Source organism: Plecotus auritus (genome assembly GCF_963455305.1).
Source record: "Plecotus auritus genome assembly, chromosome: 7".
In the NCBI taxonomy this organism is placed as follows: domain Eukaryota; kingdom Metazoa; phylum Chordata; class Mammalia; order Chiroptera; family Vespertilionidae; genus Plecotus; species Plecotus auritus.
The window spans coordinates 174,406,487-174,543,334 of NC_137774.1; the positions used below are offsets into that span (position 1 = coordinate 174,406,487).

The 136,848-nt window shown below is 49.5% G+C and overlaps 1 protein-coding gene across 2 annotated transcripts; it reads right to left on the reverse strand.

Moving 5' to 3' along the window:
• Window positions 1-51,479: 51,479 nt before the first annotated feature.
• NPR3 (natriuretic peptide receptor 3) lies at window positions 51,480-112,436 on the reverse strand (the record flags this gene model as incomplete). 2 transcript variants are annotated; one of them, XM_080679611.1, is made up of 8 exons in its annotated part: window positions 51,480-53,457; window positions 54,469-54,553; window positions 56,440-56,575; window positions 58,692-58,786; window positions 64,649-64,784; window positions 94,432-94,598; window positions 101,571-101,693; window positions 111,683-112,421. In XM_080679611.1, the coding sequence occupies 8 exons, from the start codon at window positions 112,419-112,421 to the stop codon at window positions 53,346-53,348; spliced, it is 1,593 nt and encodes a 530-aa protein (XP_080535737.1). In that variant the 3' UTR covers window positions 51,480-53,345. The 2 variants fall into 2 exon arrangements, with proteins under 2 accessions (XP_080535737.1, XP_080535736.1); XM_080679610.1 differs by having other exon boundaries at window positions 51,486-53,457; window positions 54,469-54,556; window positions 111,683-112,436.
• Window positions 112,437-136,848: the final 24,412 nt, after the last annotated feature.

The window sequence follows — 136,848 nt, forward strand, 5'->3', positions numbered from 1 at the left end:
TTCCTACTCTGGTACATTCCAGACATCAACCCAGGATGCTTTGGCCCTGCGGCCTCTGTGCAACTCCACCCCGCAGGCCTGCCCACAGCACCCTCCATAACTCATTCATGCATCCCTACCTTCAGCCTCATCTCCGAGCTCTCACTTCAACCCCACACCGGGCTTATGAGGCAAGGCCGTCCTTGATTTACAGATGAGGAAATCAAGACTGAGGAGTTAAGGGAGTAATTTATTCAGAATCACAATTTCTCCAAAATGTAAATCCAGGTCAGGTGGGACCCCAAAGCACCCCTCCTTCCATCCCCACACCCAGCCCCTCCTTCCTCTGACACACCTTATCTCCCTCTCTTTTTAACATTCAGTCACGCTTGCTCTGACCCCTTTCTCTTTGCTTCCTCTTGCTCAGCTTCCTGATAAAGAGTCCTCTCTTATTCTCCCCATTCATTCTGCCCGGCTTGTTCCACATGTGAAGTGGTACGAGGGGCCTATCAAAGAAAGCAGAAGTTGTGCCTTTACAGGTAAAAACAGACCTCATAGCAACCGCAATGGTCCAAGATCGAAAGGTGCCCAAAATGCCTTCGGAGCTTCTACAGGAATGCGCATCCACGTTCTCCTTTTTCTCAAAGGAACTAGTCTTTCCTTAGCCATCAGCGGTAAGCTGTATTATTTCTGTTGGGTTTAGCTTGTACTCCAAGATGGTGATATGTTAGCTCAAAGAGACCTTTGCAGGCTGAGCTGGGAGCCCAGTCACCAAACATGCCATGGTAGCTCAGGGAAAGGGTTTCTTCAAAGCCCAGTGAAGCTGGCCAAGGTTTGTGTGCTGTGTACAATGTATGAGATGGAAATGTCCATGTCTCGTGTCTCTGGTGCAAGTTTCAGTCGGGACGGCAGCCTCCCGCTTCCCGTGATCGTGTCCACCGGAGGGCCACTGCTTCTTTTCCCCACGGGGTGATTCTCTAATTCTCTAAGTGTGTTTTCCTCCTTCCTCCTTCCGTTGATCAGGGACTGCACAGTTCATTCTCCTTCCCTTTGTTTCCTGTCCTTCCTCATTAGTCAGTCCTGCTCTGACCCTGACCAGCTCACCCACACAGCATGGTGGGGGGTGCGGGGGGAGCAGGGGGAGCCTTACAGATAACTGAGAGATTCGATGAGATCCAGGATTTCGTTCCTTACCCCCTTACTCTTCATTTGGTGTCGACATGCTTTGGTGTCCTTAACAACTACATTTTATCAGGAATGTACTTTTATAAAGGTCTCATCTGTTTATGAATCAGCCTCTAACTTGTGGGCACCTTTTGTAGTGCCCAGAAATGGAACTTGCTCCAACATGGAGTCCTGGCCTAGGATTTATGAGGATGGATCTGATTCTGTTGCAAGACCATTTGTGTGACCTCGGGCCATTAAATAATTCTGTAATCCTCTCTATGACCAAGAGGCTTTTGTCCGAAGGAACCTGGCACAGTGGACTTGTGTTTGTCTCAGCTTCTGCCCTCATGGATGGCTTACACTTCATGTGGGGAGAATGGATGCACACTCAAAAAACAGAGCAAGTCAATGCAAACCACAGTATAATCAAACTCTACAACTCTGCATGTATTTAAAAGTGCTATTGAACATCAGAAAGTGGACGTCCCTATGGACTAACATACTTGGCAATGGCTCAATGAAGGAGACATGGACGGTGAGTCTAAGTCAGCCGTGGGCAAACTACGGCTCGCGGGCTGCATCCGGCCCGTTCGGCTGTTCTATCTGGCCCGCGGAGCTGAAAGAGCAGAGGGTTCTCTTGCTCTTCCCTCCGCTCCTTCACCAGCAGCAGTGTTAATATGGCAACGTCGGGAAACACGGCCGCAGCTCCTTCTTCTGAGTGGGCGGATTTATATCCGCCCATTCAGTAGAAGGAACAACCTCTCAATCTTCCAGAGGCTCCTTGGAATGCCCAAGGACGCGTCCCCCGACATCACCCTGGGAATGCGTAGACACGTTATCGTGGGGATGTAGGGAGACAGGCCCCTGGAGAGCACAGTATCAGAGCATTAGCTAAAAAGGACACCAACAACACTGTTCCCACTGAAGTTGATGTTTTAAAGACCAAAAACCTTTCAACCCAGTCTACATTGCCATCTACATCTACGTCCCGGGCATAATTTGGAAGTTGCACTAAAGAAAATGTTTAATTTACTGTTTACATGTTTTGTTCTTTTCTATTTGTTTTAGTTTTAAATTATTTTATTATATTTAAGTTTAATTTGAAAGGCTTTTGTACCTTTCCTTTGTTAGGCAATTTTATTTTGCCTTTGCCATCTTCAATATAAGGTATGTTATTGTGCTATGATTCCTCCATTTTTTGAAGTTTCAAATTATAATAATTAGTGTTTACATTCTTCTTGTTAAAATGTTTGAAATGAATAAAACTATTGAAATAAAATTTTAAAAAAGACCGTACCCTTTTATGTAATGATGTTTACTTTGAATTTATATTAGTTCACACAAACACTCCATCCATGCTTTTGTTCCGGCCCTCGGGTCCAGTTTAAGAACCCATTGTGGCCCTCGAGTCAAAAAGTTTGCCCACCCCTGGTCTAAGTGCACGAGTAGGTGTATTAGTCTGCTGAGCTGCCATCCAGACACCAGAGCTTGGGTGGCTGCAGCAACAGGAACTTGTTTCTCTAGATCTGGGCGCTAGAAGGCTAAGACCAAGGTGCCAGCCGATCCAGTTCCTGGTGAGCCTGGCCTTTCCTCGGTGCATGGGTGAGGCTAGAAGGAGAGAGAGAGCTCTCTGGTGCCTCTGGGTATAAGGACCAGTCCTAGGAGATCAGGGCCTCACCCTCAAGACCTCATTTAACCTTAGTTACTTCTTAGAGGCCCCATCTCCAACTCCAGGCAACATATGAATGTGGCGGGACATACAGACATTCAGCCCCTACAGTAGGATATGACCAAAGAGTGTGTGGGAGGTGGTTCGAAGCAAGGACAAATGACACAGTGAGGAGGTGGGCAAACCGTGTGTGTGTGTGTGTGTGTGCGCGCGCGCGCGCGCGTGCATGGGTGTGTGTGTGTACCACATTCATTATTTCTGAACAAATACTTACGGGAGCACCCGCTCTGCACCAGGCACTATTCCAGGGCTGCCCTCTGGAGTTAATTCTATCAGGTGGAAACACATACTAACGTAACCAGTCAATCATTTAGTAAATGCTAGTGGATGTATAAGAGTGAGGAGCGCTATGGAAATAAGACGGTGGGCAGGAGATGGGGTCCGCGGTGGAAATGGTGCGGGAGAGGTGGAGAAGGTTAATGGGGGTAGAGAACTGGGCAAGGCCTTGAGGGAGTCAGTGAAGTGGATGAGTCGGGGGAAGCATTCCAGACAGAAGGAAGATAAAGCAAAAGCCTAAGAGGCAGGAAATTCTTGACATTCAAGGAGGAATGAAGATGCCAGGGGGGGCAGAGGGGGTGAGTGAGGGCGGGCGCTCTGGGAAAGGTCAGAGTGGGCCCCAAAGGCCACCCTAAGAACTTGGGAGGTTAGTCTGTGTGGATTTGGAGCCAATGCAGGGTTTGAACAAAGGAGTGGCAAGATCTGACTTTTTGAATCTCATGCTAGCTGGTGTGGGTAGAATTTGAAGCTGGGAGGGCAGGAGGTGTGTATTGCAATAAGCCAGACAAGGTATGATGGTGGTTCAGACCAAGACGGTGGCAGGGGGAGTGGGAGCAGTGCTCTGCGTGTGGATATGGGTTACCAGCAGAGCCAAGAGGATTTGCTGACAGGCCGTGAAAGAAAGGGAGGAATCCAGAATTATTATGAAACACCAATTCGAAAGATGACATGCACCCCTATGTTCATTGCAGGGTTATTTACAATAACCAGGAGATGGAAGCAGCCCAAGTGCCCATCAATAGACCAGTGGATTAAAAAGGTGTGTATAGCCCTAACCAGTTTGGCTCAGTGGGTAGAGCGTCGGCCTGCGGACTGAAGGGTCCCAGGTTCAATTCCAGTCAAGGGCATGTACCTTGGTTGCAGGCACATCCCCAGTAGGGAGTGTGCAGGAGGCAGCTGATCGATGTTTCTCTCTCATAGATGTTTCTAGCTCTCTATCCCTCTCCCTTCCTCTCTGTAAAAAATCAATAAAAAACATATTAAAATAAATAAATAAATAAAAAGGTGTGTACATATATGCATGGAATACTACTACTCAGCCATAAAGAAAGAATGAAATATTGTCATTTGTGGCAGCATGGCTGGACCTAGAGGATATTATGCTCAATTAAATAAATCCGTTAGAGAAAGATAAATACCATATCATTTCACTTAGATGCCGAATCTAAAAAATATAAATGAACAAACAAAACAGACTCATTGATACAGAGAACAGACTAATGGTTGTCAAAGGGGATGGAAGACCGGGTGGAAAAGGTGAGGGAATCGAGAAGGACAAATGGATAGTTCCAAGATAGTCACGGGAATGTGAGGTACAACATAGGGAATATGGTCAATAATATCGTAATAACTAGGTATGGTGCCAGCTGGATACCAGGACTATCAGGGGGATCACTTTATAAAGTATATGATTACCTAACCACTGTGCTATACACTGAAACTAATACAAAATAATACACAGTGTAAACTGTAATTGAAAAGTACAATTTAAATTTAAAAAGGATGGCTGTGAGTATTATGTCCACATATTTCACTGGACCCATTTCACTGGAATTACAGCATTCTCCCTCTGCCCCACTCAACTCTGTCCTTTACAGGTGAGGGACGTGGCTCAGACAACCTCCGTGCATCACCCAGAGTCTCCGCTAAAGCAGTTAGAACCAAAACTGCATGTTTGTAATCGAGAATACAATTTCATCTTGTGCTGGTTGAGTGCCATATGTTTACACGTGGACATTCCTGGATCACTCTGAAAAGCAACAATCCCACTCTCCCCGTTTCCCTTTCTTTGTTTATTTTTTCTCCCAAGAAATTGCCAACATCTAACGTACTATACCTTTTATTTCTCTATCCCGTTTATTGTCTAACTCCCCCCACTAGAATATAAGCAGCACTTCTTCTCAGCTTGGTCATCTCTGTATCTCTCCTGCCTAGCAAAGTACATGGTATATGCTAGGCATTCACAAATATGTACTAAATGAATGTATGTGTGCATGCATTTATGCAGGGAGGGAGGGAGAGAGGGAGGGAGGGAGAGAGGGAGGGAGGGAGGGAGGAAAAGGATCAGACTTCATTAGGAGCACACATTCCACAGTCCCCTTTGCTAAGGGACACCCAAAAGTCAAACTCTCTGACTCATTAGGTTTCATATATCCCCAACATATACAGAAACAAAGAATGAAAATTAAAGAGTAATAAATAAATGAAATGAAAGCATTGTTAGTTTTTAAACACTAAATTTCCCACAAATTATATTGAGTCTAGGCACTTTTTTCTTTACCCCGAAAGATTTGAAATCCTGCCAGTTTCCCCTGGGTGGGAGGTCAAAGCTGTGGTAGGAGTTAGAGAAGCTAGGCTATAGATTTTTTTTTTTTTTTTTAATGAGCATTGAGCAAATAAATCACGTGGCATCATTTTCCCAAATCACGCTGAACCATCGCAGAGGCACTCAGAATTCTGAAGCCCCTCGCGGGAGAACATGCGCTGTGTGCTTATGCATGAACCAGAGGATTGAAATGCCAGGGCACAGGGTCAGCACTCAGCAGCCGGCCTTTCCACCCCCAGGCCCCATCCATCAGAAGGCGCTGTGGCCAGCAGGCAGGGAGTGACTTCCGGCCCCAGAACCAGTAACACTGTCTGTGGCAACTCTTCCTAAGTTTGGGAAGGGTTTCAGTTAGACCTGCCCTTGGAATAGTCTCGGTTAAACCCTGTGTAATGTACGTGTTCCGGTGTGCAGCTTACAAAGTGTGTTTTAGGCACCTTACCCATCCGGCGGGCAAGGGGGAAGAGGCAAATCTCTTCAGCTCTTGAGTCTCCATGGTCCCTGCGCTGGGTACCTTTTGTGTGCCTCCCTAGACCATTCTCCTCCCTTCTCCACCCCCTCCCCCCTCTCTGCGCCCTGTGCCATTGGCCTGCAGCAAGGACCCCTTCTGGCCTCTCACTGGGTTCCACCCATGGGAGACACCGGGAGGAGAGAGGCGGTGGTGGAAAGTAAGCCTGGAGCCTTTATTTCCCCATTCCCTTCCTACCAGGTCGTGGTGAGTGGCCTGTGCCCCTCTAGGCAAGCCACGGTTCCCTCCTGGGGCCAGTCTGGGTTCCAGCTCAGCCCCTTCCCCTTGCCCCGTTAGGCCCAGAGATGGTATCATGTCAGTCGCCCCAAACACCACTCTATTTGTTGGTTTCCTTGCACTTGGCCTTTGCTTGTACACAGTCATGTTATTAAACTCTCTCACATCACCTTGTTTTAGCATGCACGCTGCTTCCTGCTGGAATCCAGCCCCACAGGCTGAATAAGGAAGAGGAGGAGAGTATCCGCACCCAACGCTTTAACTCCACGTCCAGCCTATCAGGTGAGAAAGCCACACGCCTTCTAGAGGCAACCTGATTGCCCCTCCTCTTCTCCCAGGACCAACGGCCCTTTCACTGAGTCTCGTTTATTCAACCTGCCCACTGACATTGACCGAGAGCACACTCGGTGCTGGCAGTGTGCTGGGAGCTGGAAATACAGAGAGGAAGAAGCCACAGTCCCTGTCCTCGCATTGCTCAGGACAGGGGAAGGCAGGTGTCGCACACAGCACCCCTGGAAGCGATTCCGAGAGGGAGGTCCGTGGGCCAGAGATGTGTGAGGGAGCCCTCGGGGCCGACGCCCATGGAAGGGCGAGAAGGAAGCAGGTTGGACAAAGGGAAGCCGAGCTGTGATGCAGCCTCAGTGGGAAGAAGTGGCAGCCGGCCCTGCAGAGAGTTCTGACGTTCAGGGGAGCTTGGACGTGAACCCAGGGTGAGGGCTGAGCCTCGCCACGCTCGTGTTGATTAGTTCCGGGGGCTGACCACCCCAGGAAAGGGACGTGACTTGGCTCAGGCGGCTCTTTGCAACAGAGGCAGTCCCTGCAGGGAGCTGTCCCCAGTGGCACCGCCAGAATCTCAGGGCACGTGTTCTTCATTCCTGAGGGTGGGTCCTGGCCTCTGCAGTAGGGAAAGGAGAGGAGATGGATAATTATCCACAAGCGTCCCCAGGTCAGCCGTGGAGATAGGCACAGAGTATCGTGGGTGCCCAGGAAGGGAACCTATTTCAGTCTTGGGAGGCAAAGCAATTTTCTGAACAAAATGATCTTCAGCTTGAATCATGAGGGTTAAATAAGACATGAGCCAGACCAGGGTGTGGCGTGCGAGGTCACTGCAGGCTGGCGGGCAGAGGCCGTCGGAACGGGGCCTGCGCTTCTGGAGGGCTTGTTAGTGAGTAAAGGCTGAGGCTGGAAAGGCAAGAACTTAAGCTGGGAAAGTGAGCAAGACCACCTCAGGCTCCAAACACGGTGTCCAAGCAATGGGCTTCAGACTAGCGGCCAAGTGGAGTCACTGAGGAAGAGAGAGCTTCCCCAGACACACTGCCTTCCCTCGGAGGGTTTGCTGTGGCCGGGAAGGCCCCGGTTAGGATAGTTTCACGTTCTCCTCAGCCCGGTTCCTGTTGGTGCTACGATCCCAGGCAGCTTTCCCCCTCTGCTTACCTCCCTCTTCTGTACGTGAAGGCTGTCCTTATGGAGAAGGTGTCTGCCCAGGGAAGGGTGGACGCAGTATCCCATGTCCAGGTGCCGACCTAGCGTCAGCCGCAGAGGGTGGACGCCGGCTGGGGCACGAAGCCCGCTAGGGGCGCCTGGAGGACTAAGCCACGCTGGAGGAACACCATTCCCTTCTGCTCAAAGGCGCGTGGTCAGCCCGTCCCACCTACGCTGCCCAGAGGGAAAGGTTCTGACCTTCATGCCTTGCTCTCTACCACACTAGCCACGCCCAGCAGGTTCTATTCTTCTCTATAGGACGCCAAGCTGGAGTAAGGCCATTTCATCTGAATCGGAAGGATGTTAGGGTCCTACAGTAGCAACTGTCAAACGCAGAACGATCTCGGGTGAACCAGGTCAGCAGGCACAGGCCTGTGGCTGACCACTTCCATCACAGCAATGGAGACGGTCTAGCATGCCCACACCTGACGTCACCTTTGCTCCCTGGTAAGCATACCTGTCGGGTCAGGTTGGCCTGCGGAAGAGCATTATTCTAATGGTGACTTCTCACGATTCTGTTTAGAGGACAGTTTGGAAATAGGTAGACAGATGGTCTTTAAAGCTGGGTAACGGGCTTGATTTTAGTTGAACTGTATTGGATTCATTGGCAAACGTGATTTTTTCCCCTCAACCAAGGCTCCCAGTTCGGTGTGTCTGGTTTAGACAAGTGAAGTGTTAACATCAGACGCTGTGAAAAAGAGCAGGCTGCACACCTGGACCCTTCCCCCTCCCTGAGACATGGCCTGGGGCTCTCCTCGCCGCCCCAGAAATTTAAAGATAAAATTCCAGGCAGAACATTCTGCTCTTTTCCAGGGAGTAAGATGAGAACACCGGGGGGAAGGAAAGCAGCTCAGCCAGGGAGGAGCCCTGCGCGGGTCAGAGTTGAGAACAACTGCAATTTGTCCACGCCGTCGCTGTAGACGTAAAAGATATAGCCACGCCGTGCTTTTGGCTGGTTTCCCAGGGGCATATATGCTCCGAATTCCTAGCCCATCTGTCAAGAGCTCTAAGTTGTTCGATGTTGCTTAAGACACGTTGGCTGTTGCCAACACCTTCTTCCCTTCAGGGAGCATTTCCCCCGAACGTTTTCATCCTGGCTTGTTGGAGGCCAAGGCCTTATACACACATCAGTCGCTTTGCTCTGGGTGCCACCACACCCTGACTGCTCCTCCTGATTCTACTGCTCACGCCCTGCAGAAACCAACCCTTTAGGGAATATATTTGTGCCAGATGCCAGGTTCAGAGGGCTGAGGCAAGAGGAACAGGTCAACCAGTCAACACAAAACCACAATCCCACGTTATTATTGCAGAGATTTAGAACAAAGCACTTTGGGAAATTTTCCAACAGTCTTGTCCCCAACTAAATTGGGATTTTGCCTTCTTAGACTCTTACTGTGCTTCAAATATAAATCTCTCTCCTTTAGCTCAGTCCTTTCCAGAGAGAGCATTATTCTATTATAGTCCCCATGTCATAAAGGTCATTGGGAGATTTTGACTCTCTGAGGTACCAGGCCATTCCGAATAGTAGGTAAAGACACACACAGGCTTTTGTGCTACCGAATCCATTCAAGGGGAAGAGAGGCCTTCCTCTTGATGAATTTTAGGCAGAATATTGATGTGAATTCAGCCATTGGCCTCTGAAGCAGAGGGTTCTTTCAAAACAGGAAGGAGTGGCAGCTAAATGTTCCTTCAGTTAAATCGTCTGGAAGCATAAACACAGGAATTCCACTTCCTTACCCCAGTATTTATCTCCAGCGCCTCTATTGGATGAAAGAGGTGATCTGACATTGTTCACTTGGATGGGTAACTATTTCACTTGACGGCTCTTGCAACAAGATGTGATTTGGAATATGTCATATATATATATATATATATATATATATATATATATATATATGCGACTGTTTGACCATTTGCTGTTTGAACGTTCAACCAGTAGCTATGATGCTCAATGACCACCAGGGAGCAGACGCTCAACACACAGGCATGGAAACATGGAACAGACAGATGAATCTCAGAGGGAAGTGGGGAGGGAGAGGGTGGGAAGAGATTAACCAAAGATCTTAGATGCATACTAGAGGCCCGGTGCATGGATTCATGCACCAGTGGGGTCCCTTGGCCTGGCCTGTGGGGATGGGGCCAAAACGGGCTCTCCGACATCCCCTGAGGGATGTCCCAGATTGTGAGAGGGCGCAGGCCAGGCCGAGGGACACCACCGAAGCCGTGCACCAGGCCTCCAGTGGGAAAGAAAAGGTAATGCCAGTTTGTGAGAACAATTATGGAGCAAGTGCCAATGCAGCTGGCATGTCTTTATAAACAGTTGCCTTCCAATGGCCCAGAGATTAATCGACTGGAAACAGGAATGGCCTCATCAGCTTTCACCTTGACGTCACGGACTCCTACTGCTTTCTGTCTCCTCTGTCAAACAAAGGGACTGTTGGTGAGTTTACATACCTGCTCCCACCACCAAAAGCTCTTGTGCATTTAAATGTCAATCCTCTCTAGAGGCACCACGGCCCTGCTGGGCCAGGAAGAGGGAGAGCAAACAGACGCTTATCTGGGGACCAGAGAACAGGCGGCTCCCGGTCAGAGCCGGCAGCTGCCGCAGAGCCAGGCACCACGAAGTCCTGTTTGGCAGGAGGCCATTGTGCGGCCCTCGCTGGAGGCGCTGAGCCCTGAAAGGGTTCATTCACCCCACATGGGTGAGCAATTTCCTCCCAAGTGGCTACTCACCAATGGCAGACCCAATTACAGACAAGATTGATGGCGCGCTCAACCTACCTTAATTCTTGTTTCTCTTTGGAATAAAAAAAAAAAAAAATCTCGCACACAAGAACTGAAACTCTGGGACCAATCTTGTCTCAAATAATGGGATGATTTCTTCAAATGGAAGGATAAAAGGAAACAAAGAGGAAAGCCCCAAGAAATATTGCAGACGGTGACTCGGGAAACACGAACTTACACACACACACACACACACACACACACACACACACACACACTCTCAGCCCGGGGCAATAATTCTCAGGGCCACGAGTTGAAGCGGTTTTCATGCCCGTGTGGGAAAAGCCATCGCTGTGCCCGTGGGAATGCCGGGGCCGTGTGCATTCTCTCCCTTCCCAGCTGGATCTGCAGCCTGGGTCCGAAGCTCAGGGAAAGGTTTGCCTTCTTCCCGTTTTATCTAGACAGCTTCTTGGTAAAGCGGCATTAGGACCCCGAGCCCTCTGAATTTCACATGCTAGCATCTTTCTTCCAGGGCCGGCCATGTGGCTTGTGGGCCCTCTGCAACATGCAAGCTCGGGAAAGGAGCTTTTCTTTCTTTTGCTGCCTCTCTTTCAGCCCATTTGCTAGTGGATGTTGCACTCCCTGAGTGCGGCAGGGAGCTCAGCGCACGGGGACACCTTCACAGGTGTCCAGGCCTCACGCTGCAAGGTGGGGTGCTCATGCGTGACCCCGACCCCGTTTCCTCCCTTACCTATACCTCCACCAGGGGTAGTCGACCAGCAATAACTGGGCCATCTCGGGGAGTGGAAGGCCGAGAACACCGAGGTGGTGGGAGACAAAACACAAGTAAACCCACCTCCCCACCCTCTGACCTGCGTGACCGTCCCATCGGACTACACCAATCCACAGAAATAAGATAAAAGCATCAAGAATTTCATGATGATGACCACCGAGCATCAAACCCCGGGCACGAACCCGCTTCTCCCCGTGGGACCCTACGCAGCTGCACTGGGCCCCCACTCATGAGGCAGGCCTGCTTGCGTCTCATGCAGGAAATATGGATGTGAAGGGAAACAAGAGTTTCCCCAAACATGTAGCTTTAGGTACACAAAGGAAACGTGCACACATGCGTTGGTGTGTGTGGCCGGCTCTTCCCTGTATTGTTTTCTCAAACTGGTTGCTCAGACGCAGGGTTAGCAGCAGAGGCATAAACATTATGGAGGCACACTGTCAGAGAGCTTTGCCGAAGGGTGTGGTGACCCCAGCAAGTCCCAGGACAAGCTGACTATAGAGGGTTAGGCACTGGGAGGTGGCCGGGGAGGGCCTGGGGGAGGGGTGCCATGTGCTGATAAACCGTTTTGTTCCTTTAATATTTGAAAAAAAAGCCTAGTTTCATTTTTATTCGAGTTAAATATTCTTTATGTAGTTTTTGTGTGTCTGACATAGTTTGCAATTTTTTAAAATCATCAAAACTTAAAAATCTTTTTTAAACCTAAGCATTCTGCTTAGTGCTGGCATGCAACTGACACTGAAAGGCCACCTTTCATGTGGGTCTTAATGGGCAGGTCTGCGTCTAGCAAAAAAGGAGAGGAGAGGAGGGGAGAAGAGAAGAAAAGGAAAGAGAAAATTAAACCACAATGGAAATGTATCTTTCCTTAAAGTTATCATTGTGAAATGCGGCAGTTGGATCCACCACTTGTCATTGTATTGGACAAAAGCATCTAATCCCCATAAGTTATCAGTGTCCATCCTAAGTTCTTTATCACTTGTCATTGCATTGGACAAAAGCATCTAGTCCCCATATGTTATCAGTGTCCATCATAAGTTCTTTATCACTTGCTGCTTTTATTTTTTTTTTAAATATATTTTATTGATTTTTTACAGAGAGGAAGGAAGAGGGATAGATAGTCAGAAACATCGATGAGAGAGAAACATCGACCAGCTGCCTCCTGCACACCTCCTACTGGGGATGTGCCCGCAACCAAGTCACATGCCCTCGACCGGAATCGAACCCGGGACCCCCCAGTCCGCAGGCCGACGCTCCATCCACTGAGCCAAACCGGTTTTGGCACTGCTTTTATTTTTTTAATATGCTTTTATTGGTTACAGAGAGAGGAAGGGAGAGGGAGAGAGAGATAGAAACATCAATGATCAGAAATGCATGCCCCCACTGAGGATCGAACCCGCCACCCGGGCATGTGCCCTGACCGGGAATCGAACCGTGACCTCCTGATCCATGGGTCGATGCTCAACCACTGAGTCACACCGGCCGGGCTAACGTGCTATTTTTAATGTAGTTACTTTTATGTATGTTTTATCTCTCATCCTCCCACCCTTCGGTTTATGCAACTTTGCATGATCCCACGGTGCTTATCAGTGATCTGTTCATGGTCCTCACCAGGCTTCCTGAAGCATCAGGAGCATGCAGACAGCTTATACATGGAGAGGTCCCTCGAGCTCTCTCTCACCCGCATGTGTAGCTATTACTAGATTTATGAGGTTCAGGTTAGAATCATACGGTAACCATGAATTAAAAGATAAAGAGACACATTCCAAAACATTTGTGATATGCATATAAGCACATACACAAATACATACGTGTATATGTATACAGACAGAAGAGAGTGATGTGTTTTTTTTTTTAAATATATTTTATTGGTTTTTCAAAGAATGGAAGGGAGAGGGATAGAAAGTTAGAAACATCGATGAGAGAGAAACATCGATCAGCTGCCTCCTGCACACCCCCTACTGGGGATGTGCCCGCAACCAAGGTACATGCCCTTGACCGGAATCGAACCTGGGACCCTTCAGTCGGCAGGCCGACGCTCTATCCACTGAGCCAAACCGGTCAGGGCAAGAGAGTGATGTTTTGTGAAACTTCAATACCTGCACTATTCAGAGCATACAATGGTTGCATTTTTACCTAAATTATTTCCTAATTAATATCTAAACTCGGGAAATTTAATATGTAAAGGAAAAATAATTAGTTTTTAACTTAGCAAGTAAATCTATGTATATATTAAAAGTTTATAATACATAATACATTAAAAGTTTGCAAATATTATGATGATGCTGACAAAAAAATTGAAGTTAAACATATCTATATTCAAATATTTCAAAACTGAGTATTTTTCTTAAGCCAGACTTGAAATCAATAATAATAAATATAGACAGCTTTAATGCAAAACACTTCACAAGTGGTGAAAATTATTTTTGAAGGAGATTCACCAAAGAATGCAGCTACTGAATACAAGTGTCCTGGCCAGTCAGAACCTCCACACATGTATGTACATGTAGATCTAGGTGATACAGACATAAACGTTATGGGTAATTCAGAGGATTCACATCACCGTGATCTCTGGGAAGAGGAGGTACTGTGTGAAAATGCTCATGTGAAAACAGAGTTGATTGAGCATTCATCTTGTGAATGGTAATCTGGATCATTTCGTTTAATGCTCCCTACAGTCCTGAGGACACAGAGACTTGTTCCTGTCGTTTCAGAGAAGAGGGAGCTGGCTCAGGGCGGTGACGTGGGCAGTGAGCAATGGGACAGAATATGACAGCAAGCAGAGCCCAGCGTTGGCTCCTGCACTTGTCCGCCTCCCGGGGGTTATTCGTGAACTCACTCTCCTTAGCAGGCGTCCTCAAACTACGGCCCGCGGGCCACATGCGGCCCGCCGAGGACATTTATCCGGCCCGCCGGGGGCCGCTGCCTGTCCTGCTTAGCAGCCGACGCGTCCCGGGCCCGCAGTGCGCATAGGAATTTGTTCATAGTTTTTTTTTAAACTATAGTCCGGCCCTCCCACGGTCTGAGGGACAGGGAACTGGCCCCCTGTTTAAAAAGTTTGAGGACCCCTGCAAGGCTTTCAGATTGCTTCAAGTGGCCCCCCCGAACCCCTCCCTTCCTAGGCCCTGTAACCCTTCATCACTATTTACAGACTGAGGGCCTTCTGACTCCAGACTTCTCACCTTGTACGTAATGATAATATTTCAGTGGGTTGTTTGGAAGGTCAAGTGAGGTTATGTATGTAAACATTTACTATAAATGCTGTTTGGGGACTCATGTTTTTGGACATATGAAATTAAGAAGTTACATTATTTTTTTTCCCCAAGAACCAAGAATGAATGCTGTTAACTCAAACCACTTTCAGTGAACATATAAACCAGGAAGGCTAACGTTTAAACAAATTAAGATAAAAACTAATATACTTGAAAACGTTTTCTAAAAGATTTAAATTGTGAAATCAGCAGTAAAAATCATTTAGCATCTGGTTAGGCAGTTATGTACCCAAAAAATAGCCCCTTATACATGGTATAGGTGACATTTATTTACCTAATGTCAATTGTTTTTAAGTGCTATGGTATCAAAAGCAAGTAATATTATTAAGATCACCTTTTTTCCTCTTTTTAACTGAAAAGTTACAAAAACAATTACATAGAACAAAGGTTACATAAAAACTGCCAGTAGCCAAGAGTATTAAATGAGAAGAAAAGTAAATGTGTATATAGATACAGGGTGACAATGAAACAATGTTGTTGAGCGAATGCTTTCATTTACCAACATTTTTCAGATATTGGCTCAAGTGCTTGTTTTTTAGAAGTCTTTTTTTTTTTTTTCTTTAAAAAATCTCCCCTAAGATGACAGAAGAGTGGTGCTGGCTGTGGGGGAAGGGGGTCCATGGAGAAGGCCTGAACAATACAAAGGGGGACAGCACCTGCCATCGTGTCCAGGACTCTTCCTCCCCTTCCACAGCAATGAAAGAACCAAGAACCTCCCGCCTCCTGTTGGGCCTCCTCCTGTCCACGTTCCCAAGCCTGGACCTTTGCTTAGGTTACCCACCGCCCCCCCTGCCGCCCGCCCCTCCAGAAATGACTTCCTTGCTCCTTCTGATATTGTTTCCATCCAGCTGAAGTTTTCCCACTAGAATCTCACCTCCTCCAGTGTTCATGTTAGAGCTGAAGGATTTCTGAAAGTCCAGAGCATGTATTAAAAAAAAAAAAAAAATCTCCCCTAATCCTGCAAATGGAAATTTCAGACTCTTTTTGTTCAGAGGGAAGCATTTCTTTAAGGAAAAAAAAAAAAAAAAAAAAAAACACCTCTGAAGAAAGGTTAATTGAACAGAAGACTCAAATATTCAAGTTGGCCAATGCAATTTGGTCCCCCAAATTCCTTGGTATGTGGACAGCCCTCAGTCTGGTTAGAGTCAAAGTAATTGAAATATAACTCTGCTGCAGACACTTCTGAGTTTGAAGAAACGCCAATGAGTTTGAAGAGAAATGATGGGGCTCTAGAGCAGAGAGAATGAGTGGACGCTGGTGGACCTGCATGTGATCCTGAGGCAGCTGAAGGGGATGGGTTGTTAGGAACAGAATGCAGACCTCGCAAAGCAGGAACATCTGAATTCTTGTCCTGGCTCCACTACTAACTCGCTGCGTGACACTGTGCATATTACTCAACCCCATCTGAGCCTCCATATCCCCATCTTCAAAACTGAGACCATAATACCTCACAGGGCAAGTGTGAGGAGGAAATGAGATAGCGTGGCCAAGGAATGCACTTACTTGAGGTTAATAAGTGGTTGTTATGGATATTTGTAAGGGAGTAAAACCTAAAGGGTAGATAGATTCCATGAGGGGAGATGTCATAGGCAGAATGGGGAGTTTATTTAGGTGCAGGAAGAGGAAATGAGATGGAAAGGTAGATTTAGAGTCCAGAAAAAGAATTATAGCTCCAGCCCAGCCGGCATGGCTCAGTGGTTGAGCATCGACTTATCACGGTTCAATTCCCGATCCGGGCACATGCCTGGGTTGCAGGCTCGATCCCGATGCAGGAGGTAGCCGATCAATGATTCTCTCTCGTCATTGATGTTTCTATCTCTCTCTCCCTCTCCCTTTCTCTCTGAAATCAATAAAATATTTTTTAAAAATAAGAATTATGGTTTCAGAAACTCTGCTGTTAACTGGGACATAGACCTGGAAATTATTTTAAAGATATCCATGTCTGTGCACTCATAGCTAAAGTCGTTGTATGTGCAGTTGGTCCTATAAAATCACTTCACACACTAAGTACTAGAGACAACCCAGGCGGGGAGCAACGACTCAGGAGAATATAAAAGAAAGGTCATGCATTTGGAGGAAAAATCCATGATTGGATGTGATGGAGGAAGCTGTCCCAAGTGTCAACCAAACCAGATGGATGCATTCTGCCTGGATGATCTCACGTTCTGCAACAGTTCCAAATTGAAGACAATTGGCAGGCAATCAGAGAGGAAATCAAGTCAAATAAAATCAAATTATGAGTTCAGCCTCATCTCTTCCCTCTGCTGCCTTGTAGGTAAGAAGATGGGATGAGTGAGGTATCGGGCACTGTGTGCCCCAGATTTCGGTATGTGCACCTAAGGTCATCTGAGTGGTTTTCCTGAAGTCTTCTTTCCTAATCTGACTTAGAGCGAAAGGGAAGTGTTCCCTGCCCCCACCCTCAGATGGGGGTTATCCCCACCGTCCCAAAGTGTTCTCCAGAGATGTGCGCCCATTGGCCTTGTCAATCTTCCTATTCATTCATAGCCTTTCTAAAATATAGCCTCTATATGAGCTGATAATGGCAGACCTGGATTGCTTCCTGTGCAAATCCTGCATTTTCTGAAGCCTCACTCTAGAATGTAGGTGTTGGCACCTACTGTTTTATTCTTGCCTTGGTGGGCCTCTGGAAAACTGAGACATCAGGAAAATTCTCAGTTAACATCCCATTTTATTAATATGTTGATAGGAAAATCTAAAGGAATACACACAAAACCATAGACAGTGATTTTCAGGGAAGTGGGGGTACTCACAAGGGAATTTAACTTTCCACATGTCATATTTCTACTCAGTTCAAATGTTTTGTATGTGTATTCCTTACTTTGGCAATAAGGAAAAGAATCACTAATACGAATGTTCCCAGGATCCTAGGTTAAGGTATTCACAAGGAATGTTGACTTCAGTATGAAATCCAAGGAGAGAGTGGACTCTGGCTTCGAGGTACGGTGGATCCGTAGGTTCAGAAGATGGCATCAGCTCCCCACCCTCTGCCCCCTTCCGTACTTGGCTTTGCTTTCCTCTGAGTTGGCTTCATTCCCAGGCAGACCGTCCCCACGGGGAGACAAATGTTCCTCCTAGAAGTTCCAAGTCCATCTGGTTTCTTGGTGCTCACAACGTCAGGACTAAGGAGCCTCTCTTTCATAGAGTTCAACCCCAAAGTCTCAGTGGCCCTGCGAGAACCATGGGACCAATCACAGTGGCCCGGGAGTAGAGCACTTTGATTGGCTAGCATCGGTTAAGTGCCTGCCAAGTGGCAGGTGAGATGGGATCCACTTGATTGCCAGCCCTGTCTAAATACATGTAAAGGGGAAGAGGGTGCTTTCTAAAGTGACTTAGGGTGGACACAAGAGGAAAGGATGGGGAAGGAAGAAAGGAAAGATGGAGAGAGGGAGGGAGGGAGGGAGAGAGGAAGGGAGGAGGGAAGGAGGGAGGGAGAGAGGGAAGGAGGAAGGGAGGGAGGGAGGAAGGGAGGGAGGGAGGGAGGGAGGGAAGAAGGAAGGAAAGTAAAAGTTGACTAATAGCTCAGAAACCTGGCATCTATCGAGAGCATTTATTGACTGCTTACTGCATGCATGCTGCTGAAGATCCTGGGAAATCTAGAATCTAACATTGAAAGTTTTAGCTAGAAGAGACTTCATATCTATAATACTTTCAACAATAAAGATATTTTTTTTTTAAAAAAAGGGGGGGACTTCAAAGATCCAAGCCATGATGGCATATCACCAATTCCATGGTGACAGTGTTTACTCTATCAGAGGTCCCCGGACCTCAGTGTGTATCAGAAGCCCTTGGAGGGCTTGCCACCTGGTGAGTCTGCGCTGGGGCCTTAGGATGTACCTTTCCAGCAAGGGCTCAGGTGATGCTGACGTTGTCAGGGCCCCACTTGGAGAATCACTGCCCTCCATCAAAGGGTCTCACGAAGACAAATACAAGTAAGGTGGCTGCTACTAGCTTGATGCTCTGGTTCAGCAAGAATGGCAACCTTGTTTAGTAAACAAGTCAGTTTAACTTCTGCATCTCAATTCGGGGTACTCTTGAGTTTAGGAACACCCTAAAGTCTATGGACGTAGTCTTCACAATCATTCAGGGGGGTGATATTCGAGGAAGTTTAACCAGGGGTCCACCCTGGAGAAGAGTGGGATTCAATGTCAAAAGCTGGTTTTCTCTGACTGAAGCTAAAGCTTGAAGCAAATGGTCCATCCCGACCTTTCCCCACCGTTGCCTCACCCCATAAAAAACAATGGCCAAGTCAAGGACACCATCAGGAGGAAGCCAGCAAAACAGGCAGAAAAGACACCCAGAGCTTTCAACCCAAGATGCTTTCATCTCCAAAACAGCGTGTTCTTTCTCTTCAGTCCACCCAGCGTTTCTGACGGAAGTGAAATTTTTCTCCGGCATCCAAGAAAGATTTATGGCTAAAAAAGAACCCATTTTACCTGGCAGCGGGTGCGAGCAAGGTTTGTTCTCTTTCATAGCAGGCCTCCGTTGCTCTGTATTTTGCAGATGCTAATATTAGCCCCAGTTAATCATTGCACATTCCTTTTATTAGGTGAGGAGCTACATTCTTGAAACCGCTCTCGGGAAAACAATCCTCTACTTCCAGACCACCCTGAGCTGTAGACTTGGGGTTTCGGCAGCGGTAGCGCTGCTGGGCCATGTGGCCGCCGTCTGGGCAGCACGGAGACATCTGCTCCGCGGCCTCAACTCTTTGCAAGTGGTTCGGGAACTTCCTCTCTCCTTGCTCACTTGGCCCAAGGCTGCTCCTTCTATAAACATCCAGAAGGTGTTAGTACCACCAGAGCATCAGACTTTATTGCCTCTCTCCCTGTGGGCAAATCGGCCTGTAATGAGGGCAAGGCTGTTGGAAGAGGATGCATTCAATCTACTTTATGTGAAGGCCCTAATTCAGACAAGGGGGCTCCATCCGAGTGCTGTGCAAAATATGAAATTGTCAGACATATTCAGTTTCATTAGTTCTCAGAGAATATGCCTTGCTTTTCATAGTCATTTCTAAGTTGATTATTGGCAAATTAATAGCCAATTTGCCATAGAAACATTGTGGTTGGATTCTGAGCCAACCCCCAGATGCTTCCTTAACTGGTTTTGCGCCTGAAACCCAGCACTACACTAATACTCCCGTGAAATCGCATGGCCGCTTTCAACTCTGCTTTTGAAATTAAAACATGCCGAGTTCCAACTCGGGACTTCAGGGGGTGGTTGCTGGGACTCGCCCTCAGTCGCTGCTGTCCCAGTCATGGTCGCCTGCGGAGCTCCCCACGCTGAGAGGGGGGTCCCAGAAAGCAGAAGCAGGGCGCTGGGGAAGTCTGCGTCTTCAGGGGTTGCTGGCAAGCAGCGGCAGTTGCACGCATGGGGTGTGGTGGCCCCAGTTCCTGCTGAGTGACATGAGGGCTGGAAATGGGGAGTGAGAAAAGAGGGGGAGGAAAAGGCGGTCCCTCGGGGAAGCAGTGATGCCCGCAGGGAGATAAGCCTGGGCTACAATTCACAGGAAGAAAATACCTGGGAGTCTGGAATGAGGAAGTGGTCCACTTGCTGACCACTGTGGAACCAAAAATATGTTGCCCACAAGATCCTTAGAAGACCCGCTTCACCAAAGCAGGAGGAGAGAGAGAGAGAGAGAGAGAGAGAGAGAGAGAGAGAGAGAGAGAGAGAGAGAATTGGCACATCAATTCGATATATAAATACTTCCAAATATTTATTCCCTTACGTCTTCTAGCACCTACTTCTCTGCCCACCCCAGGCCCCGTTATCAGACTATTTACTGAGCACCTCCTCTGTGCCAAGACCCCCTCCTGTATCTGCTGTTGGTCTGCCCCACTGCGAGGCATCGCTGTGTCTCTGAAACGGACTCTCTCGCTTCCTTCTGTCCCACGTAATGTCTTCTGGATCCTTCTTTCTCTCCTCCTTTCCTTTCATCTCTCAGATCCACTAACCTGACTGGGGCCTCCTAGGGGCCTGGTGAGCACCGCTTATTCTGGAATCTCGTTCCTGGTCACATCCTAGACGCCGATAGACTAGAGCCTGCCTGTGCAGGACAAGGCGCAGACATCAGTGCTGGCCGCAGCCGGCCTGTCCGCGGGATAAAGGAGGCGTCCCTCTCGGCCCGCACCCTGCCCTCCAGGCTCCAGTGAGATTTGCTTCTCTTTCTTGCTTTCCCTTCCTTCCACTTCTCCTCCTGATAGCCTCTCTTTTTCCTCCTCTTTCCTTTTTCCTTCCTGCCGACCTGTACACGGGAAACGCCTGCATTCGCTGAGCAAGAGGGATGGGAAGGTGTTGGTACAGCCGTGAGCGCAGCAGGAAGCCAGGGTCACGGTCCCGGGGCGGGGGGGGGGGGGGGGGAACCCTGCGTGGGGGGGGGGAGTCCCGCAGGCATGCAGGCATTCGCGGAGGCTCCAGCCTCTTAGAGGAGTTTACATTTCACAGCGCTGACTGAATTCTCCTCAACTGTCTCTCCAAACATACTTCTCTGGTCCAGAAACCATTTCCAGCAAAGCTGGGAGCCCATTTGGTGGAATTCCTGTAACTTGGTGAGCATCTGAGGCAGACCATGCATGCCTAAGCAAACCCCTCCTTTAAAAGACTGTGTTTGCCACCACTCAGACCCTCCCTCCTTCCGAACATTGTGTGGTCGGTCTGCACGTCTCTGAAACCGTGCTTGCTGGGACCCTGGGTGCCACGTTTAATTCGTCGCTTCTTTATAGACACTTTTTTATTTCTCAAACTGTGAACAAGTCTGAACTGCACGGGGCCAAATGTGAGAGAAAGGCTACTAGCATTTCTGTTCCCAGGCTTCCCCCACCTGTTCCTTTTAGGTAAAAGCTTTCAGACTAAAACCTGTAACAGAGAAGGTGTAGAGGTGACTTCTTTTTTTTTTTTTTTTTTTAATATATTTTATTGATTTTTTACAGAGAGGAAGGGAGAGGGAGAGAGAGCTAGAAACATCGATGAGAGAGAAACATTGATCAGCTGCCTCCTGCACACCCCCCACTGGGGATGTGCCCGCAACCAAGGTACATGCCCTTGACCGGAATCGAACCTGGGACCCTTCAGTCCACAGGCCGACGCTCTATCCACTGAGCCAAACCGGCCCCGGCTGGAGGTGACTTCTTCCAGCGAACTGTATTCAGTGGGCGAAGGTGATGTGGGGTGACAGGGAGGAGCAGGCTACGTTTTGAAGCTCTGCATTGATGACCTAATTACGGTGACCTCTGACCTCCATGGTCTGAGGGTTTTGACTGGCCCACTGCTTCCTCGAGTTTCCCTTCTAAAATGACCATCCAGGCCCCCTGAGCCGGGAACTTCACCTGTTGGAGGGGCCTTAGCAATGCCCTCGCTGCTCCTGGGACGGGGGGGGGGGGGGGGGGGGGGGGGCGGGTAGGGGGGAGGGAAACACGCAGAGCCAGCTTCTCCCGTCGTCCGAGAAAGAAAGTCTCTCTCCCGGGAGCCCAGCCAAGACAAACAACCTTTTGTTAATCATTACTCATTATCAATTTGGCCAAAATTGTGGGTTTGTTTTTTTTCCATCTGGGTGGCACAGGCTCTGAGCAAATCTCATCACATCAACAGCCGGTTTATAATTCTGGGTGGTTTCCCTGGAGCAGGAACTCCCAAACGTGTCCCTGTGAAGGTTAGTGCGATCTCTTTCGCCTTAAACCAAATAGACTTGGCATTTCCAGTCTATTTCTACAGACCATCGTTTTCATTACATTTCCCCTAAACTGGAATAATCATTAAAAAACACTTGTGTGAGTTCTGCTCCCATCACCTCGCGCTCGGCTTGCCGTTGGGAAGAGGGGGCCGCTTTGCAATACCAGTAGTGGGTCTGGCTTTTCTTCCTCAAGATTAGTTATTTAAACAGTGGCCTTGTTTGACTTAAACAAGCCATGTTGGTTCTCCTGCCTGCAACCAATGGAAGTTGGTAGTAAATTCACGTTTACTCTCGTGGATGACAGATACGCGTTATTAATGACTCTACGCCTCAAAGGCAATTAGAAACCTGAATCAACTTTTCTTCTCTTATAATGGCCCCTGGGGGAACATCAGGCAAAAATCCTTTGCCAAGGAAGGCAGGAAACAATTGTTAGTATTTCATTTTGTTTCATTTCCTGAGAGGACTTAGAAAAACGGGGAAACTTCCGCCCCTCTGATAGAAGACGTAGAAAAAAATCAAAATATTCTGCTTAGAAGACACCGGAAGGCAAGCTGAACTAGCCAAGAGCCTCCCCATTCTAAGAAAAAGCCAACTCATTCGGGCAAAATCAAATTCTGCTTTTCTAGAAGGTAAATTTCAGACAGCATTTTCCAAACTTTTGTTTCTACTACAGCGCATAGCAAACATGTATTTTATATCATTTGCGCACATGTGTGTATTTCCATGAAATGTGTTTTGTGAAACATAACTTGTCCTTAGTGCATGCTGTGAACTCTTGTTTTTTCACCACTGCCATTTTATTCTATTCCCTCCTAATGCCATTCTTCTTAAAACGCTAGCTGTGACCACAACATCGATTTCCCAGTCCACGACCCACAGTGTGAAAGAACTATTAAAGGTGGGAATAAAGTAGTGAATCCTGACCATAAATCACCCACTTTTACTGAAGATACTCAACATTTCCCATGGAGGATGCCATTGCTTTGGCTAAAAATGTTCTCTCTTATTAAAATATAAATGAACTCTGAATGAGTAAGAGATGAAACTTGGTCCATCATTCACACCTTTATGATACTGAGTACATATCACATTACATCACCTCCATCCATCACATCACATCACATCACAGGAGAGAAAGAGGTCAGGGTGGAGAAGGGCGGGGGTGGGAGCGAGAACACCAGTGCTCCAAGGAAGGGGTGAGTGTAGTAAGGAGGTCAGAGCACCCTGGGAGTCCTAGGCCTGTGACCTCTCCCCCTAAGAAGGGGGACAGACCTAGGCTGAAGTGCCCTCAACACACCCCGAGTTCCCTGGCTCCCCACCCCCACCACCACTCCTGCACATGTCACTGGGCAGGAACCGGAAGTGCCGCATAGAAATGGGAGGGACCGAACCAGAGCACCCTGAGGCCTGCAGGGGGCTTCCATGAAGCACGGAGCACCCCGGAGCAGGATCCCCGCCTGGCCCTGCCTCTTTCCCTTCGCTGCACTCTCTCCCTCTGGGAATGTGGCTCCCAGTCCTCTCCCACTTTGCCAGCCTCTCTGTGAGCCTGGGAGCACTTCCTGCCAATGCCACGCCTCTGTCCTTCCCACGCCACCAGGGCCTGCGTGCGTCAGGGCATGGAGAGCAACATCCATGTCACTAGATGGTCATCTCTAGCACCCGGCACAGTGCCCATGCCCCTCACTCATCCCATATGCTTTCATCCATAACAAGTCCTATATAATGAAAGGCTAATATGCAAATCAACCAAACAGCAGAACGACCGGTCGCTATGATGCGTGCTGACAACCAGGGGGCAGATGCAGCAACGGTGGCAGGAGCTGCCCCCTGGTGGTCAGTGTGCTCCCACAGGGCACTGACCACCAGAAGTCGGGCTTATGGCTGGCGAGTGCAGCCGCAGTGGTTGGAGCCTCTCCCGCCTCTGTGGCAGCACTAAGGACCCCTCGGGGATGTCCGCCTGCCGGCTTAGGCCCGCTCCCCAGCAGGCAAACATCCCCTGAGGGGACCCGGACTGTGAGAGGGCGCAGGCCAGGCTGAGGGGACACACATACACACCCGCCCCCGCTTCGGTGCATGAATGTCATGCACCGGGCCTCTAGTATTAATATAGAGCTGGACCACTGGGCCAGGCATGGGGAGGGCGCTGATGAGCAGCGCGTAGACCTTGTTGTCTACTTGCTAATGTTGTCTATCTGCTCATGAACAAAGATTTGCTGAAGGGATGCAGGGATGAAGGGGAGAATGGCAGAACGCTGTGCTGCATCTCACTGCTTCATCCAACCTGGAACAGTTTCCATTAGGAGGAGGTGCTTAAATCACATCAGTCTGTGGCCCCAAAGCTTCCATGTATTTGTCCATAAAGAAGCTGAGCAGCTGATGACAGCTGCCAAGTCCCAGGGCCCCCTCCGCTCCTCACCGGCTAAAACACCACCGGTGCCTGCAGGGGGCCCCGGGACAGATCCTTCAGCAACAACATGAATGGTCTCAGTTACCCCAGCAGCCTGCTTGCCTCCCTCCAACGGCCCTTCATCTGGTCTATAATCTCCTCTCGGCGTGACCCCAGAACCAGCCCACCCTCCAGGGGCCGCACCCTAAGCACTGCACCCACACACCTAGCCTCCCGCCGCATCAGCTGCTCCGAAAAACACGCTCTCCCTGGCTTCCCATGAGCCACGGGGACCTCACATCATCCTCCGTCTCTATGGGATACCTAGCAGAAACGCCCTGTACTTCCTGAAATGGGCCATGGCCCTCGCCGGTCCCCTCCCCATAAGCACATTTCAGTGGCTGTTTTGAGACCTGTCCCTTTCCGCGTGATTCTGTCTCAGTGGCTACAGGGGAGCCCTTACCAGCTTTCCCACCAGAATTCCCCCCCACACTTTCTCTGAGCCTCTGTCCAGTCCAGGAGCAAAAGGCCCAGAGGTGGGACGCACTGCATGGAAAGTCCCTCACTCCCTGGGGCGGGGTTATGGGCAGTGAGAGGAGAAAACACCCCAGCAGAGAAAAAAAAAAACACCCAAGAGCTGCCCAGGGGGCTGGAATGGAGAGAGCCCCGCGCTGTGTGTCCCTTACCCCACTCACCCCTGACACCCGGCAGGCCCCCTTCCTCCCCCAGGCTGGTTGTTCTTGGATTCCAAGAGCCAGTAAATTCCCTTTGGCCCTTCTGCCTAATTCCAGTTGGGTCTCTGTAAGTTGCAACCAGAAAATTCCTGACTGATACAACCCCTCGTTTTTTCTTCCTGGCGCCGCCCTGCTGTTCCTAACCCAAACAGCGGCACCCTGTGCTGGCCTGTGTCTAACTCCAGGGCAGGCCCTCCCATCGGCCGCTGGGGAGCAGGGCCCTGGATTCCATTCGTGAGCCTGGGTGGGCAGGCACATGGCACACACGCCTGTCAGCTGTGCTAAGAAAATGTGGCTTTTGTACATTTTGGTAACAGGGCTAGTCACCCTCCTGAGATGCGCTAGGCAGCGAGGAAAAAGAATCACGTTCCAGGAAACGGTGTCTCCTTCAAACAGGACTTTGAAGCCGGGAGAAACGGATTCGGTCCTTTGGAGGGAATCTTCGGTGCCTTGGGGCACTGCTGCCACTCCTCTCAACATGCGGACTGGCTGAAGGAGCGCGTTCTCGGGGTATGTGGGAATTTCTGGGCTCCAGGGATGACACAGAAGACAGGGGAGGCTAGCAGTGGTCAGCTGCCCCTCCGTCCAGGACACCACATGGAAATTACGACTGCCAGCTCATTGTGAGGCCAGTTCCAGAGTTTCCAGCCTACCGCAGCCACACCTAAGGAAACGGACCCATCATCCCAAATGGCTGAACCCACCTCTGCGGGTATTTCTGCAGCCCTGGAATTGGGGGCCTGGAACAAGGTCCCTGAGGGCCCTACCCTCTGACCTCCGTGCCCCACTCTGGCTCCTTTCTCCTCCCCCAACCTCTGAGATTACCAGGGTCATCTTCCTTCCTTCCTTAGTGTCAGAGGCTTCTGTGACGTCAGACCTAAGTGCGCTCCGCCCTGAAATTTTTGTTAAAACTCAGTCATCAAAAACGTTACTGGAAGCTAAAGAAGCTGAGGGACTCTATTTTCTCTCACCGAAGCCTGTCTTTCAAACTGTCGTGAACTCAAAACTTCCATTTTGGAATTTATAAATTGCCTGTGCCCTTCCTTACATTCTTGCTGAAAAAAAAAAAAAAAATGCTAATTTTCCCCAAGGCTGATGGATGCCTCTGGCAAAAGAAAAGGTCACACAAAGGAAATTCAAATACAAAAATCGTTTTAATGTAAATCAAAAGTATTATTCCCCATTACATAACATGGAAATAACAATGGAACCTGATTGTGTCATCCAAATTATTTGCTAACACTCTGATCTCATTCACTCATAAATTTGAAAACCTTACCTTTTGTTCCTTCATGAAGACATTGTTAAAAGGATAAAATTGCCCTGGCTGGTTTGGCTCAGTGGATAGAGCGTTGGACTGCAGACTGAAGGGTCCCAGGTTCAATTCCAGTCAAGGGCACATGCCTGGGTTGTGGACTCGATCCCCAGTAGGGAACGTGCAGAAGGCAGCAGATCAATGATTCTCTCTCATCATTGATGTTTCTATCTCTCCCTTTCCCTTCCTCTCTGAAATCAATAAAAATGTATTTAAAAATAATAATAAAAATAAAATAAAAAGGGTAAAATTACTGGATGATGTAGAGAATAGAGCTTGGAAAATTTCAACTAGAAACATGTTTGTAATTTGACAGTGACCCACAAGGAAAATACTGTTTGCCTGGAATGTTTTGCTATGTTAGCCCAGGGAAATCACTTATTTGGGATTGTAGTGGGCAGACCCTAAGGTGAGCCCCCGTGATCCTCATCTTCTGGTATTCATGCCCTTGTTTGGGTGCTACTTGTGAGTTGTTTCTAACCAATAGAATATGGCAGCAGTGATGCAATGCCTCTCCTGGGTTCTGTTAAGCTAAATAAAGCTGTCTTGCTAGAGACTTTATCACTTGCTGGTTTTGAAAAAGTAAATGGCCGTGTCTGGAGGCCCACAAGTCAAGGGAGTGAGGATAGTCTCTAGGAAGTGAGGACAGCCTCCAGCTGACAGCCAGAAGGAATCCTCAGTCTCACAGCCGCAGGGAAATAAACTCTGCCAACAACCTGAGAGAGCTTGGAAGAGGACACTTCCCCAGTTGGGTCTCCAGATGAGAACACAGCATAGCTGATATTTTGCTTATTGCAGCCTGAATCCAGAGAATCCAGCTAAGCCTTAATCAGATTCATGACCTTCAAAAATACTAAGATATATAGTATAGAATATATAGTATAATATATATCTACACTAATAAAAGAGAAACATGCAAATTGACCATCACTCTGCTAGACCCACAGCCAATCAGGAGTGAGTATGCAAATTAGCCCAACTAAGATGGTGGCGGCCACGGAGCTGGAGTGAGCAGGAGGCTTGGGTTGCCCCCAGCAATGGAGGAAGCCAAGCTTCCCGCCTGCCCTGGCTGGCCCTGGCCTCCGCTCAAGGCTACAAAGTTTCAATTATAGAAGATAAATAAATCCCAGATACCTGCTTCCAGCCCGCCCTGGCCTCCGCTCAAGGAGGCACTGAAAAAAAAGAAAGAAAAAAAGGAGGGGCTGGGAGCCTGGATCAGCAGAGGGCGTGGCCAGCCTGAAAACAGCCCTCAGCTCCTCACCCAGGCTGTCCAGGCACCCCAGTGGGGAAGTGGGGACCCCCACCCTGAAGGAGGTGTGGCCAGCCTGAAAACAGCCCTCAGCCCCTCACCCCATCAGTGGGGGTTAGTTAGAGGTGATCAGGACAGCGGGGGGAGCGGCGGCAGTTTGGAGTGAGCAGGCTAGTAGGGGTGCAGTTGGGGGCGAGTAGGCCAGTGGGGAGTGGAGGTGGAGGCGAGCAGGCCAGCAGGGGGGGCAGTTGGGGGCGAGCACACTGGCACAGGGGGCAGTTGGGGTGATCAGGCTGGTGGGGGGGACATTTGGTGGCGATCAGGCCTGCGGTGGGGGGCAGTTGGAGGCGAGCAGGCCAGCAGGCAGAGTGGTTAGGGACAATCAGGAAGGAAGGCAGGCAGGTGAGCGGTTAGGAGCCAGCAGTCCCAGATTGCTAGAGGGATGTCCGACTGCAAGTTTAGGCCCGATCCCTGTAAACCAGCAGTAGGACATCCTTCGAAGGGTCCCAGATTGGAGAGGGTGCAGGCCGAGCTGAGGGACACACCCGCCCATGCACGAATTTTGTGCACCGGGCCTCTAGTCTATATATATATATATATATATATATATATATATATATATATGCATAGGGGCAGGGAGTCCCTCTTCCTGGCATGCACCCTCTCCAATCTGGGACCCCTTGGGGGATGTCCAACTGCCAGCAGTTTAAACTGGCAGTCAGACATCCCTCTCACAATCTGGGACTGCTGGCGCCTAACCGCTTGCCTGCCTGCCAGCCTGATCGCCCCCTAACCTCTCCACTGCCAGCCTGATTGATGCCTAACTGCTCCCCTGCCAGCCTGATCACCCCCAACTGCCCTCCCCTGCCAGCCATCTTGTGGCAGCCATCTTGTGGTGGCCATGTTGTGGCAGCCATCTTCTGGTGGCCATCTTGTGACGATGTGAGGGCAGCCATCTTGTGAGGACGTGATGCCACCTAGGCTTTTATTATATAGGATATGACAGTGAAAGAGTAAGTGCATATTGTTTTAAGACACTATGCTTGTGTCAGTTTGTTACATAGCATAGAAAACTAATACAGGGTCATACTGTGGGGAAACATACCATTAGGACATGTGCTCTGGTTCTGATCCCTGCTTCCGATTATATTGCCTCTCTAAGCAGGTAACTGAATCACTACTTGGAAGAGCTAAGATCTGAGACAAATCCCATTAAATTATGACCAGCAATTCCCTTCCCTTCTCTGTGCCTCATTTTTCTCATCTGTAAAATGAGGACATCCTAGTGGATGTCTAAAGGACCTTCAGGCTCAAATATTTTATATCCTGTGGCCCAAAAGGAAGATAGATATCCTTGAAATGCATTTGAACTGAGGTGAAGCAAAAAGAAGTTGGAATGGAATTTGGAAATAAGGAAAGAGAAATGAGTAAGTATTGAAGACTAAAAGAAAATTCAACTCTAACTAGAAAGTTTAAAAAGCCCAGTTCAGCCAGCATGGCTCAATGGTTGAGCGTTGACCTATGAACCAGGAGGTCACAGTTCGATTCCTGGTCAGGGAATCATGCCCGGGTTGTGGGCTTGATTCCCAGTGTGGGGTGTGCAGGAGGCAGCCTATCGATGATTCTCTCTCATCATTGATGTTTCTCTGTCTCTCTCCCTCTCCCTTCTTCTCTGAAATTAATAAAAATATTCTTTTAAAAGCCCATACACTGATAGCCCCCTGGAATTCAATGAAATGAAATGACTCAGACCAGTTACAGACATGATGCTGGCACATCCAGCCAGGTGAGCGCTGGGATCGTTAGTATCTGCCACCTGGTTTTACAGATTTCATTCTGAAGACATCTAGTTTTTTTGTTTTTTTTTTTTCAATCTAGCTCAGATTTTGTCCAGTGAAAGAGAAAAAGAGCTTACCCGCAGCCCAAAGCTAAGAGACTTAGCGTGGAATTTCTCTGCGTGTTCTCCACCCCTAATAACAGACGTCGCTCAGTTATTAGACCGCGGTCATGACGCTGGTTAGTCGGAAGAGCGGAGCCAATGTTCTTAGAAGTAAACCAGAGCAACAGACGAATGTGAAGCAGCTTGTGGGTCTCCATGTTCTACGGCCACATAAAGAAAGGCTTTGAACAGTGCTGGGCTGGGAAGAGCCACGGTGAGCATTTCCTAAGATTTCAAAGGCAATGGGGTATATAACTGACAACATAAATTCTAAAACCATCGTAAGCTGAATGTTGGGAAAAAAGAAGAAAATGTTCTTTTCAGTGTAAAAAAAAAAAAAAAGCCTTCTCATTAGAGCCTTAGAATGAATCTGCTCTTACAGGTCTAATCCATGAATAAGCTAAGAAATAGAACTTTGCTGAAAAATTCCTCATGGATTTACAAGTTGCTATACATCCCCAAGGAGTGGGGTTTGAGCTGTAAAGTTGCCTGAGACACACAGGTCTGTACAGTGTAGTGAAAACTTGAAAACTGATATCTTTCCACAACAAAGACACTACTGATACCCATACCAGATCTATCTGGCTTTTTGTCCGCTGTGTTAATTGGTATTTAGTTTGGGTTTAAGAGTAACTTAATGGTTACTAGTTTCAGAAAGGCGATTTTTGAGTGATTGTTAGATAATTGAAAGCAGACTTCTTATAAACCTGGGTCTTGAAATCATTTCATTTTTATTTTAAGTTTATAATTATAAATGATCTAACAACATTCAAAATTTCTTAATTACTTAAAACATATTGGTCAAACCAGAAAACAAATGTACATATGCCTTTATGCCTCTTGTCAAATGAAATAACAATGCTAAAGATTCCAGCAAATAGGAAATACTGATAAAGGTGGGCTTCATTTTATCTTTCATTCATTCTGTGCTTTATTCAACTGCCCCATAGTAATGGACCTTTTTTTTTTTTACCAACGCCAAATGTTAAATGTGTTGTTTTGGATGGACATCAGTCAAAAACACAGTCACGAAACTGGACTATAGTAAAACTAAGCTGATAATATTGACTATCTCACAGATTATACACGCTCTGATGCTAAATCCATTTCTGAAGTCTGCTTTGGCCAAATAACATTCCTTTCTTCCTCAACTCTTGAAGGATCCTGCTTACAAGTACTAGAGTATGAAATAAGAAAATGATCAACTTAAGCATAAGACAGCCTGGTCAGTCTGAGAAAGGATCACTTCATCTTCTGTGTTTTGATCATTAGACTGAATCAGAAGTCTGTAAGCCAGTGATTGGTAGTGGTCGTATGATCTTAAACAGACATCTGGATGCTTCCGGGGAACGTTCCATGACCCTTAGATCCCTACAGGATGGGTATTTTATTTACCTTTGAGTTCATCAGACTTTCTAGTTCAATCTCGAGAATTCAACTTAAATTTTAGCAATTCCACTCTGTATTTTTAATTACCAAATACTCATTCGCCAAAGAATGTATTGATGTTCAACTATATTAAAAACACCTTGCTAATTAGGAAGAACAGTTTGGGAACAGAGATAAAGAAAGAAATAAGAGCCCTACCTGGTTTTGCTCAGTAGTTAGAGCGTCAGACTGTGGACTGAAGGGTCCCGGGTTTGATTCCGGTCAAGGGCACATGCCCAGGTTGCAGGCTCGATCTCCAGTAGGGGGCATGCGGGAGGCAGCCAATCAATGATTCTCATCATTGATGTTTCTATCCCTCTCCCCCTCTCCCTTCCTCTCACTGAAATCAATTAAAAAAAGAAAGAAAGAAAGAAAGAAAGAAAGAAAGAAAGAAAGAAAGAAAGGAAGGAAGGAAGGAAGGAAGGAAGGAAGGAAGGAAGGAAGGAAGGAAGGAAGGAAGGAAGGAAGGAAGGAAGGAAGAAAACAAAGGAACAAAGAATGAAACAAAGAAAGAAGACAGAAATCCTAGCCGTTAAGACAAACCTAGTCTAGTGAGAGAAATGAGATGTCGTCACCAACAAACACAATACAAGGTAGGATGTGTTGTAAGATGAGTACAGATAATATGCATTGTGAGTTCAAAGGCAGGGGGGTTATTTGAGATTTGGCAGGATTCAAAAAAGATCCAACAGTGTTCATCATTGATGCCACAATATGGAACAATCAGGATTATCTTAGAATCAAGGATCTCAGAAGTAGTAGAATTCTGAGAAGTCCAATCCTTCATCCTATGTTTTTTTATCAGTTTAGTTTTAGTTATAGTAGACCTACAATATTATATTAGTCTTAGATGAACAACATAGTGATTCAACATTTATATACCTTAGGAAGCAGTCGTAATACGTCTAGTAACCATCTGTCACTGTACATAGTTATTATGCTGTCATTGACTATGTTCCCTCTGCTGTACATAACATCCCCGTGACTTATTTTATAACTGGAAGTTTGTGCTTCTTAACTCCCTTCCCTTTTTCTACCCAGCCCCCTCCTCCCTCTCCTCTGCAAACCATCAGTGTGTTCTCTGTATCTATGAGTTTGTTTCTGTTGCATTTTGTTTGTTAGTTTATTTTGTTTTCTGATTCCACATGTAAGTGAAATTTTACAATATTTGTTTTTCTCTGCCTGACTTATTTTACTTAACATAATATTCTCTAGGTCCGCCCGTGGTTGCAAATGGGAAGTATTCCCTTGTATATGTAAACGACGTTTTCTTGATCCAGTCGTCTATCGGTGGACAGCTAAGTTGCTTCCATATCTTGGTTATTGTAAACAATGCTGCAGTGAGCATGGGGGTTCATATATTTTCTAAAACTATTGTTTTCATCTCCTTCAAGTAAATACCCAGAAGTGGAATTGCTGGATTGGATGGTAGTTCTATTTTTAATTTTTTTCGGACTCTCCCGTGGATTTTTAAATGGAAATCCATGCCCTAATTTTAGGGTATTCGGACCCTCCACATTGCCTCTCATTCTGCCTCCTGTGGAGGCTCACCCTCTTCTATCCTGTCATTAAATATTGAAGTTCCTCAAGGATTCATCCCAGGTTCACCCATCCATATTCATGACTTCAGTAGCTATATATATCAGTGACTCCTAAATTTATCTCTCTGGACAAGATCTCATTTCTACATTCCGTATCTTTCTCTGCCCACTTGGCATCTCTACTAGGAAAACTTAAAGGCAGTTTACATTCAATATGTCCATGATATACCTCATAATCCTCAAGGTATTTTCAAGTGTGCATAGGTAGGGGCACCTACCAGTACTGCTGCCTCACCAGGACACTCAGTTTTGATACCTACCACCCTTATCACACGACCAATAAATACTGTGATCCCAAACCAACTTCTCTGTAAACAGCAGTAGCCAACGAGTTTCAAGGTCAGAAGCATTCAGTTGTATTGGACGAAATGTTTAACAGTGTTTGGTCAAGCACAGGTTGGTACCTGTGTTCCTTCAAGCTACTTCCCACTAAGATAAAAATATCCATCAACCGTGAGTTGTAAATTCTCCCTTTGCCATGTACTTTGTTGCGTTGAATGGTAGCAGGGCTTTAACTCAAGACATGATAAGGAATTAAAAGGGAATGTAAGAACTAGGATTTCTTATTTTAGAGCCATGCGTTAGAGGAGAGGCACACCAGGCTGAAAGGCACCATAAGATACCCTCTTTGGGAATGGCATGATGCTGACAGGAACACGGGCTGCCAAGCTAAATACACCAGGTTCTGATCCAATATCAACTGCAAGTAAAATCTGATAAACAAGAAAATCATTTGCAGTGAAAACCATATGTCGCTGGTGGTCATTACTTAAAGCCAAGGTGACCTTTCTGACCTCCAAAAGAAGCCAACCACGCCAGCTTAAGGAGAGATCAAGACTTAGGATCAGAAGGGAATGACCCTTGTATTTCTGGTCTGGCCCAGGCTCATAAAAGATCCAACACAGTGACTGCAGCATGAGCTCACAGAAGAAAAGCAGAAGCCAAGCTGAAACGGGCTTTCCATGATTGGGAAAACACACCGCAGGCTCGTACGGGGAGCTCTATACAGTCTACGTAACGAAACCAGTGAGATTTGGTGGTGAACATTAATTGAGTGATAATTTTGAATGGAAAGAAAATATGAATATTCTGAATGTTTTAAATTTTGAAAGATCATTTGAATCCCTATCTGCCATTGATCCAAGGGTTGGCTGGTTGGGTATTTTCGAGACACCCATAATTCCAGGGATCTTGTGAAGAAACGTAAGGAAGATATTCCCACCTCATACCCACAGGACAGATACCATAAAGAAAAACAGAAAACAACAAGTGTTGGGAAGCCTGTGGAGAAATTGGAACCCTTGTGCTGCGTTGGTAGGAATGTAAAAGGGTGGGGGTGCTGTGGAAAACAGTATGGAGGTTCCTCAAGAAATTAAAAATAGAACTACCATATGAGCCAGCAAGCTCACCTCTGAGTGTATACCCAAAACAATTGAAAGCAGAGTCTCAAGGAGATATTTGCACATCCATGTTCACAGCAGCCAAGAGACAGAAGCAACCCAAAGGCCCATCACAGATGAATGCGAAGACAAAACATCGTGTCTACATACAGGAGAATATTATTTGACCTTAAAAAGGAAGGAAATCTTGTCACATGCTACAACATGGATGCACCCTGAAACATTATGCTAAGTGAAATTAGCCAGTAACAAAAAAACAAATACCGTATGATTGCACATATATGAGGTATATAGTAGTCAGGGGCTAGAGGAGGGGGAAAGATGGAATTGTTGCTTAGTGGATATAGAGTTTCAGATACACAAGATAGGAAAGTTCCTGAGATCCAATACACTTAACACTCCTGAACTCTACACTTAAATATCGCTTAGATGGCAAATTTTACGTTATGTAGTTTTTACCACAATTTAAAAAAAAAAAAAAAAAGACATTGCCAATTCCCTCATTAGCCCTTGACTTCCGGAGCGATTGGGTGAGAGATAGATAACAGGAAGGAGGACGGGGAAAGAACACAAAAGAGTTGTAAGGGGTCTGGCCTTGGGAAATATTGAGTCTGTGGAGTGTAAATGAAGACAGAGCTGAGATAATAACCTCAGAATGCAAACGGGATTGAAGAAGTTCATGCAAGACCTCCCTTCTGCTAACTGCAGATCTCCTCAATTCTGAACGTGGCTTGCTAGATCCGGATCTTTTGATAGCACAGGCCCACCCAGTCTCTCCTCCTTAGAATCTATGCTACCTGAGCTGTCAAAGCAGTCTTCAGCAGGACATGGACAACAAGCATTCCTGTAAATGCATAGCTGAGTGCACCAAAACTCAAGGGAAGCACCAAAACTCCCAAAATGCAGAAGGAACGGAATGAATACCAGAGCAGTCAGAGCAGGAACCAAGGGTACAAAGTGGGTGGGGCGTTTGCCAGTTTACAGAAACCAGGACATGGGTTTTAACAGCCATGCAGGAATGGAAAACAAATATTTAAGAGAAAATTTGTTATAATCTTGTATCTCTCTTGGTAACTAATCATGTATCTCTCTTGGGTTACCTTGGGTGACTTCTAGCCTCCTGGTCAGAACCAGTCCCAGATCTTTCTTCCCATGAACGTAATGAACTTTCTTCAGTGCTTCTTCCAGATACATTTATCTCAGAAAGCAGAGGACAGGGAAGCCTTTTAGGTACAATAACAAACCCTGAAGACCCTCAGATCCTCTAGCATTGGCAGCATTTAGTCACTCGTGAGCCTTCCGTTCCTCATCTTCTCACCCGGGTTCACAAAGTTTAAGGATACAGCTCTCTAACTGCCCCATTACAAGGCTTCTAGATTCTAGAATCTACAGCCCAAATGATCCTTAACCTACTTTGCCTTAAAATGAACAGTGAGAAAAAAAACCAAGATGGCAGCATAAGGTATTCACCTGTACGTGCTGCCTCTCACAACCACACCAAAACTACAACTAAAAGACAAAACGTCTATCACCCAGAACCACGGGAAAGCTGGCTGAGTAGAAGTTCTACAACTAGAAGGAAAGAGAAAAGTGTATTGAGACCGGGTAGGACGTGCACAGGTGTGGAAAAGCAGAGGTACGGAGGTGTGCAAATTGGGCTGGCGACTGGGTGCGCTGTTTTTTTCAACCCGAAGGGAGACATAACCTCCTGACTGTTCTGAACTCCAGATTCCCGAGACTCTGGGGACCCAGACTCCTACAGGGAGAAGCGAGACTGTCTGGCATCAGGTCGGAAAGTGAGGGTGGCTCTCTTGCAGAGGTGCATGCAGGAATCATTGTTTTCTCCGCTGGGGCGCAGGACGCGGGGACACGGAAACGTGGAGATGCAAAGAGGGCTGACTGGCAGCCATTGCTGTTTGCCACGCCCTGGTGATTCCCTGAGACCCTGCCCACCCAATTTACAAACCCACCCAAACTGTGTGCAGCAGCTTTTGCATATGAATGGCATGTCCTATGGCAGCTTAACCTAACAAACTGCAGCTGGGTCAGCTCCAAAACTTCCAAACCCCAAGCAAAGAGGAGAAATCTGAAGATCTTGCTGTAGCTCCTGCTGGGTGGCCTCAGACAGTAGCTGACCTGCACCTCCTTGGAGATCCAGGAGACAGTGTACCTAGTGGTCAGTGTGAGACGACACCAGATTTCAACTCCTCACATCCATAAGTGACACACTCAAGAGGCAGACTCAGTGAGCACCAAAGCCCCACTGAAGCAAGTCCTGCCCCAAAAGGGTGTCTCCAGTACAGCAGTTCTTCCATTATAGACACAGTGGGTCCTAACAGCCAATTGGCCTGGAGGTCAATTCCTCCCAGTGATACCAACAGCAATCAAGTCTTAACTACACCAAGACTTTGCACTCAGCCCACAAGGGGGTGTACCAAGAGTGTCCACCTCAGGTGATTGGGGAGGCTGAACCACTGGGCCCTATAGGTCACCTACCACACAAAGCTACTCTACCAACTCAGGGAAGCAGCCAAAATGTGGAGACAAAGAAACATGTCACGAATGAAAGAAATGGAGAAAAGCAAACTACTGGATATAGAGTTCAAAACCATAGTTATAAGGTTACTCAAGAATCTTCTAGAAACCTCCAAAGAACTTAGTGAGACCTTTAAGGATCTTAATGAGAATGCCAAAAAAAAAAAAAAAAAAAAATGGAAAAGGACCAGTCAGAAATTAAGCATACACTGTCTGAAATAAAGAATAATATACAGAAATTCAACAATAGACCAAAGGACCCCAAGAATCAAACCAAAGATTTGAAATATGAGGAAGCAAAAAACACCCAACCAGAAAAACAAAAAGAAAAAAGAATCCAAAAATATGAAGATAGTGTAAGGAGCCTCTGGGACAACTTCAAGCATACCAACATCCAAATTATGGGGGGAGCCAGAAGAAGAGAGAGAGCAAAATATTGAAAACCTATTAGAAGAAATAATGACAGAAAACTTTCCCTACGTGGTGAAAGAAATAGACTTAAAAGTCCAGGAAGTGCAGAGAACCCCAAACAAGAAGAATCCAAAGAGGGCCACACCAAGACACATCATAATTAAAATGCCAAGGGCAAAAGACAAAGAGAGAATCTTGAAAGCAGCAAGAGAAAAACAGTTAGTTACCTATAAGAGAGTACCCATACGACTGTCAGCTGATTTCTCAACAGAAACTATGCAGGCCAGAAGGGAGTGGCAAGAAATATTCAAAGTGATGAACAGCAAGAACCTACAACCTACAACCAAGATTACTCTACCCAGCAAAGCTATCATTCAGAGTTGAAGGTCAGATAAAAAGCTTCACAGACAAGAAAAAGCTAAAGCTAAAGGAGTTCATCACCACCAAACCAGGATTATATGAAATGCTTTAAGAAGAGGAAGAAGAAGAAGAAAAAGGTAAAGATAAAAATTATGAACAACAAAGTGACAACAAATACATATCTATCAACAAGTGAATCTGAAAATTAAGTGAATAAAAAATCTGATGAACAGAATAAAATGGTGAATATAATAGAATCAGGGGCATAGAAAGGGAGTGGGCTGACAATTCTTGGGGGGAAGTGGGTGTGAGGGGTGTGGGAAGAGATTGGACAAAAATCTTACACCTGGATGAGGACAGTGGCGGGGGGTAAGGGCATGGGGTGTGGGGGGGAATCAGGTGGAGGGGAGCTATGGGGGTAAAAAAGAGAAACGTCTGTAATAATCTGAACAATAAATATTTATTTAAAAAAATAAATGAAGTAAGTAAGTTACTCTTGGGGGGAAAAAAATGAAGAGTGAAGCCTAGAATGATATTTCAGAAAAATTAAACACATACACCTTTTAGAAGGAGAGGGCCTGCCTGTTTTTAAAGCCAAATATGATGTCTTCTTTTAAGAAGTCTCCATAGTGGCAGCTTTGGTCATGGTTACCTTGAGTCTACTAGAACCAGCACCTGGAGAAGAATTGGAGGTCTCTGGTTAGGACACCAAAGGGTCCTGTTAGGGAACCAGTTACACCTGGAAGGATGAAAGGAACACACAGTTACAGTGAAAACAGCTCCTTATCGTGATGTTCACTCTCCTCCAACAAGGATCCGTGTTTTCCTGAGAAGGTAAATGTGAGAAGGTCATTAGCCCTGAGATGACTCATTGACATGCACCCAGAGCAACTGTGTGATCCCTGGGAGACCCCCATTGGCATCGTGGGCTGTAAATTATGGTCATTCCTAAGAGGTAACAAGAGAGGTCCTGTCAGCTGTGCAATTACTTTGTTTTGGCAGAACACTTTGGAGTCAAGAAAACATTGGCTGGAGTTCAAGGCCAAGATTTTGGATCAGCTGCCACCATAATTTTTCAGAAATGTGATGACTGTTCCTCAAGAAATAGTTTCCTAAGTAGGCTGCAGGCATGTCTCCTGTGCATGTTCGAAAGGGATTTAAGGAATGAAGCCCCTGGGTACCGACCAGTTCAGCAGAGTTACCATGGGCCTCTCAAGCAAAGGGTGAGAAGACCGAGACACATCAGGAATTCTCCTCACCAATGCAGTGAGGGAGTCAGAGAGTGGCTCTCACTGAGACAGGGCATACCTGGACTCCATATCTTACACAATACAGGAGCACCGCAGTGGAAAATCTACCAACGTTGCTCAGCCAGCTCTTCTCTCTCTTCACTGAAAGTTCTGGGCTACACAAAACAGTGTAAGCTTTCTTTACTCAGTACTGTGCTTGGATATAATAATAGTAAAGACAAGAATTGTGTGAACATCTACATGACCCCCACACATCCGTGAGGGCCACTGGATGCACTGTCTCCATTCCTTGCCTAGTCACAGTCCTTCCTTTAGATATTAAAAAGCATTGCTCATACTTAAAAAACACAGGGGTTTTTTAGGTAGCATAATATTGCATGTAGACAAACTCTATTATTAACACCATCTATATATATAAAAGCCTAAGTGACCATTATGACTGAATGACCAGAAGGACTGGAACAAGCGGAATGACCGGTCGACCAGTCGCTATGACACGCACTGACCACCAGGGGGCAGACGCTCAATGAAGGAGCTGCCCCCTGGTGGTCAGTGTGCTCCCACAGGGGGAGCACCACTCAGCTGACCAACAGGTGCCAGAGGCAGGGCTCACGGCTGGTGAGCGCCACTGCAGCAACACGAGCCTCTCCCAATTGGGACTGACTGGGCACGAGCCCATGGCAGGTGCAGCGGGGCTGGGATGAGCAGGAGCTGCAGGTGGCGTTGCACCGCTGATTTTGGACCGATCCCCACAGGCCATGCCAAGGGACCCCACTGGTGCACAGATTCATGCACCGGGCCTCTAGTATATTATGGTTATCAAGGGAACATTTACAATGTACCTGAGTTCCTAAGATAGAAAAAAAAGATAAAGTTTCGGTGATGGGAGGTTGGCTGGGTGTGAAATTAAGAGTCAAATACTGAGTCAGAAAGACCCTTTACAGAAGTATACATGCCAGGCCTATGGAGGCACTGAGCATGCTCGGCCAGGAGGGGAGAAAGAAGGGTCAAGGGTCAGGCCTTTGAGGGCAGTAGCTGGGACAAATAGATCACATCCTGAAAAGCTGAGGCAAGCCATTAATTTATCATCAGTTACTGCATTTCTTTTATTAATTTTATGGAATAAAATTAAAAATACTGTGTGCTCCATAAGAGATTTTAAAAGATCGTGGTGGTTCTCTCTAGAGTTTACAGAGTTAGCACAAACGGTTTCCCAAATGGAAGCCGCCGCGAGATTCTTCATTCCAGGACTCTTGAGGAAATTACATCCGTGACTTTTGAGGAAGCCTGTGACATTTCTGTGCTCTACTGTGAGTGTGCCGGGATTGGTTCTACACTATAAATATAATATTAAAAATGTCACAAGAGGTAGCCTTGTGCAAAAGGCTATGGAATGAAGTCTCCCTGGAAGGCCTACGACATATCAATGGTTTCTCATTGAATGTTTATTTCTATGTTTTTAGCATGTTTCCAACTTCCCCATGTGTGCCATGTATGAATACGTGGTATGTGGAGTGATGGCTGTCAATTTAGGAGGGGGGGGGGGGCCTAAAAGCTTCAACAGCAAAGCTTCCCATTGTCAGCCTCTGTGATCCTCATCCCCTTGTGCCCCCTCCCCCTTCCCATCGCCCAACTCGCCGTGAACACGCAAACCTCCCCGAAATACTGAGGGTTTCCTGGGAGATCATTTGGGAATACTGGCTGAGGCCATGAGAGCACTTCTGGATTTTTAAGGATTTCTGTGACAGCAATCTGAGCCTTTGATCTCTTGGCAGAGGCGCGGGGCAAAACTTTGTCCAGGGCCATCGTTAAGCGGGCGAGTCCCCCGACGGCGGGTCCCCCGACAGGAAGGCCCTGCGCTCCTCTCGTCCTGGGCTCACTGGTTGTCCGCCGTGAGACTCTGAACACACGATTTAGTTCCCCGGAACATCCATTTCCTTCTCAGGGAGAGAGAGGTCCCTGACAGCCGAGTTCTGGGCTCACCTGGTGGAGGGAAGGGCAGACAGTGGTTTGCGGGGAAGCCTTAGCAACCAGGTCTCCGAAGGGAGCAGGCCATGGTCTGTAGCATCTGTTGATTTCCGGGGTGTAAATACCCGGACGATGGCTGCTTTCAAGCTGCCAGTGTGACGTCATGAATGTGGAGCCGGGAAGAGATGCATGGTGACACCTTATTCTGAACTTCTGTGTGGAGACCCTCTAGAGAGAGTGGGTATGAATGACCTCAAACGCGTAGGTGACAGCCGCACGTAGTGGGATCATTCGATGATGTTTTGAGTATTTATTACCTTTGCTTTTAATGAAATGTATTTAATTGTAGGTTTACATAATGTCGTTTTTAAGAATGACTCTGCTTACCAACCAGCTCACAGAGTTTCTGAAAATTGAGTAAATTGTTCTCACGAGCTAGTTTGAGCCAGCTGTAGCCCATCGCCGTGGTTTCTTTCAGATGACAGACATGAGCCAGAGAACGGCAATTGGTTTTCTTGTTTCCTGAGCGAGAGGAACGTCAATTTGTTGTCTCGCGTATTGATGCACTCACTGGTTGATCCTTGCATGCGCCCTGACTGGGGATCAAACCCTCACTGGTTGATCCTTGCATGCGCCTTGACTGGGGATCAAACCCTCACTGGTTGATCCTTGCATGCGCCCTGACTGGGGATCAAACCCTCACTGGTTGATCCTTGCATGCGCCCTGACTGGGGATCAAACCCTCACTGGTTGATTCTTGCATGCGCCCTGACTGAGGATCAAACCCTCACTGGTTGATTCTTGCATGCGCCCTGACTGGGGATCAAACCCTCACTGGTTGATCCTTGCATGCGCCCTGACTGGGGATCAAACCCTCACTGGTTGATCCTTGCATGTGCCCTGACTGGGGATCAAACCCTCACTGGTTGATCCTTGCATGTGCCCTGACTGGGGATCAAACCCTCACTGGTTGATCCTTGTATGCGCCCTGACTGAGGATCAAACCCTCACTGGTTGATCCTTGCATGCGCCCTGACTGGGGATCAAACCCGAAACCCTGGCGTATCGTGGCGCTGCTCTAACCAGCTCCCTGGCCAGGGCCGGTTCATTCCTAAATAAAACCTAAGAAAGGCTTTGGGCCAAACCTTCCTGGCATGAGAAGATACAGGTCTTGGGTGGGAAGAAATAAGAGTAAAATGCAAGAAAAGTGTCCATACTGACAGGCAGGGCTTGGGCGTCAAGAGCTTTACTTTTCTTCTCTTCAGTCAAAGCAGCTAAGTTGAGAGGAAAATTAAATAATAACGTTTTAATGTCTTCGCTTCAAAGGGCACACTGTGCGGAAGTCTCTGACGTGCCGTGGCAATATTTGCGCTGTCATTATCGTTGTTATTCTAAGCTGGTGAGCGGTGGCCTGTCACCGTGGAAGCGGCTGTGACGCAGCTGAAGTGCCCGCCTGCAGGCCCTGGTGGAGCAGAGAGGGCCCTGGAGAAGCAGAGGGCCCTGGGGGAGCAGAGAGGGCCCTGGGGGAGCAGTGAGGGCCCTGGGGGAGCAGTGAGGGCCCTGGGGGAGCAGTGAGGGCCCTGGGGGAGCAGTGAGGGCCCTGGGGGAGCAGTGAGGGCCCTGGGGGAGCAGTGAGGGCCCTGGGGGAGCAGTGAGGGCCCTGGGGGAGCAGTGAGGGCCCTGGGGGAGCAGTGAGGGCCCTGGGGGAGCAGAGGGCCCTGGGGAGCAGTGAGGGCCCTGGGGGAGCAGAGGGCCCTGGGGGAGCAGAGGGCCCTGGGGGAGCAGAGGGCCCTGGAGGAGCAGTGAGGGCCCTGGGGGAGCAGAGGGCCCTGGGGGAGCAGAGGGCCCTGGGGGAGCAGAGGGCCCTGGGGGAGCAGTGAGGGCCCTGGGGGAGCAGTGAGGGCCCTGGGGGAGCAGTGAGGGCCCTGGGGGAGCAGTGAGGGCCCTGGGGGAGCAGTGAGGGCTCTGGGGGAGCAGAGGGCCCTGGGGGAGCAGAGGGCCCTGGGGGAGCAGTGAGGGCCCGGGAGGAGCGGAGGGCCCTGGAGGAGCAGAGGGCCCTGGGGGAGCAGTGAGGGCCCTGGGGGAGCAGTGAGGGCCCTGGGGGAGCAGTGAGGGCCCTGGGGGAGCAGTGAGGGCCCGGGAGGAGCAGTGAGGGCCCTGGGGGAGCAGTGAGGGCCCTGGGGGAGCAGTGAGGGCCCGGGAGGAGCGGAGGGCCCAGTGGGGAGAGCAGGGCTGCGCTGCCTGCATGGCCTGCAGTTTGGTTGGAACTGACTTGCTAGTCACCTGACAAGGCAGAGTGGGAAGGATCTGTAGAAGGAGAGCGGGACAGGATCAGCCACCAGCCTGCGAGCCGCGGAGACGGCCTGGCCTCACGCCAAGTGCACGCCCAGCAGGAGCCTGGGCCCTGCCAGTGCTGGGGGCGGCCTCCTGGGAGCTGCGGCTCTGCTCCTGGCTGCTGCGGGCAGGCGCTGCGTGAGACCCACAGGAGCTGTTGCTATTGTCCTGACTGTACAAAGAGGAATGAGGCTCAGCAAGGCTGGGGTTGCTGAGGGCCCGCACTGGTCAATGGAGAAACCGGGATCTGAGCTCAAGAGTCCTTCTTACGAGGGGCCGTTCAAGAATGTCTCAGTTTTCCGAAAATAGCAAAGCAGACCCATGATGGAGGATTAACATCACAGGAGGGGCATGGCGCTGTGTGGACGGTGATGGGAGGCAGCCTGGTCTCCCGAGAGGACCCCCCACTGCTGGGCCCGGCTCCTGGGCCTCGTCGCTGCCTGGAGCCAACAGCCTGGCTTCAACCCCAGCCCTGCCACCTAGAAGCTGGGGCCCCTTGGGCAAGACACTCCCCCTCTCTGTGCCTCCCGTTACACACCTCTGAGTGCGGAGACTGGCCATGGCCCTTCTCCATGGAGGCGACAGGTGGGTGGGTAAGCGTAGGTTCACCAGGTGAACACGTGGAGCTGAGCCAGTCGGGCAGGCAGAGAGCGCTCCGTAAATAGCCGCCGCTATTGAATTGAGAAGGCGAGTGCTCTCACTCCTTCCTTGTCGTCCTTCTGCGTGAAATGCTGAGAAGAGGCATACAGGGGTCGCAGTTAAGAAACCAGGTTGCAGGTTCTCCAGGCGTCCTCAAACTACGGCCCGCGGGCCACATGCGGCCCGCCGAGGACATGGATCCGGCCCGCCGGGGGCCGCTGCCTGTCCTGCTTAGCAGCCGACGCGTCCCGGGCCCGCAGTGCGCATAGGAATTTGTTCATAGTTGTTTTTTTTAACTATAGTCCGGCCCTCCAACGGTCTGAGGGACAGGGAACTGGCCCCTGTTTAAAAAGTTTGAGGACCCCTGTGTCTCTTGCTGGGTTTTTGCCTGAAAACATAAAACGCCTTTGCCACCGCCCAGGATGCCCTGGGGGTAACCTGGCCCTTCTCGCACAGCTGGCTTTTCTCCAGCACCCCCCGAGCTGCCCCGCCCCCCAGCGGTGCGGCCCGGTACTAACAGTTGGGGGGGCCGTGATGGGGCCTGGGATCTGCTGACCAGACCCGCGTTCTGACTGCCGGGCCGTGGAAGGGTGGCTTTGTCTGGCTGGTCCTGGGGCGCCTGGGCCCGGGAGGAGGCCGCCCTCTGCGCCAGGAGCTGTGTGGCTTGGCTGCGGGGGTTCCCACCGCCCTGCATCACTCCTGGTCTCCCCTGGGCCACGGGAGGGGCAGTGGGATAAGAACCACCTTCTGTCTACACTGGGAAATGCCCCACCCACAACACACCTCAGAGGGGCTTCTGTCTACACTGGGAAATGCCCCACCCACAACACACCTCAGGGGTGCCTCTGTCTACACTGGGAAATGCCCCACCCACAACACACCTCAGAGGGGCTGCAGCTGCGCTGGCGCAGGGAGGCGGGCAGTGGGGGCACCCCTGGAGAGGACGGGAGGGCCCTTCCGTGTAGAAGCAGGTGCTGCTCTGACAGATCACATCTGCTGGCTTCGATCTCCCAGCAGGTGGGGACCAGGGAGCGGCCCTCCCAGCCAGGGGCAGAGACGGGGGGCGGGGGGGGGGCAGGTGTGACCCGCTGGTCCAGCTGTGGGACCTCCACTCCACAGAGAGAGCAGCTGTGAGTGAAACGCTGGCCTCTGAGCTTCAGAGGCAGTGTGGCCAGTCCTGTCCCCACTTGGCCCTTGTCTGGACCCTTTGCCCTGGGGACAGTGTACAGCAGAGAGACTTCGGCCGCCTCCCTGCCTCTCATCGCAGCCTCCAAACCCTACTGTCATCCAGCCAAACTGTCTTCAAAGGCCTCAAACACGGTCCACTGCGGGCTTTGTCTCCTGTCCCCAGGAACCGGGAGAGGATAACAATCCTTCTATTGATGCTCCCGGGGAGCCAGGTTTGAGGTCCTCGGGGCAGCCCAGGGGGGTTGGGCCCTGCCTGCTCCCATCTGCACCCGGTCTGCACCCGCGAGTGGCCGAGCCAGGCTGTAAACCCGGGGGGTCTGGCTCAGCGCGCCCTCCCCTGAGAACTGGGGACGACGGAACCTCCCCGCCGAGGGCGGTCAGGGATGCACAAAGCCCGCAAAGGAATTATTTTTCTTGGTCCTAGTTTGGTGCTAATAGATGGTTCGTTAAATTGCTATTTTTTTAAAGACACACAGGCCCTGGGACCTCTCCCAATCCAATAGCAGTTGCTATTTAAGTCTACCCCAGCAGCCCACGGTTTAGGGTTCGGGTAAGGCCCTAAATCAGTGGTGCTGGGCGCTCCTTCAAGCTCCTCGCAGGGACACACTCCCCCACGGCCACAGTCCTGAGGCATCTTGGGCGCACCGTGGGATGCCGGGATGTGTGAGGAAGTTCGGGAAGGCTGGGGAGGTGAGGCCTGGGTGGAAAGATTCAAGGAAGCCCTGGTCCCCGAGGCGATACAGGAAAGGAGTGGGAACACTCTGTGTGATGGGCTGAATGTTTGTGTTCCCCTAAAACTCACATGTTGAAGCCTCAACTCCCAGAGTGTCTGCATTTGGAGATGGGACTTCTAAGGCAGCAATTCAGGTTAAATGAGGACACAAAAGTCGGGCCCTAATCTGAGTGGATTAGTGTTTGTTTTTTTTTAAATATATTTTATTGATTTTTTACAGAGAGGAAGGAAGAGGGATAGAGAGTTAGAAACATCGATGAGAGAGAAACATTGATCAGCTGCCTCCTGCACACCTCCTACTGGGGATGTGCCCGCAACCAAGGTACATGCCCTTGACCGGAATCGAACCTGGGACCTTTCAGTCGGCAGGCCGACGCTCTATCCAGTGAGCCAAACCGGTTTTGGCTGGATTAGTGTTCTTAAAAGAAGAGACTCAAGCCCCAGTCGGTTGGCTCAGTGGATAGAGTATTAGCCCTGGACTGAAGGGTCCCATGTTCAATTCTGGTCAAGGGCATGCACTGGCCCTGGTCAGGGCCCATCAGGAGGCAACCAATTGATGTGTCTCTCTTACATCGATGTTTCTCTCTCTCTCTCTCCCCCTCCCTTCCACTCTCTCTAAAAATCAATGGAAAAGTATCCTTGGGTGAGGATTAACAACAAAAAGAAGAGACTCAAGAGATCTCCTCTCCTTCTCCCCTGATGCTACACACACACACACACACACACACACACACACACACACGCGCGCGCGCGCGCAGGCCATGTGAGGACACAGCGAGAAGGAAGCCGCCCTCACCAGGACCAGAGCCTCCAGAGGCCTGAGAAGTGAATATCTGCTGTTTCAGCGCCTGGTCGGTGGCATTTTGTTATAACAACACAAGCAGATGAGACATCCTGTGTTTCCTGGACACTTCCCGGCCCCCCCGCACCACCCCCTCCGCTTCATTCCTCCATGGCCCCTCGCCCTGCCCCCCACTCCCACTCCCTGGTCAGCCTCCTGCTTCAGGATCCCCTCAAGCCCTGCGCCCGGGGTGGGGGGCTGCTGTGGCCTCAGGAGGCCCCGTGGCGGTGGCGGTGGCGGCAGCAGGACCGAGGGAACATTGCCTCAGCCATGAGAATCGCCACGTGTTTCTGGGGCTTAAAATAAACCACCAGTAACTTCCCTACGTGTTACAACTCGAAGGCCACTGGGGATGCCGGAGCTGGCTAGTCTGCTTCGGGGGTGCTCTCGAGAGTGAGCCAACGCACTTAGGGCCTCGTCAAAGGGGTCGGGGACACCCTAGGCCAGGGGTGGGCAAACTTTTTGACTCGAGGGCCACCATGGGTTCTTAAACTGGACCGGAGGGCCGGAACAAAAGCATGGATGGAGTGTTTGTGTGAACTAATATAAATTCAAAGTAAAGGAGCGGAGGGGAGAGCAAGAGAACCCTCTGCTCTTTCGGCTCCGCGGGCCGGATAGAACAGCCGAACGGGCCGGATCCGGCCCGCGGGCCGTAGTTTGCCCACGGCTGCTAGGCCCACGAGGCCCATAGTGCAACAGGGTGGTGTCCTCAAGCTGTAAACCAAGCGCGTCCAAGTCGCGGCCCACGGGCCGCAGGCGGCCCACAACGCGTATCTTTGCGGCCCAGCCAATGTAAGGGCATGAGCAGTTATTTACAATTCGGAAAGGAAGTAAGTCTCCTGTCAGATCCGGAATGACTGACACTCCCCTTGGGTCCGTTTTGAAAGTAATCACTGCAAACAGGATTTCCCCCCAAGTAGGAAAGAGAGTAGCAAGAAGAGAGGAAGAAAACATGGATTTTATCGTTGCTCTTGGGTGTTTTTTATGCTATACTTTCCGAATAAACCTACGTCTCCATGAAAATTGAAGCTTTTGCTCTTTTGCGGCCCAGATAAACTTAAACCTTGTTCATTTGTCCCGCGTTAGCCTTTGAGTTTGACACGCTTGCTGTAGACACTCCAGATCACAGTACTCAGCTTTCCTCCCTCACCGCCAACTCAAGGTAGACCCCTCATCAGCATAACATTATTTTCTTATTTCTGCAAATTTCCCTTTGCTGGGCAGAAAATTCTTGAGTTAGTTCATAGGCACCAGGCAAACAATAAAACCCATCCCATCCACGGATTGATCTTCTACTTAAACTCCTCCAGGGAGCACAGACAGTCCCTGGAGAGAGGGACTTGGCGGTGTGGGTGGTTGAATTACAAACAGGAAAGGCTTGCTGTGGGATGTATTTTTAATGAGAACACATTGTTATACTGTGAGCATGTGGCATTCCTGCTGAATAAAAACATTTACAAGAACACATACACATTTATATCCAAACACCAAATGAAGTAGGTACTTGAAAGGGCCAGTTTGCACCAGAAATAACATATATTATACAAAACAGGGGTTATATCCACAGTCATTAATTCTCGTTTTCTACACAACACAACAATAAATTAAATCACATTATATGCAGATAGTTCTACTTACATTAGAGTCATAAACCGTATGTAGCTTGTGACGCTTTTACTCTGACTTTGCTACCGGACTCGTGGTAGGGCCGTATTGGTTGGTGGTCCTGTGTTTAAATTAAGAGGGAATAACCCAGCCCAGAAGACAAGGGCTGCAGAAGGGACCCTCCCCAGTGTCTGGACCGTGCCCTCTTAGGGTCACTACCCACCAGGCACAGAGGACAGAGCTCAGGTTCCCAGGCCCCAGCACAGCAGTCTGCAAACTCACAGCCTCTCTCGGCCGCCTCGGCCGCCTCGTGGCCACCTCGCCAGTAAGACCCGCCACGTTGAACATGCTCAGCTTTGGTACTGAATAACGCAGAGGACACGCTGCTTCCTAACCCAGCGTTCCCTGTCTCTGCCCAACCATCATGTGCTGTGACAGCGTTTCCTCTTCCCAAATGAGAAACAAGTTGGTGGGCTATGCTGCGACCGACCCTGGGCGAATGGGTCCTTTATTCCTTGCTGCGTAGAAATGTAGGTCTTGAACTCCTGAGTCAGGGCAATGCAGCATTTTTTTTTGCTAAATCTTAATTCTGCGCGTTCCAATCTCTCCCCTAGGAGTCACCCCACACCCAACCCATCGGAGAGCATATGGATTTTTACTTCGGAGCTCGCTCCCATGGCAACCCTGCCCCTGCGTTTGAAGCAGCTTAAGACATGAACATGAACAGCATCAGCTGGCGTAGCATCGCTCTGCCTTTGGTAGGAATTAACGTTAGTGGTTAATGAGAAATTTGAACCGACTCCAATCCAGCACCTTTGAAAGTTGTTTTAATCCTAGAGTCTCGCTGTGGGGTGCGCCTGCAGGAGATGTTTGGGAGACCAGCATGCTTAAAACCAAGCCGGGCTTGTTGGAGTCTATGCACATCCCAGACTTGAAGTGCCCCCAAGGCGTGTGTGGTCAAGTTCACATAAGGGTTCTGGCTGCAAGCCAGCGATGGGAATCGTTCTGCACGCTCACAGCCAGCACCGGGCGGCCGTCTTCCCCTGAGGAAGTGCGGGTCCCTCTGCAAGCTTCTGCCTGCACGGGCAAGAGCGGACGCCCCTTCGCAGCAGGACGGAGGGTGAGTGGGGGTGCGGGAGGAAGGAGCGGGAAGATGAGGCAGTTTGCAATTGTACCTTCTGTTCCTTTCAGAGAATGGTGCTCCTGAGTCTTCTTTCTGGGTGTGGCCTGCGCTTCTGGCTGAGCCTGGCCGTTGAAGAGGGCTGAATTATTGGCTATTCCGCACTTCCAGAGACACCCCAAAAAGACACACACCGCCTCCTTCTCTCTGCTGCCACCCTGCCCCTCAGACACATGCCCTGGTCTTAGAGAACTTCACTTTCCCACTGAAGAAGGTCGGTCCACGATCAGCTTCCTCAGGAAGCGCTGGGCCACAGCGCATAACCCAACAAGCCCCCGGCACGCAGATCAAGGCCTGCTTCTGGCTGGCGTTTGGCTTTCTGCCCGCATCCAGGCAGCATCTCGGTTCTTTGTGTCCCAAGAAACATCGATGTGCGTGCCTTTCCTTTTAGAATAGAAACACTCCCTTCATACACGGCCTAGTCTTCTATGTGGTTTCCTATGGAGACTTCCACCAATAGCCACTGTGTACTCCCAACAAGGGGGTGCCACGGGGACCTCCCTTCTGAATTCCTGTCCCTGTGTGAGACCTACACAATGGCCTTCATCTCACTGCCAACAGCCTGTCTTACCCTCCGAAACCCAGCGCCGGACAGAAGGAAAGTGGGAAATGGGGGGCAAAGAGGGCACAGGGGCCTTGATGAAGTTTATGACCCTAGAAGCCTGGGAATAAGGGAGCAGTGTCTGGACATCAAGTCTTAGAATTTCAGGAATTTATTTCCATACACTTCTCCCCTCCCTCCGTGAAATGCTGCTTCTGAAACGTCGAGAACTGTTTTTTAAAGCCAGTGGAACCGTGTCTGTGGTTCAGGAAAGGACACGCTAATGGTGCTTCCAAGAAATATGATGTTTACAGGGGGTTCCTCGCGGAACCTGCGGTCAGGGTGGGGGAGGACGCACCCTCTATACAGAGTGTTTTCTGGATGGAAGTGGTCCTCTGAGTCCAGGGAAACAATCTGAGGAGGTGACGATGATGAGCATAAAAGCTACACTGACTTCCAACACCCTGAGTATATACGGAAAGTATATACCTTGACTGGCATCCACGTCGGCTGATTCTGAGCCAGCTGACATTGACCTCTTTTTAAACCTGAACTCCCCGGACTTCAGGGGAAAACGGTACTAGTATAGAATGGTTTAAGAACTAAAGCCCTATTTATCTGACTGTGTGATATGTGGCTCCCGGCGGAGTATAAATGACTAGTTGTCAAAGATGTTGCTTAGCAGTTAGGAACTTAACTCCAAAACTACAATCTCCACAGGTCTGAACCCACGGTAACCGTGGGCCAAACACCTACACTTTTTGCAAGGATTTCCAACTGAATGGAGTTTTCCAAAACATACGAGAGTTTGGGGAACTCATATGCTGAGTTCAAGGCAGAATGTATAGACAGCAGACATAAGCAGTCCATCTTAGGAGCCCTGGGATGGCTTTAAGATTGGAAGGGAGCCAAAACCGGTTTGGCTCAGTGGATAGAGCGTCGGCCTGCGGACTGAAAGGTCCCAGGTTCGATTCCGGTCAAGGGCATGTACCTTGGTTGTGGGCACATCCCCAGTGGGAGGTGTGCAGGAGGCAGCTGATCGATGTTTCTCTCTCATCGATGTTTCTGACTATCTATCCCTCTTTCTTCCTCTCTGTAAAAAATCAATAAAATATATTAAAAAAAAAAAAAAAGATTGGAAGGGAATGGCATCCGCATATGAGAAACCTCATGATTTTTTTCTGCCATTTTTAAAAGACTAAAATTCTCACTTATTTTTACAATTTTATCTGGGGACCTAATAATATTAACTTCAGAACTATTCCTCTACCTAAAGCAGCAAAAAAAGAGAGTTGCTTTAAAAACGTGAGTTAATGGAACCCTATGTCGATTACGGAAAGGTTAGAAATGTTTATACCCAAAGACTGCAGCCAGGTAGAGTGTTTTCTCCTGAAATAAGCACATAGGCTCAAAACGTCAATGTCTCTTTACAAACACATGATAAAAGAAAATGAGTATCAATAGAAGACATGGCGAACATCACTGAAAAGTACAAACTAGAGAGAAGTAAGTTCTCAATTCGTAACAACGACACGGAATCAAGCCTTCGCTGTGAGGAGTCCTGAGCTGTTCATCGCTTTGCTTCTCGGGTTTTCACTTCCCAGGCTCTCCTCCTCTGTTAGGGTTTCTGGAGCTTGCCTTTCTTGCTTTCTTTTTCCATCCTTTTTTTTTAACTTAGTACTTTTTCCTTTGCATCCAACATGGAGAACTACAATGTCGTTGTTCCAGTTGATCATCCTTAGTTCTTTGATCATGTTCTCCAGCTGCCTGCATGACATTTCTAAGCCATAAAGGGAACATGTGCCTCACCCAGAAATAACCCATTCCCTTTGACGGGCGGGAGTAGGCGTGACAGGGGCCAGCTCCTCCAGGAAGCAAGGTGGGACCAACTTCCAAGACACACGCTTCCACTCATCTGCCTCCGCCCTCACCTGTACGAGCTATGACCTCCACCACTTCCGAGGAATTGCTCAGACTCCACTATTGACCTCCCTACACAGGGTCTTTTACAGACATTAAGATGATGTTTAAGACTATTTTCCAGATGCTCCAAATGTTATCAAGGACCGAGTGACCTAATTACAAGGCGGTATGCTAGCTAACCCAGCAATGTCCCATTCTGCCCTCCCCGTCCATTTTCTCCACAAATCATAAAGGGACAGCCTGGATTTAAACCCGTGTGCAGAGTACTGGGTGCAACGTAGCGACTCAGTAAATACTTATTCAACTTTGTCCAAATTCCTTATATCCACACTCACAACCACTGTTATCAGGCTACTAGTGGATGACTACAAAACTCTGCGGAATGAACTGAAAAGGAATATAGTCGCTATTTAGATTCCCTCTTTTAACCCAAACCATCACTCTAAATTTTGGTAAAATGCCATGTATTTATCATTTCTGTGTTTACGGTCAAGTTCTAACTCTCTTATAAAGTTCTTCTTGAGGAATAAGGGCTGCCTCCCCTTATAAAATCCTACTTAATTCTAGTACATTCCCCCCTTGATCCTGAAACTCACCATTTGGCCAGCATTGGAAGGGATCTGTCCCTAAAATAACTTGCATTTAAAACAAGTAAATGAATGTGCTCCTGCAGGGTCTGCAATCAGAAGACATTTCTAGGTCTCTGTAATTAAAGCAGCAGTTTGCATGTGGGTCTGGCTAGGGGAAAGAGGACAATGGGGGGGGGCGGGGGAGAGGTTGGGGGGAGAGAAGCATCTTTCATCACTGTTGTACCCATGCTTTTCAAATATAAGTGAAATTTAATCTTCAAAATGAAAAAATAGACACATTATCTAATAGCAAAAGATAAGATCAAAATACTTAAAAATAAAATGTTAGTGCGAAATAGGGCTTTGTTTTTTACATTTAAAAAAAAATGAAACATTTTAGACTTGCTTTTCTTGTATAAATCCTCTTATCTCGGTGATAGTTACAACTGTCCAGAGCAGCTTTTATGAGACACTGAAGGAGACAAGAGGAAATCCTTTTTCAAGAGAGGAAGTCAGGACCTGAAGGTATACATTGGACAGAGCCATCCTCAACTCAACCCGGCCGGCCAGCGCTAGAGAGAAGCGCGAGCGTATTTCCCACCTTGAGATTTTTCGTTACGTTTTCCTCTTCTTGGGTGTTAAATTCTTTCTAGGAATATTCTACTTGTAAAAATGATTTTATTCTAGCTATAAAACGTTTCACTTGAGAAAACCCCATTTTTATAGCCTTGTGTGAAATGCCCCCAAACGCCATCAAGATAGGGAGACATCAGATTCTCAAACCATAAATCCAATCGCAGGCCCTCGAAACACTGCGCACGGTTAACAGAGTGACATTATATTCTGATATTTTCTTGTCATTAGATGAAAGGCCGGGAGGCATCTGATGACTAATAATAGTTCCTGAGCTTCTAAAGAAATTTTACAACGAAGTGACTAAATGCTGAAAAGAATGAGCTCCTCAAGAGCACGCCTCTGTTCCATTCATGTCTTTCATCCCATCAATCTCCCCAAAGAATCTCGGGCCGAAAGAAAGGGCTTCCTTTTAAGCCACCGAAAAATGGGACCTGATGGAATCTTCCCGGAGCTCCCGATGTTTTCCGACGTTACTTTCTTCTTGCTGGTTTCGTCTCTCAATGGTTATTCTGTATTTCTTCCTGGGTAAAGGGAAAGTGAATGTAGTAATAAAACCTCCGTTGGCTACAAAATACTATGGTTTCTCTTACAAAGAATGCCCTCAGGGGACATCTGGGTTGGGGTTGATAAATGAGAAGTGACAGAATATGAAACCCCTGTCAGAGATTAAAGTAGAGTGCCCCAAGGCGCCCTGCCCTTATTCAAGGAGGAAAATTGGCCTGCTTTCCGAAATGCCATAGAACAAGCCTTCCCCTTCTTCCCTGGGCGCCTGGTGGGTTCAGTCTTGTCTATTGGGCCACAGAAGCGCTCCCCAACTCCCAGGACAGGCCCCAGATAAAGATCAGATTACATGCACTGAGCCAAAGGAACAGGAATACAATTGTTCCCACATACACCCAGAACTACATTTCCAAGCAGAAATGAAGAAATGGTGGTCTAATGGCTTAAGACTAAGCCACAAACTCAACCACCAAAGATTACAAAGGAACGGACCTCCCTTATGGTGTGAAACTGCCGGTATCTTGGACACAGAAAAATATTACAATTTTACAAGCCTTGGGGCTTAACCACAGTGGTAACCACGTGTGTGGGTTCTCCAAATGCTCAGCACCCACCAGCCTGAGAGCGTGCACCGCTCGGAGCTGCCACCTCCTCTTCAGAAGGTGAAGCCGGCACCTCCTTCTGACCTGGAGGAAGCCTGAGAACGGGGCCATCTATCTCCCCTTTGTCCAGATTCCCTCTCCACGTACACGTTGAGTGCATGGTAGGGATTCGGGTCAGAATATCTGTCATCAAAGGATAGCAGCAGCTCTGGGGCCCACGGGGCAATGCGGTAGGAACCCCTGCGCCTCTCCCTAGCATGCTAGCCCACGGATCACCAAACCAGGGGGCCCACCAAGAGATGGCTTTGTTCTCCCAACCACCATGCTTTTGGGGTAAGAGCAAGATATGGGCATGTCACAGGTCATGCAAAGGCAAGTGACAAAGGCAATAACAGAGTGAATGTTTAAACCCTATTACAAGGTCCTAACCTGAAAAAGTAGAAAGCCATTAGCAAACCAGCTCCTAGTAAGGCCCCCACCACAATTCCTGTGACCGCTGATTCTTCTAGGCCACCTGCTTGAGAAAAAAACAGACCATCAGAGTTCAGTTAGACAAGTCTCATCCTAACCTTTCTTCTTTTGAATGATAAGAGAACATATTTATTTTCCTTATCACATACATAATATTGACAAATATTCATCACATACTAGGCCATAAAGAAAATCTCAGTACATTTCCATGAATAGGTGTCATTCAAACCCTGAATTTGTACATCCTCACCTTTCATTCATTGAAAAGCTTTGTTCTCTGGACAGTGTTTCTCAATTTCCCACTTGAGAACATTTTCCTTTCTTTTTAAGAAAGATTTCTAGGGGATCCTGCACTTTTCCTAAGAAGCACTTAAGAGCACACTAGATGTTACAGGACAGTGGGAAGAACGCCGGCTCACGAGGACTCGAGGGAAAGTGGAACAGGTTTTCAGATCAGCGACACGTGTGTGAGTTTACAGTCAGAGAGGCAACTGTATAGACCAGTGGTCGGCAAACTCATTAGTCAACAGAGCCAAATGTCAACAGTACAACGATTGAAATTTCTTTTGAGAGCCAAATTTTTTAAACTTAAACTTCTTCTAACGCCACTTCTTCAAAATAGACTCACCCAGGCCGTGGTATTTTGTGGAAGAGCCACACTCAAGGGGCCAAAGAGCCGCATGTGGCTCGCGAGCTGCAGTTTGCCGACCACGGGTATAGACCATGCAATTGACCCACACGCCTTACTTTCCCAGGTGGATGGGGACACGCCAAAGCCTGGAAGCTTTGGTGAAAAATTCATCGGGCTAACGTTCTGTTTTCAGATGTTCTCTCACCAAAGCCAGAGCTTCATGTCGAAATGTCCTACCTAGCTCTGTGAAACCGTGAGCAACAGCAGAATCAATCAAGTTCAGTGTTGTCCTAGTTATTACACAGAAATGATACAGAGCTAGCTTGTCTATAGAGAGTTCAGGGTACAGCCTTCAATCCATCATCTTGTCTAATTCAGCCCTAAGAGCTGGGTAGATTCCCTTCATTTTCCATTTGGGAAAACTGAGGCTTGAAGAAACTCAGGGATGCCCCTGGGGCCACGAAACCAGTAAGTGACAAGGGTGAGACTTCAAATCCAGGCCCGATAACTCCAGAGACCGCGTTCCTACTCACTTCTGCCTCACTCCTTCCTGGAATCACTGCATCCGCATAAACACCCCACAGACTGAAGGCTGCTCCCCAAACACAATGTGCATACATCTATTAGCATACAGTGACCGAGTGGCCCAAAAGACCGCTATTAACTCAGTTCTCCCTCACTCGCTTATGAAAGAAAGGGGGGGAGGGTCTTCTAAAGCAATGATTTCCAACTATGTTCCTATTTGTAAGCTCCTTATAAGAATGTCCTCTTGCTTGTGTATTTATGACAGGCCATTCATAAATAACAGCTTTAACCCTCAGTCCCCAGTCTGTAATCTGCGGGTGTGTAAGGCACATCATCTGTTTGGTTCTGAGGGATCGGAGGAAACGGCAACCTTTGAAAATTAGAATGAGACTTGCTACGCGGGATGAGTCAGTGGGTGACGTCTATCATTTGGTGTTTTGATTTTCTCTAAAACGGTAACTCTAATACTCCATGTCATTTCCCTATTCATCTCTCCTAGCAAGTCTCCTTCTGATTGTCCTAGTAAGATTACAGGAAGAGATGTACAAGTAGGGAGAAGGCTTTTGCCAGTTTGGAAACGGACGGAAGAGAAGAAAGACCTAGAAGCTTCCGGTGAAGGTGGGGCGCCAGTTTGTGAGTTGTTTCTGTGGGTTTGACCGCATCGGAAGAGAACTCTGAACTTTCAGAACCTGAGCTCCGGATCACACATCTTCTAACCCCGCATCACGCCGCCACCGCCACGAGGGAGCAGCGGATTCCGCCCCTGAACTTACACGACTTGCAGGGCGCGCTGCCGCTGTGCTCCGCCACCCTGGTTTCCTCCAGTCTCAGCTTCAAGGGCCCCCAGGGGTATTTGACGTTGGGCCGCATTTCAAAGCGACCTTCCTTTCCGAAGTAATCACCAATCACCTGTTTCAAGGCCAAAAAACAAGTGTACCAGCTGAGAGGTCCAAGTTACCTGTCTCCCAAGGAGGCCCAGGGCCAGCTCCCCGCGGTTGGCTCCGACCCCAGCGGTGTTTGGAGGACTTTGTAAGTCAGGATTTACAGCTGCCCACGTGCCCTGGAGCTGAGCGTAACTGAGGGAGGACTGTGGCTCCTTAAGGCAGGGTGGCTGGTTACACAGGGAACAGTGATCTCAGATTCACGGCTTTTCCCTTGCTGATCCGAGGCTGCTGTCCACCCATCCCCACCGAGCAGCACCCGTGGCCAGCCCTTCCGAAGGCCCGCGTTCCTCTGGGCTGTGAGACCAGGGTCTGCTCAGGCCGGGAGGTGTAGGGCTCTGCACATAATGAAAGCACTAAAGAAAGAATCTCTTAGGAACTCCTGGCCTCACACTTCCCTGAGGCGGGGATTGCATTCTCCTGGCTGAGGAGCTCACCCTGTTTGCACCCCGTTTCCAGGCGGAACGCTTCTTTGGTGACCCCTCTGGTTCCCGGAAAAATCACTGTTCTTTTCTGCTCGGTCCAAGGGTCTCTCTCAGGTTCAGGTTTCAGTGACTTTCATCAGCTCCTCAGGCCTGATCTAGAGGCACCCCCCTCCCGGGTCCTCGGGACCTGTCTCTTCTGTCACCAGCCTGCTCCTCCGAGTGGCTGTCACACCTCCGCCCTCCCCTTTTGAGGGGGTGCAGCCGGCTCTCCAGGCTGTTCCATGGCGTGGCAAAAAGCGTTCTCCACAATCACCAAAACACCATCACTGGCGTGTCCTGAGACCCTACAAAGCACCTCACACACTTTCACCCTGCATCCCTACAATGACCCTCCTTTGCAGAGGGGAGGCCAGAATACCCACCAGACCCAGACCAGTCCAAGCAGCAGATTCGACCTGAAACGCTGCATGTTTGTATAATCTTTATTTATACACTTACTAGAGGCCCGGCGCATGAAATTCGTGCAAGGGTAGACCCTCACGGCCCTGGCTGCCTCGAGGCCCCTCGGCCCTGTCCCCTGCTCACACCGCCTTGGCCTGGCGTTGCCCGCATCCGCCACCACACCCCCCCCCGGTCCCTGGGTCCCCCCCCCTCATTGACCGCCCCCCAGCCGGTGGCCTGGGCCTCCCTCTGCAAGGCGATTGTGGGGCGATGGCAGGCCCCCCTGACCAATCGCATCACACCGGCCTTGGCTGGCCTGGTGCCAGTGCGTGTCATAGCATGGTCATCTGGACAGTTGTTCTGCTGTTCGGCCATTTGGTCAATTTGCCTATTAACTTTTATTACTATAGATCAGTGGTCGGCAAACTGCAGCTCGCGAGTCACATGTGGCTCATGAGCCGCGGTTTGCCGCTCTGTTGACTAATGAGTTTGCCGACCACTGGGATAGGGGCTTAATCACAAGGAGCAACAACAGCCTGTAATTATTGGAATCGAGAGTCTAGGTCAGTGGTCGGCAAACTCATTAGTCAACAGAGCAGCAAACCGCGGCTCACGAGCCGCAGTTTGCCGACCACTGCTATAGATCATTTAAAGTTTTGTAGTACTTTTCTAGGTCTCATTTCATTCGGGGCTCATAATCATGAGAGCAAGGAAGATCTGATTTCCATGTGACAGCCCAGGAAACTGAGGCAGAGAGCTCCCTCCCGGTGAGGGTCAGAGGCTCATCTTTGCATCCAGGGCGCTCTTTCCGCTCCAAGATGCTGTCCGGAAACACCACCGTCTTTGGAAATGTTAACGATTGTCCAGTTTGTAAGCCCCCCCCACCAAAAAAAACCAAATTCAGGTTGTAAGGGAGGAGAGAAATACACTGTCTCACTTCACCTCTCTCATCCACATCCCTCCCGCATCATAGGACTGAGCTGTGATTGGTGGCCACTTGAAAGGAATTATTTCCCCACTTGGGGTAAACGGGGGGCCATTTCCTGAAGTCTTCCCTGATCCCCTCAACTGACGTGCGCCCCCCTACTTGGAAACTCCAGGTTTGGGGCTCATTCTCATTTGGAGGCTGCCTTGGGGACAGCTATTCGGACACCAGGACAAACACATTCCTTGGGATCCTAACCGGCAGGAGAGCGGGCCAGAGCCTCGCCGGCTTACCTCCTGGGTGCCCGCCTCTGCGTCGGTCATGGCGATCACCGAGAAGTCCCCGTACCGGTCCCCGTTGGTGTCTATGGACACCTGCCCGGCAATACCTAGAGGATGACACAAGAGGAGCGCCAAGTTGGTTACTTAAAGCGCCGCTGAGCCAACGAAAACGAGGCATGAACGGAAGGGACTGTTCAGGCGCCCTCCGGCCACAGGGAACCTCATCAGACGCGGAGCGTTTGTGTTGGCCTTGGGAAAGACATTGTAATTTCATCTGTGTCTGCATTCCTAAATTCTTAACATTTCTCCCTTTAAAAACGAAAAGAAAAGGAAATAAATGACCTTCTTTGAGAACTATGCCTGCCTGTGTGTTTTTAAAGAAGGGGAAGGCCGATCCTGAAGGCAGCGTGCTTAGCCCAGAGTTTTCTATTAAATTAAAACACAAGCGAATTGCCAGCCAGGAGACGTGGAGGTGTGGCCGGTTCCTGGGCTTGTCACGGGTTCGTGCTATCACTGGACAAGCGTCATACGAGAAACCCTATTCCAGGCCCAGGACTCAGCCCGTGTGCTCCGCTCTGGGCCACACTGGTGTGCAGGGCGGGGAGCTCCTGGGCCCCGGTCCTGGGAGCTGAGAGTGAAGGAAGAGTTCGTCTTTCTCCCACTGTCTTCATTGGCTGTTCTGTTTCTGTTTGGGGGAGTTTTTTCCAGTTTCATCAAGATGGAACTGACACTCATCACTGTTGGAGTTTCAAGTGTCCATCCTACAGCTTTGACTTACATATATTGTGAAAGGATCACCACAAGTGCAGCTACTATTCACCATCCCACAGAGATACAATACGTCATTTATTGTCTGCCCAAATGTTTTCCAGGGGGTGGCTGGGTGTTGGCTATGATGCTGCCGCGGAGGCAAAGGTGAATGGGACACATTCCCGCTCAAGAGAGGGGCAGCCCCGAGGAGGGATTTAGCCTGTGGAACCCAGAGGTCTCCACTTGGATCCCCGCTCTCATGCTTACCAGCACCGGGACCTTGAGCAAGGACTTTGCCCAGGGAGACTCAGTCTCCAGGACTCTGAAAAGAGTCCTAACCGTGCCTCCCAGCCAAGAGGCTCTTGACGAGATCAAACAGGTTGAAGAGAAGTTGGTTGCTTTCCTCTGCTGTCATCGCCACTATTGCCGGGCCCGAAATCCGGGAGGGGACACCTGGCAGTGCCCACACCGCACGGAGGAGGAGGCCCAGTGAAAGAGCAGTCTTTCAATGGCACGGGGGTGAAGCCCATGATTTGGACAGGCAGCCATCAGAGAGCGTGGGAGTGTCTGAGGCAGAAAGGCTAGCCTTGTTGGCATTTACAAAGGCGCTGACGCTGGAAGGAAACAGAATGGCCATGAGGTTTCTGGGAGAGGGCCCATGTGCATGGAAGGGAGCAGAGAGCAAGGCTGGAACAGAGTGGCCGGAGTATGGAGAGCCCCGAGTGCCGACAGGAAACACTGAATTCACTTTAGCTAGCAATGGTGGCTCACAGCAGCTAATCAATCAAAGCAAATATGTCTCATGAGTTGATATTAAATGTCTATATTGTAATTTTCCTTAACTAAATAATAGAGTGCATATATCAGCTACACGCTAAGTCACTAAGGCTATTTATTTTCCTTTATTTCAAACTGTGGCAGAGTTCAGTGTAATTCCTAATTGGTGTTTCCATTGATCTGGTTCTCTCTGGAAGTGAAATGAATGTCTGGGAAAAGAGATCCCAGGGGAAAGTTCCATCCTCAAGTGTGGTTTGGAGAGGACAAGTGTTTGGGTTTACTGTCCTTGGGCTGTGGTTTGAAGGCCTGCCGATTTTTCCAGACTTTGGTCTACTTTGCCAGAAACAGAATGGAGTTACCATTCATCTGGATGTTTTGTCTTCTTAATATAGACTGGCTACAAAGGGTGCACCTACCTCGAACTTGTTTATCCTTGACAGCCTACACAACTTTAAGTAACGCCATTTAAAATATATATATTCATCTCCAAACGTATTGGTTATCCAAAACCTTTCTTTATTCTGTTCGGAGGGGTTTATGATAGTGTGTTCTCCAAACGTTTTTGCAGAGTGTTCTATGAGACAAGGTGGCCCTGGTAACCCAACACCTCATTACACTTGAAGTTATTACAAGTCTGCCAAGAAAGGAGGTGAGAACCCTCAAGGCAGCCGATTAGCAAGTGAGACTTCACCTGAGAGTATGGTATGTAAGGTGCGATGGTCAGGCTGAGGCAGAATTCTCCTGTATAATTACCGAGACATCCCACCCTCATTTCTACGGGCCTGTCGTGGAGCCCAAGGTTGGAGCCACAGTCCTATTTACCTTGTCACTCTGACCTCTCACACAGAGAGCAATTTAGCTTCTTCCCAGGCCACGGTTGAGAGTTGGTCATAGGTTTCTCGGTCATAAAATCTAAATTTGTCGAATAACATCCAGAGTATTTTTCCCTTAAGAACTTAATGGTCACTTATGGTGACCATTAAAATGAAAATTGATTTTAAATTTAGAAAGGTTAAAGTTTTTCTTAGAGGTCTTTTGGGGGCTACCCTCAGCTGGATCACTGTTTAGCAAAGAGAATGGAAACTTACCTTGGCTTCAATTGTCTTTACATTTGGACAAATGAGATTCTGCATTTAAGCTGAACTATACAGTTTGATTGTTTAAGAACTCATTTCCTATTGCCTGTGTAGACCTGGCCCTAGAATGGAAGATCAAGACAGCCTATTGGGAAAATTTAGTTCATGCCCTCTAAACAAAACTGAATCCCAGCCATTGTGGGCACCTGCCCTTCCCTTAACAACCGCCCTCAGAAGACCAAGAACAAACGACCACACCACATAGTGAGGAATAGCTAAGACCGGGATGTGGCCTACCAAGATTGTGTCCACACACACACACGAGTTTCTCAGTGTATTGGGCACAACTGCTGGAAAATTTGACTCTGTCCTAATATGCCCCCTGAATTATCCTACTTGATTCCAGCTCCCAGCTAAAGCAGTCTACGGTTTAACAAGATGATCCTGGAGGCCTATTTGTTCACGTCCTACAATCTGCCAAAGGTTAATCAGATGTCACTCCAGTTTTGAGTAAGATGTGGCATCCACGAAAACCACCAAGGAGCAATGAAATCTACCACTTGTCACCATAGCTAAGGCCAAGACAATTCTAGATGGAACATGACCCCTTTGTACTGCCCACCCCTTCTAATAACTGAGAACAGAACAAGACAGTGGAGTAGATATGAGTCAATTGGGGGGAAAAAAATGTGTGCTTCAAATCCAGACTTGAAGTACTTGTTCCTATCATTGAAAATTTCCTTAGATTGCAAATAAATACAGGTCTAGCCCCAATGCATTTAAGGATTCAAAGGAAGAGTTAGCATGATGCAAAACTGAAAGGACTCTTGTCAGTCATCAACTAGTCCAACCCCCAAGGTTTAGGTGATGGAGAAGTCCAAGGGACTGAGGGTGGTGGAGTCCATGACTAGGACGCAGGTTTCCTGGTCCAGCGATCTGTACTGTGTGTTAGTGGTTCTCACATGATACCCATTAGCGTACTATAGTTTATTTTCCACTCAGCCCCCAAAGACCCCTTTTAAAGACTCAAGACAGATCATCTTCTTCAAACCACTCTGGTGGCTTTCTGTCTCACTCAGGGTGGAACCCCAAGTCCTTAGTGCAGCTTCCGGGTCCGTGGGATCTAGCAGCCCCCACTACCTCTCTGACTTTGGCTCCTATTACACTGCCTCTCACATGCTCTGTTTCAGCCTCCTTGCCTGTCTGGGGGCACTCAGAACTGTCCCACAGATACACTCAAGGTCTCTGCATTTGCTGCTCCCTCTGGAATGTTCTCTCATGAACATAATTTCTTTCCCTTCCTTCAGGTCTCTACTCAACTGCCACGAACCAGAGAGACCTTCCCTGATCACTCAATTTAAATTAATAGTCCCACACGACACTTTCTAGCTCTCTAGCCTGCTTTATTTTGTAGCCCCTGAAATGGCGTATCTATTTGTTTATCATCAGTTAACCCCATTACCGTGGAAGTTCATATTATTGCAGGGAATGTCTTTAGCTCATTGCTAAATCCTCAGCACCCTGAACAGTGCCTACCACATAGTAGGTGCTCAAGAACATCTGATGAATGAATGAGTGAGTGACTATGAAGTTGATAACTGCAGGGCTCATGTTGAGTCTCATGTTAATTTTCTCTGAGTGCTGGTGAGGCCAGAGGAAGCCAGCACTCTCTACACTGTTGGCAAGAATATAGGCTAGTAGACCTTTCCAGAAGACATGTGCCAATATCTAATGACTAGGGGCCCAGTGCACGAATTCGTGCATCTTGAAAGGAACTGTGGGCCATGAGGCTGTGGTGGGCATAGGGGTGGGCCTGGCCTATCATCTGCACCCCTGCCTGGCCCCTCCTACCACGGTCCCTGGTCCCCTGTCTGCCAGCAGCCCCGCTCCCGCGGCCACCACTCCCAGGCACTGACGCTGTGGAGGGATTGGGGCCAGCACCAGCAGCGGGTCTGAGCGGTGGCTGCTGGCCCCGATCACCCCTCAGGAGCAGAGGGAGGTGGAGAAGCCCTGAGGGGCGATCGGGGCCAGTGCCAGGCGCTGGCAGTGGGTGCGAGCGACGGCTCCGGATCCAGCAGTGGGTGTGAGCACCCTGTGGGATCGTGGTGTGCAGGAGCAAAGAACTTTCAGTAACCACCAGAGGCTCGCCCCGATGACAGCGACTGGGGCCCCGCCTTGGTCTGGCGCCCCTGCTCACCTGCTCCCCCACCCCATCATGGCAGATGCCCGCCATGTTCCGCATTCTGCTGCCTGCTGCCGACGCCCACCAGGTTCTGTGCGCACCCCCTGGTGGTGAGCGCACATCATAGCGACCAGTTGTTCAGTTGTTCCACCGTTCGGTCTGTTTGCACATTAGGATTTCATATATATATATATCCCACAACTAGAAATACTCCCTGTTGGACATACTCACAGAAATTCATCGAGACACGTAAGATGCATAATAGCAAAAACTATAAACAGCTGGAGTGTCCCCCAACAGGAGATTGGTTAAAGAAGTTCCTGTACAGCCGGATGGTGGAAAACTATGGAACTATCGTTGAAAAATGTGCTGAACCCATGAGTACTCATATGGAACATTTGTGACATGCAAGTTAAAAAAGCTATGATAAGGAATGGTATTCACGGTATGACCCTTTTGTATAAATTGTTTAGCTATGATATAATTCAAATGCATATCTGCTGGCAGAAGACAAAATATTTTTAAACGGAATCACAGGGAATTGGTAATAGCGATCACACTGGAGAGAGGGGACCAGGGCGGGGAGGAAAACTTTCACTTTTCATTTTGTGCATTCTTGGACTGTTTCAATTTTCCAGCCAAGAATAGTCTCGTTCTTGTACAGTTTTTAAATGTCAACAGAGGTTGCTTGAGTGATGAGATGATGGGCCATTTTTTGGTTGTTGTTAAGAAAGCCACAGCTAATATTCATCATTTTAAAAAAAATAAAATAAAAGTGAGGGCTCACTAGACCTGCTCATCATTTCGAACCACTCAGGTTTGAACCGAGAAATGTGTATCTGGGCTCTTTCATTTTAAAACTGACTACGGAACTTCACAAATGGATCGTTTGTTGTGAACGAGGCTTTCGATGAATTTCATTTTAAGAAACATGGAGTTGTTGCCCAACAATCGGAGGAGATAAGCCGCTTCCCATTTCAGTGGGACTCTTTCAAAGCACTTGCACATGTTTTTCTCATTGAATTTTCACAGCAAGCCTGTGGGCCGGCTTGATTTTGACTTATTATCCTTACCGCACAGCTGAGGAAAGCAAGGTCCCCACGGCTGTCAGAGCAAAATAGAACCAGCAAGGCAGCAGCTCGATGAGCTTCAAAGTGCCATCGACATGAAGACTGAATCCTCACCTTCAAAGGTCCTGTTCCACGTCTGCTGGATAATTTTCCCTCCGTCCTTCTTGCTATAACCAGCTCTGAGCACTTCGTGCAAAGCCAGGACGTAGAGCAGAATGGCATCATGGAACCCTTCAACAAACATGTTCACCTGGAAAGGAAACCCCAGTTGGGTGAGACCAAACGCCAAATGACTCAAGTTGAGGAATAACATAAGCGAGTCAAAACGATGAACATGTTACGCTCCAGGCCTGCACGCACGGCAGAGGCGTGGCTCAGGAGAACGGTGGCATGATTTTCCTGGCACTGGCTTAGTGAGGAAAACCGTTCCCCAGTTCGGGAATTTGGAAAGCAGACAAGATATGCCAGAATTTGAAAAAGCTGCACCTGTTGGCTGGGTTACGTATCCCAGGTCCTTCCCCACCTTGCTCTCTGCCTCCAGCCAACTTGAGTCCCGCCTCCCCCTGGAGATTTTCTCCACCTTCTACAGCCCCTCTCATCTCTCCAGGCTCTGAATTTGGAACTTAACTAAAAGCACGGTAGGGATCCATTCATACGTATTCTAATACCATTGAATGCCCACTAGAATGCTCAGGGTGCAAAGAGGAACGAGCTGTGTCCGTCCTGCCTGCGCCATTTATGTCCTCTATTCCAGCAGCAATAACATCTTCGTTTCTCTTTCTGATTTGTGTTCTGAGTAGTTTCAGTGCATCTCAGGACTCCCAGCTCCACTCCCCGCCGAGCTCCAAGGACAGGAAGGAAAAGGGCCTGGGCTCCAGTACGGTAGCCCTTGCCCCCAAGAAACTTCGAGCTTCCTGTGAACTTGGGAAATTCGCTGAAACCCCTTGCAGCCTTATTTCCTTCTCCAAGCAGCATCTGTAAGTGCTAATGCCACATTTAAGCCCATTGTGACATTCAATAAACATGAAATGAGCAAATACAATCCTGGACCACTGCGCAGCTTACAAACACTGTACAAAAGTACAAAGAAAAACCGAGGCTTGTTTCAGGAGAAAGCATCCGGACTGTAACACCACACAGCAGAATGCACTGGGCATCCCCTGGACGGATGATGACGGTGAGGCTTTTTTTTTTTGATAAATGTGAAGAGCTGGCCTCAGACAGCCCTGGACCATATCATCTCCTGTAACTGTGGACCCAGAGATTCTCTCCCTCTCCTGCATTCCACATGTGAACTTTCAGGGCCGGGCTCTGAGGTCTACGTAGGTGGTATATTGCCCTGTAGGATGCAGGCCAAGGTGGCGTTAGTATCTGATCATCTCAAGCAGGGATGGGGAACGTCTGGCCCTTGGGTCATATGAAGCCCATGAAATCATGTGGTCTGGCCCTGCCAAGGCATTGGGGGTGAGTTAATGAAATGTTTGACCAAATACAGCAGGCTAATGTTTAAGTTGATAAGTCTGTATGGCCTGAGAATGATGTGATAAATATCCAAAGAAAAAGGTTCCCCATCCCTGATCTAAAGTATGCCAGGCATTGTCCTCGGAATGGTTGTGTGTGTGTTGGCACGGGGGTGGGCGGGGGGGAGGAGGGAGGGAGGGGTTTGAACAAGAGAAATGAAGCCCCCACCTTCCTGGGGTTCACTGCTGGGGGGTGACAGGAAATAAACTGTCGAGTCAACCAATCTCCAATAACAACAACAATCATTTTACATCATAAATAAAAAGCAGGTTAAAAGGGTGGAAGATAATGTGGGGTTGCAATGGTGGTGTCAGTCACGGTGAGGCTTTTGAGGCTGTTTCCTGCCCCGCCCCCAGTTCAAATACGAAAACATTCACAGAACACACAGTTCAACATCCACTTCTACTTGGCTTCATCCCTCCCAAAGGGCCGATAAAGTCCTGTTTGTGTCCCAGAAGCAAATATTTGAGATTTGACCAAGCCTACTGCTGAGAGGCAGGTCCGAATAATCGTAGGGAGCCCAGCTGCACCCCTTCCTAGCCTTGTTTCTGCACCTCGCTAGGTCTCAGTGTTCCCCATCTGGAAAATGAGGGAGATAGTAACACCTCTCTTAGGGGGTGCCGTCGTGTTTAAACAAATCAATAATGTAAAAGAGTCAGTATTCACTGTTAGTTTTTGTCATTATTGTCTAGAGATGGAGAATTATAAAGCGAGGGATCCTGCTTAGCTTCTAATTTCTAGTAGTGGTATTAATCAACTTACTGGTATCACATATCTTACTGACCCATTTTATACTTAACGGAAACTAAGACTCTTCGTTCTTGCTTTGAGACCCCAACTAGTTCTCTTACTTCCCCTATGTCCGGTCCTTTATTCTGTCCAAGTATGATGAGTGCAGCCCGAGCTGGTCAATTGCACTGACCCGCTGGGGTGGGTGGAGGATGGAAAGGAGTGCTGGCTCACAGGAGAGTTCTGAATCAACCGCTGGACCCAAAATCTAATCCCAGCCCTGACACATTATTTAATCTCTCTGATCTTCAGTTTCCTCATTCAGTTTAAAATGGGGGTTTAGCACCTATTCATTTCACAGAGATCTTCTGGGGATTAAATGAATGAGGGCATGTAAGACATCTAACACAATTCCTGGGACCATGAAGCAAATCGTAGACAATGGCTCTTGCTCTCAGCCGTCACACTTAGGTCTCAGAGTCATTATTTTCTTAGGCAAAGCAGAGTGTGAAGAAATAACATCTACTAGTCAAAGGTAATTTTCTGCTGATTCGGCTGTGCTAATTACATTTTCCAAAGGAATATGAAATTTTCACTTAGACCATGAAGTCACTGTGGCTTGAGAAAGTACGCATGCTGACGAGTTAATGAGTTTTAATAAGTGAACTCTGGCTGTGTAACTTCGTTCTCAGGCCACTAAACATATTTTTTCAAAAGCTCTTTCTCTTTGATAATTATACGCACACCAGCCTGCTACAGAGGGAAGTCGCAGCCTCATGGAATATGGGAGATGCGGGTGCTCAGAAAAGCTCTGGGCTAATCCTCTCCTTACTTTGAAGACCAAAAGAGCATCATCGCTCACCCTCAACCGTCCTGCACGCTGTACCTGAGGGTTGTTCCCTCCATACTCCTTGTTCCTGGGGAGCCTAGGACAACTCTGCTTCAACTGTGAAGTACCTCCGCCGCTCTTCCTCCTCCTCCTGACGCCTTCCCAAAATCCTAACCCAAGGCCATCATAACACCTACCTACTGTTGGCCACCCATTGCGTTGGCCACGTCCCCAGCACCACCCCTCCTCTGACTCTTCCCCTTCCTTCTTTCTTTTGTTTAAAATAGATCTTTATTGATTTCAGAGAGGAAGGGAGAGGGAGAGAGAGAGAGAGAGAGAGAGAAACATCAATAATGAGAGAGAATCATTGAACAGCTGCCTTCTGCACGCCCCACACTGGGGATTAAGCCTACAACCCGGGCATGTGCCCTGATCCGGAAGCGAACCGTGACCTCCTGGTTCATAGGTCAACCCTCAACCACTGAGCCATGCCGGCTGGGCCTCCTTCTTCTTGATATGCCCTCTGTACTGCCCCCTCTACAACCCAGGATGAAAAGAACGATCATCTAGCTGAGAAACATGAACCTGGATTAATTTTTCCTTCCAGGTTAAACGGTAGAAGAGAATAGATTGGTTCTAAACCCATGTCCGGGTCTGAAAACCCGTTCTATCCTGATTTGCAAATAGATTGAAAGTTGTCCTTCCTCTCTTTCAAAGTAGCTGAGTGTCTCCCTCTCCTGCCAAAATTAGCAGGAGAGCTGCTGACCCCCACCGAGGTTCACTGGCACCCCAACCTGCTGCGGAGGCGGTTTCATAACACCTACCTCATAGGCCCTGGAGCCAGAAGCAGAACCCTAGAGACCTTCTTTTCTCCAGGAGAACATTCTCACTTCCACACATGTTTTTAAGTGGGAGGAAAGCCCATTAGCACATTATAGACACTGCAAATTAGAAGTGCAAATTTTTTAAAAATAAGGGAGAAAAAAGTCCAGAGTATTAAGTTGCCTTTGGAACACGTTCCACTGGACCTCCAGGCTCAAAGGAAGTAGGTCATCTGGTCTGCCCCCACCCCGCCTCTGTCAGAACAGCACCTGGACCTCCAAGTCCTGACGGACAGACTGCACAACCTCTCCAGTATGTAGCATCATTTTAGCCAGAAAGCTCCTCCTTACTGTCATTAGCCGTAAGTCTTCATTAAATTCCTAAATGCAGTCATTCCTGCTAGATGTTGAACAAACAGAGAGAACAATGCAATTCCAGAGCCCTGGGGATTTACAGTCTCAAAAAAACAGTGTCCCAGCTCCGTATGGACACAAACAGTGTCCCATCTCCATACGGACACAAACAGTGTCCCAGCTCCATATGGACCAAACAGTGTCCCAGCTCCATACGGACACAGTGTCACAGCTCCGTACGGACACAGTGTCACAGCTCCATACAGACACAGTGTCATAGCTCCATACGGACACAAACAGTGTCCCAGCTCCATACGGACACAGACAGTGTCACAGCTCCATACGGACACAGACAGTGTCCCAGCTCCGTACGGACACAAACAGTGTCCCAGCTCCGTACGGACACAAACAGTGTCCCAGCTCCGTACGGACACAAACAGTGTCCCAGCTCCGTACGGACACAAACAGTGTCCCAGCTCCGTACGGACACAAACAGTGTCCCAGCTCCATACGGACACAAACAGTGTCCCAGCTCCATACAGACACAAACAGTGTCCCAGCTCCATACGGACACAAACAGTGTCCCAGCTCCATACAGACACAAACAGTGTCCCAGCTCCATAAGGACACAAACAGTGTCACAGCTCCATACAGACACAAACAGTGTCCCAGCTCCATAAGGACACAAACAGTGTCACAGCTCCATACAGACACAAACAGTGTCCCAGCTCCATACGGACACAAACAGTGTCCCAGCTCCATACGGACACAAACAGTGTCCCAGCTCCATACGGACACAGTGTCCCAGCTCCATACGGACACAAACAGTGTCCCAGCTCCATACGGACACAAACAGTGTCACAGCTCCATACGGACACAGACAGTGTCACAGCTCCATACGGACACAGACAGTGTCACAGCTCCATACGGACACAGACAGTGTCACAGCACCATACGGACACAGTGTCCCAGCTCCATACGGACACAAACAGTGTCCCAGCTCCATACGGACACAAACAGTGTCCCAGCTCCATACGGACACAAACAATGTCCCAGCTCCATAAGGACACAGACAGTGTCCCAGCTCCATACGGACACAAACAGTGTCCCAGCTCCATACGGACACAAACAGTGTCCCAGCTCCATAAGGACACAAACAGTGTCCCAGCTCCATACGGACACAAACAGTGTCACAGCTCCATACGGACACAAACAGTGTCACAGCTCCATACGGACACAGTGTCACAGCTCCATAAGGACACAAACAGTGTCACAGCTCCATACGGACACAGTGTCACAGCTCCATACGGACACAAACAGTGTCACAGCTCCATACGGACACAGTGTCACAGCTCCATACGGACACAAACAGTCAGAGCTCCATAAGAACACAGTGTCCCAGCTCCATACGGACACAAACAGTGTCCCAGCTCCATACGGACACAAACAGTGTCCCAGCTCCATACGGACACAAACAATGTCCCAGCTCCATAAGGACACAGTCACAGCTCCATACGGACACAAACAGTGTCACAGCTCCATACGGACACAGTGTCACAGCTCCATACGGACACAAACAGTGTCCCAGCTCCGTACGGACACAGTGTCACAGCTCCATACGGACACAAACAGTCACAGCTCCATAAGAACACAGTGTCACAGCTCCATACGGACACATAGAGGGAGTCTGCGCAAGGCGGTTGGGAAGTGGACCACCATGGGGGACAAGCCCCAGGCGATCACTATCGTGCTGTGTATCATTCCAACAAGATGGAAACCACGTACCGTCTTCCACGCATCCTGGGAACTTTGCCAGACCAGGGCAGCATGCTGGCATTAACTCTCCCATCACTGCCTCTCAGTTCTCTTGATTTTCCCTCTGGAGCTGCCCGCGGCAGGTATGCCAAATGGAAGGATGCCATTTTTGCCTTTGGCCTGTCTCTCCCATTGCACTTGTCAGCCATGTCTATTTATTAGTGTGTGTTTTTCATCTCTCCTGGAGAAAGCCAAATAGAAATCCTGCTATTTTTTTTTAACTGAGCATAAAGAGTGACCATTCATGACATGGCTCCCATCTGTGACAGGAGTGGCATCTTTCTCATTTCTCTCTGGGGAGGCACATTCGTAGAGGAATTCCTCAATGTTTGTGTTCCAAACAAGTAAGCCAAGATGTTGCCTGTCTCAGCTGTTTGCACAGTGATAGTGACTAACACAGCAGTAATCCACCTCCCAGGTGGTCTGGGTATCTGAGACAGCCTGCAACGCTCTCACACAGAGTCCCGGCAGAAAGCTCCCAGAGCTCACTGCAAGGCGAGGCTGCCCGGAGATCTGGCCTGTGGTATTCAGTGAACTCAAGCATATCACAGGGTGGCTCTGTCTTCCTTCCCATAAGCCAATGGTTCCCAATGCAAATAAGGAAAGTGGAGAGTTGAGCAGCATATCTCAAGAGTCTTTGTCTTTTTGAAAATATGTTTTTATTGATTTCAGAGAGGAAGGAAGAGGGAGAGAGTGATGGGAACATCAATGATGAGAGGGAATCATTGATTGGCTGCCTCTTGCATGCCCCCCACTGGGGATCGAGCCCCCAACTGGGGCATGTGCCTTTACCAGGAATCGAACCCAGGTTCATAGGTCAATGCTCAACCACTGAGCCACGCCGACTGGGCTCGAGTCCTTTGAAAAGACATGACCCTTAACCTTCCATTCCATTGAAGAGAAGATGGGGGGAAGGGAAATTTTGATGGCAGGAAGGTGAGAGGAAAAATGGATTCAAGACCTGTCTTTCCCCTTCACAGCAGGAACAATGGCAGCGGCCTATTGTCTAATTAGCAGTTTGATCCTGAAAATGGACCTTGTCCTCCCCTCCCAGGCCACTGGAGATGGTGGCCAGCAGAAGAACGAGAGCTGGGGATGTAGCATGCAGGCAAAAAGTTAAAGAATATTATTTAGTTGATAAACACTGTACATGAGCTCCGTACAATAAAAAGATGGATACTATCTGTATTCATTCAATTTTCTCTTGAATCATAAAATTAAAAATCTACAATTTAAAGGAAGAGCAGGAACTCCATAAATCAAGTGGTATCACAACCTCCTCAGCACCAGAAAGGCGGTCCTTCCTCTTCCTGACCGACAGTTAACGTTTGTTCTTCTACACAGGGGCTGCCTGCACGGAATTGTCCCCAGGTCACTTCTCGCCTGGAAGAGGGTGCCGTCGGACATCTTCACCCTTATCCTGGCTGACCTCTGAGGCAATGCAAAGGGCAAGTGACTTACGAAGAGTCAGGTAGCAGGTCAGGGAGAGAGCAGGGTCCAGCTCTATGCTCGACCAAAGCACCTCCATACCGTCCGGCAGACTCCTTTCTCCTGTACTGAAGTTAGGACTCCCTGGGGGTGGGGGTTTGCCCTCACTTGCCCAAATGACTGTCTCCATCCTGGGCTCAGCTCTGCCCCTGGAGCAATGCCCTACCAGGGGTGGGCAAACTTTTTGACTCGAGGGCCACAATGGGTTCTTAAACTGGACCGGAGGGCCGGAACAAAAGCATGGATGGAGTGTTTGTGTGAACTAATATAAATTCAAAGTAAAGGAGCGGAGGGGAGAGCAAGAGAACCGGATAGAACAGCCGGATCCGGCCCGCGGGCAGTAGTTTGCCCACGGCTGGCCTAGACTGACACATGAACTCAGATCTTTTAGCCTGAAGTGTGGGTAGAAGCAGAAAGGTACCACTCTCTATCGTCATCACAAACAAAATGTATCTGCCCGGCCAGTGTTGCTCAGTGGTTGAGCATCGACCTAAGAACCAGGAGGTCATAGTTCGATGTCCAGTCAGGGCACATGCTTGGGTTGCGGGCTTGATCCCCAATGGGGGGCATGCAGGAGGCAGCTTAACAATGATTCTCTCATCATCGATGTTTCTCTCTCTCTCCCTCTCCCTTCCTCTCTGAAATCAATAAAAATATATTTTAAGAATAAATGAAATGGATCATTAAACAGTCCTGGGAAGATCATTAATTCAAATGTGGCCTCTCATTCATCTCCTATACCACAGCAGCTAGCTGGCCCTTTAATGAAGGGAACAGCAGTGCTGAGGATGGGGGCCTCTAGGCTGGTATGCGGCATCCATTCACACGAGCAAAATGCAGCGAGGAAAGCCGCCCGACCGCCTGTGAGGGGGAACGAGGCAGAGGGTTCCACGCAGCTGGGTTCTTGGAACTGGTGAGTGTAGAGCACGAGCCTTCCTTCCTTTTGCCCCTTCGGATCGAGGGGTGGTAACAGCTTCCCACTTCTGCAGGCTAGCCGTTCTTTGCCACCCCCTGGTGATTTCCTTAACTGGGCACACACCTCCCGGTGTGTCTTCTGCTTCCTCCCACGACCCAATGGGTACAGCCACCTTCTGTGAGCCACTCAAACTTGTTCTTGCCCACGCCTTCCCTGAGCCACCTCACTCCTCCTTCCCTCCGTGTTACACTTGGTGCACACCGTGTACCCTTTCGTTCACGGGCCGGTTTCACTTGGGCGTGCCTGCGCACCCTGACGCTCCACAAGCGCCCTGGTGTGCAAGCCGGGTGGCAGGTGTGTTAGTTCCCCTGGGACCTCGCCCTGCCTCTACTCCAGGAAGACTGCACCCGGGGGGGTTGCCTCGGCTGTCACCTGTCACTGCCTGCTACTCCCACTGCCTCTAGCATGTCGTCTCGCTCTCTTTCATGTCCTGTAAACTGGGGGAAGAAATCACGAAGTGCATTACAGCTCTCCTTGCAGTGGGGTCAGTGGGTTCTGAGCGAGGGTTTGACAGAGCCCCCTCTGACAAAACGAATAGAGCATATGCCCATCGTGACGGCGCCAAGCCCTTCCTCACACGCTCCTTTGCTCTTGGCTGGGTCCCACAAAGCTGAGATTGCCGTACAAATTGGTTCCGGGGTGACTGCTAAGGGAAAGGCTTCTGATCGCGCCTGCGCAAGGTCGACACCAAGGCGCCCAGGAGAAGCAGCAGCTGGAGGGCTGCAGAAGCTGAGGAGCACCGGATGGCTGCCCTCTGCACAGAGGGAGTTTGGAGCTTGAATGCCACCAGGTGAGGGGAATGTGGGAAATAGCTCAGGCTTCCCCGTCAGACTCTCTATGGGCTACACCTTGGAAGTAAAGACTTCGTCCAAAGACTAAGACTGAAACCAAACCGAAACAGGACCACTTTCTTCCTTAAAAAAAATAACAACACACTTCCCAAAATTCAAAGCGGTTAGTCAGTCAAACTGCCTGCTAGCACAAAATTTCCTCTTCAGAGGAACAGAACTAAATACCATCTCTATAAAATATCACCCACAACAAACATTGCTGGTGGGAATGTAAAGCAATACTACTTTTGCAGTTTCTTATAAAGCACACATCTGTGCTGTGACCCGCAATTCTACTCCTAGGTATTCAAGCAAACAATAAAAATGAAAATATATGTCCACTCTAAGACTTATACCAGAATGCTTATTGCAGCTGTAGTCATAACAGTCCCAAACTGGAGAGGAAGAAGTCCATCAATACAAAATAAGTAAGCAAATTATACTTACATTTATACAATAAAATATTACTCAGCAACTTAAAAAGAGAGGAAATGAATATTAATACATGCAATACCATGCAAAACCACAAAAGCAGTACATGGAAGCCAGTCACAATACTGCATGATTCTACTCAAGAATGAATTCAAGCCGAAACCGGTTTGGCTCAGTGGATAGAGCATCGGCCTGCGGACTGAAGGGTCCCGGGTTCGATTCCAGTCAGGGCATGTACCTTGGTTGCAGGCACATCCTCAGTGGGGGGTGTGCAGGAGGCAGCTGATCGATGTTTCTCTCTCATCGATGTTTCTAGCTCTCTATCCCTCTCCCTTCCTCTCTGTAAAATATCAATAAATTATATTTTTTAAAAAATGCTTTAAAAAAAAAAAAAGAGCAAAGGACCTGAATAGGCATTTTTTTTTTCCAAAAAGGACACAGAGATGATCAACAGATGCATGAAAAGATGTTCAACGTCACTAATCATCCGCGAAATGTAAGTCAAAACCACAATGAGACATCAATGCACACCTGTTAGAATGGCTATTATTATTTTTTTTAAAAGAGGTGGCAAGTATTGGTGAAAATGTGGAGAAAAAGGCAAACTTGTGCACTGTGGGTGGGAGTGTAAATTGGTGCAGCTATTAGGGAAACAGTATGACACTTCCTCCAAAGATTAAAAATAGAACTACCATCTGATCCAGCTATCCCACTTCCGGGCATATATCTGAAGAAAATGAAATCAGTATCTCAAAGAAATACCTGCACCCGACGTTCATTGCAGCATTGCTCACGTTAGTCAAGACACATAAACTTTATTTTAATAAAATAATAAAGAGCCTTACCTATTAGATACATACTACGATATTTCCAGAGGAAATGGGGGTGCCTGAGGAATTATCAGGGAGTGGGGTAATGGTGGTGAAAAGGTATAGATTTCATCAGACTGAGCTGAAAATTGTTGAAGCTGAGTGATAGAGACATGGAGTTACACTACACTGCACTCACTATTTTTGTATATTTTTAAAATTCCCATAATAAAATGTTTTCTTTATTAATCAATTCCCTACATAAATAAGCAAAACCTGGAAAATTGTGGAAACCTTTCCACAGTTGGTGCTATTGGAACATATGATAATACACATAAGGTCAACATTCATGTTTTGTCCAGTTTTGTGTTTTCTATCATTTAACCAATTTTTTTCATTTTAAAACAATAATTATTCTTAAAAAAGACTTTTTAGAAAAATACATTAAAAGGTATGAACCTCAAAGAATAAGGCAACACACCAAGTGATCCACACGATCTTAATCCCATTTGGGACCCATCGTGATGAACTGATCTAAATCATCCTGGAACCCATTTAAGACAGCTTTTGGAAACTATGCAAGTAATGAGTTTCATATGCTTACTAACTACCAGGAAAAACAGGCATTCCTTGTAATTATCCTGAAAGTATCCCTTCAGGTCTACAGCTTGAGAATTCAGTTAAGTCTTCAAATTTCAAGAAAAGCCCCATAGTCTTCACAGGTTGGATCATGCCACATCTTAAACATTTTGAAGAGATTGATCTTTTTAAGTCTATTTCATAAGAAAATTGTTTCATCCCCTTGGGCAATTAAAAGGAATTACATTTCTTTTTTTTTTTTTTTTTAATGTTTAGGGCTAACATACTCTACTAATGTGAAGAGACTGGTTTCTCTTAAGAACATTACCAAAACCATGCAGAGTGTTCTAGATGCAGATGCAGCAGGACTATCATGGCGTTAGTCCCAGTATTTTAAAGGTCGAATGACACTGAGCCTAATAAATATACTTCCCACAACACAAGAGAGACCCCTGGGTACATGTCTTAGGGAGATGCATTCTTTTAACCTCATAGGCATTTCGTAACAGCCCAAAAGAATGGCAGAAACGCAAAAATTTACGACTGGAAGGGCATTTTTGAGCTCATATAGGCCAACCAGCGTCTTGTGTAAGTGGGCGCGTGGAGCCACCACACTTGCCTGGTTCAGTCAACGTCGCACAGGGAGTGAAGACAGGGCTGCAAGTGGACCTCAAGTCATCGGTCTCCAACCCAGCACGTGCGCCCGCAGCGTTAATGTGTTTATCAAGCCAGGCAGCTCCCGCAAGACCAAACTCACCCAGGGACAGTGAACCGAGATGAACAGCCTCCTCTTTCAAGACTTACTTTGACTGCTCTGCCATGCATAAGATGGCCAAGATGTTCTCTGCATATCAGGAGGGAGGAAAGAAGAATGAGGACGTTTGCCCTAGCAAACACAGTTTTAATTGACTGTCAGGAAAATAGGATCCAAGGAAAGAAAAAGATGGTATTGGATACCAGATTGTTAAAGTCAGCTCCAGGGTTGTTGTTGTGTTGTTTTGTGTTTTTTTTTTTTCATTGTAAATTGACGTAAAATCGGAGGAAGGGGGGGGTGGGGGGTACAGGGGGGAGTGGGTTAATCTACTGGAGCCTACTGCTCATAATGTCATTATTTAAGGACCTGCTATATTTTTTTAAGAGCTGAAATATGGAAAAATCCTAGTCAGAGACTCTGTTCTCAGGGAGCTAAGATGTCAAAAATCCTGTCAAATATCACTGTCATCTCCTGCAACGGCCCTCCCTCACCCCCAGGCACAGAGAATGCATTAAGGAGGTTGTCAGTCAGCTCACATTCTTCCTCTCCACCCACATTATTGCATTCATCCTGGGCCATTCCGATGTCCCTGTGCATTCAATGTCCCTATCCATTCATTCAGCACCACAGCCTCTAGTTCTCGGACCACCATTGTTGGATAAACTTCATCTCCACTCCGTTTCATCAACTCTCTCTCCTACATATACCCTAGACCAGCGGTCGCCAACCTTCCAGACCTCACAGACCACCAGTGGTCCGCGCACCGCTGCCCTAGACCAGTGGTCGGCAAACTGTGGCTCGCGAGCCGCGGTTTGCCGCTCTGTTGACTAATGAGTTTGCTGACCACGGACCTAGACTCTCGATTCCAATAATTACAGGCTGTTGCTGTTCCTTGTGATTAAGCCCCAGGGCAGTGGTCGGCAAACTCATTAGTCAACAGAGCGGCAAACCTTGGCTCGCGAGCCGCATGTGGCTCGAGAGCCGCAGTTTGCCGACCACTGCCCTAGACCATACGTTCACCTAGGAACTTATTCAAATGCAGGGTCTGATTCAGTAGGTGTGAGGGATGGAGCACCAAGGTTCCTCTGGTCCACCTTTGAGTAACAAGACCCTTGACCTTATCAGCACTGAGGCTGCTCTCCTGTCACAACGCTTGAAAACCGTTGGACGCCAATCTCCCACTTCCCCTTCCCTGTGGAACAAGTTCTCTGAGCTCAGACTTCCATCCTCCTGGTTCCTCTCTACGCTCCAGAGAGCTCAGAACGGAGCAGATCGACGGGAAGATGGGACGGGCAGACACGGTGTTATTCAGGCAGAGGCCAGTGGGAATGAGCAGCAGGGGCCCGCCGCTCAGAGAGGCTGGAGGCAGAGATACAAACTCGGTGTGACCCGCGCTGGGATGAAAATTCCACCCAGGCGAGTGGACGTGCTGCCCAGAAACATGTTTGGAGAGGAAAGGGCCAGGGGGAGAAGCTTGGGAAACACTAGTATTTGCCGAGCGAGTGGAAAAGGGGAGTCACACGGGGAGACGAGCGGTGTAGGCGGCGAGCTTGGCGACGGCGGTGCCTTGGCAGCTGGGGAGAGGCAGATTTCAAAAAAGAGGGGGACCTTTCCCAACTACTCACCTACAAATCCCCCCCTTCAAGGCGGGCTGTTCTGCTGTGTCCTGAATGGGTCTCACGCAGCCTTCATCTAAGCTTGGATTCCCTCTGGCCTCCCTGGGAGGCTCTTCTGTACCCGTGACCTTACCCATCCTTTAAGAGACACCCCCCCCCCCGGGTGTGAATGCTCCTCACAGGGCCTGGCACCACGCCTGGCCCAGAGGAGGGACTGTGTGGGTGCAGGGAGGCACGCAGACAGCTCTGATCAATCGCCATCTGCGGGCTTTACCATCGGCACAGCAACACCCGGGGTCAAGGAGTCAACACAAACACGCGTGCACTTGGAGGGTACAGGACTTGTCTGCTGTCGATTCTACCCAAGAAATTCCTGGACGTACGGTTACCGTAACTACACGTCGCTGCTGAGTGCAGAAAAGGAAAAATGGCCTACAATCAGAATGAATGCAATTTGGCCAAAACCGGTGTGGCTCAGTGGATAGAGCATCAGCCTGCGGACTGAAAGGTCCCGGGTTCGATTCCGGTCAAGGGCATGTACCTTGGTTGCGGGCACATCCCCAGTGGGAGGTGTGCAAGAGGCAGCTGATTGATGTTTCTCTCTCATCGATGTTTCTGACTATCTATCCCTCTTCCTTCCTCTCTGTAAAAAAATCAATAAAATATATTTTTAAAAAAAATGAATGCAATCTGTAGGGCAGCAGCGGGCAAATGTGGGTGCCATCCGACGCAGGGCTGTTTACTAATGAATTAAAGCTCTTTACAGCCCACAGGATAGGGTAGAGACACGGCTGATTTCGGGGAGCTAGTTATCATCCCACATAAGATAACGGGGTAAAGGAAATAGTTATCCAGGTCTCCAAATTTAGGTCAACTGTCAAACGTTTATAATAAAAAATACAAAAATCCTCTGCTCACCTCCTCTCTACCTTTATATCCTAGCCCAGGGGTGGGCAAACTTTTTGACTCGAGGGCCACAATGGGTTCTTAAACTGGACCGGAGGGCTGGAACAAAAGCATGGATGGAATGTTTGTGTGAACTAATATAAATTCAAAGTAAAGGAGCGGAGGGGAGAGCAAGAGAACCGGATAGAACAGCCGGATCTGGCCCGCGGGCCGTAGTTTACCCACGGCTGTCCTAGCCTGTGGGGGGGAGGTTTTTAGAACCTTGCAAAATGAAGCAAATTTCCCTCGAGGAGTGGGGAAAGAGCAGAAGATAAAGACTAATCCAAAATAACTTCCTACAGCTTGAGCTTCTTTCAAATTTCCTACCTGGGAAAGGGGGTGAGTCCCCAGCACCACATGATTCTAGTTCCTCTCCTTTGGCCCCTGGCCGGAACCCAGAAAGGACGTCGCTGCAAACGGCTACTGTGCGCTGCGTGCAGGCCCCAGGGATGCTCTGCTCCCGGCGGCCGGCCTGTTTTCTTTGGACACTATCGCTCACAGCTCTGACGCTTATAAACCCTTTACAATCATTTTTCATAACTTCCAAGAGCAACTCAGTGTGGTTTTCTCCATTTCACAGATTAAAGTCTCTGGCACACAAGCTGGCATGCCCCGGGGTCATCGATTGTTTTAATGCCCATCAATTAATATTTATTGAACCGCTACCTTGGGCACCTCACCACATCCACCCACACGGACAGCAGCATCCATGGCCAGGCCTCGTGAACCAGAACTCTGCCCTGAGACTTTAAAACCCTGTGGCTGCTGTCCGCATCAAACACCGGAGCCGTCTGGGAGCGCGGTGGCCAGCGGAGCTGGCAGGGGCTTGCTGGCCGCCCCTCTTCCAAGCTGGAAGGCTGCACACACATGGGCATTCCCTCCGGGGCCTGTCAAATGATGTGCAAGGCAGAGTCTTTTTGCTGCAGCCCTGGTCGTGAAATGCAAACCTTCCTGTCGGGGAGTTAAGTTCTGAAAGCGCCACGCTGCTCCAGCCATGGGGCGGCCTCAGGAACCGTTTCCTGGGCAGAGCGCTCCTGTGGGAAGTATACATCCTGCCCGCAGGCAGGGCTCAGGGCTTGAGCATCAACCTGCGGTTCGATTCCCGGTCTGGGCACTTGCCCGGGGTTGCGGGCTTGATCCCCAGAGTGGGGTGTGCAGGAGGCAGCCGATCAATGAGTCTCTCTCATCATCGATGTTTCTCTCTCTCTCCCCGTCTCCCTTCCACTCTGAAATCAATGAAAATATTAAAATATTTTTTAAAAAAAGATAAGTCCTGGCGTTTGAGACACTCTCGCGTCTACTCCCCCTGACAGAAGAATAGCTCCTTTAGATCTGTTTACCTTCCGCCTTTCCTGTCCAGGCTCCTCCTGGAAATGCAATGTGAGGCGAAGCTAAGCTGCTGAGCCCCCACAGCTTAGTGTACAGGAGTTCCTCCACCAGGAGAAGGAGGGGTGCTGAGCCCCTGCGGCCCCAGGAGCACAGAGGCAGGCGGAAGGGGGAGAAAAGCAGGAAAAAAAAGAAAGAAAGAAATCTGGGCGTTCACCCTCCACAGTCGTGCCTTGAGCTTCTTCACTTCCTCTGATGGGCACCGTCGTCAGCGCCCACGCGTGCTCTTTCTGCAGCCGCGCCTGCTGAAGGGCCTGCAGCCCGTATGTGAAGTGACCCGTCTCTTCTAAGAAGTTCGTCTGTGTTTCCATGGTGAAGCCTGTGGCCAAGAGTGCTGAAGTGCCCTTCTCGTCGGGGGGCGGGGGTGTGACAGCTTAGCCTTTGCACGGAGAAATGCATTTCCACGCTGCATTGCTATTTGAGCCGCGCACATCTGAGTATATTGCCACCGTTATTGCAAAACAGCTTTCTCGCAGAAATCACATCACCAAACATGACGGAAGAAAACCACAGTGACTGGCCAAAACCGGTTTGGCTCAGTGGATAGAGCGTCGGCCTGCAGACTGAAGGGTCCCGGGTTCGATTCCGGTCAAGGGCATGTACCTTGGTTGCAGGCACATCCCCAGTGGGAGGTGTGCAGGAGGCAGCTGATCGATGATGTTTCTAGCTCTCTATCCCTCTCCCTTCCTCTCTGCAAGATATCAATAAAATATATTTTTTTAAAAAAAAAAGAAAAAAAGAAAAGAAAACCACAGTGACTGTCAAAAGGGCGGAGCCTATAGTTTGGAAGAGTCCTTGTTCACAGGCTCATGGCCCTCCCTGGAGCACTTTCAGGTCACGCCAGATCAACACGTTCTTGCGGCAAATCCACCCACCCCAGCCATGAGGTGGAGGTCACATGCAAATGGAAACAGATTTAGAACCAAACAAAAAAGCTTTAAGCGGGAGATTCCCAAGTCTGCTCCACGTTCTAATGTAACACAAGGAACGCTCTCGTTTTAAACGTTACAGGAGTAAGCGACTTGAAAGCAACTTTCTCTTTCGTTTCAAGAAAAGGAAGGTGATGTGTTTTTCTTAGATTTCAGCACATCTTCGTTCCAACGTATTTTGAAAGCCCAGTGATAGTTCCTTGGCGAGGCAGAAAGAATGGCTTTTAATGAGTCACTCCTCTGGCAGTGCCGGCCGCCTGATTGCATGTTCCTAATAAAACTAATCTGATTAATATGTTGGCATGTGAACTCGTTATTTCTCTGTTGTTAAACGCCAACTCGTGGTTTGCTTTTATTCTTTCAAATACAATTAGCAAAGCCCTCCAGTGCCTGAAAGGGCCTTTTCATTTGGACAAATTATTCTCTGGCTGGCTTTAAAGAAAGGGGGTGAGGGCAAAAGGGGGGCGGCAGAGGAGAGGGGGGGTCTCCTTCTATTCAGATGGTGCGGCGCAGACACAAAAGCCCGCCTGTGCACAACCTTCCAGGGGCGGGGCAAACCGGGCCTTTATCGACTGCAATTTTTTTTCCCGTTCATTGGCTTTGATGAATAGCTAACTTTTCAAAATTTCGGAAAGAGCACACAGCTCCAGTTTAATGATATTAGGTAAGACAAGAGGGGGGTGAAGTGTCTGGCCAAGATGTTATTGATGATCTGATCATTTTTCAACCGCTGTCACCTCCCGCACGGCTTCTGTGCAAAAGCGGTGGCAAACACGGGCTGGTTCAGACAGCTTCACGCCCGGCCTGCCCCTCATCGCAGGAAATGAGAGCGTTGTTTTGCAACGTTTTGGACTTTCCAAAGTGTAATGTCTGGCCTATCTAAACAATGATTTATTAGACCCTGTCTCTGTGCAAACACCTTGGCCGAGGAAATCGCCGGCTCCGGGGCTCCCATCTCGCACCCAGTGCAGACGGAGACCTGGGCGGAAGGGGGGCCCGCGGGCGCCCCGCCTCCCTGCCTGACAATGCTACTGTGCTCCCAACGCCGCTGGAATATTTTGTTTAATTAGTTAAAGTCTCAACTTTTAAATAAGGAGAAAAAAACAAGCTATGGGTGGCCTGCTAACCTCAAGCGAGCAAACAGCCACGGCTGTAAAAGCACCGCCTGCTCAGACACCTGGTCAGAAATCGAAACCGCACTGGCCAGGTTCTGCTCCACGACCAGAACAGAGGTCGCATTAAGGAGTGCGGAACCGAACTGGAAAGCTAACGCACTAAGGATGCGCGTTATTTCATTTTAAAAAACGGACTCTGCACCCTCTTTATCATGAAAACACCTTCCTCGGACAACAGTAACAACAAAAAGCCACCTCTGAGGTTAACTGGGAAAATACTCAATAAAATCAGAAAACACTTTGGATCCACTCTTGAAAACGAAGCCCTAAGGTTGTGTCTCGCAGCTGTATCCTCGCAGCGCAAACCGGACAGAAAACCCTGCGATTCCTGACCCGGTGGCCACGAAGGTGAGCTTCGCGCCCGCCAACAGCTGCACGCCATGGGATGGCGACCGGTTTGCAGCTGAAGCGAAGGTGGTCCTTTGTCTTTTAAAGCTGGAGTCACGAAAATGTCCAAGCGAGTTTTCTGATGAAATGTCACAAGCAGCAGACTGACTGCCTTATTGAAATAAAATTACCCTAAAATGAGGTGGCGGAGGGCAGGGGGGTGGGGGCAGGAGCGGGGAGGTGATGATTGTTTCCCTGTGATCTTTCAATAAAGGAGAAGTAAAATCCACACCCAGATAATGACCAGGAAACGCAGCCTCTAAATAAAGACTAAAGTTAGAGCCTGGCTGTGGTGGCTCAGGGGTTGAGCGTCAACCTAGGAACCAGGAGGTCACGGTTCGATTCCCTGTCAGGGCACATGCCTGGGTTGTGGGCTCCATCCCCAGTGGGGGTGGGGGGGGGTGCAAGAAGCAGCTGATCCATAATTCTCTCTCATCATTGATGATTCTCCCTCTCTCTCCCTATCCCTTTTTCTCTGAAAACAATAAAGATATATTTTAAAAAAAAAAGACTAAAGAAAGTTAGAAAGATACTTTCAACCAATAACAGAAACCTGGGAATGTGAAAGCCGCTGGCGGTGGTGGCCCACATCTTGGGTTTTACAACAGAGGGGTCCCTAAGAACAAAGGGACCCAGCCACCGGCATTCTCAGCCCAAGTCCCCTGTGGTGGCCCAGCGTCGGGAGCTCTGCCTTCCCTCGCCTTCTCCCCACAGCGCCTTTCAGCCGGACTGCCTCTGGCTCTGCAATGATGCTGTCGGCGACCTTGGAGATTACTAGGAAGTGGGTCCTATCCAGAGGGTATGGCCTCTGCCACGGAATGTTGCACTGAAAGGTAACGAACGGAGCCCCCCGTGGGAACTCGCTTAACATGTACGTCGCCCGTTGTTTTTTAACTTTTCCTCTGCAGTATTTTGTTTTCCAATAAAAGAGTCCTAACGGGTTCTAGAAAGGATGTAAAACGTCTACCAATGCATTGTGATACATTACAAAGAACCTGCCAGGTCACGAGCGGGTCTAATTATTTTCTAATTTATTTCTATTGATGTCAGAGAGGAAGGGAGAGGGAGAGAGAGAAAGAAACATCAACAATGACAGAGAATCACTGATCAGCTGCCTCCTGCACGCCCCACACTGGGGATCGAGCCCGCAACCCGGGCATGTGTCCTGACTGGGAATCAAACTGAGACCTCCTGGTTCATAGGTCAATGCTCAACCACTGAGCGACACTGGCCAGGCTCTGATTTTTTTTTTGTAAGTTTCCCATTTTTTAACTTTATGACTGAGTCAACTTGGCCTTCTTAAAGTCCACTTTTAAAACCTAAACTTTTACTTGCACGGGCAACAGGATCTCTAGATGATGTTCCTATATATGTCCTTGTTCTCTAGTGCAACTGGCATAAGGAGCTGTAATTAAGGAAATGGGTTAGCTCTGGACATAAAGTAAAATAAAGTCTTCATACTCCAGTATGACAAACCTGTAAAAGAACAAGCCTTTTCTCGGGGAGTATGCATTATTATTAATATATGCTGCTTTTGTACAATTACTTTGAAAGAATGACAGAAGTCAGGTGTGTCTGTGAGGGTAAGAAAGTAAGCACTGAGTTAGTAAATCAGGAAAAATAGGCACCAGAAGAGAAACTGTAACCAAATGGGAATTTCTAAAGGAGCTAGAGCATTCTGGCCCAAAAGAACTGTGCTGGCTCCCTCTCTCAAAAACACACTCTTTCCCTCTTCCTTCCTTGATTTTAATATAACAAGATGACCACCACCCCCCAACCCACCCCCCACAAAAAAAAAAGATGGAGCCACCATTTCTGAACACTTGAATGGTATGGAGATTTAACAATCCAGAGAGACTTCTGGTAAATCACAACCATTGAAACACACGTTCCCTGTTACCCAACCATAAGAAAGGATGAAATACTACCATTTGTGCCAACATGGGCCTGGGAGTATCGAGCTAAGTGAAATAAGTCAGACAGACAAGGACAAGAACCATGTGATCTCACTCATAGGTGGGCTATAAAACAGAAAGCAACAAATGAACAAACAAACTCACGTGGGCCTCTGCCACCAGACCGACCTCTGTGGGAGCAGAAACATGTCTCTTTCTGCTCACGTCTGCATTCCAGACTTCTGGTAAATCACAACCATGAGGTCCCCTGCCCAGACCTCTGGGAGTGCCAGCAAGACAACAGCATGGTGGTTACGAGAGGGGAAGAAGGGTGGGGGTGATACAGAGGGCAAAGGGGGATAAATGCATGCTAAGGGAAAGAGACTAGACTTTGGGTGGTGAGCACACAATGCAATATACAGGTGATGTATCACAGAATTGTACACTTGAGACACATATAATGTACTAACCAATGTCACTGCAATAAATGTAATTTTACTGAAAAATATTTTCTCCAAAACCCTGACTAAAATGACAGTAAATGAATGTTCCCATACACCCAGATGTTCCGGAGAGCTCTTTAATGGCTCAACGGACAGCTGTGGATTGCCAGCAGTTTAAGAAAAGCTTGTATTATGAAAGAGAAAGAAATCAAAAGTATTATCTTAAAAAGAAAATTGAAAAAAATAAGTAATTTCTTTCAAGTAAAAGAAAACTTTGAAAAAACACCTTATCTCGATAAACGTTAGGTATCAGAAATTATGAGAAGCCCCTTTGTCTCACATGCCCTTAGAAACAAAAATTATGACAGTACACCAATTAAAAAATGTATCCCAACTTTAGATAAGTTAAAATGCTAAACAAGTGTATTCCAGAACCAATGGAAAGGTATACGCTGAAACATAAGAGATTACACTTAAGAAACAAGGTCAGGGCGTGTGTGTGTTTTTCTTCTTTTAAAAGGCACTCAGAGAATAGGAGAGAGCACTTAGAAATTAAAAATAGGATAGCAGAAATTAAAAATTCAAGAGACATGTTGGGAGACAAAATTGAGGCAATCTCTCCAAAAACAAGAGGAAAAGGCAGAATTGGAAACTAGAAAATTAAAGAATGAATAACCCAGGAGAATCCAAGTTCTACATTCCCAGAAAGAGCAAACCAGTGCCCTGCACAACGACTGCTGCAAGACCCACATCACGAACATCACTGTGAGATTTCAGAACACCAGGGCGCCAGCTGTCCGCCCCTCACCGCCCCTGCTTTGCTCCGTCCCGCATCAGAGGAGGCGGGCCCTGCAGGCGCGTTGCCCTCCCAGCTGACTTCCGGACAAGGATCCTGGTGGGAAGCAGGAAACGGGCGAGCTGAGGTGTTCCTCCCTCTCTCTCTGCCTTCGCTGGCATCTCCGGCTGAGGCTGTGTTTCCTCCGTGCTCCCGGCTCCGGTGAGAGCCCTCACTGTGGGATGCCGGTGAAACGCTCTCTTCCCCGGTCCTTCTCGCTCTCGGGGTGGTCGTCGCTTTGTGCTAATCTCTGGCTCGCCCTCCTCTCCTTATTTGGCATTTCAACGCTTCCTACACCCTTAAAGGTAGCCTCTCCTCTTAAATTCCTTCTGCTGAATTACCTGTCGTACACTCTACGGTCCTGACTGCTGCTACCCTCGACAACGCAGAGGAAGCACTGAAGGCTTCTAGAGACAGACCGAAAGAAAGCAGCACGGAGAACATAACTAGTCAGGATGGCAACGCCAAACGCTGCAAACAGTGCAGCCGTAACATCACAATCCTGCGGCAGAATCACCTTCACGCTAACACTTTTATACCCAGCTACGTCATCAACGAAACGTGAACGTGACCTTCGGGCGCAGACTCGCGTGCACACTGGTGGAGCCTATCCATGTGAACAAACCGGGCTTGAGACCATATCCGGGCAAATGGCACGTGGAGTCATACCTTTCTGCGACCCTGAATCAGATGAGGGCTATTGGCTCCTCTCTCCAGAAATAGACACATGTGCCCTTACGCACAACATGGTGTGCATTATTAGGACGAGTTCACGCACCTAGTCAAGAAACCCTCTTGGCCAACAAAAGAAGACCCAAAGCAGGGAGGCATGGGACATACTGACATAGCTTGATGTGGGGTCTGGGGATGAGAAGAGAGAAACCAAAAAACGTGTAGACTTATATGTAGAGCCCATGGATACGGGCAAGAGGGTGGTGAAGACCTGGGGGAGGTGGGCAGGGGCCGGGAGGAGGGAGGTAAATGAGGGGAAAATGGGAGACATCTGTAATGCTATCAACAATAAAAATATATTTTTTTAAAGAAGGAACCTCATCCACGGAAAGAGGTCATGGAAACGTGGATGACTTTGGAAGCGGCTTCCCACTAAAGTGAACCCACTCCCCGTGTTTAATGTCATTTCTCTGGGATCGGGGACATTTTCACGCATGCGCCACAGCTGGTCTGCTACCAGGTCCCCTGCCCAGACCTCTGGGAGTGCCAGCGTGACGGCCCGTGTCCGTGCTGGAGGGATCTGCGGGCTCCGGAGCTCACGGCCATGGGCATTCACACGCCCGCGTACGTATCTTAAGGTCATGAGGCTCCCACCGCAGAGGGGGCCACCGAGGGGACCAGGGTCAAGCTCCCAGCCATGCTCCCGGGAGCGCTCCGTGGCAGCCTCTGCCGAGCGAGGACATGACGGGTTACCGTCAGGAGGAGACAGAGTCCTCGCCAGCCTTGGTCACATGTGTGCACTCGGGCGGGCCGGGTGCAGAGAGAGGGAGGACATACTTCAGGCCCTGGCGCCGGCCGGGCTCATTGCAGGGCCTGAGACACTTGATCTCCGAGTCATGGGTTCACCCCCACGTCGGGCACATCATTCTTAAAGGGCCAGACTGATGTAGTGGAAAAAGCGTCTCTGAGCCAGGAGTCAGGGGGTGCACCTAATCCCGGCTTGGCCGCCACACCACGCGTTCTAAAACCAAACGGCGCGCCTAGAACTGGAGCCGCCTGCAGGGCAGAGGCCTGCCACCTCCACGCAGAGAGCCTGAGGGAAAGCCACTGCACACGTGGGCCACCCACAGCCACAGAGGAGCCAGCCAGGCGCTTGGCAAACACCATCTGAGCCCCCCTGAGTGGCCCAGTGTGCCTGAGGGCCTTGGATTCTAACTTCAGATTCCTGACGACGCCCCAGAGGGTCTTCAGGATGCCCATTGTGAACGCCCATGACTACCTACCCCCAAACACCATCTGTCACAGCATAAGCCAAACAACTCCTGGGTCTGTGCACCTGGCGAGGGCGAGGCTCAGGATCCGTCCCCCCAGCGCTGCTGTCCCGACTGCAGTCTGCTGGTCACCTTTAGGGAGGCCCCTTGCCTTCCCGGGCCTCCGTTCCCACCACTGTACAAGGAGTAGGTTGATCCTATGTCCTCGGGTTCTCCGATAACTAAAATAATGAGCCCGGTGATAACAGCTTCCTCTGATTGGCTGCTCCCTGCGTGCCACGCCTAAGGAAGGGAATGCAGACGTGAGCAGAAAGAGACATGTTTCTGCTCCCACAGAGGTCGGTCTGGTGGCAGAGGCCCACGTTGGTCAGAAAATCCCGCGCCCATGTGTGTGATCACGGCCTGCCTCGTGGGAGGAGGGAGAAGCAGGAGGAGGTGGGAGGAGGGAGAACCAGGAGGAGGTGGGAGGAGGGAGAAGCAGGAGGGAGGTGGGAGGAGAGAGAACCAGGAGGCGGCCTGGAGCCTCCGGAAAGATGACCAGGAGAAGGTGGCGTCTAAGCTAAGATCTGAAGGGTCAGCAGTTGTAGAACATTAGGCATGCAGGAGCAGCAAATCCCCTGGCCCGGAGGGTAAGAAACGAGAGTGAAAGAGATCATAGCTACCATCCACGGGATACTTCCTGCGAGCCTGGCATTGTCCTAGGTATTATCTGTGTATACAATGCTGGTGTTCTCCCAACAGCCTTCTCCGCTTAAACATTACCACCCCCATTTTACAGTCAGCAGACAAGGGCCCGGAGTTTTGGAAATGGGTCCGAGGTAAGGATAGTAAGAGGCAGAGCCAGCGGGATGAAACCCAAGCCTGCGTGTTTAACCACGGGGCCCTACTGCCTCCAGTGGTGGCCACGGGGCCCTACTAAAATGTAACATGTCAGCATGGACTTGGTGTCCACCTGGTGTGCTGGTAGGAGGACAAAGGTACTTCTGAAAATATCATCACATTCCCCAGGGAAATGGGGGAGCGACGGTCCGGGGACACAAGTCCTAAAACTAGACCGTGACGGGATACCCAACACCCACAGCCCCAGCGACGCGGCCCTACGCAGTCTCATTTTCTGTCACACCACACACATGCACCACCGGCCACCCCCAGAGAGCAATGAAACCAGTGTAAATATCTGACCCAGAGACACTGGGTCACTAGCCTTTGACACGACCCAGCCTGGGAAACGCCGCCGAGGCAAACTTGGATAGGTTCAACCATGATCATGTTCTCCAACAGATGGCCGGGGAAATAGAGAAGTTCGCCGTCTTGAGGTAAAGCGAGACCAGAGTTATTCCAGGAGTGCAGAGAGTATTAAAATTAGAAAAATCTAGTAATGCAAGTGATCAAAAGGTACAAACTTACATTTATGAGATGAACAAATTCTGGGGACATAATATACAGCATGGTGACTATGGTGAACAGCACTGTAGCATACATTTGAAAGCTACTGAGAGGAAAGATCTTAGACGTCTCATCACAAGAAAACAATGTTTGTAGCCAAATGAGGTGACGGATGTTAACTGAAGTAATTGTAGTAATCACTTCACTATATACATATATATCAAATTATTATGTTGTACACCTTAAACTTACACTATGTTATATGTCAATTATATCTCAATAAAACTGGGGGAGGGGGATGGGGGAACCTAGTACTACAACAAATTATACTATAACAGAACCAAGAAAAAAACATTTGATTATCTCAATAGATATAGAAAAGGTATTTAATAAAATTCAAATACCCCATCCTACACAGATGATAAAATTGCATAGAACTTAACACATGAACACACACACACACACACACACACACACACACGTACAGATGAAACTGAGGAAATCTGAAATCAGTGCATTGTATCAGTGTCAATATCCATCTGTGATTTTATATATAATTTTCCAAAATGTTACCAGTGGGGGAAACTGGGCATGTATACAAGTGATCTCTGTATTGCATCTTAAAACTGCATGTAAATATCCAATTAGCTCAATTAAAAAGTCGATACTTAAAAGGGCAAGAGGTGGATATAGAATGAGGAGAGAGGAAGAAAGGGATAGGAGAGGAAATCAACTTTCCGGAAATAAAATTTCATTAAGCATCAAAATTTGGTAAGTTTAAAACATAGAATAATAATTTATTTTAAAAATCATAGCCACTCCATCCTTCCAATGTTTCAATAGAGCCTTATAAAAATTTTAAAGTTTTGAATTTTTGCATTTTGAGAAGATCACACGCCACCAACATGCTAACATGATGACTGTGATACTAACATGTATGACAGAGTCGCGGATAGAAAACAATGTATAATACCTGCGATAAAGTCCCGTGTTCAAAGTCTTCCCTCAACCTACATTATAAAAATCGTGGTGTTTGTTGTGTTTCTCTTTTAGTGATCCTAAAAAAGGTGTCATTTTGACAACACAGAATTTCACCAACAAGGAATGACAGGGAGCTTCCATAATCTCATAAAGGCTCTCCCCAAAATCCCGAGTAAGCATCATGCTTACGTGGTGAGATGAACAGGTATGAAATCTGTTATGTTCTTCACAGTAAATTTGATAACAAGGCAAGGATGCCCACCTCACTGCTTATACTCAGTGCTGTTGGGATCCCAGCCAGGCCCCTCTAAGTTTATTTTGTATTCCCTTCCTGTGTGCCCAGCGCATGGGAAGCAGCCAATAAAAGTAAGCTATTATTACTAAATGCTTTAGTTCATTTAATATACTTAAGTAAACTTTTAATTAAGCATACTTAGAAGAACTGGAAAAAAAACACAAATGTGTCCTTACTCACACAGGCCAAGTGATTGTTTAGAAAATGCGTGGTAAATTGGGAAACTAACCGGAGAGTCCATGGAAGTTTCTGGATGTAGGATCCAGAGCAGGGGCTGAAGAGCCCACGATGGGTGTCCTGAACTTTAGTTCTAAGTAAGCGGATGAGTGCAAACCAGAGAAGCAGAAAGGCCGAGAAAAGAGCTGAGCCCTAGAATGAAGACAAGTCTTGCTGGTCTTGTTTAGCACCTCCCGCACATGTGACCAGGCGCTGCCCATGAGTCCCAGGTCTTGGGCGCCCGGGTCTCCCTCTCCCACTGTGGTCACCACAACCACCGTCTACGCTCACCTGACAAACGTCTGCAACTGGCATTCAAAGAGCCTGAGGAGCACAGGCATGGATGTGAAAGACAGACCCACCGTCAGCACTGCAGGAAGTGATTGCAATGAGCTCCAATTTCTACCTAAAATTACCATTTTCTGTGTCTATAAAATCCATTTTAGATGGTCCCACCATGAGAGAGAAGCAGGATGATCATCTACAACTACCAATGATCCTAATGCCCTTGGTTTGGGATGTATTATGGATCTTGGCAGTAGGAATACCTTCCCAATGTTTTAAAATAGGACTTAATAGTCTGAATACAGAAAGACTGGTAACAAAAAAGGATGACCCAATAATGTGATGGAATGCCACTTTTTGCCCAATGAGTATCGTTAGGTTGGACAGCCTATCCTGAAATACTTGAACTTCGACCACCTCAGGAAGGACGCCAGATAAAAAAGGACACCATTGTCGAGCTCTGCAACCATAAGATTAATATAAGCCTGGCAAAGTAAAATAACACGGTGGCGCGTGTGAAAGACTTAGCTGTCTTCCATCTGGCCCAGGCCACCGCACACAGCCCGCTGAAGGAAGCTCGGCGCCCTCTCTGTTCTTTCATATCCTTGGGGCAAAGGATTGGGAGGTGACCCTGCCATAGGTTTCCTTACACTTGGCCTGCTTCTGTCATCATTCCGCACGCGCTATCCGATGTGGCAGCCACCAGTCACGCATGCTTCCGGAGCCCTTGACCTGCAGGTATACTGTAAGGGCACGATGCACACTGGACTTCGAAGACTTCGTACGCTAAAAAGAATGTACAATCTCCTTCATAATTTTTACATTGATTACTGTTGAAATAACCTTTTTCATGAGCCAAGTAAAATGTCTTATTAAAATTAATTTCAGTCCTAACCGGTTTGGCTCAGTGGATAGAGCCTCGGCCTGCGGACTCAAGGGTCCCAGGTTCGATTCCGGTCAAGGGCATGTACCTTGGTTGCGGGCATATCCCCAGTGGAAGGTGTGCAGGAGGCAGCTGATCGATGTTTCTCTCTCATCGATGTTTCTAACTCTATCCCTCTCCCTTCCTCTCTGTAAAAAATCAATAAAATATTTTAAAAATTTAATTTCACCTGGTTATTTTCATTCTTTTTTTAAAAATATATTTTATTGCTTTTTTACAGAGAGGAAGGGAGAGGGATAGAGAGTTAGAAACATCGATGAGAGAGAAACATCGATCAGTTGCCTCCTGCACACCTCCTACTGGGGATGTGCCCGCAACCAAGGTACATGCCCTTGACCGGAATCGAACCTGGGACCCTTCAGTCCACAGGCCGACGCTCTATCCACTGAGCCAAACCAGTTAGGGCTATTTTCATTCTTTTAAATGTGGCTACTAGGAACTTTTAAATTACATATGTGGCTCACTGGCAGCTCACGTTGCATATTCACTGGACAGTGCTGATTTAGAGAGACAAACAGTATTCTAAGTGATGTATGTATAATATGCAACATCTTAGACAAGCATGTCGTTTAAATGAACGAGGCATGCGTCCCGCCAGCCGTGAGTTTGACATGCTTGAAAAACATTCATCAATATGGTTATAAGACCCTTCGTGTGTTGTTGGATGGCCAATTCCTATGGAGGCGGTCTAATATTATAACAATAGTCTAAAAGAGGCATCATTTATTGAGCTCCAACGTTTGACAGGGATACTGCTAAGTGCTTCAGGTAGATTATCTGTAATCCTCCCAACAGGGAGAAACAATTTGGACCAGAGAGACTAAGTAGTTTGGCCCTGCCTCACACAGCGAGGAAGTGCTAGAGCCAGGCTCTGGATGGAGGTCTGGCTAAGGCCAAGGCCTGTACCCCGTGGTACCTAAGGAAAGAAACTGCGAGAGGCCTGTTTGGAAGTGACCTTCTCTTGTGAAGTGGTTGCTATCCACCTTGGGCAGGGACCCCCCAAGCCATACATCGGTCATTAAGAAGGTGCTCCCGAGACCAGACTGGTGATCACCAGAGAGAAGGGGGCTGGGGGACTGGGCGAAAGAGGTGAAGAAATTGAGAAGTACAAATTGGTAGCTATGGAATAGTCGCAGGGAGTATGATGCTAAGTGAGATAAGCCATTCAGAGAAAGACCAATACCGTATGGTTTCACTTACGTATGGAATCTAATGAACAAAATAAACAAACAAACAAAAGAGAAGCAGACTCATAGATACAGAATAATCAGGGGTGTAAAGTACACCATAAAGAATACATCCAATAATATTGTGGTAACTCTGTACGGTACTGGGTAGATACTGAAAATATCAGGGGGGCCAGTTTGTAAAGTATACGATTATCTAACCACTATGCTGTACACTGGAGACCAACACAAAGTAATACTCAAAGTAACCTGTAATTGAAAATTTAGACAAATTTTCTAAAAATTAAGAAGGTGCTCTATTCTGCTCTGGACGCGTGGAGTGGCCAGTTTTGAAACACAGCACGCCCACCCAACCCGCCTGGGCCCACTGCTCACCCTGCTCTGCACAGGAGTGGCTCCGGGATGCGAGGGGTGCCCAGCAAAGCCTGCCCGAGACAGCAAGGCAAGGGCGCCACGTGAGGGGGCACCACCCACGAGACGAGTCCCCTGTGTAACCCACAGCCTGGCCTCACCTCCTGATCCCGTCCACTCTTGGGAAATGCCTCAGTCACAGCAGCACTAATTGGGGGGAAGCTCTGGGATCCTGGGGAGGACGCAGCCTACAGCCCAGGGGCATTGACACAGCCACAGAGAGAAGAGGCTCGCAGAGAGCCGAGACCCACTGCCAACAGGCAGCCTCTCAACCCCGAAATCACCTCCTGCCCCCGAGCTTGGGAAGGATCAGGCAGGCAAGCTTCGGCACCTGCGTGCCCCTTCTCCCCAGCACGCTCCTCGCCGACCAAGTGATGGAAGTCTACAGACATCTGCGACCAAGTGATGGAAGTCTACAGACATCTGCTCGGCCCACCACAAGCGCCCACGAGAAGCAATGTGCCTCCCTGTGGCGGTTGGAGAGCGTAAGTGCAGGGTGGGGGTGCTGGGGGGTGCTGGGGGGTGCTGGGGGTGGGAAGAGCTGGCCAGAAAAAAAACACACACACAGAGAAAGCACAGTGGCATGCAGACATGAACCTGGGAGTGTCTGAATGGCTCAGACGGGACCCTGTGTCACCTCTGATTTAAGCAGGGGGCTGTTTCCAGAACGCTGACCGGCTCAGCTCGCCATCAGGCACTTACGTAATCCTCCTCGTTGAGCCCTTGTTTCTCCACAGAACTCTTCACCTCCATGGAGAACTTCTCAAACTCGGGCTTCGCCGTCCTCAGTAGAGTGACTGTTTGGAGGGAGGAGTACGCCTGCTTGGCTTCGAAGTCGTGTTTGTCTCCTCTCTTCCACGAGCCATCTCCTGCGGGAGGAGCGAGAGTATTTATCATCCCCAGCCAGTCCCCACAGAGGGCCCTTTCTCCCTCCCCAGCTGCCATGTCTCTACAGGTGACTCCGGCAGCCGGCGCAAGAGGGATCGTCGTGGTCTTGCGCTTGGGTACCATGTGACAGCGAGAGACACGATCCTCAAAGAAGAAGGCCCTTTGGACACGTGTTCCTTGGAAACGTGAGAGCAAGAAAAGCTCTGTGGCCTCCACTCCCTTATGATCACCAGGAAATTGTACTTTTTAGTCCCCAAGCATTGCAAGATGGGAGGTGAGAGAAGTAAGATTCGCCCGGCCGGCGTGGCTCCGTGGTTGAGCATCCACCTAGGAACCGGGTCACGGTTCGATTCCCGGTCAGGCCACAAGCCCGGGTTGCAGGCTCGATCCCCAGTGTGGGGTGTACAGGAGGCAGCCAATCAGTGATTCTCTCTCATCACTGAAGTTTCTCTCTCTCTCTCTCTCTCTCTCTCTCTCTCTCTCTCTCTCTCTCTCTCCTCTCCCTCTCCCTTCCTCTCTGAAGTCAATAAAAACACATTTTTTTTAAGAGAAGTAAGGTTCACTCCTTCTCATTCACACTCAGCTTTTAATCCCTACAATCAACTGGGGAGGTCAACCAGGCTGTTGCTTTGGCGCAGTCGGCCTGACGTTAGGCAGAGGGGGCGGCAGGAATGGCTCTGTGTGACGACGGGGTGCAGAGGGTGGTAGAGGGGTCACCGCTAAGACGAAAAGTTTCAGATTACCAACAGTTCTTGAAGTGTTTTTGGAACCTCTTCAGAGTGAGAAGTCGTTTAGGTGAGTGTGAGGGTTTGTATCTCTAGCATCGGCAACATCATCACATCATTTATGGGACAGTGTTCACCGGTGCATCCGTGAAATGAAAACTGCTAACATGTACTGAGCAGATCTATACTAATAAAAGTCTATGTGGTCATCACGCCCTCACGCCATGATGCCCTCACGCCCTCACACCGTAACAATCCATCACCAGGAAGCTGTGTGCGCAGCGGGCGCACGCAGGTGGGCGGGGACCTGACGCTGCGTGCACGCCGGGGTACTGGCGGCTCCACGTAGCGATGTCAGGGGCGGGACCCCTGGCTCCGGCCTACCTCTTTGGGGCAATCCATTGAGGAGCCCCAGATGGGTGGGCAGGGCCTACCTCTTTGGGGAGATCGATCTCAGGGCTCCCACACTGTGAGAGAGCACAGGCCAGGCTGGGGAACCCCCCCCCACCTGCAGGTGCACGAATTTCGTGCACTGGGCCTCTAGTTTATAATAATAATAATCTCTCGTTATTGAGCACTTTATAGTTAGAAACACTTCATCCCCACAAGACCTAGGGCTGTGGGTACAGGGTCGTCTTGATTTCACAGATGAGAAGCCGAGGCACAGGAAGCTGGCTGCCCCACTGCCTCCCAGCTCTCCCTTCACAAAAGCAAAGGCAAATGACGTGGGTAAAAACCAGTACTCTCTAATATTTCATTTCTTTAGAAAATGCGTGGCCTTCAGGGCCCCAAAAGAAAATGTGGCCCTCTAGGGTGGGACAATAAGCTGACGTTTCCATGAACTGTCCCTGTGATCCCTGGAGACCTGGGAATACAACAGGGAATTCAACCCCTGGACGCCAACTCCGAAGCCATTTGTTCGCGCTGCGTCCCGGGCCCCTGGCAGACGCCTGCAGCCCAGCGGCCGAGCGTGAGGATGGTCCCAGTGTGTGAGGCCAGGGCTCCGTGGCCCCCTCTCCACTCTCACAGAAAGGGAGCTGTGGCCTTGGGGTTTCCATCACAGCTGAAGCCAGGCAAACGTGGGTTCACTGAACCCTGGTCAGAGGCCTGTGGGAGCCACCACCGTGGACTTCATCCGTGTCTTGAACAGTCTCCACCACCCTCGAGAGAAGGATTGAGAGACAGACGGGTCACAGCTGAAGTCATTACAGGTGGCAGCTCCCTGGGGAGAGAGAGGGGGGTACAGTGCAGAGTGTAGAGGACGAGGCAGCCAGCTCCAAGGGAGGATTTGAACAGGCGGCGAGGAGGACGGGAAGGCTGGCTGGGCTGAGCAGAAGGCACAGGCTAAGGTGCAAACGTGGTAGGTGGCAGCTGTTCAAAGATAAACAAGACAGAGCCAAGGACAGAATTCATGAAGGGCTGGCTCTGTGCTCAGCGAGCACAAGATTAAATGTCAAGCCGCCCAACAGGACTGACCAAGCCCTCCTCCTCCCGCGTGAACCCTCCCAAACGCGGAGGAGGCCGCAGTGAGGAGCAGCGCGATGCCTGTGCTCAGAGTGAGCTGCGGGCTGGGCCCGGCGTCTGGGGTGCCCAGACATCTTCACGCCGTGGGGAAGCCGTTTCTCAGGGGCATGCGATCAATACCTATTGATTCCCTTTTCATTGATTTGCAGTGTCAAGACTCAGCAGGAGTGGTGTGTCTTAGGCAAAGAGGGTGGGAGCTGCTCAGCTGGGGGGGGGGGGGGGGAGGGTTCTCTCCCGGGAAAACGTAACCCCGCGGGTGCCGTGCTGTGCAGCTAGAAAAAGCACACGGCACTGCAGACAGCACCTCTCTCAGTTCCTACAACGGGGAAAGCATTCTTTGTTTTGAAAGAAATGAAATCCAGTACAATGAATTTGTCTGCCATCACCTAAAAATAAGCCCTGCCGGGTGGCTCCGTGGTTGAGCATCAACCTAGGAACCAGGAGGTCACGGTTCGATTCCCGGTCAGGGCACATGCCCAGGTTGCAAGCTCGATCCCCAGTAGAGGGTGTGCAGGAGGCAGCCGATCCATGATTCTCTCTCATCCTGATGTTTCTGTCTCTCTCTCCCTTCATCTCTGAAATCAATAAACACATATTTAAAAATAAAAGCTAAGCCGAAACCGGTTTGGCTCAGTGGATAGAGCGTCGGCCTGCGGACTGAAGGGTCCCAGGTTCAATTCCGGTCAAGGGCATGTACCTTGGTTGCAGGCACATCCCCAGTGCGAGGTGTGCAGGAGGCAGCTGATCGATGTTTCTCTCTCATCGATGTTTCTAGCTCTCTAACCCTCTCCCTTCCTCTCTGTAAAATATCAATAAAATATATTTTTTAAAAAAATAAAAATAAAAGATAATGATTTTGAAGTTTTGTTTTCTAAAAAAAAAAAAGAAGAATGGAGACAATAGTGCTTAATAAATTTAAGCCAAAACAAACAGGTATCTGGTCGCAAACATAACTGATACTAGGACGTCCTGCTGTTGGGGTTTCTCACTGTGATGTGTCAGTAACGCCTCCCACGCGGGGCCGCTGGGCACCAGGGAAGCAGAGGGCGGCTTGGCGTGTGGGACACATTTAATTCCGCAGACAGCTGGGTGCCCCTGGAGATTTATGAGTGGAACAGGAGATGGCATGATCAGAACCACGCCTGGGAAATAGCGATGGATTAGGGTGGGGGAGACATGGAGGGTTCACAACCCCAGCCGTCCAGGCGAGAGGTTCCATGTGCGAAGTCATGCCCCCAAAATTAACCGCGGTCCTCTGGGTGGTGAGAATCATGAGCGAGTTTTTCTTTTTCTTCCCTTTTCTTTCCCTTCCTTTTTTCTGGTGTGTTTTTTTCTGGATCTAGGAAATGTTCCATCATAATTATTTACTGCTTTTTTTTTAAAATCATAAAAACAGGGAGGGCCCTGGGAATGCAAGCAGAGGACGGCGCAAGAGGAATCTCAAGACTCCACAGAGTGAGGGAGTGAGGGACAACAGCGAGAGAGGAGGGACAACAGCGACAGAGGCGCGTCACCAGTGACGCAAAGGGGGAAGGAGAGGGGCTGTCATTAGAGGAAAGAGCAGGGTCAGATGGAGGAGGCGGATGTGGACATCATAAAGGTGTCAGTTAGGGTCACCGTCAACCCCAGGTGACTGACCGCAGAATGCCCGGTGATGGCACCAGGCCAGGGGTGCGGGGGGGGGGGGGGTGTGGACAGCAGCCTGAACAGAAAGAGGGGTGAAGGCTCGAGGAACGTGGGTGTCATTTCCACAGGCTGAGGGTCAGCACCAGGGGCTGACTGCGCTGGGTGAGAGAGTGCAGGGAGCGGGGAGGAGGGCTGGCACCCACACTGGGGGAGGCTGTTTTTGGGGGGCAGAAGGAGGAGGAGGAGACAGGAGCTCACAGAGAACTGGAAGTGGCCGCCAACGCTCGGGAAGCAGGGCTTCCAGGAAAAACGGCAGGAGCGACGCTGACTGCGCTGAGCTGGGCCGCCCCGTCCGGGAGTCACGGCCACACAGGTGACCAGTGCAACGGAAATTAATTAAAATTAAATGAAATTTAAAACTTTGTTTTTCCATTGCACTGGCCACCTCTCAACGCAGAAAGGAACGCCTCCAGGTCCCTCCAAGTCCTCAGAAGACGGGACAGTGCTGAACAGTCCCAGCGGGTTGCCCCAATACCTTCCTCCCAACCACGGCAAGGAAGACGACCCCTGGGCACTGACACAGACTCAGGTGGACAACGGCTGCCGTCTCCTCTCGAGACTTTGTAAACCTGTCCTTTCAGGCTACGTTCCATCACTCCAGTTCCCCCAGAATGTATGCTGAGCTCCTGTAATCATATAACTCAGGCCAATATGAGAGCATCTTGGAGAGCTCAGCAGGATCAAACAACCTGTCATCAGTCAACATGAACACACTGTCAAAACGTTTTTAAAAAAACCACTATCAAGGCAAGGGAGGGGGGAGGGGGAGGTAAGCGATCAACCCAAGGACTCGTGTGCATGCACGTAAGCACAACCAGTGGACACAGACAGGAGGGGGTGAGGGCATGGGCTGGGGGCAGGAGTGGACGGGGAGAGGTCCATGGGGGGAAAGGAGACGTGTACTACTTGCAACAATAAAGAATTTAAATTTTTAAAAAAGGAAGAACAAATCCAGTATCGATTAAGCACTAACTGAATAGAACCTTTCTCGAGAATGGGTATTGGAGTTCCGTGTGAGGGAGCACGGGGAGAAGGACGTTGGCGAACTCTGCGTGAACCTGCAGCTGGTTCTTAGGGCACCAAGTTTCGGAGAAGGCCCTCCACTGACCGTGGGCACCGGGGCCCTGCTCTGGGCCACTCCGCCTGCCACAGGCTCTGTCCACGGCCTCTGCTCTGAGGAGGAAAGGTGCTTCGGGGGCCGGGACAAACATGGACAGTGGCCTCTCTAGCGACAGCCACCGTCCCTGCTTCCTAACAGATTCCTGCGTTGATTTGGGGTTGCGGTGAGTTCAGCTAAAAGTACACATTTCGTGACCCCGCTCACCAGTAGGGGTAGGCAATGATGTGTGAGCAGGAGTTAGTGAGGGGGCTTCCAGAGAGCTCTCCCAGCAGAATGGAGTCAACTGCCTCTCATCTTCCCCTCTTGGTCGTGCCTGGAATTTAGACACGATCCCTGGAGCCCTCGCTGCCCTCTTGTGTCACTGAGCTGGAGGCACTTCACTAAGACGGAGGGGAGGGAAGAACAGAAGGAGCGTATGGAATCCAATGAGCAGAATAACCCGATGGGCAAAATAGATCCAGACACTTAGAAGCGTGGGCCAGACTGATGGACGCATCAGAGGGAAGGCGGGGGTGGAGCGTGGGGCATTGAATGTGGCAGAGGTCAAACGGAGAAAAAATGCACATCTTCGCTTATGGACATGAAAAGAAATTAAAATAAGTAAAACAATTTGACAGGGAGGTGACAAAGATGTAGGAAAACAGACACTCTCATACACTGTGGCAAAGTGTAAACGGGTAAACTCTCCAGAGGATAACTTGGCAATATCTATCAAAACTTAAATGCCTATAACCTTTGACCCAGAGATTCTTCTGGAAATGTATCGTACAGAATAAATGTGTGTGTGTGTGTGTGTGTGTGTGTGCAGACATACAGGCATGCACACTCAATTAGCCTCGTCCTGGGAGCAACACAAATATTTAAAAATAGGAGGCAGAAAAAATAAAGATGACATGTCGACATTACAACATACTGGGTAAATAATGCATTAAATTGTATATATTTGTTTTGTATTTTCAATGCATTCTTAATCTTTAATAGAGAAATAGAAACAATAAATAAATAAATAAATAAAATACTGTACCCCTACTAGAGTGATCATTTTATTACAAATATTTTTGTAAAGCCCTGACTGGTTTGGCTCAGTGGATAGAGCGTCGGCCTGCGGACTGAAGGGTCCTGAGTTTGATTCTTGCCAATGGTACATGCCCGGGTTGCGGATTCGATCCCCAGGGGGAAGGGGCGTGCAGGAGGCAGTCGATTATTGATTCTCTCTCATCATTGATGTTTCTATCGCTCTCTCCCTCTCTGAAATCAATAAAAAAAAATTTTTAAAGAAAGAAATTAAACGCTTTCCATCACCTATGCTGATGGCTCCTGAGCTTCTACATGGGAGCTAAACTAAAAAATAATAAGTAATCTGAAATGAAGGGGGGCTGGGAGCAGAGACTGTCAAAATGTTGCACCTCAGTTTACAGTAACGGTTGTCTTCTTTTTTTTTCACATTGTGGCCCATTACAAACCTACGGGGACATGCATAAATACATACACATCAACATATCACTAACATGAAAGTTTTATGAAACAATACACATGCTACGTGAGACCCACTTGGACGTGTCCTATTCCAGTACATCGGTATGTTCTAGTCTATTCCGTCCTATTAAAAATTATCCCAACAGCCCATCCCGGAGGCAACGGCAGTTGCAAGCGCACGAGCAGGGGTCTGAGGGCCTGGATTTAAGGCCGTCTGGAGACAGGTGCCCGGCATCAGGGCATGTGGGCTCTTCCCGGCTGAGTTCCTGGCTGAGACGCACAGCTCGGGAACTCAGAAGTCATCACCCTGCTCAGGATCCCCGACTTCTAAACTCCTCGCTGTGAAATCTGTTGATGTCACATCATTGGCCCTCACCTGCCCCCCTGACCCCCCGGCCCGCGAGGGAAAGGGACCGAGTTACCGTAGGAAGAGCTGTTGAAGAGCTCGATGTTGAAGAAGGCGTAGTCCCCGCTGGTCATGCCGTGCCTGTGCGCCGCCAGCATGATGCCCCGGATGGTGTCGCTGCTCGCACACATGATCACCACTGGGAGGGAGGAACAACAACACGCGTGAGACGCCCTGTCAGGGCACGGCGAGGACGCTGAGACCAGCGGGGGCGGCTGGCAAGGAGCGGGGTACGCACGTCCCCTCCAGTATCCTCACCAACACACATGGATTACCAAGGGCAAGAGCAGTAACGTGACGGTGGAGCAAGCAGAGGATGCCACCCTAACGAGGATGGACGCCCACGTCCCAACCCCGGGAAGCACTCCGAGCCTCCGGAGGTAGCCCACCCAGGACCAAAGCCGACAAAGTGGGCGACCTGAACCCAATGGGGGAGCAGCCAGTGTGGGGACGTCTCTAGAAGAGCTGGCCTGTGCGCTTTGAAATGGTCAAGTTCGTGACAAACAAAGACAGGCTGGGGGAATGGCCTAGGCCAGTGGTCGGCAAACCGCGGCTCGCGAGCCACATGCAGGTCTGTTGACTAATGAGTTTGCTAACCGCTGTCCTAGTTCATAGGTCGAAGTTCAACTACTGAGCCACAGTGTTCCTCTTTTAAAGTCTTAGGTCAGTGGTCGGCAAACTCATTAGTCAACAGAGCGGCATGTGGCTCGCGAGCCGCGGTTTGCCGACCACTGGCCTAGACGAAAAGACACAGACGAACAGAAAGCTCAGTGACATGTGCGCCCCTGGAGTGGATCCTGGCCCTTTAAAAGGCAATAATAAAAGCTTTGCTAGAAAAGGCATTATTGAGGCAACTGGAGAAATCTGTGTAAGGTCTGGACATCAGGCCTCGGCACTGCCTTTGTGCCGAAGTGCTTGTCTCTTCACCGTTCCGCTGTGGCCCCGTAAGGGAGTGTCCTTTTCCTGGGAAACACACCTAAGGGTTTAGGAGTCGACCAGCATGACGCCTGTACTTACTCTCAGATAGTCCCTTACAAGGCAGTAATGTTTCCGTGGGGTGTACAGGTGTACATATTTGGAGGGGGAGGGGGAGGGGGAGGGGGAGGGGAGGAGGGGGAGATTCAGAAGGATGGAGCGAAAGCGGCAGAACGTTAACAATTGCTAAAAACCTGGGTGAGGTCTATAGCAGCGATGGTTTTTTATTCATTTCTCACATCTTTTCCCAAAACGTACGATTATTTCAAAATAAAGTTTTACAAAATGCTTCCAACGAACCGCCAGGTTTGCCCAATGTAAGACAGCGAGGAGTGCCAACTGCTTTTTACACTTAATCGCATGGTAAATATCTTTTCCCGAAAAAGCAAACTTCATGGTTTTAGGGCGGCCCTTCATGTGGCAAATCAGAGGACGAGCGAGGGGCCGGGCCTTCTGCTGCCTTGACTCTGAGACATTCCTCCCAAGCTGTCCCCGCATCTAGAGGGACAGGTCCAAGAGTCTGGGTCCCCCCCCCCCCCAGCCCCGCTCTCTCCCTTCAGAGCCCCACGGTCAGACATGAGGGGCCTGAGCGGCTCCAGAATATCGCTGCCTGCTCATAAGAGCATCCAAGGACTGGAGTGAAGCAGGGACCTGGCCATTCCCCAGCAAACCGGATCCCTGTCGCTGTCCCTCGTCCCCATGACGGGGACCACGGTGTCTGGTGCACCCCCTGAGGAGGGGAGAGGCCTGAGAGGCCACCCCGCGCTACAGCCCTCAGCGATGTGTGTGCTCTTCGTGAAAGCATGGGCGCTGGGACACGTCAAACACACGCCAGGCGCAGCCAACGCTGCCTTGGCACCGCGGGGGCGGGGCCTGTGGGTATTTTGTGTCCTGCGACCGTCACTGAGTGTTAGACCACGACGCCGACATGCCTTATGCAAAGGGCCCGTGTCCCGGCTAAAGGCTCCGGAGAATTTGTTTCTGAACAAGACAGAACTCGGAAAGCGCTGCCACTGTACCAGGAGGTGCTGCTTGTACCCACAAACATACACATTGAGGGATCATACTCACATTCCCAGATGCCTCAGTAAGGGGGTTTCTGAAGAAACACCTCGTTACTCATTATGATTTAGAGCTTTGTTTCGGCAACGATTCATTCTAGCCCAGGGGTGGGCAAACTTTTTGACTCGAGGGCCACAGTGGGTTCTTAAACTGGACCGGAGGGCCGGAACAAAAGCATGGATGGAGTGTTTGTGTGAACTAATATAAATTCAAAGTAAAGGAGCGGAGGGGAGAGCAAGAGAACCGGATAGAACAGCCGGATCCGGCCCGCGGGCCGTAGTTTGCCCACGGCTGTATCTAGTCCCTGAAATTAAAAAAAGAGCGAAGCTGTCCCACAAAATAGCCAATAAGGGGCTGAAGCCGGACACGTTTGAAGAGCGTGGACTCCTAGAGGGGGCATGTCCGGGAAGGTCCAGGAGACTCGGGCCGAGGGTCTGCCCGCAGCCCTCATCACTTTCAGTTAATTACTGAGAGTCCGCGGTCTGCCTCTCCCTCCCGGACGCAGCACCTCCTTCTGCCAGCACCTAAGCAGAGGAGGACAGAGCCCTAATCACCTAACTCAGACCTTTTCAGATGATCGGAAAGGCAGACGACTGAGGCTCAAGGAGGACCAAAACGCATGAACACGTGTGCGTCGACAGGTACCCAGGCATGCTGACTGGGGTGTTCGTGAGGATGAACTCAGAAGCGGGTCACTCTGTTGGATGATTCAGGCACCGGGGCTTGGTGACTGTACGTGTCTATCTAAGAGACATCCACGGCCCAGGACCAAACAGGCTGGGTCCTCGGGCCAGAGCAGAAGCTTCCCTAAGTCCTGGCTGGGACCTGCCGGGCACGGGCCTCTCTGTTGCTTCTTTGTCTATTTTTACAGTCCTGGCCCCATCTGCTGCTCTCTGTCCCCATCATCATCAAGACCCGTTCCTTCTGGCAGACACCTTCTTTCTTTCAAGGTCAGCGCCTCCTTGGACCGAGCAAGAGTGACCTAAGTGGCATTGTGTGTATCTGAGCAGACTTCGATTATTTCAGATCTCATCCGCTGTGTGTTGACCGTGTGGCTTAACTCTCAAAGGGAAGCCTTCGCTTCCAAGTCCAGGGCAGGGTATTATTTTTCTTGTATAAAAACAATGACTCAGTTTAAGTTGGAGCAAGGACTTCAAGATGCTGGCAAAGCGGGCAGAGTGGAGAATCCTTCTAGATTTGAAGGATAATCCCTAATCTCGTATGGTTGTTTCATGCCAGCCTAGTTCAACAGCAAGTATTTTTAGTAACCTGCCTTACCCAGTCTATCAGAAGATTAAAATAGTTTTCATTAAAATAGCGTTCTCTTCCTACTCATGTTTCATCAGTTTACATAACTCACCAAACTACATGGTTAAATTAATAAGCACAACTGGCATGAACAGATTTGGGGACAGCTCCTGGGAAGTCTCTGGACAAGTGTGCGAGGTCTGCAGGCTCGCTGCCAGCGCTCGGCAGCAGGCAATAAGGTTTATAGAGAAAAGGCATCAGCTAATCCCGTAAGCTGCTAACGTAGAGGTCAAGTAAGACCGTTTCTGCCCAGCCATGTGGCTCAGTAGTTAAGCATCCACCCATGAACCAGGAGGTCATGGTTCGATTCCTGGTCAGGGCACATGCCTGGGTTGTGGGCTCGACCCCCAGTAGGGGGCGTGCAAGAGGCAGCTGATGGATGGTCCTCATCATTGATGTTCCTATCTCTATCTCCTTCTCCCTTCCTCTGAAATCAATAAAAATATTTAAATTTTTTTAATTTAAAAAATGTAGACAGTTTCTATTGTATTTAAGTATATTTAAATATACAGATACTAATTTAAGGATCACATTTTTAAAATTCTAAAAGGGGTGGTGGTGGTGTGACTCTAAGTTTCTGGATACAGTTTCCGTCCATCTGCCCTCTTTCCTCCAGGTTGCCACAGAAATGGCCATGTTCCATGTCACCCTCCACTTCCTGACTTCGCCAATGTCTCCTGTAAGAGACTCCTCGCTCCCGTGCACCGCCCTGAGAGCACGCTGAGAACGGCAGAGAGAAGCGCAGAGGGATGGCTAGAGAAGTCCATCCGGAGACCAGACACATTCCAGGCAGCAACCCTGAAATGGGGGTATGCATGCCTTTCCCGCCTCCGGTTTATATCTGGAGCAACTTCTAATAAGGTGACAGTCATCTCTCAAACTGCCTTCATTTACCCGCTCTGTCCCCACAGAGTGGCCTGACGGGTGCGTTGAGGAGAAAACACTGGGCACATTGGGCCGGCCCTACCCTCCTTCCTCTTTGAGACGTGCCTGCTTTCACAGAGCGCCCACGGCGTGGCCGGCCTTTCCCACGTGGCCAGGGGCCTGTGCTGGAGGCGGCTGCAGCCGAACAGCTGATCTGGAACTCAGTGGACGAACCTGCCTAATTCGGAGGGAAAGTGACAAGCAGCCCTTTTGGCAGCAGATCTAAATCCATGTCCTCCGGTACGTTTTATCGAGATTAAAAATCGCATTCTCATACTGTCTGTGTGACTCCTGCATCCGTCTTCCATTTAACTCTGTACCTGAAGGGAACGGGGATGCTTCTGCACGGGAACAAAGCAAGATGTTCCATGTGCTGCGAACTGAAAATACGACAGCAGAAATGGAAAACCAATCTCCACGGTCACTCCGGGAGTAGTCAAAAGAGTATCTAAGTGAGAAAGATTTTTAATATATTTTTATTGATTTCAGAGAGGAAGGGAGAGATAGAAGCATCCATGATGAGAGAGAATCATTAATTGGCTGCCTCCTGCACACCCCCTACTGGGAATCACGCCCGCAACCTAGGCATGTGCCCTTGACGGGAATCGAACCCGGGACCCCACAGTCAGTAGGCCAACCCTCTCTATCCACTGAGCCAAACCAGCCAGCGCAAGAAGGATTTTTGTAAAGACAGGTGGTAAATGGGGGAAAAGGGATAAGAAAAGTAGAGTATCAATCCAGGAGATCTAACATCCAAATAAAGTAAGTTCTAGAAAGAGAAAATGAAGAGGATAAAATTACCGAAGGAATAATTTAAGAAATCTTCCCAGAACTGCCCAGCTGGCGTGGCTCAGGAATTAAGCATTGGCCTATGAACCAGGAGGTCACAACTCAATTCCCGGTCAGGGCACATGCCTGGGTTGCTGGCTCAATCCCCAGTAGGGTGCGTGCAGGAGGCAGCTGATCAATGATTCTCTCTCATCATTGATGTTTCTGTCTCTCTCTGCCTCTCCCATCCTCTCTGAAATCAATAAAAATATATTTAATTTTTAAAAAAAAATCTTCACAGAACTAAAAGACATGAGTTTCTGGATTGAAGAGGCCTACCCTTCAATACCCTCAAGTGCATAAGGCAAAATACTGGCATAAAAATCTACCATAATGGAATGTAAAAACATTGGGAGTGACAAAAATAGTCCAAAAAATTCCAGGACAAAAAGAAAAACACAACGTTCTATTGATAAAGAAGCGGAATCAATCCTAGCTTCCTAATAGGCACGTTGGAATCTAAAAGACAATCCTTCAAATTTTGAGGGGAAATAATTTCATATCTACAATTCTGTAAATACATATAATGGTAGGATGAAGAAATTTTCCGTCATGAAATGTCTCAAACTTCAGCTCTCCTTCATCCTTTCTGAGAAAACTCCTGCAGGATGTGTTCCACTAAAACAAGAGTATGAACCGAGAAAGACCACACAGGGACCGACGCAGAGAGAGAGGGGATGGGAGTTGCAGGAGGATGCTGAAGAAAGAACCCAGAGTTACAACTGTGGAGCATGTTTAGAAAATCACTAAACTGGAGCAGCTCAGGAGACTTAAAATATAAAATTGGTAGATGATTTAGTAATTCCATAGGAAACGAAGCAGATAAACGAAAATAGACTTTTCTTAACCCCAAGGGAAACAAGTAAGGCAAGAAAGGAAATGTCATCGTAGTAGCCTGTATGGCTCAGCTACAAATAACTTTTAGAAGGAAATAATAATGTAGACACTAAATACTACTGAGCTAACCAAAAATTATAACGCAATCATCTTGGAAGGGTGACTGAAAGGAAAACTAGAGTGTGTGGTTAATAGGGAGGAGAAGAGAACTAAACCAGCATCTTCCAGTGGGATGGTAAGAGATTAAAACCTGAAACTGAAAAAATCAAAAGTAACGTGAGATTCAGAGGTAATGAGGTCAAATATCTACAGAAACAGCTACAAGAGTTGAAAACAGTGGCCTCTGGGCAGTGAGAAATGGGGAGAAGGAGACAGTGAAGTCTGGTTGCTCATGACACATGGAGTTTTCTGACCTTTTAACCAAATAGCTGTATAACTAACTTACATAAAAATAACGTATGTTTTTAAGAAAAGTGAGTTCTCTCTGGCTGATCCTACACTACATAGCAACGGGTTCTATGTGCAAAATAGAGATTGCACCTTTATTTTTGTTGTTCACAAAGCTTCCTCTACTCCAAGGTTTTCAGCATTTCCACAGGGCAGCCTACAGTTCTTCTTTCCCACTGCTGTGGGTCAGTTATTTCACTTATCATGGGTTCTTTGCTTAAAAATTCTGCTGATCAACCACTTGGTCATTTCCCCCAGCCTAATTCTAAAAATAAATGACTCTCTACTGATTAAACACTGTTATCTCTACAGTGGTCATGCAGGCCTAGAGTAATGACACATTATTAACTAGAGGCTCAGTGAATGAAATTCATACATGGAGGGCAGCGGGGGGGATCCCTCAGCCCAGGCTGCACCCTCTTGCAATCCGGGACCCCTCGGGGGATATCCGACTGCCGGTTTAGGCCCGAACCCCATGTAACAGTCAGACATCCCCTCACAATCCGGGACTGCTGGCTCCTAACTGTTTGCCTGCCTGCCCGATCGCTCCTAACCACTTGCCTGCCTGCCTGATCACCCCAAACACTCTGCCTGCCTTCCTGATTGGCCCTAACTGCTCGCCTGCCTGCCTGATCGCCCCTAACCACTCACCCGCCTACCTGATTGCCCCTAACCGCCTCTGTCTCGGCCCCCGCTGCGGTGGCTTCATCCAGAAGGACGTCCGGAATGACGTCCGGAAGGTCGTTTGGCTGTCCGGTCTAATTAGCATATTACGCTTTTTTTATTATAGATATATATCTCTTAGTTTTTCTTTCTGCAGTACAGCATATAGCCAAATGAAAGTTTAGTCATATTAGTATTTGAGATGGTGGCATTGTCAGTTTTTACTTTTTAAGAGATTCAAATATTTGTATCTGATTTTGAAGATGAACTTAAGTCCAAAAAAAGTGCGAAAATGTGATCTCCAAAGGTGGGGTGGGGGGGACTCTCTAGCTCAGCCTTGGGCAAACTACGGCCCGCGGGCCGGATCCGGCTGTTCTATCCGGTTCTCTTGCTCTCCCCTCCGCTCCTTTACTTTGAATTTATATTAGTTCACACAAACACTCCATCCATGCTTTTGTTCCGGCCCTCCGGTCCAGTTTAAGAACCCATTGTGGCCCTCGAGTCAAGAAGTTTGCCCACCCCTGCTCTAGCTCTATGATGTTTAATATGGAATTTTCAAAGACAAAAACACAGTCCATTGCATCTTCACACTTGAGGGAGCACACACCAGAACCACCCACGACAGTGTGAAGAGCCTGGTTCTCAGCCAGCTCTCTATTTCACCGAGGAGGAAGGCCGCCTCAGAGAAGGTAAGTGACCGCCCAGGCCAAGCAGCTGCTGAGTGGACACAGCAAGGCCAGAGCACCTGCTTCTCCCCCCGGGGTTCTTGCCCCAGGACATGGCTCACCTTCCAGTGGAAGTGATTGTCCTCGCATATACAGAATAATAACCGCTGGAGTAAAACTTCACGTTTACTGTGCGCTGTTTCAGCGCGTTCCCTGTGTTAGCTCCTTCAATCCTCCCAGCATCCCTAAGATGGGGGCGCCCCTCCGCCCCCCACTTTACCTGAGGAACCTGAGGTTTAGTAGCAGCCCCAGCTCCCTCTCCAGTGAATGCCTGAGCCTGGACAAGGGCTGTGGAATCAAACCCCACTGAACCCAGTTAACCCATTAACTGCTTATGGCAAAGTAATGGCCATGAGCAAAAGGGGAAAGATCCCCAGAGAGAGCTTTGCCATCAAGCAATTTTCTGTCCTGAGGGTAGGGAATTTCGGGGAGAGGGGGAGAAACGGTTTCGTAGTTCTGACATCTGCCAAGTCACTATTGGAAATCCACTTTAGAGTAGGAATGGTACCCTTTGTCACCTGTAAAATACACAGGTCGGCCAAGCAGACTTCCACCACTAAATCCAGATTCAGCCGAAAAGGAGCAGAGACCGGGGGTACATGGGCGAGGCTTTTGGAATGAAAAGCTCATCAGCAGCAACAGGCTGCAGTCCAGCCCCTCCGAGGCCCCAGGCCCACCAGGGCAGTGTTGCCCTGCCTGCTCCCGGGGCTCAACCACCCCTTGTGAGGCTGAGGGGCCCCTGGCCGAGATCTGCCCTAATCTGGAATGACAGGTCCCCTGGGCCGTGAATCCCAGGCCATGTGCTCAGGGACCACCCGCGGCCCTGGGACCTTCTGAGCAGATCTTGAGGGTTGGGGGACACACCCCCACCCCAGCTAGCCCTGGGAAATCTCCCACTCCGGGCTCCCGGGCTGAGACTGGGGTTCCAGAGGCCAGAGCAGCCCCGCGTCTGCAGGAGCCCGCAGTACCGGAGCGCTGGAGGCACGAAGCAGAGGTGGGCTGGTCGGCCGGGCGCGGCCAGTCGGCAGCCTCGCAGACAAGTACCCTTTTTCATAATCAGCGAAGCCGGCGCGCCCCGCCTGCCTGGCTGGCAGGGATTCTGCGCAGACCGCCCGGAGTTCGAAAGCTCAAAACTTGGCCACGCACCCCCACTGTCAGCACCTCCCTCCTCCTCGCGCTGAAGCGTGTGTTCCCTGCGAGGCTGAGTGGCCAACTTGGGAAGGGCAGTGGCCGCCGCGCCATCCTCCAAGGCTCCTCCACCCACTCTCATCGGCTGCTGATCCCTCCCGGCTCCCACAGCCAGCGCCCAGGGGCCCGGCCATGCCAAGTCGGGGGTGGCCAACCCTGCACCTGGCTCAGCCCTGACCCCTTCGGCCTCTGGGCGTGAGGTCGTGGGGGAGCTTTGCTGGGCTTGCACCACTTACAATCCAGGCGCGAGGGGGAGCAGAGGCGGGATCCCTCCAGCTCTGTGCACCCCAAACCTGACACCGGTAGGGAGGGAACTGCGTTAGGCTGACCTCTCAGCCCCCCATTCCCCCGCCGTCTACTCTGCAGTGAAATGGGCCACAGGGGCGCCGTCGCGATCACGTATCCGCGACCCCCCGCTTCTCCTCCCGCTCCCTGCAGCCGCACCTTAGTCAAACCCCCACAGCCCCGCGGGGAGAACGTGGGGAGCACGTGGGAAGGGGCTCCCCGCGCGCTGCAGACCGCGATGCCCAGCACGCCGGGGAGCGGGCCGCCGGTCCGGACACAGCAAGGCATTTCTGGTGGAAACCACAGACGCTCGTTTAGAAGAGGCTGGAGGGGCGGTGGGAGGACTGAGAAGGGCGATAAAGGAGCCTTGAAGGGAAAGGTGGGGTCTGTGGAGGGAGCCGCCCAGGGCCCCCCGAGACCCGAGCCGGGAGCCGAGTGGCGGCGCGCGGGCTGAAGCGAGTCGGCGCGCACTGCCGCACCAGGAGGGGCGCACGTCGGGAACGGGCTGGGCGAGTCCTTTGGGCCTCAGAATGCTTTCGTATCCTAGTTGGAGCCTGGCACCCCGGAGTGCGCCCCTAATCGCTAACCAGGTGCGGGCGAAGCGGGGCGGGGGTGGGGGGGGCAAGGGAGAAAAAACCCAGATGGGTTCACAACACCTGTCGGAGCTGCGGGCTCGGACGCCCCTCCCCCAGGCTCCATGCCGGCCGCGGGACTTTCTACTTACACCCCGCCACAGACTAAAGGTCGTGCCAACCAGACACGCGCCCTCCCCGAGTCCTGAGTGCCGCGGGGCGGGAGCGGGGTCCGCCGAGAAGCGCGCGGGTGGGGAGGGGGAGCCCGGGGGAGCCGCTGGCCTACGGCGGGGGCCCGCGCCCCTCCTGCTCACCTCGCTCACTGGCCTGGATGTAGCGCACGATGTCCTCCAGGTCCAAGTCCTTGGTCTCGTCGAAGCTGTAGGCGGACGTGTGCAGACCCTCCTCCTGGAACACCTCGTGGACCCCCTCGAGGGTGAAGTAGCAGTTGCGCTCCAGCTTGTCGTCGCTGTAGAGCAGCGCGGCGCGGCTCCACTGGTGGTGGCGGAACAGGGCGAGCATCATCTCGCCCATCTTGGCGTACGCGGGCGACACGCGCGTGAGGTGCGAGTACTCCGTGTCCTTGTGCTGGAAGCCGGCGGCCAGGGCGCCCGCCGACAGCATGGGCAGGTCCCAGTGCGACGCCAGGCGGGCCACCGGCGCCGCCGCGTACTCGCACACCGGCCCGAGGATGAGGTCGGGCTTGGCGCCCCGCGCCGCCGCCACGCGGTCCACCAGGCTGAAGAGCGCGCGGTTGCCGCAGTCCGAGTCCTCGTAGGCCACCTGGAAGCGAGTGCCGGGCGGCAGGAGCCGCGGCCCGGTGCCGTTGCCCTCCACGCTGCGCAGCGCGTATTCGATGGCCGGCCGCACCCGGGCCAAGGAGAACAGGTACGAGTCGTCCTGGGGCAACAGCACCAGCACCTCGATCTTCTGCGGTGGCGGCGGCGTCTCTCTCCCCCGGCGCCCGCCGCCGCCGCCACCCGCGCTGCCGGCTAGCAACGCCCAGCCGAGCAGGGCGCACGCGGAGAAAGTCAGCGCCGGCAGGGACGGCATCGTGCCGCCGCAGGAAAGCGCCTGCCCCGGCCGCCGGCTCGCCCTCGGCCCCCCGCCCACCCTTCCTCTGTCCTCCCCCCTCTTCGCGCCGAGGTCCCTGCGCCCCCGCGGGCGCGCTCAGAAAAGAAAATGCCCCCTTCGCTAACTCGCCAAAAGATAGAGAGGAACCAGAGTCCTTCTTGCAATGTCACTCGTTTTTAAAAAAAGAAGACGTTCACCGGGTGTAAACCTGTACGCCTGTAAATATTTACATATATATACTTATTATAAATATATATATATATTCGCCCTCCCTTTATATATACTATTTTGCTTAGAGGTGGCTTCTGTTTGGGCGTTGCTAAGGTGGCTGTTGAAAGCGTATTTGTAAAAGAAAAAAAAAAGTTCGACTTGTCCAAGTGCTTGTAATTGACGGTGCATCTCCCTCGCGTTTGATCTCATTGATTCGCGCCGGTTCCTGGATCCATAACTGGCGTTTAAATAGCGTGGCCGCGGCGGAGCGCGTTACCACACGGGGCGCGCAGAGGCCGGGCTTGTATTTCCAGCGGGTGGGGGGCGGGGTGGGGCATGGTGGGGGCTGGGCTGGGGGAGCTCTCATTAACATTCTTACATCAGGGCTCCTCCCCGCACCCCTTCCTTTCCCACCCCTCCGCCGTCCCTAACCCTCCCGCACCCCCGCTAGCCCTGGGCCTTCCCTTAAAGCCGAAGTCGCCCACGTCTGCGCCCGTGGGAGCCCGCACCGCACCGCACCTCACCGCACCGCCTCCAGGGCCCCCGCCTCTCCCCGGCCCAGCACGAGCGCGCTCTCTCCAGCATCGGGCTTTAAAAATGAAAATGCTTTCGAAAGTACAGAAAGGCGCGCAGGCACGCGCACGCACACCACGTGCAAAAATAAACAGGACTAGAGAAAGGAGTGGTCCTTAAAAATGGCAGTTTCGGTGCAAAAAGCCGTGGGTCCGGCTCACTCTCGCCTCTGCCTCACACCGGCCACATCCCCCCCCCCCGACACCCCCCCTTCCTTGTCCCCGGGCACAAGGCAAGGGAGCCGGGACCTGGGACCCTGAGCAGGCGGCTGGATCGCGGACCCTGGAGCGCCCCGCTGGACTGAGCGTTCAGCGCACCCCCCCTCCCCAAGCCCAGGCCGGCCCCCTCCCCCGGGGCAGCGCCGGCTCCCGCTAGAGTCGCCGCGTGGCCGGGATGCCCGGGTCCCCGCGCACAGACCCTCTGCCGCGGGGCTGCGAGCAGGAAAGCGAAACTTGTTGCTCCCAACGGCGAGCGGAGGGTTCGGCTTCTTGAGGTGGCCAAGAGCCCGAGAAACATCTTCAAGGCGTCCCCGGGGCTGGGTGTGCTAAACCAGGTAACGAAACAAGGAGACCTCCCCCCAAACCGTTACCCTGAGGGTCCCCGGGGTGCGGGCGCCCGCTCTGCTCCGACCCGAACGCTGGGCAGTCCAACCGCATCTCCTCCCGAGCGCGCCCGACTCTGTGCTCTGGGTCCTGCAGCGCCGAGAACGGTCCTGCCTCGGACCCGGTCCTGCCGCGGGTCGCACCGCCGCCGCCGCCGTGGACACGGGGCTGGAAGCGGCCGCGGAGCCGCCCGTGGCCCGCGGAGGCCGCCGCGCCGCAGGGCAGCTCCCAGTGGAACGTGGCCCCCTCCGCGTGGCGACACACGGAGGTCATTTGCGATGTGGACGTGCGACCTGGGACGGGAGAATTCTGACACTTAAATCCCGCGAATTAAAATAAATGGAAAATGTTTTAAAATGGTCCTTCGCGTGACGACTGGGTGTCGGTCTCCACAAATAGGTGTTCGCCTTCGACGCGCGCCCTCTTTCGGCAGAAACTGGAAGCCAGCCGGGGGCCCCGCGGCCCCGATCCCAGGCATCGCGAGTGTGTTTGTTTGTGTTCGTTTGTTTCAACATCCAGGCCCCAAAGAGCCATCGCTCTCGTCTCCCTTTGTGACCCCGAAAAGGCAAATGGGGGTTCCCAGAGATGTGGCACCCTCAGGCATCAGCGCTCGCCACCGTGAATAGCGCCCTCCCTGCAGGTCTTTCTGGAAAGGTAATTACGGGTGACCCCCATCCTCTGGGTCATGTGCACTCCAGAGTAGGCTCTCTGATCCCTGGTGTAGGGGCTTCTCACCCCTGTGCGAACTTGCATTTATTTCAGTAGCAAAAGAGGCCTCTATCTGTGCAACATTGAAATCCGCACCCACACGATGGACATGGAAATGTCGATTAAACCTCCACCCTGAGCTCCTAAGAGAGAGGCAGGGAGGCAGGCAGGAGAGAGGGAGAGGAGGAAGGAAATGGAGAAAGAAGGAAGGCAGGAAGAGAGAACAATGGCTACATCCAAGGGTTTTTATGGATTTCCAAGTTTGTTGCCAGGAACCAGGGTGTCCTGTTACTGCCGGCTGTGCCCTGTGTCTGGGGAAGGCGGCCAGTGGCGACAGGGCTCTGCACGCTGTGGAGCGTGGGCTCACCCCGGAGTCTGGGGTTTCAGGGACGCCGGGAGGCGCGCATGCCTCTCCCCCCCCCCGCCCCCCCCCCCGCAGGCCCTCTCCCCCCGCAGGCGCCCAGGGTCACGCGCAGGGCAGGGAGGTGACGTTTGGGTGAGTGCGGGCCTCTCGCTGGCCTGGGGATTCGAGCTCTCGGCTTCCAGCTTGTCACCCCAGCGCACCAGGCCCGCAGGGGAGAGCCCCCACCGGGACGGCAGAACCAGAAGAGCCAGGGCCACTGCTCTCACTGACGCTTAGGTTTTCCCAAAGAGCAGAAATGATGATTTTCCCCCAAAAAGGGGCGGTTTCCAATGAAAGTAGGCTATAGGAATACCCACCGAGTGGTACAAGTATACAGATTTTAATTTCATGAGCTTGTTTACTTTCCATCAAACTAGACTTTTCCCAAGCAGCTGAAGTCCTGTGTAAATACTGTGAGTGCCGTGGAGTTCTCCAATCTCAAGGCTGGAAGAGCCTTTGGAAGTCACCCGGCACTCTCTAGATGAAGAATTGGGGCCTAAAGGATGTGCACGGCATATTTAATAACTCTTCATCCCCTGAGAATATTCCCATGTGGGACTGGGTTAGAAATAAAGCGTGTCCACCTTATGCACCCTGTAAGAGAGCAACAGAACTGACTTTCACTTTAAGTGATAACATCCTTTATATCAAAACTTTACTTTTGAGTGACATTTTGAGAATATACAACACAGTAAGATTACTAATATTTTATAATAGGCTTTTTGCAACATTATAAACGTGAAGATGAATCAAACTCAGAAAGTTTGGAAAGAAGGGGAAAAGAAAAATATTTAAATAACTTGTCCCTTAGGCTCAATTTTTAAATATTGTTCCTTTCCAATGTGTAAAATACTGAAATGGGGGGGAGGGGTGGGGAAGACCACTTTTTTAACTCTCAAAGAATTGCTAACCTGTTCACTGAATGCATTCTTTCAGGCTACAATTGTTGAATAAAAACAAAAGAAAGTTACAGGGGAACACTGCAAAATAAAATAAAATTAGCCCCCCCCCCCAAATAAAATAAAAAATAAAAAACAACCTGGGGAAATATTTGTAACCCACAATACTGAAAGGGGCTAATTTTACTTACAGATATAGAAATTATTTTTAAAGTTTGATAAAGTTTAGTTTGTGGACCGTGTGAGTAAACACATTATTACTTCTTTAAAAAAAAAAAAAAAAAGAAAGAAAAGAAAACCTTAAAAACAATGGTGGCCCTAAACCTGATGTGACAGACACTAATCCTTTTGTATAGGTTTTAGAGGTGTTTTCATCAATACCTACAAACCATCGTTTTTAACGTTTAAGTTGCTAAAATGCGGTGGCACGTTTTCTATAAAATATTCGACTTCTTGTTTTTCAGCTCAGTGAAATCACACTCCTGTCTGTACCCATCCTCCGCTAGCCAGCAAGACAGCGTTCCAGGGCAAACCTTAGCATGCGGTTCTTTGTTGGAAATGCCACCGGAGAGTTTTCTCCACCAATTATCGTCCGTTTGACCTTCTCCCCAAAATCCTGGGGGCACCCTCTAAAGTCGGAAGGAGCCCTTCCATATCGTCAGAGAGCCTCTTCCTCCTGTCCAGCCACCCCTGAAGTCACACTGGAGCCCATCCCCGTGACGCCGCTGTAGCCCACAAAGAAAATGCCTTCGAGGATGGAATTGTTGAAAACACACTTCCCCCTAGAGGCAGAACAGATGAAACAATATTGCACAGAATTGAAGAACATTGGTGTCATGTAAGGAGTGCTGAGATCTTATTTTTAACATGCCGTTGGTGTTTTTGAGGAAACATTCAAGATGTGGGAGGAAAATCAATGAAAAGATTAAACTCTGCCTCTAGGGCTTAAGCTTTCCTTAGCAGGGACTCTGCTCATTGGCCCCATCCTTTTGTTTTGTTTTGTTTGAATACAAATCTAAGATTTTTTTTTTTGCCAGCCCTAAAAATAATAGTGATCACGTGTTTTTTTCTACTCAAATTTACGATTCAATTTCATCAGAAGCTGCAGTCAAATGTGACCTTGAGGGATGCTTTTGAAAACACGGCCCTCGCAGTATTATCGCCTGATGGGTCACATTTGTTTCTGTATTACTGCCCTCTGAAGTTTCCATCTACCGGTCTTACTGTCCTTTCTTTGGAGATGTTCTGAGACCAAATGACATTAGAAAGACTTCCGGCAAATATAGAGGCGGTCTGTGGTTTAACCTGAGTATCACCGTGAGTTTTCTAGGATTTGCAAGCCGCACGAAGAATTCCCCTACCACTGGCTTATGGACACATTATTTAACGTAGATTATTACAAAAAACAGTGGAGGGGCCTCGACTTCACGCACACCCATATTGACTATATGCAATTGGTTTATTTAGTTGTACCCTGCGTTATTCCAGAAAGGATTTGAGAAGACACGTAAAAAATGAAATTTTAGAAGATTTTCCTCAGGCCAAAATGCACAGCCATTGGGTCCGACTCTCTTGGGTCCGACGCTGTTCCTCGAGCCTTTACTGATGACTCCAAAGCCTCAGCAGCATTTTCCTCCCCATCCGAGTTTCAGAGCTCCCAATCACATCCAGTTTTCTTTCCACTCTCTGGGAGGTGTGTCCGCGTGGACCAGTCTTCGGAGCAGTATTCCATGGAGACAGGAGGCGTTTAGAAGCCTCACAAACACGTCCTAAGGTTATCAGCTAGGCCAGGGGTGGGCAAACTTTTTGACTCGAGGGCCACAATGGGTTCTTAAACTGGACCGGAGGGCCGGAACAAAAGCATGGATGGAGTGTTTGTGTGAACTAATATAAATTCAGTAAACATCATTACATAAAAGGGTACGGTCTTTTTTTTTTTTTCAATAGTTTTATTCATTTCAAACATTTTAACAAGAAGAATGTAAACACTAATTATTATAATTTGAAACTTCAAAAAATGGAGGAATCATAGCATAATAACATACCTTATATTGAAGATGGCAAAGGCAAAATAAAATTGCCTAACAAAGGAAAGGTACAAAAGCCTTTCAAATTAAACTTAAATATAATAAAATAATTTAAAACTAAAACAAATAGAAAAAAACAAAATGTGTAAACAGTAAATTAAACATTTTCTTTAGTGCAACTTCCAAATGATGCCCGGGACGTCGATGTAGATGGCAATGTAGACTGGGTTGAAAGGTTTTTGGTCTTTAAAACATCCACTTCAGTGGGAACAGTGTTGTTGGTCTCCTTTTTAGCTAATGCTCTGATACTGTGCTCTCCAGGGGCGTGTCTCCCTCCATCACCACGATAACGTGTCTCCGCATTCCCAGGGTGATGTCGGGGGACGCGTCCGCGGGCATTACAAGGAGCCTCTGGAAGATGGAGAGGTTGTTCCTTCTACTGAATGGGGATAGAAATCCGCCCGCTCAGAAGAAGGAGCTGCGGCCGTGTTTCCCGACGTTGCCATGTTAACACTGCTGCTGGTGAAGGAGCGGAGGGGAGAGCAAGAGAACCCTCCGCTCTTTCGGCTCCGCGGGCCGGATAGAACAGCCGAACGGGCCGGATCCGGCCCGCGGGCCGTAGTTTGCCCACGGCTGCTCTAGGCTCTTTGACCTTCAGTTTCCTCGCTTTTCCTCAGCCTTCTTACGTCTAACATGGAGAGCATGTCAGTGCCCTGGCGTTGCAGAAGGAAGGATCAGAAAGGATGGATGCCACGTCCTTCACTGCAGTGGGGAATGAATGAACGGCAGTCCTGACAGTCCCTTGAATGCCTGGTAAAGTGTATTGCACCAAGTAAGTGTTCAATAAATGCCATGAAATAAAGGAATGACTTCAAAACCCAAAATGATGGGCTCTGTGTAACTTGTTTGGAAGCAGCTATTGTCCAGTCACAACAGATCTTTTTTTTTTTTTTAAATATATTTTATTGATATTTTACAGAGAGGAAGGGAGAGGGATAGAGAGTTGGAAACATCGATGAGAGAGAAACATCGATCAGCTGCCTCCTGCACACTCCCTACTGGGGATGTGCCTGCAACCAAGGTACATGCCCTTGACTGGAATCTAACCTGGGACCCTTCAGTCCGCAGGCCGACGCTCTATCCACTGAGCCAAACCAGTCAGGCTCACAACAGACCTTATTCAGTAATGTTGGTTTGCTGAAGGTGGCTACCCTGGGGGAACCACGTGGCAATTACTTGGATATTAGTCCTGGGTTCCACACTCAGATGTTTCCTGGTAAGCCTGAGACAAAAGCTGGCTCACTATTCTTTCCTCTCTCTACATAGTTTGCAAAGAGAGCAGGAGCTCAGCTCCCTTAAGGAGACAGAGATACATCAGAGTGATTACAGAAAACAAAAAAACAGGAAAAACAGAAGTGGCTGTACAAAGGGTCAGGCCTTTGAGGATGAGGGGAGAAATAAGCAGAATAGATGGAAGCAAAAGAGGATTGTACTAGAAGGAATGTATTTAATTTCTAGGTCAAGTGTATTATTAACAGTGATAAAAGAGTAAAATGTGTCCTAATGTCCTAAGTGCACAAGCTACAAAGATGTCAGGCCCGGGGTTTAACGTTCTTGTTTAATTCAACCTTTCAAACATCCACAGTGCGTCAAGAGCTATGGAGTTCCAGCTTAAGCCTATTGTATCAGACATTCTTTTTGCCTGGGAATGTGATTTGACCCAAGTTATATTTAACTCTTTGTGATAGTCAGTCGTGTTCTGACAGCCAAACGGGCTATGTTTAAGAGACACTTGGGCAGGACAAAAATACATTCAATTTCAAAAACATCTTATAAAAATAATTTCCTGGTGTCATTACATCAACATATTGAACACTTTATGCTCTACATTAATCATCATTAATCCATGAGAATATAAACTCCATAAGGGCTAGGATTTTTTTTCCTTTAATCCTGCATTCCCTCCTTCAAGATATATGAAGTAGGCACTTAAAGTTTTATTTCATCAATGATAAATCCAAAATAAAAATTAGCATATATATTAGCATATAAGAGAAAATTTACATGTATATGTAAATTCATATACATATAAACTTTTTAAATAATTTTCAAAATATTATCACGTTGGATTTCTGATTATGCAAAGAATATAAGAAGCCAAAGATCTTAAATACCAACTTTGAGGTCTTAACACATTGCTATACAAACACCTCATCACTTAATTCTTGATTGTTTCCTTGCTAATGAGGAAAATGCCGGGTCCCCCCAAAAAATAAATAAGAACATTATTTTTTGTAATGCTGTTAACAGAAATTAAAGGTGATGAGGAAAATTTTTGTTACCACCATGTACAATGTTGGAAGATATAGTTTTTATTTCTTTCCAGCGAGTACATTCCACTAGGTCTTAAATCTTGGATGGCTGATGCATGAGACTAAAATAGAATAGAATGCCATGAGGAAAAGATCAGGAAAATTCTTAACATTTGTCTTCTTATATTTTTGGTGATCATGTTGCTAACATTAAATTTCACTCTGACATTAGTGGAGAAAATTGTTTCATCAAGCTAACATTGTTACTTTTCTTTTTTCTTTTTTTAATAGCTATGTGTTTATTGCCATTTTATTATTTATATATTTTGTCTTCTTTTTAAAATATGTTGATTTTAGAGAGAGAGGAAGGAAAAGGGAGAGAGAGAGAAACATTGATGAGAGAGAAACAAAAACATCCATCTGCTGCCTACTACACGCCCCCTGACCGGAATCAAACCGGCGAGTTCTTGGTGCATGGATCGATGCTCAACCCCTGAGAAACACTAGCCAGGCTCTTATTATTATTCTTAAAGAAGACCCATGAACATTTCTCTTTTTTCAATTTTTTAAAATGTTTATTGAATTCATTGGGGTGGCATTGGTTAACAAAATGATATAGGTTTCAGGTGTACAATTTTATAGTACATCTGTATGCTGTATTGTGTGTTTATCACCCCAAATCAAGTCTTCTTTCATCACCATGTATCCCCCCGTCTACCTTCCCCCACCCCTCTTTCCCTCTGGTAATCACCACACTGTTGTGTGTGTGTGTGTGTGAGTGTTTTTTTTCTTTGTTTAATCCCCTCATCTTTTTCACCCAGTCCCCCAACCCCCACATTGTTATTTTCCAATTGTTGGTAACTCCTTTGGCATTAAATGTTCTTCGCTCTTCATCCATCCTACAAAAACATTCTTTTCAGCCTTTATTTCTTTTTCCCTGTACTAACTGCCGGGGTGGCGGGGAGCGGAGGGTGGGGGCGGGTAACAAAGATTATTTTAACTCAAATGTGTCATTTTCCAGGCTCTTGGAAGTCTTGAGGTATGACATGGAAATGACTTTCCACTTGGGCAATTTCTTATATTCAAGTGTATGTGAGTGTGTAAAGCATCTCACGTTGTAAATCACTCCTGTTCTAGTGAATCACTTTGGTGGTGTTGTTTTTAACCTCGGGTACAACATTTTTTATTTCAGCTCTTGGCACAAGCAGTATCAATCTGCAAGGTTCTTGTCTCATTTTAATTTCTTCTCTTTTTTTTTTTTTTAAATATATTTTATTGATTTTTTTACAGAGAGGAAGGAAGAGGGATAGATAGTCAGAAACATCGATGAGAGAGAAACATCGATCAGCTGCCTCTTGCACACCTCCCACTGGGGATGTGCCCGCAACCAAGGTACATGCCCCTAACCGGAATTGAACCCGGGACCCTTCAGTCCGCAGGCTGACGCTCTATCCACTGAGCCAAACTGGTTTTTTTTAATTTCTTCTCTTCATTGCTGTCTTCATTCCTTTCACTCCCTACGACTCCTTTGTTTTAATGTAGGCTGCAGATGGGTCTATGTTACTGAAAAGGAGTATTTCTTGTGCATGCCTGTGTTATTTCAATATAGAAGTTGTATTATGCTATTCCCTATTTTCACAGAGAGTGACATGGGTAGATCTTAGCTATTAGGTGAAAAATCTACCTTATTACTTTGGTTTGGTTAAATTTTTAGAACTGGTAATATTTTTTCAACCTTGCTTGTAGAATAATTGGCAAATATAATTGAATGACTTGTGTGATACACATTTGTGGGATATTTACAAAGACCAAGACAATTAGCACATACATCACCTCATATAGTTAGCTGTGTGTGTGTGGTGAGCATGCCTAAAATCTACGCTCAGCAACTTTCCAAGCGGCCAATACCACATCACTAACTATAGTCTCCATGCTGCACTATTGACCTCAGAACTCCTTATCAGTGAAAATTTACACTCTTGACTTACATCTCCCTACTTCTCCTACCCCCTCCCCCACCAGTGCCTGCCAACCACCATTTCATGTGGAATCAGCTATTTTTCAATCCCACATGTGATACCGTACAATATCGCCCTTTCTCTGCCTGGCTTCTTTCACTTTGCACAATACCCTGCAGTTTCTCCCATGTTGTCCCGAATGTCAGCATTTCCTTCTTTCTGCGGCTTAATAATGTCTCATTGTACATCCGTTATAATATCCCATTGTGTGTGTGTGCCCCGTTTTCAGGGTCCACTCGCCCAGGAGGGCTGCCTCATACCCTTGCTGTTGTGAATAACGTTGTCATGCACACGGAGCGCAGGTGTCTCTTCTGAGATTCGGATTTCATTTCCTTCGGGCAGACACCCAGGACTGGGATTGCGGGGTCATATGCTCATTCTCGCTTTTGAATTTTGAGGAACTGCCACTGCTTTCCGTCCAGCAGTGTGTAAGCGTGCCCTTTCCTCCACACCTGGGCTGTTGGTTACCCCTTCCTTTTCTAGAAGCGCATCCACAACAGCCTGCACTAAAATGGTGAGCTTCGAGTCACCTAGGGTGCCAGAAACCGATCATTGTCTCACTAACTAGAAAGGTGTGGACAAGGAACCTTGGAAGGCTGGTCAACCTTGAAGCTCTGAAAGGTCAGAGCCAACCACTCCCTATCTAATTGAGACAATGGTAGCTGAAGCAACTTCCCCACCAAATAATCAGATAATCTGCCTGTTACTGGAATTACCTGCCTACAGGCAATGGGTGTATCCCAAACCTGAATAAAAGGGATGGCAAGGCCAAAGCAAAGGGTAGTCCTCCCACTAGAGGTGGGCTTCCGCCTGGCCCCCATTTCCCAAATTAATATTTTTCTAGTCTCTTTCATTTGTGTGCGGCCTCCTCCAGAACCCGAACCCTGAACCGGAACCCTGAACCACGCGGGACGTGAAAGGGGTTCCCACACTAGGGGAAGAGGTATGACTCTGGCCAAAACGTGAAGCCAAGCAGGACAAGCCCAGAGAAATACTTGGCTCTTGCGGCTGGAGCCAGCCCAGGAGACCCGGGAGCACTGAGGCCACGGGCTCTCAGGCTCCACCTCCATGGGGAGGCGAGAGAAGCTCCAGGTGCAGACAAAGGCCCACAATGGGCTTGGAGCCTTTGCCAGCTTTTTGGAGCTGGAGGGCATCTACCGAATCGGACTTCCGAGCCACGGAAGCAATCGTGACAACGACGGTGAGGGTCCACCCAGTAGCCATTCTCCCCTTTGTCCTTCGTAACAGGACCCATTTTATTCAGGGCAACAATCTTCTCTGTTCACATACACACACACACACACACACACACACACACACACACACACACACACACACCGAAACAAAAAACTACATTGCATAGCCTCCCTGGACACTACGTATGGCCGTGTGGGACTCAGGGTGGCTGATCAAATGTACGTGGAAGTTGTTGGTTCAAAATATGCCAGGAAGGCTCTTTAAACGGCAGCCCTTGGCTCTTTCTCTTCGCCTGCCCAGAAATGGTAGCTGATGCTGGAGCTACAGCGATCCTATTAGACCACGAAATGACCTTGGGGATAGAGCCCTCATGCTAAGGATAACACAGTAGAAAAATCGGGTTCTGAGTCCCTAATGATAGACCCGCGGGATTCTTTTACAACAGAGAATAAACCATATATTTTTATGCCACCCTTAGAGTTCGGGGTCAATACATTGGAACCTAATCTTAACACTACATCAAGGTGGGTTGAGTCACTAATACTATGTAATTTGGACTGTTTGTGGCTTCTTAACACTTGGTGTACTTTTCCCTTTGACTGTTTCCTGTTATACAGAGAAGCCTTGGGGAGACGTCTCACTGGTGCGTCTATAGGCCCAGCAGGCCCCCTCCTGCAGAGGCACGGCTCTGTTTATCCCGGGGTCTGCCACCTTCCCCACTACACACGTGGCCTGGTTCCTCTTCCCAAGCCCTGGCCCTGGCTCTGGCCCTGGAGCAGCGCCGCCAGCACTGTGCTCCGCCCAGAGTCAACGGCCAGTGCCCACGTCTGGTTGGAGCCAGAGGGCGGGATGGTGGGCACCCAGGAGCAGCCCAGCGCTACCCACCCCCCCCCCCGTCGGTGTATAAACACCCCAGGGCCCGCCCCACTTAAGCAAGACAATGCTGAGACCCTGGCCCCCACTACAGTGTCCCAGGCTCCTCTGTGGGTCCAGAGCGGAGCCCTCATGGCTGAGTGCACCCCTTCATGGCTCCCTTCCCTCCCCATCTCTCTTCTCTCTCTCCTCCCCAGTGCTCCCTGCACCCCCCACCCCCGCAATGAACCACCTGCATTCCAATTCCGTCCTCAGGGTCTCTTCTGGGGACCAAACCCAACGGGTTCTCTCAGCAAAAAAAGATTTCACCCAAAGGCTGTTGGAAGCTCCAAGAATTGAAAGGAGTGGGGGCTCCCAACCAGGCCACGGGGCTCAGGAGGGCCAGGCCTGGCCAGGACCTGCAGCGGGCAGGGCCAGTCCACGTGTGGCCGGAGCCCTCGGGGAAGAGCCGAAGGCTGAGAGCCACGTCCAGTTTGCAGAGCTCCAGTCAGGGCCCGAGGACGGGTGCAGGTTGGAAAAGAGAAGGGGAGCCCTTTGTCTTCTGGGGCGCTGCCCCCTGCCAGACTTGGCCCATAAGCTGGGCGCTCACAAAGCAGGGCTGGACGCTCAAAAGACCAAAACACAGAAACACACACATGTCCACTCCGAGCAGAAGAAGACCGATTTTTGCTTCACGTCTATTTCATGTTATTCCCCAGGGACATGAATAGGGTGTGACACCACGGGCTGTTTCCTGCTGTTACCATCAAAACGACAGACCCCTGCCGGCCCTCTGCTTGTTCAAATGTCCCTGGCATTGGAGTTCCATGGGAGACCAAATGTCATGTTCCTCCCCAGATACTGGAGGGTTTTTTTAGGTATAACTTTTTAAGTTAATCTCTGCCTTTGTAAACTCCCCTGTGATCTTTCTGCAGGCGCAAAATAGTTCATCTCTGACACGAGACACTCTTTTCCCCCAACTTCCTTGATGGTGTTTACCAATCACATCTCATTTTGTCTTCAGCTTTCCTAACCCTGCAAGACCGTGCGGCCACAGCACTGAGGTCCAAGGTGTCGACATAAGACAAGTGTAACCCTGTAGAGAACTGTTAGGAGCTTATTGGCAGCTGCCGGGAAACGAAATCTCCAGGAACTGAGAAAACGCTCCAGGACCTCCAGGACGGGCGGTTTGCAGCGGAGCTGACACATCAGAATCAGGGCAGGAGGTGGGAGGAGGGTCCAGGAAGTCCTTGGTGGTAGGTTCAGGGGGCGGGAGAAAGCAAAGTGGGGCAGTGTCTGAGGCTAGAGTAAAGGACCGTTAACAATGCACATTGAGCCAAAACCGGTTTGGCTCAGTGGATAGAGCGTCAGCCTGCGGACTGAAAGGTCCCAGGTTCCATTCCGGTCAAGGGCATGTACCTTGGTTGCGGGCACATCCCCAGTAGGAGGTGTGCAGGAGGCAGCTGATCGACGTTTCTCTCTCATCGTTTCTCTCTCATCGATGTTTCTGACTATCTATCCCTCTTCCTTCCTCTCTGTAAAAAATCAATAAAATACATTTTTTTAAAAAAACAAAAACAAAACAAAAAACAATGCACATTGACAGCACACGGAGGTGGCATTTCCGGGAGCCGGGTACCAATGAGGGTTTCTGTGGGCTTGTGCTTGGTGCGTGGCTGTGCCCTGAGAGGTCCGGACAAGGAGGCTGCTCTGACATTTCAAAGGCATGTTCTCTCCTCTCGGTGCAAAAGGACAACAGACAGGCTCCCTGAAGGTAAAGGCTGACCTTGGTGAGAGCAGCTGCAGGCCCAGGCGGTGACTACCCCCAGGACCTGCTTCCCGTTGGGAATGTTAATGTTCAGACCATCCTATGGGGTTACTCTGGGTCTCTGAGTTTGTAAGGCCCGCCCTGCAGGCCTCCCCTCAGCCGGTCGGGTTTAGTATGCGGCCCCTCTTCGGTCCCAGAGGCAATGAAGCATAATAACAGGAAGGGCTTCCCCAGCACCGCTCTAAGAGTAAGGCTACGTGATCTGCGTGCATTGTCTCACCAATCCCCACCGTCGCTCCAAGTCCGGATTCTCGTCGGCTCTGTTTTAGAGATGATGGAACTGGGCTTTCAACGAATGGAGTAATTTGTCTGCATCCACCCTGGTCATAGGTGACAGGGCTGGGATCTGAACCCAGCTGTTTATTTTTTTAAAAAAATATATATTTTATTAATTTTTTACAGAGGAAGAGAGAGGAAAGGGATAGAGAGCTAGAAACATCGATGAGAGAGAAACATTGATCAGTTGCCTCCTGCACACCTCCTACTGGGGATGTGCCCGCAACCAAGGTACATGCCCTTGACCGGAATCGAACCTGGGACCTTTTAGTCCGCAGGCCGACGCTCTATCCACTGAGCCAAACTGGTTTCGGCTGAACCCAGCTGTTTAACCCTATAGCCCATAGTCCTAAGAAGCATTCCCCGGGCAGAACAAGGGGTCTGGAGTCTACCAGAATGAGGATTGACGTTGCCCAAGTCAACTGTCACTCCCATATCAGAGAGCAATGCTGAGCCCCCATCTGCCAACCCAAATGGTGGGACCCCCGACTCTGTAACTGCGCTGGACACGAGCTGCCCTCCTTGCTTTGAGGGATAATTGTCAAAGAGTTTTCCCTTTTAGCCATTCATCTTTTTTTTTTCATTTCTTTATTATAAAATGTAAGTACATGTGTCTATATTTTGACACATCAAAAGGATTAGGTAGTGCTAATAAATTAAGAGGCAAAGTCTCCACGGGGGGTGGGAGGGGACAGGAGGGTTCCGTTTGATGACCTAAAGATGGGCTTGGAATAGTCATGGAGAGGACCCTGAGTAAATTATGAACGTTAGAGTTTTAGAATGGGAATATTCGGCCATCCAGTCCTTGCATGTCAGGGATGGAGGCCCTGGGAAGCTAAGTCAGGGCCCACTGCCACCAGATGGAACCAAGCAAACCAAGATCAAGGCACCGTGACTCTGTCATTCCTCGCCACCATGCAGGTTACTGGGTTATAACACATGATGCTAAGAACTTTGTGGGGTTTGCTCAAGCCTGAAGTGTGTAGAGGTGCTACTCAATGACCATTTAATGTTTGACTTAACTTTCTAAATTCAGCACTTTATCAAGTGTCTTTTTTTTTTTAATCTACCACACTTACTTTGCAGGGGGGAAGACATTTTTACTCTGCACTTAACCCCGTGGTTCTATTTCTATTCGATTTGACCTCTAGGGATGGATCCCTCATTTTCTTAGAACCCCTTTCCTAGTCTCGTGAGCAGCAGCTTCTGTTTCTCAGCGGGGGTCATTTTGAAGCAGCCAGGGTCATGCGCATCGAACGGACACTGTGGATGACACATCGGTCACATGTCCAGTTACTGGGCTTGGGGGCAAGAGTCACATTGTGTAAAATTTACATTTGGGGAGTGTAGACATAGTCCAGTGGTCGGCAAACTGCGACTCGCGAGCCGCGGTTTGCCGCTCTGTTGACTAATGAGTTTGCAGACCACTGACCTAGACTCTTGATTCCAATAATTACAGGCTGTTGTTGTTCCTTGTGATTAAGCCCCTATCCCAGTGGTCGGCAAACTCATTAGTCAACAGAGTGGCAAACCGCGGCTCGCGAGCCACAGTTTGCCGACCACTGACATAGTCCATCACATAAAATCCAGGGGGCTCTTGTTTCTATTCAAAGATGATGAAGCAGAATAATGGGTTGGTTTATTCTTCTTTTGAACAAGGAAAAAAACTTGAAAATCCAGTTTAAAAAAAAAAAGAAAAAACAAATTGCAACAGGCAAAGAATATTCGGTATTATCGGAGGGAGTGAGGGGGGGGTGTCCACAGCCTCGGGCCTCGGAGGCGCACGCCCTGTGTGGATGCTGTCAAGAACTGGGCACGTGCTGGGCATGCGCACAGAACTGGGACCCGGGAGCCCTAGCTGGTTTGGCTCAGTGGATAGAGCGCCGGCCTGTGGACTGAGGCAGGTCCTGGGTTCGATTCTGGTCAAGGGCACATGCCCAGGTTGCGGGTTAGATTCCCCAATGTGGGGAGTGCAGGAAGCAGCTGATCAATGATTCTCTCTCATCAGTGATGTTTCTATCTCTCTCCCTCTCCTTTCCTTTCTGAAATCAATTTTTTTTTTAATTTTTTTGAAAAAAAAACAAAACAGAATTGGGACCGGGTCAGCTGTGGAATGCTTGTGGCCAGGAGAGACGGGCTTTTTTCATCAGGAATGGTGAGGTGACAGACAGGCAACTCCTTTGAAAGAAGAGTTTATTACTTACATTTCCTACGAGAAGGGGCAGGCCCTCCTCGCAGGGCCACGTGGGGAGCACCGTGGTCCCTCATCAGGAGGCAGAGGAGCAAAGGAAGAAGGATGGCCAGAGCCTTCTCTGTGGATTCGGAGGGACAGGGGATGGCAGACCAGTTGGAGCAAGTTCAAGATGGAATGCTTGAGTAATTCGGTGAGACTGTGAGCTGTAGGCACGCTCTCCAGGGGTCTGGTGCCTGAGGTCCGGCAGGGGATCTCGGTTGGTTGTGTGAGATTAACGAGGGCTGTGGATTGGCTGGTGTGCGTGTGTGAGATTAACGAGGGCTGTGGATTGGCTGGTGTGCGTGTGTGAGATTGACGAGGGCTGTGGATTGGCTGGTGTGCGTGTGTGAGATTGACGAGGGCTGTGGATTGGCTGGTTTGCGATGAAAGGTGTGCTCACAGGGGAGTCGCTGGCTATCTCTAGGAAGCAGCTGGCTATCTCTGTGAAGGGGCGGTCTCTCCCCACCCAGCAAGGCCCCTGAGACGTCAAAGCATTATAAAACATACAAAGTGAACAGCATGATAAATACAGAAGATAACCATTACACAAGTTGTTTTCAGTTTAGGCAGTTAACCAAAAATAAAATGTGTTGATCAGCAAAACCTGTCACAATTGCTAGAAACTAAAAACAGTGTTGCTGAAGAGTAAGCAGTAAGATGGGAAGTGTTCAACATACATGAAAAATGTAAGTTACAAAATCCCATGTTCTATATGATCTGCTTCTCTGAAGAAAACGGAAAGTTATTTACAAGCATAAAAAGGAGAGACTGGGAAGATAGGCCCAAGATGAGGTCCACAGTCATATGGCTTGTGAGGTTATAGGTGATTTCTTTTCTTCTTACTCCTTATTTGTATTCTTAACATTTCTATAATAAGCAAGTATTGTTTTATAAAACTGAGAAAATAAAAATATTCATGTTTATAATGCTGGAGTTTCTTTTCCCAAAGAAATGTTCTCCTACTGTTGGTTCTGCTGGGTCATAAGACCCCAGTCACAGGGCAGCTGGGAGGACCATTTCTTACCGCAGGCCCCATTCAAACCCGCACCCTCTGGGTTGCCCGGTAAACGAGCGATAGCAGCATGCCCAACTGGGGTACCTATGCCTCCAAGACTCAAACAGGCTCACTGAGCTGTGTACCTCCCTCTCAGCGGTGAGCAAGGCAAGATACAATCACCTGTCTCTCCCTTTAGAAGGAATATCCCCAAATGCCCAGATCACTGGACTCTAGAAACTAGCCGAGATGGCAAAGCCCTAACCTTTCTTGGGGCTTATCTTCCGTCTGCAGCATACACGTGCCTTGCTGGGGATCACGGCGTTCGCTGCTTCCTAACCAGGTCCCACTAGCACACTCCCCGCAACAGTGGGACATCAAGAGGATCACTAGTCCTCCAAGCCGTCATTCCCCATTCACCTCTGAGAGAGCTGAGCTCAGAGAGCTTACGAAGCATGCTCACGGTTACACACGGCGCTAAGTGAGAGAACCAGCTCTCTCCGACTCGAAAGACGCTACTCCCCACAGCATCTATAATAATAAAAGCATAATATGCTAATTAGACCAAATGTTCTTCCTTCCAGACAAAGCCGCAGGGCAGGGACCGAGTCAGAGGCAGGTAGGGGCCGGGGTCAAGGCCCTTGCATGAATTTCGTGCATCGGGCCTCTAGTCTTTCAATAATTGTTTCTAGAACAAATAGCCGGACAAGGAGCCCCAATAAATCCTGCACATGTGACTTTACTTCCACATTGTTTTGTTGACTCCAAACAAAATTTCCTGGCTTCACTCTATGACTCCATCAATGGTTGCATGTAACAAAAATCAAGTCTGGCTAAATTAACCAAAAATAAAGGGATTTGTGGAGGGGTGGGGGAGAGATTAACCAAAGAACTTGTATGCATATATGCATAACGCATGGATACAGACAATAGTGTGGGGAAGGCCTGGGGGAGGAGAAGGTCAATGGGGGAAAGAGGGTGGCATCTGTAATACTTTCAACAATAAAGATGAATTAATTAAATATAAACATGGATATATATAAAAGGTTAATATGCTAAGTGTCCCTCTGACCGGTCGCTACGATGTACACTGACCACCAGCGGGCAGGCTCTCAACGCAGGAGCTGCCGAGCTGCAGTGACTTGGCAGCAGCGGTTCTCGGGTGACGCACCCCGAAACCAGAGAGGAGGGAGCTCAGTTCCTCGCGGGGCTGCACGATTCCACCTTCAGCTGTGAGTTATGTTGTTGCTGGGGCACTGCCGGCCCCGAATCTGGTTTATTACACACTTGCATTTGCGTTCCACACCCTGTAGACAGCAACTTTGCAGAGTGCCCTCTCGCACTCCGGGACCCCTCGGAGGATGTCAGAGAGCCAGTTTTGGCCATGCTGAGGGACCCCACCTGCTGGAAGGACCCCGCTCACTCTGCAGACGCCCGTTGAGCCACTGTGCCACCCCAGGTGCGACCAGCCAGGGAGAAACCACGGGAGTTGGCTCCAGGGCATGTCTGGCCCATCTTGCCCAGTCACACCCCGCCGGCCACCTTCTAATTAATTTCTTTCCGACGTGCACAAACCCATGCACCGGGTCACTAGTAAACAAAGAAAGGGATTCTTTGAAAGATAAGGATTAGCCCATGGAACTAAAGCAACCGCTGGTGAGCTGTTGAGAAAGGCAGAACGCAGGTAAAACTGGGAGTCAAGACGCAGGAAGGCGTAGGCGGGCTCTTGGGGCCTCCACCCTGGGATGAATCAGCCGCCACTATTTCCGGTCCTTGGGTCACTGCTTCCAGCCTCACATTCCAGCACGTCTGAGTGACATCATCCGGACCCCTGTGGAGCCCGAGGCCAGGGATGAGCGTGCAGAGGTGCGGGGCACCGTGATAGGCCGCTCCGCCAGGACTGCGTTCCGGAAAGGAGAACGCAGGGACAGGGACCAAAAGGGGGCCTCAGGGTGCCCCACCCCAAACGCCAGCTACCACGCTGGTGGCGCACCGTGACCGTCGCTGCAGGAGAAAGAGTCCCACCTTCGGCAGCAAAGACATGCACTCCCTCCCGGCACTTCCTGGAGAAACGTCCAAACCACTTAGGGCGCTGCTTCTTAAAAGGATCGCTTGCCACTTAGAGCAAATAAAAGCGGTTGCAGGGAAAGCTCTCACAAGCCCTCCGGTGTTATCTCAAATTACTTTTGACGGCGGCAGCGTTACTTAGAGGCGCACAACCATAAAATTAGGGAGATAAAAATCTCCCCACGCACAGCACTTGTCAAATGATAAAGCCACACTGGGTTGTAAAATTCAAACAAAACGACAAAAGCAATAGAATTCCAATTACTCAGGGAACTTGGACTTGGCGGGCGTGTTTCCGGGCCGGGGCTGCTGCTCCCGCCGTGCACGTGGCCCTGCCCGGGCGCGGAGCCTGCGTGGCGGGGCTGCGGCCAGCCTTCTGTGGACTCCGTCCTCCCGCCGCTTTGTCCCGTCAGTCCCCCGGGGACCTTGGGACAGAGGGCCAGGTCATGGCTGGGGCAAGCTGAACTAACTGCACAATTCAAAATGGTCGATAGATGGCTGATCCCCGAAAAATGTTTAGCTGTTTCTGCATCCCTGGTCACTTGGAAATGTCAGCTTTTACCGATCCTATAAGAGGAAACTTGGAAGACGTTAGAAATCCTTTCCACGATGCCCCTTTCCCGCAGAAAGTGTTGGGCCTGCGAGGGTGTCCATTCTCGGGCGGGACGTGAGCGCACTGGTGAGCATCGTGGGAGGGGGGTAACGGGTGGGCCTTACCACCAGCCGGGTCCAGGGCTGAACACAGGCTTTGCCATTTACAGACGGTGGTAAAGCAAATAAGACGGAGCTACAGGCGTTAGAGGATTCGGTTTCTTTCCCGGCCAAGTCACTCTGTCATCTTGGCAAGTCATACGACCTCGTCAGCCCTCCATGTCTCCCAGTGAAAGGGAAGGTGTGAGTGGTTCTCCACGGAATAGTCCTTTCGCCCACCCCAGGGACTGTGGGAAACGTGCGGCTGTCTTTGTGCTAAATGCCCTGTAGCGGGGAGGACGGTCCCATAAACACAGAATTGTGTCCATCCGGAAACCAACTGAGCTGCCGTGGAACTGGCCTGGGCCACCTGAGGTGCTCTCCACTGGGACATTTTATCTTTTATTTTGTGTCGTTATTTTTTTTTGTTGTTTACAGTTCTGCTGGAAACACAGATAATTAACTGCTGTGAGCCAGCAAGACGACACCAGCATGTTTCTCGAAATAAAAGCTGTGGAGAAAGAAGTGGCTTATTTTTTTTTTTAATATATTTTATTGATTTTTTACAGAGAGGAAGGGAGAAGGAGAGAGAATTGGAAACATCGATGAGAGAGAAACATCGATCAGCTGCCTCCTGCACACCTCCCACTGGGGATGTGCCCGCAACCAAGGTACATGCCCTTGACCGGAATCGAACCTGGGACCCTTCAGTCCGCAGGCCGACGCTCAATCCACTGAGCCAAACCGGTTAGGGCAAGAAATGGCTTGTTTGATTGGAGTAAAGGGCCCCAGGCCAGTCCATGGTGTGTGAGGGAGAAGCTGCCCCGGAAGGAGTTCCTCGGTAGCTCACTATGGAAAGGAAAGGACACACATATTTTAAAATATATTTTTATTTGAGAGAAAGCGAGAGGGAGGGAGAGACAGAGACATCAATGAAGAGAGAGAATCATCGATCGGCTGCCTCCTGCACACCCCACACTGGGGGTCGAGCCCACAACCGGGCATGTGCCCCGACCGGGAATTGAACCGTGACCTCCGGGTTCACAGGTCAACGCTCAACCCCTGAGCCACACCGGCCGGACAAGGGAACACATTTAATGAGCACAGTTGTCCCACTGAATCCACAGCAGCCCTGTGTGTTAGGGGCTGTTCTCTGCGTTTTGCAGAGATGAAATTTACCCACAACTCCAAGGATTTTTCTTCTAGTCTAGGTGAGTTAAATTGTGTGTGTATGTGTGTGAGTTTCCAAAATCATGGAAGAGAAACATGGAGCATCAGTTGAAATCCTGCCCCTTGTCCCGGAGTCCTGCCCCTCTGCCTTTGGGGCCCAGGCCCAGGGCACCCACAGCCGCAGGAGGCTTCTGAGCCTCGGAGTGCCAACCTCAGGCCTCACTGGCCCCGCCTCAGAGGACAAAGGGTGCTCTTCCCCCTCCGCCAGTGCTCCCACCTCCTTCCCCAGGACTGACCGCTTCCAGGACAGCTGGTGCTCAGACTGTCTGTTCCTCTGGGGCAAACTCCAGCCTCCCCCCTCCCGGACTCCGGTATTGTTCCTTCGCCCCGAAAGACGTCAGCACACATTGCTCTCAAGTGCGTTTGCCAAGCGGGCTATTCAATCTTTAGTAACGCCATGTGGGAGCAGCCTTAATCGCAGGCAGGCCCTCTGCTCCCAGCACAGCTCCTGGCAAGGTCTCCCCCGGCTGAAGAAAGAGGAGATTGTGGCCTGTGTGTTGCCAGATGCTTTGGGGTCTCCGCTCCTGATCGGGGAGCAGAGCGCACAGCAGTGACATGCACAGCGCGGCCGCCTGCACCCGAGGAAGCGAGGCAGCCAGGCCGCTCTGCCACCTGCGGCCCTGCTGCGCCCGTCACCGCCCCTGGGCTCAGCGCCCCGCAGAAGAGGCCTGTGCTCCCCGCTTCCTCACCGAGGCCTGTCCTGACCAGCCCCCAGCACCAAGCAACAGCCTGCTGGGGGAATCGGGACATCGGAAGCCTGGAGGCTGAAAATGGCTGTTTTCCGAGTCTCAGCTCTTCAAGTGGCCCAACCTGTGGAGCATACTTTCCATCCCGCCGCTTCCCCTGCAGACAGGCACCGACTGCCTGCCGCGGGCCCGGGCGATGCCAGTCATGTGCACACAGAGGATCCCAGGAAAGCTCTGGGCCAGGGCTGATGCCAGTCATGTGCACACAGAATTCCCAGGAAAGCTCCAGGCCGATGCCACTCATGTGCACACAGAGGATCCCAGGAAAGCTCTGGGCCAGGGCTGATGCCAGTCATGTGCACACAGAAATCCCAGGAAAGCTCCGGGCCGGGGGCGATGCCAGTCATGTGCACACAGAGGATCCCAGGAAAGCTCCGGGCCAGGGGCGATGCCAGTCCTGTGCACACAGAAATCCCAGGAAAGCTCCGGGCCGGGGCCAATGCCAGTCCTGTGCACACAGAGGATCCCAGGAAAGCTCCGGGCCGGGGCCAATGCCAGTCATGTGCACACAGAATTCCCAGGAAAGCTCCGGGCCGGGGGCGATGCCAGTCCTGTGCACACAGAATTCCCAGGAAAGCTCCAGGCCAGGGGCGATGCCAGTCATGTGCACACAGAATTCCCAGGAAAGCCCCGGGCCAGGGGCGATGCCAGTCATGTGCACACAGAATTCCCAGGAAAGCTCCGGGCCAGGGGCAATGCCAGTCATGTGCACACAGAATTCCCAGGAAAGCCCCGGGCCGGGGGCAATGCCAGTCATGTGCACACAGAGAATCGCAGGAAAGCTCCGGGCCAGGGGCAATGCCAGTCATGTGCACACAGAGAATCGCAGGAAAGCTCCAGGCCGGGGTCAATGCCAATCATGTGCACACAGAGGATCCCAGGAAAGCTCCGGGCCGGGGGCAATGCCAGTCATGTGCACACAGAGAATCGCAGGAAAGCTCCGGGCCGGGGGCAATGCCAGTCCTGTGCACACAGAATTCCCAGGAAAGCTCCGGGCCGGGGGCAATGCCAGTCATGTGCACACAGAGGATCCCAGGAAAGCTCCGGGCCGGGGGCGATGCCAGTCATGTGCACACAGAATTCCCAGGAAAGCTCGGGCCAGGGGAGATGCCAGTCCTGTGCACACAGAGGATCCCAGGAAAGCTCCGGGTCCCGAGGGAGCATGCAGAGCATCCGCAGCCCCTGGCAAAGGCACCTGTGCTGCCGCGCACCTACCTCCTCGGTGCCGGGAATTTTGATCCGGGAAACCCACATAACTCCTGCGAGCATATTTAGAAAAGGAAGAGGGGTGGAAGTGGGGTGGTAGGAAATAGAGCCTGAAGGTAAACCATCGTGCGTTTTCTGCACGAAGCCTGCGGGAGGTGAGGAAGCCGAGAGGCGGGGCTGCAGGAGGAAGGGACTGAGCTGCCCCTGAGAGCTGGCCGCCAGGGCTGAGCAGAGACCGGAGCCCCGGGGAGGCCAACAAGGGAGCACGTTCTGAAAAAGCTATTTTTGTAAATGGCTCCACACTTATGCAGTGAGGTTAGGGTTAGGGGCTGTTCGTTATTCAAAAGTACATGTAGCCCAGCCGGAGTGCTCAGTGGTTGAACGTCAGTCTATGAACATATCGTATCTAATAAAAGAGTAATATGCAAATTGACCTTACCTCCGCTACACCCACAAGCCACGTCCACCAGCCAATCAGGAGAAAGTATGCAAATTAACCCAACCAAGATGGCTGTGGCCATGGAGAGAGCAGGAGGCTTGGGTTTCCTCGGCAATGGAGGAAGCCAAGCTTTCTGCCTGCCCTGGTCTGCCTTGGCCTCCACTTAAGGCTACAAAGTTTCAATTATAGAAGATACATAAATCCCAACAGAATTGGCTGCGGCCACTAAGCGAGCCAGAGGCTTGGCTCCACTCAAGACTACACAATTGTAGAAGATAAATAAATCCCAGATACCAGGGCCTCTGCTTGGGTCGCCAGGGGGCGTGGCCAGCCTGCAAACCACCACAGGCCCCTTGCCCAGGCCGCTCCACGCCCCAAGGGAACCCCCACCCTGATCCGGGACACCCTTCAGGGCAAACCAGCTGGCTCCCACCCATGCACCAGGCCTCTATCCCATCTAATAAAAAAATAATATGCAAATTGACCATCACCCCAACACACAAGATGGCTGCCCCCATGTGGACACTAGATGGCCACCACAAGATGGCCAGCAGGGGAGGGCAGTTGGGAGGGACCAGGCCTGCAAGGGAGGGCAGTTGTGGGTGATCAGGCCAGCGGGGGGGGGGGGCAGTTGGGAGGAACCAGGCCTGCAAGGGAGGGCAGTTGGGGATGATCAAGCCTTCAGGGGAGGGCAGTTAGGGGTGACCAGGCTGGCAGAGGAGTGAAGTTGGGGGCAATCGGGCCTGCAGGGAAGGGCAGTTGGGGGGAACCCATTCCTGCAGGGGAGAACAGTTGGGAAGGACTAGGCCTGCAGGGGAGGGCAGTTAGGGGTGACCAGGCCTGCAGGGGAGGGCAGTAAGGGGTGACCAGGCCTGCAGGGGAGGGCTGTTAGGGGC